The 144,179-nt window shown below is 37.9% G+C and overlaps 1 protein-coding gene across 2 annotated transcripts; it reads right to left on the bottom strand.

Moving 5' to 3' along the window:
* Positions 1-32,826: 32,826 nt before the first annotated feature.
* Positions 32,827-93,088, bottom strand: LOC128656310 (uncharacterized). 2 transcript variants are annotated; one of them, XM_053710153.1, is made up of 2 exons: positions 92,837-93,088; positions 32,827-33,978 (listed from the first exon to the last, which is right to left on the bottom strand). In XM_053710153.1, the coding sequence occupies exon 2, from the start codon at positions 33,484-33,486 to the stop codon at positions 32,836-32,838; it is 651 nt and encodes a 216-aa protein (XP_053566128.1). In that variant the 5' UTR covers positions 33,487-33,978; positions 92,837-93,088; the 3' UTR covers positions 32,827-32,835. The 2 variants fall into 2 exon arrangements, with proteins under 2 accessions (XP_053566128.1, XP_053566129.1); XM_053710154.1 differs by lacking the exon at positions 92,837-93,088 and adding an exon at positions 42,666-42,798.
* Positions 93,089-144,179: the final 51,091 nt, after the last annotated feature.

The following is a 144,179-nucleotide window of genomic DNA, read 5'->3' as shown; positions in this document are numbered from 1 at the left end:
ACACCTAACACCCTAACATAAACCCCAAGTCTAAACACCCCTAATCTGCCGCCCCTAACATCGCCAACACCTACATTATACTTATTAACCCCTAATCTGCCACCCCTGACATCGCTGCCGCCTACCTACACTTATTAACTCCTAATATGCCGCCCCCAACATTGCTGCCACTATACTAAAGTTATTAACCCCTAAACCTAACCCTAACTTTAATATAATTAAAATAAATCTAAATAAAAATTACTATCATTAACTAAATAATTCCTATTTAAAACTAAATACTTACCTATAAAATAAACCCTAAGCTAGCTACAATATAACTAATAGTTACATTGTAGCTAGCTTAGGTTTTATTTTTATTTCACAGGCAAGTTTGTATTTATTTTAACTAGATAGATTAGTTAGTAAATAGTAATTAACTATTTACTAGCTACCTAGTTAAAATAAATACAAATTTACCTGTAAAATAAAACTTAACCTGTCATACACTAACGCCTAACATTACACTACAATTAAATCAATTAACTTAATTAAATACAATTAACTAAATTACAAAAAAATAAACACTAAATTACACAAAATTAATAAGAAATTATCAATTATTTAAACTAATTACACCTAATCTAATAGCCCTATCAAAATAAAAAAAGCCCCCCCCCCAAAATAAAAAAAACCCTAGCCTAAACTAAACTGCCAATAACCCTTAAAAGGGCCTTTCGCGGGGCATTGCACCCAAATACATCATCTCTTTTACCTGTAAAAAAAAAAATACAAACAACCTCCAACAGTAAAACCCACCACCCACACAACCAAACCCCCCAAATAAAATCCTATCTAAAAATCCTAAGCTCCCCACCATTGCCCTGGAAAGGGCATTTGGATGGGCATTGCCCTTAAAAGGGCATTTAGCTCTTTTTTGGTGCCCAAACCCCTAATCTAAAAATAAAACCCACCCAATAAACCCTTAAAAGAACCTAACACTAACCCCCGAAGATCCACATACAGTTTTTGAATACCGGACATCCATCCTCATCAAGCCGGGAGAAGTCTTCATCCAAGCGGTCAGAAGTCCTCAACAAAGCGGCAAGAAGTGGTCTTCCAGGTGGGCAGAAGTCTTCATCCAGACGGTATCTTCTATCTTCATCCTTCTGACGCGGAGTGGCTCCATCTTCAAGACATCCTGCGCAGAGCATCCTCTTCTGTTGACGGCTACTGAAGAATGAAGGTTCCTTTAAGGGACGTCATCCAAGATGGTGTCCCTTGAATTCTGATTGGCTGATAGAATTCTATCAGCCAATCGGTAATTAAAGTTGAAAAAATCCTATTGGCTGATGCAATCAGCCAATAGGATTGAGCTTGCATTCTAATGGCTGTAATGGCTCCAATCAGTTTTTTTAGATAGGATTTTATTTGGGGGGTTTGGCTGTGTGGGTGGTGGGTTTTAGTTTTGGGGGGGTTGTTTGTATTTTCTTTACAGGTAAAAGAGCTGATTTCTTTGGGGCAATGCCCTGCAAAAGGCCCTTTTAAGGACCATTGGCAGTTTAGTTTAGGCTAGGTGTTTTTTTTTATTTGGGGGGGGGATTAGGTGTAATTAGTTTAAATATTGGATAATTTATTTTTTATTTTGTGTAATTTAGTGTTTATTTTTTTTAATTTAGTTAATTGTGTTTAATTAATGTAATTGATTTAATTGTAGTGTAATGTTAGGTGTTAGTGTAAGACAGGTTAGGTTTTATTTTACAGGTAAATTTGTATTTATTTTAACTAGGTAGTTAGTAAATAGTTAAAAAACTATTTAGTAACTAGTCTACCTAGTTAAAATAAATACAAACTTACCTGTGAAATAAAAATAAAACCTAAGCTAGCTACAATGTAACTATTAGTTATATTGTAGCTAGCTTAGGTTTTATTTTACAGGTAAGTATTTATTTAGTTTTAAATAGGAATAATTTAGGTATTAATTGTAATTTTTCTTTGGAATAATTTAAATTATGTTAAAGTTAGTGGGTTTTAGGGTTAGACTTAGGGTTAAGTTTATGGGTTAATAACTTTAGTATAGTGGCAGTGATTTGGGGGGCTGCAGATTAGGGGTTAATAACAGTAATGTAGGTTGCGGCGATGTTAGGGACAGCAGATTAGGGGTTAATAATAATAATGAACTAGTGTTTGCGATGCGGGAGTATGGCGGTTTAGGGGTTAATATGTTTATTATAGTGGCGGCGATGTCCGGAGTGGCAGATTAGGGGTTAATAATTTAATTTTATTGTTTGCGATGCGGTAAGACCTCGGTTTAGGGGTTAATATGTAGTTTATGGGTGTTAGTGTACTTTTTAGCGCTTTAGTTCTGAGTTTTATGGTACAGCTTTGTAACGTAAAACCCATAACTACTGACTTTCATTTTACGGTACGTATCTTGTAGTTATGGGCTGTACTGCTCACTTTTTGGCCGGACAGGCAAACTCGTAATACCGGCGCTATGGAAGTACCATTGAAAAAGGACTTTACGTTGCGTTACGGCCAAAAAAAGTGTGCGGTACAGCTATACCTGCAATACTTTTAATGGCAGCGGTAGTGAAAAAGCAGCGTTATGAGGCTTTTTCACTCATAATGCAAAACTCGTAATCTAGCCGACTGTGTTCATGCCCAAGGAATTATTTAACCCCTTTCTACAGGTACTTATTTGTTACATTGGAACCAAGTTCTGATGTAAACAAATAAGAAATTTAAATCACGTGGTCGTACATGCAATTGCGTGATTTCAATGATGGGATCGGGTCTGGTCTGGGGGGATTGCCTATGACGCTAGGCACGCCCTCCAGCCTGCAATCCTAGTAAGGAAGCCGTAGCTGCTTAGTAAAGTAGAATGGCTAGGATGTTCCATGCCATCCTAATGGCTCTAAATCCCAGCGTGGTTAGGATGGCATGGAACATTAAGAGGTTAAGAGTTAGCACAACACAGTAGTAACTGCAATTCAATAGATAATAAATAAAAAGTCATGTAATCAGGGGGCTGTCAGAAGATGCTTAGATACAAGGTAATCACAGAGGTAAATATAACTGTATGCAAAACTGGGGAATGGGTAATAAAGAGATTATCTATGTTTTAAAACAATAAAAAGTATATTGCAGACTGTCCCTTTAAAGCGAAAGTAATACATGATTATTTTGTTGTGTACTTACTGTTAATGCCATGTGTCAAACAAGTGAAACGTAGCTGTGTTGGTTGAGATGTGATACCAATGCAAGCCAAATATATATATATATATATATATATATATATATATATACACACTGTATATAATATATATCTAAAACTATACAAAATAGTTATCTATATATCTGTCTATCTATAATATGATTTGTAAAATGTCCTATTTTCAGCTTAAAGGGAATGTCTAGTTGTTTTTTTTTTGGTTTAAAAATATTGATAATGCCTTTACTACCAATTCCCAACTCTGCATAACCAACTTTGTTATAATAATATACTTTATAACCTCTAAGTCACAGCAGGCCGCTTCTTATCTCAGTGCTTTTTAAATCTTGCACAACAGCTAGACAGTGTTAATTAATGTGTGCAATATAATATCATAGTGCTCACTCCTTTGGAGAATGATAATGGTTATTTAATAACCAGCACCGATTGTCTAAAATGAAGGATTATAAAAAGCACTGAGATAAGACGCAGTCTGCAGTGACAGATAATCTTAGAGGTAAAAAATATATATAAGAGTGTTGGTTATGCAAATTGGTATATGGGAAATAAAGGGTTATTTATCTTTTTAAACAATAACAATTTTCAAGTAAACAAATAAAATGATTACAGCATCTCATAATAAAAAGATCTTTAAATTGTAGTGTTCATTTTTTTTTTCATTTTATTTTAAAACATTTTCTCTATACAATGGTTTAAACGCATACGTGAGCCTGAAATGCTAGTTAATTAGCTGCGATCTTAAAGGGACATTCCAGCCAAACTTGTAACCCACGTGAATGTATTTCAGTTTTGAGTAGAAGCATTTTTGTAATTTTCATGTATTAGCAAAAAGGCTTCCAATAGCTGTTTAAAAATGTTTTTAAAAATATGCACCGTGCACCAACATTTTAAACACAGCACTTGCTCTGAGAGCCTAAGGTGCTTGTACCATTTGGTAATGACTATATTTGTTAATTGCTGTCATGATACAAGCCCCAGTGGCACTCTGAGCAGCTGCAATATTTAAAATACTGGTGCACTGAGAATACACATTCACGTGCAGAGAAACATGCTAACACTAAACCAGTGATAACTTTTACTGGAGCATGTTTGCCAATAAATGTATATTGCAAACCTTCTATTCAAAGATGTAATTCACGCATGTGCATTTAAATATTGACCGGAATGTCCCCTTAAGACCACTGCTACATAACCTCTCCTAAAGTGTGGCAGATTTCAAACATCCTGATTTGAAGCTATCACAATGATTGGACAGCCCCTGCTCGTGTGCAATGTTACATGCTCTCTGCAAGGGCAGGCAGAGGTGGTTCATAATAGCAAACCTCATCCACCCAGTATGTGATAAACGGAGCCCATTGTTAAATATCCACTCTTGGAAGACCCCATTCCGTTTCAGATGAGGATTGGTGCATACACGGTATGTCTGCTTTACATTATCTCTTCGTCTAGAGTTGTACAGGATCACGCATTTAACCCTTTTGTATTTTAAAAACAGGAAATAAAAGGAATGTAAGCTAAAAACAATAAAGAAATATACGGCTAGATTACGAGTTGTGCGTTAGGCTTAAAAAGCAGCGTTGGCCAGTCCTAACGCTGCTTTTTAACGCCCGCTGGTATTACAAGTCTTGCAGTTGCAGGGTGTACCGCTCACTTTTTTGGCAAGACTTGGAAATACCGCAAATCACTTACGTAAATTGCGTATCCTCTTTTTTCAATGGGACTTGCATAGCGCCGGTATTATGAGTCTGCCAAAAAGTGAGCGGTACACCCTCTCCTGTCAAGACTGGTACCGCATTTTAAAGTCAGTAGTTAAGAGTTTTACACTACAACATAGCATAAAACTCTTAACTAAAGTGCTAAAAAGTACACTAACACCCATAAACTACCTATTAACCCCTAAACTGAGGCCCTCCCGCATCACAAACACTAATAAAGAAATCTTTAATCCCTAATCTGCCGAACCGGACATCGCTACCACTATAAAAAATATATTAACCCCTAACCCCTAAACCGCCACACTCCCGCCTCGCAAACATTAGTTAAATATTATTAACCCCTAATCTGCCGTCCCTAACATCGCCGACACCTACCTACATTTATTGACCCCTAATCTGCCACCCCCAACGTCGCCGCCACTATACATAGTAACATAGTAACATAGTAGATAAGGTTTAAAAAAGACCATCGAGTTCAACCTATACAAATCTAAAATACTTTCAAAAAGCTCCAGTTAAGCTTAAATTACCCCATTAAAATGTGACCCATTTAATATTAGCAATCATATCCATGAATTTTGTTTATATACAGAAATTTATCCAGACTATTTTTAAATGTATCAATGGTATTGGCTAAAGTTATTAACCCCTAAATCTAAGTCTAACCCTACCCCCCCTAACTTAAATATAATTTAAATAAATCTAAATAAAAAATACTATAATTAAATAAATTATTCCAATTTAAAACTAAATACTTACCTATAAAATAAACCCTAAGCTAGCTACAATATAACTAATAGTTACATTGTAGCTAGCTTAGGGTTTATTTTTCTTTCACAGGCAAGTTTGTATTTATTTTAACTAGGTAGAATAGTTACTAAATAGTTATTAACTTTTTAATAACTACCTAGCTAAAATAAATACAAAAGTACCTGTAAAATAAAACCTAAACTAAGTTACAATTACACCTAACACTACACTATAATTAAATTAATTCCCTAAATTAAATACAATTAAATTAAATTAAATTATCTAAAGTACAAAAAAAACCCCCACTAAATTACAGAAAATGATAAACAAATTACAAGATTTTTAAACTAATTACACCTAATATAATCCCCCTAAAAACATAACCCCCCCCCCCAAATAAAAAAAGCCCTATCCTACACTAAATTACAAATAGCCCTTAAAAGGGCCTTTTGCGGGGCATTGCCCCAAAGTAATCAGCTCTTTTACCTGTAAAAAAAAATACAAATCCCCCCAAACATTAAAACCCACCACCACACAACTAACCCTACTCTAAAACCCACCTAATATCCCCTTAAAAAAACCTAACACTAACCCCTCAACAATGTTGGGGGCAGCAGATTAGGGGTTCATAAGTATAATGTAGGTGTCGGCGGTGTCCGGAGCAGCAGATTAGGGGTTAATAATATAATGTAGGTGTCGGCGATGTCGGGGGCGGCAGATTAGGGGTTAATAAGTGTATGATTAGGGGTGTTTAGACTCGGGGTTCATGTTAGGGTGTTAGGTGTAGACATAAAATGTATTTTCCCCATAGGAAACAATGGGGCTGCATTAAGGAGTTTTACGCTGCTTTTTTGCAGGTGTTTTTTTTCAGCCGGCTCTCCCTGTTGATTCCTATGGGGAAATCGTGCACGAGCACGTTACACCAGCTCACCGTTAACGTAAGCAGCGCTGGTATTGGAGTGCGTTAATGAGCAAAACTCGTGATCTAGGTGATAGTATTTTTTTTAATTTTACATTATAATGTCCATTTAATATCCCTTGATTGCAGCGACATTTATTAATTTATTGCTATAAAAGCAGGCATTATAAACTAATGCCATCTATAATGCAATATAATTCTTAGATTTTGTGTTATCATGAATTTTACAGTCTCATGAATAATATTATACATATTATAATGTACAGTGTCGTACTTGTGACCTGCTGAAACTGATATTCAGATTGTTATAGCTGCTTTTGAGCTTTTAATCTAGAATAAAAATAGAAAGTACTTCAGCACAGAGGAAGTAAGGTTATGCAAAGATAAAATATTTATGTAAAAATATAATCAGTATTTATATCTAGTCCTCGTTAAGTGCTAACATCAAAGATAGATGGATAGGCAACTTTAATCATAGATCCTATCTAAAGAACTGTTAGTTCCTCCTGAGACATTTTTGTTACTATGGTGATTCTCCTTACTTGCATTTTGGATATCTTGACAATGGCCTTGTAGTCGGAGAAACAGAATGACTGATATAAATGTCATTTGTTGGCAGTCTGCCCCTTTTTCTTTCACTGTTCTCACTGCTGATTGTCATGAGACAAATAACCTTCAACCCCTTTTTATTCCCTTCTGCTTACTGTTCTCCATCACTTTGGACAAAGTTCTGTCCCAAGAATATTAAATATCAATCCCAATCGCAGGGCTGTTTGCAGAAAATGTATTGACTTGTGCTGCACTAACAGAGCGTTTGTTCTTACTGAAACCATGATTATGTGGATGCCACAAAGCATAACATTTCACGCTAAACAGCCTAAAAATGAAATTAGATTCATCCTTGTCTATATCCTCAACTGTATTTTTGGAGTTCTTAATTTACGATCTGTGCTGTCATCATACATTACTGTCAGGACCTAATTATATCTACAGCAGTATGATGACTGCTTTATGACTTGACAAGCTAGTGCAGCCTTGTGTGTCCATATGGGCAGCCTAAATTAATCTGTAGCCAAGGTCTGGGATGGTATATGTAGACTGCACAAAAAACAAAACCATAAAAGAAAATTAAACGTCTAGGAGAATGGAAATAAAATACTAATGATAATAATTCTTATTCCACTTGAATTACTTTTTTATGACAATGACCCACCATGTTTAAAATGATAAAATGATGTGCAATGCATCTGTACAGCAATCTAATGTCTCCTGCTGCATATGTTGCTAATTATACTATTATTTTAGGGAGTTTACATTTTTACCTGCTTTCCAGAACATTTTCAGCAGATACCCAACAATACATTGTTTATCTTCTATGGTATAAACATATTAGCGTAGATTACAAGTAGAGTGCAAACATATTAGCACTATTGTAAGTTAACATTATTCAAATGCAATCAGGTCTCAGAGACACTAGTTTGCTGTTTCCTACTGTTGCACAATTATTCCAACCTAAAGTGTTCTAGAGTTTTCAGCATGTCAAGCTCTAGTGTTATCTGTCTATTGTGTTCTGAGATTCCTCTCTCTGTCGAGCTCCAGCGGTAACTTTTGTTACCAAACTCCTGTTGCATCTATCTCTATCTCAAACCCCAGTAGTACCTGTCTGTACCAAGCTTAGTGGTACCTGTCTCTACCTAGTAGTACATGCTTCTGTGATATTTACCAATGTACCTAATATTAACTTATTAATAAAGGCTTCCTTTGAGATTTTACGTAATCTGTCAAATAAGGGTCTTAGCACTAGATGTTTTACCTCTCTAGTCACTCCTAGTAGTCAAACTGCATCACTATAGACACTTCTGTATCTGTGCCCCTTCCACTGCACGCAGCTCAGCCAAGCTTGAATAAGCTCAGCTGAGCATTACAATTACAAGCCCAAAGTTTTCTTTATCTCTAGAGCGATAGTCTAGGGTGAGCTAAAATCTGTTTGTCGGACAGCATGGGTGCGCTAAATCCCTCACATAAGCCGATGGTGTGCTAAGCGTTTAGTGCACAAGTAGGAGTTCTTTATGTAGTTCTGTGCTATAATAATGGTTTATTTAGGTCTCAGAAAGTGCTAACTTTTGCACTGTTTTGGATTCTGCTCAAGTGCAACATTTGACTCTTAACTTGTAATACGAGCATAATGAGCACGCTGATATTGCTCCTTGTGCTATCCATAAAAAATGTATAGTATGCTAAAAAAAATAATCTATCTATCATCTATCTATCCATTGCGTACTTATAGAGCGCAAACTAATCACCCGTGAGGGTCTCAAGGCGCTAATGAGGGTCTCATCATTGAAATGTATAAATATACACTTGTAACAAGAGATTTTTGGGTGGTATTAGTAAGCACAAGATAACACACCCTAGGCTATTTGTAAATGTTGCATGCATAGTGCACATTTGCTATATTTATGTCCTACATGCATTGTAGATAGATAATCTGAGATTGACTAAATTATGAAAATATATGTTATTTATTTATTTTTAGTTTGATGTGTAGCTTATGCATATTTTCAACTCACATTAAAGAGATACATTTTTTATTTTCCACATTGCTAAATAGCTATAATATTAAAATAAATAACTACAGAATCACTTTTTAAGTTAGTTTATGTAAGGATCTGAGACAAGGTTGGAGCTGTTCTATTCTTATCTGGGGTGCTAATATGAGTGGCCGTGGGAGCTCTAAACCCAGGAGAGCTGTTTCTGTAGGAGCACAGGCCTGTGTTAAGGGAGCTATGGTGCAGCTGAGTTGGCAACCTGAGGTGAGCCTTTCAGGTGAAGAATTCTTATGTGCATTTTACATCTGAAGTGTTCCTGCTCATTCCTGGGCACACAGACTCAATGGAACATGTTAAAAGTTCCATGTTTAATCTTGTGCTTGGTTATTTGTATGGAGGCCATAGCAATCTTGTTCCCAACCTGACCCTGACAAGTACTTTGGCTATTGTTTCTTGCCTGACCCCTACCTGTACTATTACCTGATTAATAATTTTCTGTCTAAAGACCATTTGAACTGTGTTCTAGCTTATGATATTGGAATCATCCCCCTCTGTTGTGATTCAGGGCTACATACAGATGACCTGGTCCTAACCTCTGGCTTGCCTACCAACTATTCTGCTGATTCACTTACATCTACCTGTGTGCACTACAATCTGCTCAGAGTTGTTCCAGCCTAACTCGGCTTTGTGCCTGCAACACATCTCCTGCTTCAGTGGTTACAGTCAACAAATCAGGTAATTGCTTTATTACCCTACAATCTCTAAAAAAGATCATTTGCATAGAGAGCTTGTTATTAAATACAGTTTACCTGTGTTAAGTATGCACCTAATAACTAATTCTGTATTCATTAGGAATAAAGATAATCAATTACGCTTTGGAGCAAACAAATTACAAGTTGATTCAAATTAAACTGAAAACAATTTTGTAATTCGTAAGGTACTTTAGCATTAATGAAATGTCTTAAACTATAAAACAAATGCCCATACACATTTTAAGTTGCAAAAAACCCCATAGATACACTAAACCCACAATCAATTCCTCCATAGGTTCTATTACAACCATACCATTTTTATTTATTGCAACTAAGCAGTGATTTGATCTCCATTGTCTGCCCTACACTGATTTAAAGGGACAGTCAACTCCAGAATTGTTGTTGTTTTAAAAGATAGATAATTCCTTAATTACCAATTCCCCAATTTTGCATAACCAACACAGTTATAATTATACACGTTTTACCTCTGTAATTACCTTGTATCTAAGCCTCAGCAGACTGCCCCCTTATTTCAGTTCTTTTGACAGACTTGCATTTTAGCCAATCAGAGCTGACTCCATGGTAAATTCACGTGCATGACCTCAATGTTATCTATATGAAACACGTGAACTAATGCCCTCTAGTGGTGAAAAACTATCAAAATGCATTTAGATTAGAGGCGGCCTTCATGGTCTAAGAAATTAGCATATGAACCTCCTAGGTTTAGCTTTCAACTAAGAATACCAAGAGAACAAAGCAAAATTGGTGATAAAAGTAAATTGGAAAGTTGATTAAAATTGCATGCCCTATTTGAAACATGAAAGTTTTTTTGGGACTTGACTGTCCTTTTAAATCCTTGACTGCCATCAACACACATAGAGCAATGATTTAAAACCTTTGTAACGAAAATATGCATAGTGGTATGCAAGTAATACACATAGGTGTAATATGGCATTTAAACTACAAGTAAACTACACGTAACATACAGATAAGTAACCTCTTCATTTCAAGTGACAGACTTGTGATATAAATATTTGTGACTGTAACACACATAGAGAACCTGCCAACAGCATACTTAGAGCAGTTGTTTAACAATTTAGTTTCATACTTCAGATAAATCATGCAATTTAAAGGAGAAGTTTCCAATATACTTTCAATATCAAAATGTGCATATTCTTTTTGTATGCACACTTTCTAAGGCTCCAGCTCCTATTGTGCATGTGTAAAAGTGCACAGTATATATATATACATTTTGTTATTGGCTGATGATGGCTGTCACATGATACAGCTAGAGGATAAATGGGATTAACTTTGACATTTGCCAAAAAATATTCTCTACTGCTTATTTCAAATTCAAAGTAAGTTCTATTGCATTATCTTTTAATTATGTTTTATTTTGTCAGTTATTCTATTTTTTATTTGTTTAGTAATGCTTTTGAGGGGTCAACTTTATCAGTTTTTCAATAGCGAGATACATATCTCGAACAGAGAGGCAAGATAAGGGCAATAGAGGCTTAATGAATTCCTTATGTTTAGCATGCATAGTGCACATACACCTAGATTGCGAGTTTTTAGCGCTATAGGGAAAGTAAAGAATGCAACAAAAGTTGCATTATTTAACTCCCTATAGCGCTACCATTACAAGTTTTAAAAAAAAACGGCTTGCATGGGCGATATGTAGATTTTGAGCTCCAGCCCGCACCAAAAACAAGCGGTGTTTTGACATGCTCGTGCACGCTTTCCCCCCCAAAAAAGTCTAATACCTGCAATTGCTGAAACAAAAGCTCCGTAACACAGCTCCATTGATGTCTATGAGTAAAAAGAAAATACATTTTAAACCTAACAACCTAACATAAACCCCGAGTCTAAACACCCCTAATCTGCTGCCCCTGACATCGCCGATGCCTACCTAAAGTTATTGACCCCTAATCTGCCGCTCCCGATATTGCCACCACCTAAATAAAAATATTAACCCCTAATCTGCTGCTCCCGATATCACCGCCACTATACTAACGTTATTAACCCCTATTCCGCCGCACCCAAACATCACCGCAACTATATGAGTTATTAACCCCTATTCCGCCGCCCCCAACATCGCCGCAACTAAATAAAGTTATTGACCCCTAAACCTCTGGCCTCCCACATCACTACCACTAAATAAACTATTAACCCTTAAACCACCAGCCCCCATCACAACCTGAATTAAACTATATTAACCCCTAAACCTAACCCTAGCCCTAACACCCCCTAACTTTAACATAATGAAATTAGATCTAAATTAAATTTAGAATCATTAACTAAATAATTCCTATTTAAAACTAAATACTTACCTGTGAAATAAAACCTAAGGTATCTAGAATATAACTAATAGTTACATTGTAGCTAGCTTAGATTTTATTTCTATTTCACAGGTAAGTTTGTATTTATTTTAACTAGGTAGACTAGTTAGTAAGTAGTTATTAACTATTTACTAACTACCTAACTAAAATAAATACAATCTTACCTGTGAAATAAAACCTAACCTGTCTTAAACTAAAATCTAACATTACAAAAACAAACAAAAAAACAACGGAATTATCCAAACAATATAAAGATTATTCCTATTCTAATACCTTTAAAAAAAAAAAAAAAAAAAAAAAACACCCCAAAATAAAAAAACCTAATCTAGAATAAACTACCAAGAGACCTTAAAAGGGCCTTTTGGGGGGCCCTTAAAAGGACCTTTTTGTAGGGCATTGCCCTGAGTTAAACAGCTCTTTTGCTCCAAAAATAATACAAACACCCCCTAACACTATACAAACCCCCACCCACCAAACTACCAAGGGCCCTTAAAAGGGCCTTTTGTAGGACATTGCCCTAAGTTAAACAGTTCTTTTGCTAAAAAAAAAACACCCCCTAAAAATATACATTACACAAAATATTAAACAAATTATCAAAAATAAAAAAATATTCCTATTCTAATACCCATAAAAAAACACCCAAAAATAAAAAAATCTTTATCTAGAATAAACTACCAATGGCCCTTAAAAGGGCCTTTTGTAGGGCATTGCCCTAAAGATAGCAGTTCTTTTAGTGAAAATAAATTACAAAGACCCACTAACATTACAAACCCCCACTCCCCCAAACCCACAAAATAAAAAAATAACTATCTGAAAAACCTAAACTACCCATTGCCCTGAAAAGGGCATTTGTATGGGCATTGCCCTTAAAAGGGCATTTAGCTCTTTTACTGCCCAGACCCTGAACTAAAAAAAAAAAACACCCAAAAATAACCTTTAAAAAGCCTGGTAGTTTATTGTAGGCTAGTTTTTATTTTTATTTTGGGTGGGCTTTTTTATTTTGATAGGGCTACTAGATTAGGTGCAATTCTTTTTTATTTTGGATAATTTCGTTTGTTATTTTCCGTAATTTAGTGTTTGCTATTTTTTGTAACTTAGTATTTTTTTGTTTTTGTATTTAGATACTTTGTAATTTCTTTCATGTAATTGGCAAGAGTCCATGAGCTAGTGACATATGGGATATACAATCATACCAGGAGGGGCAAAGTTTCCCAAACCTCAAAATGCCTATAAATACACCCCTCGCCACACCCACAATTCAGTTTTACAAACTTTATCCCATGGAGGTGGTGAAGTAAGTTTGTGCTTGATTTCTATGATTGAAGCTCAATTCCTCTCAGAGTACAGTGATTGTCAGGGGGATCTGAAGGGAGTATCGCCTATTGATTTTATGGTTTTCCTTGCATGAAATCTTTTCAAAGGTTCTCTGTTATCGGTCGTAGGGATTCATCTCTTACCTCCCTTTTCAGATCAACGGTATACTCTTATATACCATTACCTCTGCTGATATTTTTTCAGTACTGGTTTGGCTGTCTGCTATATGTGGATGGGTGTCTTTCGGTAAGTATGTTTTCATTATTTAAGACACTCTTAGCTATGGTTTGGCGCTTTATGTATTAATATAGAGTTTTAAATATATGTATTTTACTTATATTTGCCATGAGTCAGGTCTATGTATATTTCTTTTTGCAGACTGTCAGTTTCAATTTGGGAAGCATGTTTAGGAAGTTATTTGTCTTAACTGGGGTATAGTCCTTTTTTTCAAATGGACTGTTTTTTCTTTTAATTTTGCCGGCAAAATTAAGCTTGCGAGGGCGCAAAATGCTGTTATTTATTGCGTAATTCTTGGCGCAAGATTTTTTTTGCGCAAAGGTACATCTTTGATGGCGCAAGTTTGTAATTTCCGGTGTCTTAGTTGACGCCTGGTTTCCTTGCATGAGGTTTATTTTTCACCCCAATTCCAATATGCCTCTTGCCTTCTATATGTTCAGAGGGTTATGCTGTTTGCATGTTTTCCCATTCCTGAAACTGCCATATAAGGAAATTGTAAATTTTGCTTTAATGTTGTTTTTTCTTTTGCATTTTGCAAGATGTCTCAATCTGATCCTGTCTCAGAAGCAACTGTTGGAACCCTGCTGCCTGATCACAGTTCTACCAAAGCTAAGTGTATCTGTTGTAAGTTAGCTGAGAATATATCTCCAGCTGTAGTATGTAACAGTTGTCATGATAAGTTTTTGCATGCAGAAAAAGCTTCCATCAGTACTAGTACAGTTTCTGTTGTTCCTTCAACATCTAATGTACATGATATCCATGTTGATATGAAAAATTATATTGCTGGTATGATACAGAAGGCTTTTTTCTGCTATTCTGCCTTCTAAAAAACGTAAAAGGTCTTAAAACTTCTCATAAAATTGAGGAAATTTCGAATGACCTACAACATACTGAAATATCCTCCTATGATGAGGATCTCTATGATTCAGAGGATCCTACCTCAGACATTGACAATGACAAATCTACTTATCTTTTCAAGATTGAGTATATTTGTTCCTTGTTAAAATAAGTGTTGGTTACTTTGGATATTGAGGAGTCTAGTCCTCTTGATATTAAAACAAGTAAAAGTTTAAATTCTGTTTATAAACCTCCTGTGGTTACTCCTGAGGTGTTCCAGTTCCTGATGCTAATTCTGATGTGATTGCTAAGGAATGGATTAAGCATGGTACTTCTTTCATTCCTTCGTCTAGGTTTTAAAGGTTGTACCCTTTGCCAGCTGCTAGATTTGAGTTTTGTGAGAAGATTCTTTCTCTCTCATGCTCCAGCAAATCCGGTGAAGGCTCAGGCTTTTCTGAAGTGTGTTTTAGATCTAGAGCTTTCAAGGGTAATAATACCAGTTCCGTTTCAGGAACAGGGTCTGGGGTTTTATTTAAATCTATTCATTGTCCCAAAGAAAGAAAATTAATTCATGCCAGTTCTAGATTTGAAGTTTTTGAATCGTTTTGTAAGAGTCCCAACTTTCAAGATGGTGACTATGAGGATTATTTTGCCTTTTGTTCAACAAGGTCATTATATGTCCACGATAGACTTATAGGATGCATATCTTCACATTCAGATTCATCCAGACCACTATCGGTTTCTGAGATTCTCTTTTCTAGACAAGCATTACCAATTTGTCGCTCTTCCATTTGGCCTAGCTCCAAGGATCTTTTCGAAGGTTCTCGGTGCCCTTCTATCTGTAATCAGAGAACAGGGTATTGCAGTGTTTCCTTATTTGGACAATATCTTGGAACTAGCTCAGTCTACATTTAGCTGTATCTTACACAAATCAACTAGTGTTGTTTCTTCAAAGACATGGTTGGAGGATCAATTTACCAAAGAGTTTCTTGATTCCTCAGACAAGGGTCACCTTTTTAGGTTTCCAGATAGATTCAGTGTCCATGACTCTGTCTTTAACAGACAAGAGACAAATTAAACTGGGGCAGAGGTCTCTTCATCCAGATGTCAGTGAAGGGTAAATAGTAGCGCCTGAGGCTTAGGTATAATCAGGAATCACACTTTCAGTTAAAAATTTAAAACAGTTTATTACAACATACCCAATAGAAACAGAAAAAGTTAAAAAATAGAATATAATAATATAAATTCAACCTTTCGGTGGTTGGACCCAGTTGTTGGGACCCTTGTTTAAGGGTCTTTACGTGAATGAATCAGTATATCATCCGATTAACACAAATGGCTGAATGGGGACTTTTAAATCCTCCAAAAAATGTAAAAATGCGTATAAAACAGATATTGTACTTTAACCCAATAATAAATTGACACAGATTCACAATGTATAATGTGTGACACAGTGGTGAAAATCAGTGGTTTCCAAAAATGTGTTAAAAAATAGTGTGGAAAAAGGTAAAATCCAATAATTCTTTTAAAATTAAAAAAATCTTTATCAAAATGAAAAATCAAAAATGAAAACAAAAAATAATGAAAACCGGTTTCAAAAAAGATATTCTCGTGGATAAAAGTGTGGACAAAAAATATATGTGATAGTGACAATGTTGATGTGTGATGATAGTGACAATGATATGAACAGAGATTTAATCAGATCTCTAATCAGCCATGGTACTGGTACTGATAGGAAATTTATCTTACTAAATATACAATAACAATACTATCAGATTCAAACAATTAAGGTTTTTTATTATTGTTTTTATCTCTTCCTATCAGTCTTCTAATATTATGGACTATTACTAAATTGGATTTTTATCATCACATATCTGGACATGTTATAGAGTATATGCAATAATTTTTTAAAAAAACATTTGTATTGTTTCTAGTGTTGGTAATAACATTGTGATCCGCCTGTTTTATAGCGGATAGCTGGTCAAAGTTACCTTAATTGTTTGAATCTGATAGTATTGTTATTGTATATTTAGTAAGATCAATTTCCTATCAGTACCAGTACCATGGCTGATTAGAGATCTGATTAAATCTCTGTTCATATCATTGTCACTATCATCACACATCAACATTGTCACTATCACATATATTTTTTGTCCACACTTTTATCCACGAGAATATCTTTTTTGAAACCGGTTTTCATTATTTTTTGTTTTCATTTTTGATTTTTCATTTTGATAAAGATTTTTTTAATTTTAAAAGAATTATTGGATTTTACCTTTTTCCACACTATTTTTTAACACATTTTTGGAAACCACTGATTTTCACCACTGTGTCACACATTATACATTGTGAATCTGTGTCAATTTATTATTGGGTTAATTTATTATTGTGTTAAAGTACAATATCTGTTTTATACGCATTTTTACATTTTTTGGAGGATTTAAAAGTCCCCATTCAGCCATTTGTGTTAATCGGATGATATACTGATTCATTCACGTAAAGACCCTTAAACAAGGGTCCCAACAACTGGGTCCAACCACCGAAAGGTTGAATTTATATTATTATATTCTATTTTTTAACTTTTTCTGTTTCTATTGGGTATGTTGTAATAAACTGTTTTATATTTTTAACTGAAAGTGTGATTCCTGATTATACCTAAGCCTCAGGCGCTCCTATTTACCCTTCACTGCTATCTCTCTCAGACCTAATAGGGGGTCTTCTTAATAGTGTAGCCGGTATATAGTCCTAGGCGCTGTCCGCCTTCCCCCTCATTAACAGATATTACTCTTCATCCAGATGTATTTTGTCAGATTGTACAGATGTAGATCTGATGGCTTCTCATCTAAACAAGAAACTTCCAAGATACCTATCCAGGTCCAGGGATCCTCAGGCAGAGATGGTGGATGCTTTAGCAGTTCCTTGGTTTTACCAACCTGTTTATATCTTTCTGCCCTTAGTTCTTCTTCCAAGAGTAATCTCCAAGGTCATTATGGAACAATAGTATGTGTTTCTGATAGCACCAGCGTGGCCTCAAAGGTTTTGGTATGCGGATCTTGTCTGGATGTCCAGTTGCCAGCCTTGGTCACTTCCTTTAAGACCAGACCTTCTGTCTCAAGGGCCGTTTTTCCATCAGGATCTCAAATCGTTAAATTTGAAGGTATGGAAATTGAACGCATATTGCTTAGTCATAGAGGTTTCTCAGTGATTAATACTATGCTACAGGCTCGTAAGTCTGTTTCAAGGAAGATTTATTATCTAGTTTGGAAGATCTATATTTCATGGTGTTCTTCTCATAAATTCTCCTGGCATTCTTTTAGAATTCCTAGAATTTTACAGTTTCTTCAGGATGGTTTGGATAAAGGTTTGTCTTTAAGTACTTTGAAGGGACAAATCTCTGCTCTTTCTGTTTTATTTCATAGAAAGATTGCTAAGCTTCCTGATATTCACTGTTTTGTTAGGGCTTTGGTTCGTATCAAGCCTTTTATTAAATCAATCTCTCCTCCTTGGAGTCTTAATTTGGTTTTGAAGATTTTGCAGGATCCTCCTTTTGAGCCTATGCATTCTTTAGATATTAAACTACTTTCTTGGAAAGTGTTGTTTCTTTTGGCTATCTCTTCAGCTAGAAGAGTTTCTGAAATGTATCTCTCTTGTGAGTCTCCTTTTCTGATTTTTCATCAGGATAAGGCTGTTTTGCGGACTTGGTTTAAATTTCTTCCCAAGGTTGTGAATTCTAACAACATTAGTAGGGAAATTGTTGTTCCTTCCTTGTGTCCTATTCTCAAGAATACTCTTGAAAGATCTTTACATTCTTTGGATGTTGTAAGAGCTTTGAAATATTATGTTGAAGCTACTAAAGATTTCAGGAAGACTTCTAGTCTATTTGTTGTCTTCTCTGGTTTTAGAAAAGGTCAGGAAGCTTCTGCCATTTCTTTGGCATCTTGGTTAAAGCATTTCATTCATAAAGCTTATTTGGTGGTGGGACAGTCCCCACCTCAGAGGATCACAGCTCATTCTACTAGATCAGTATCCACTTCTTGAGTTTTTAAGACTGAAGCTTCAGTTAATCAGATTTGCAAAGCAGCAACTTGGTCTTCTTTGCTTACATTTACTAAATTTTTACCATTTTGATGTATTTACTTTTTCTGGAGCAGTTTTTGGTAGAAAAGTTCTTCAGGCAGCTGTTTCAGTTTGATTCTTCTGCTTATGTTTTAAGTTTTTTTTTTCTTTAAATTTATAAGAAAAACTTATTTTTTGCGGATTTATTTTTTTCAGCAGAAAATGGCTGTTTTTATTTTTTCCCTCCCTTTCTAGTGACTCTTCTGTGGACTTCCACATCTTGGGTATTTCTATCCCATACATCACTAGCTCATGGACTTCTGCCAATTGCATGAAAGAAACCCTTTTTCTGGTGGTTATGATTTTTTGTATAAAAGCACAATTATATTTCCAATTCCTCTTTTTTATGCTTTTTTACTCCTTTTCTATCACCCCGCTACTTGGCTATTCGTTAAACTGAATTGTGGGTGTGGTGAGGGGTGTATTTATAGGCATTTTGAGGTTTGGGAAACTTTGCCCCTCCTGGTAGGATTGTATATCCCATACGTCACTAGCTCATGGACTCTTGCCAATATGAAAGAAATGAATTTATCAGGTAAGTTCTTACATAAATTATGTTTTTTAGAGTAGTGTTAGGATTAATTGGCAGTTTAAACTTAGTTTTCTTAATTTGACAGGTAAGTTTTAATTTAATTTAAGCTAGGGAAATTGTAATTTTAATATAAAGTTAGGGGTTGATAGGTTTAGGGGTAAATCGTTTAATTTAGTTTATTTTGATGTGGGGGCTTTCGGTTTAGGGGTTAATAGTTTAGTATATTTCATTGTGGGGTGGTGGGGTCTTGTGGTTTAGTATGTAGGGCTTAATAACTTTAGTATAGTGAGGTCGATGTGTGCAGATGGCAGATTAGGGGTTAATAATATTTAAATAGTGTTTGCGATGCGGGAGCGCGGCGGTTAAGAGTTTAATAACTTTAGTATAGTGATGAGGATGTCAGGGAGCGGCGGAATAGGAGTTAATATTTTTTTAAAGTGGCGGCGATATTGGGAGCGGCAGATTAGGGGTTAAGAAATTTAATATAGTGTTTGCAATGTGGGAGGGCCTCAGTTTAGGAGTTAATAGGTAGTTATGGGTGTTAGTGTACTTTTTAACACTTTAGTTATGAGTTTTATGTCAGAGCTTTGTACCGTAAAACTTAAAACTACTGACTTTAGATGGCGTTACAGATCTTGTTGTTTTAGGCTGTAATGCTCGCTTTTTAGCCAGAACGCAAATCTCGTAATACCGGCGCTATGGGAATCCCATTAAAAAACTTAATTTTTACGAGTGCGGTACTGACGTTGCGTTACAGACTAAAAGGCTTGCGGTACAGCTATAACGACAAGACTCATGATGGCTGCGTTAGGGAAAATTATGCGTTATGGACCACAATGCTGATATTTGACTCATAACGCACAACTCGTAATCTAGGTGATAGTGAACATCTCAAAAAAGGTATGCTTTTTACACATATAAACATTTACATTTACTGGATTTCAAGCATATTTCTTAAAATTAAGGTTAATTTATTAATTAATCAGCTCGTTTTAGTTGCACACATATAACACAAGGCGGATTCTTCTCAACATCACTTATATAAGTTGAAATATTATATATCCTAATAGACATGATTGAATATGTATAGTACATACCATAATAACAGTCACTTGGCAGCTGTCTTGCAGTCAATTAGGCAGGCTGTAGGGTTTGTCAGACCTAACATAATTTTACAGAACTTATTAAACCTTCTACAACATACTGCAGCAGTGTTTAAATAGACCCTTGACTTCCTCTGTAGCTTGTATTATGATTAATTTATATGTCATATAATTCCCTCCAGAACCAGAGAGATACAGAAAGGGATCGCTTCTCATTGTAAGCACAGTAAACTGTATGATTTGTAAAAACTCTGATTTATGCTTCTCTGTGTTCAATCGCTGGCTAAATCTAACATTACTTTCCGTGTGCATATTTTGTAGCTGTAAAACTCCAATAAATCTCTGACTAAAATGTACTATATTATTATAGTTTTACTTTCCAATATAGCTTTGTTCATTTTCATAAGAAATATTGAAATACGATAGCATAAATTTTACAATTGAAGTCAGGAAGTTATGATGGGTAACCATGTGGACATGATCTTTTTAGATTTTCCACTGTGAAGCCTACTGTACCTAGACAAAGAAACATAGTAATACTATGGAGAAATTAATAAAATATTGTAAGCCATTTTATGAAAGAATTTGACAAAATGTCAAACATCCTTTGAATTTTACATGCAAAGTCAGAGCTCCACCGGCCAGTAATATTTCCTGTGAAGAGAGGTGTATTTAGTTTAATTCCATCTTAAAGGAACAGTAAAGTCAAAATGAAATGTTTGTGATTCAGATAGAGCATGTGATATAAGCAATGTTCCAATTTACTTCTATTATCAAATTTGCCTTGTTCTTTTGATATCCTTTGTTGAAGAGTTACGCTGGGTAGGCTGATAGGAGTTCAGGAGTGTGCACGTGTATTAAGCAGTGCATTGCAGCAGTGTTTATAACTATGTATAACATTGCTATAAACAATGTTGCAAACACTGCTACTAGATGGCTAGACACACTAAGGCTTACTCTCTAACAAAGAATACCAAAAAAAACAAAGCAAAATTGATAACAGAAGTAAATTGGAAAGTTGTTTAAAATTGCATGTGCTGTCCATTCCATTAAAGTTTAATTATAACTTCACTGTCCCTTTAACAATGTATTAAGTGTGGATGTCAACCACGTGTCATCATACAGGGGAGGGGACTAGCAAAGCTCTTTGTGCCCCCTTCTTGATTTACTGCCACATTCCTGGTGGCCAAGTGGACCAGCATTGCAAGGAGAATCCAGGGATGCCGGTGACGTCACCATGCCTATTCCCTGGAAAGCCGTAAATGCCAATGCGGGCTGCACAAGATTACAGGAACTAGATTGGGTAAGTATTTCAACTTCTCAATATCAACTCCCTTAAGTCCAAGAATCTCCAAGACCAACCGTTTGAAAACATAATTTATGTAAGAACTTACCTGATAAATTCATTTCTTTCATATTGGCAAGAGTCCATGAGCTAGTGGGATATACAATCCTACCAGTAGGGGCAAAGTTTCCCAAACCTCAAAATGCCTATAAATACGCCCCTCACCACACCCACAATTCAGTTTAATGAATAGCCAAGTAGTGGGGTGATAAAGAAAGGAGTAAAAAGCAGCAACAAAGGAATTTGGAAATAATTGTGCTTTATACAAAAAAACCATAACCACCATAAAAAGGTAGGTCTCATGGACTCTTGCCAATATGAAATAAGTGAATTTATCAGGTAAGTTTTTACATAAATTATGAGTCCATGAGCTAGTCATGTATGGGATAGTAATACCCAAGATGTGGAACTCCACACAAGAGTCACTAGAGTCACTAAAAAAATTAAATCCACCACCAAAAAAAAAATAAAAAATAAGTTTTTTCTCATAAATGACAGAAAAAAACTTAAAACATAAGCAGAGGAATCAAAGTGAAACAGCTGCGTGAAGAACTTTTCTACCAAAAACTGCTTCCGAAGAAGAAAATACATAAAAATGGTAGAATTTAGTAAATGTATGCAAAGAAGACCAAGTTGCTGCTTTGCAAATCTGATCAACTGAAGCTTCATTCTTAAAAGCCCACGAAGTGGAGATTGATCTAGTAGAATGAGCTGTGATTCTCTGAGGTGGGGCCTGACCCGACTCCAAATAAACCTGATGAATCAAAAGCTTTAACCAAGATGCCAAGGAAATGGCAGAAGCCTTCTGACCTTTCCTAGAACCAGAAAAGATAACATATAGACTAGAAGTCTTTCTGAAATCTTTAGTAGCTTCAACATAATATTTCAAAGCTCTTACCACATCCAAAGAATGTAAGGATCTCTCCAAAGAATTCTTAGGATTAGGACATAAAGAAGGGACAAAATTTCTCTATTAATGTTGTTAGAATTCACAACCTTAGGTAAGAATTTAAATGAAGTCAGCAAAACCGCCTTATCCTGATGGAAAATCAGAAAAGGAGATTCACAAGAAAGAGCAGATAATTCCGAAACTTTCTAGCAGAAGAGATGGCCAAAAGGAACAACACTTTCCAAGAAAGTAGTTTAATGTCCAAAGAATGCATAGGCTCAAAAGGAGGAGCCTGTAAAGCCTTCAAAACCAAATTAAAACTCCAAGGAGGAGAGATTGATTTAATGACAGGCTTGATACGGACCAAAGCCTGTACAAAACAGTGAATATCAGGAAGCTTAGCAATCTTTCTGGGAAATAAAACAGAAAGAGCAGAGATTTGTCCCTTCATGGAACTTGCAGACAAACCCTTATCTAAACCATCCTGAAGAAACTGTAAAATTCTAGGAATTCTAAAAGAATGCCAGGAGAATTTATGAGAAGAACACCATGAAATATAAGTCTTTCAAAATCGATAATAAATCTTCCTAGAAACAGATTTACTAGCCTGTAACATAGAATTAATCACTGATTCAGAGAAGCCTCTATAACTAAGCACTAGGCGTTCACTTTTCATACCTTCAAATTTAATGATTTGAGATCCTGATGGAAAAATTAGCCTTGAGACAAAAGGTCTGGCGTTAATGGAAGTGGCCAAGGTTGGCAACTGGACATCCGAACAAGATCCACATACCAAAACCTGTGAGGCCATGCTGGAGCTACCAGCAACACAAAGGAATGTTCCATGATGATTTTGGAGATCACTCTTGGAAGAAGAACTAGAGGCGGGAAAATATAAGCAGGTTGGTAACACCAAGGAACTGTTAACGCATACACAGTTTCCGCCTGAGGATCCCTGGACCTGGACAGGTACCTGGGAAGTGTTTTGTTTAGATGGGAAGCCATCAGATCTATTTCTGGAAGACCCCATATCTGAACAATCTGAGAAAACACATCTGGATGGAGCGACCACTCCCCCGGATGTAAAGTCTGACGGCTGAGATAATCCGCTTCCCAATTGTCTATACTTGGGATATGAACCACAGAAATTAGACAGGAGCTGGATTCTGCCCAAGCAAGTATCGGAGATACTTCTTTCATAGCTTGGGGACAGTTGTGATATTGTCTGTCTGAAAGCAAATGAACGGTTCTCTCTTCAACAGAGACCAAACCTGAAGAGCCCTGAAAATAGCACAGATTTCTAAAATATTGATTGGTAATCTCGCCTCTTGAGATTTCCAAACCCCTTGTGCTGACAGAGATCCCCAGACAGCTCCCCAACCTGAAAGACTTGCATCTGTTGTGATTACAGTCCAGGTTGGACGAACAAAAGAGGTCCCTTGAACTATACAATGGTGGTCTAACCACCAAGTCAGAGAGAGTCGAACATTGGGATTTAAGGATATTAATTGTGATATCTTTGAATAATCCCTGCACCATTGATTCAGCATACAAAGCTGGAGAGGTCTCATGTAAACACGAGCAAAGGGGATCGCGTCCGAAGCTGCAGTCATGAGACCTAAAACTTCCATGCACATAGCTACTGAAGGGAATGATTGAGGCTGAAGGTCCTGACAAGCTGAAACCAATCTTAATTGTCTCTTGTCTGTTAGAGACAGAGTCATGGACACTGAATCTATCTGGAAACCTAAAAATGTGACTCTTGTCTGAGGAATCAAAGAACTTTTTGGTAAATTGATCCTCCATCCATGTCTTTGAAGAAACAACACTAGTTGATTCATGTGAGATTCTGCAGAATGTAAAAACTGAGCTAGTACCAAGATATCGTCCAAATAAGGAAACACCGCAATACCACGTTCTCTGATTACAGAGAGCAGGGCACCGAGAACCTTTGAAAAGATTCTTGGAGCTGACGCTAGGCCAACAGGAAGAGCGACAAATTGGTAATGCTTGTCTAAAAAAGAGAATCCCAGAAACTGATAATGATCTGGATGAATCGGAATATGAAGATATGCATCCTGTAAGTCTATTGTGGACGTATAATGCCCTTGCTGAACAAAAGGCAGAATAGTCCTTTTGAAAGTTGGCACTTTTACATAACGATTCAAAATTTTCAGATCCAGAACTGGCCTGAATGAATTTTCTTTCTTTGGGACAATGAATAGATTTGAATAAAACTCCAGACTCTGTTCCTGAAATGGAACTGGTATGATTACCCATGAAAGCTCAAGGTCTGAAACACACTTCAGAAATGCCTGAGCTTTTACTGGATTTGCTGGGATCCGTGAGAGAAAAAATCTTCTCACAGGAGGTCTTACTTTTAATCCTATTCGGTACCCCGAGAGACAATACTCTGAATCCATTAATTTCGGACAGAATTTGCCCAAATATCTTTGAAAAATCTTAATCTGCCCCCTACAAACTGAGCTGGAATGAGGGCCGCATCTTCATGCAGACTTGTGCACTGGTTTCTTAAACAGCTTGGATTTATTCCAACTTGAAGAAGGTTTCCAATTGGAACCAGATTCGTTGGGGGAAGGATTAGGTTTCTGTTCCTTATTTTGTCAAAAGGAACGAAAACGGTTAGAAGCTTTAGATTTACCCTTAGGTCTTTTATACTGAGGCAAAAAAACTCCCTTCCCCCCAATAACAGTTGAAATAATTGAATCCAACTGAGAACCAAATAACTTATTACCTTGGAAAGAAAGAGATAGTAATCTAGACGTAGATACCATGTCAACATTCCAATATTTAAGCCACAAAGCTCTTCTAGCTAAAATAGCTAAATACATAGTTTTAACATCAATTTTGATGATATAAAAAATGGCATCACAAATAAAATGATTAGCATGTTGAAGCAAGCGAACAATGCTAGACAAATCAGGATTCATTTCCAACCAAAAAGTGGATGCAGCTGCAACATCAGCCAAAGAAATGGCAGGCCTGAGAAGATGACCAGAATATAAATAGGCTTTCCTTAGATAGGATTCAAGTTTCCTATCTAAAGGATCTTTAAAATAAGTACTATCTTCCATAGGAATAGTAGTACGTTTAGCAAGAGTAGAAATAGCCCCATCAACTTTGGCAATCTTTTCCCAAAACTCCAAACTAACTGCTGGCAAAGGATATGATTTTTTAAACCTAGACAGGAATAAAAAAGTACCATGCCTATTCCATTCCTTAGAAATCATATCAGAAATAGCATCAGGAACTGGAAAAATCTCTGGAGTAACCACAGGAGGTTTATAAACAGAATTTAAACATTTACTAGTTTTAATATAAAGAGGACTAGTTTCCTCAATATCCAATGTAATCAACACTTCTTTTAACAAGGAACGAATATATTCCATTTTAAATAAATAAGTAGATTTGTCAGTCTCAATATCTGAGGAAGGATCTTCTGAATCAGATAGATCATCAGAGGAGGATAATTCATTATGTTGTCGGTCATTTGAAATTTCATCAACTTTATGAAAAGTTTTAAAAGACCTTTTACGTTTATTAGAAGGCAGGATGGCAGACAAAGCCTTCTGAATTGCATCAATAATAAAAGCTTTTACATTCACAGGTATATATTGTACATTAGATGTTGAAGGAACAACAGGCATTGTACTATTACTGATGGATACATTCTCTGCATGTAAAAGCTTATCATGACAATTATTACATACCACAGCTGGAGATATAGAGGCCTAGTTATCAACGTGTCTACTTACCTGCCTTCGCCGGCCCAATACGCCCGCCTAAGCTCGCCTACCATCGCCGCCACAGACCTAAAAAATCTCACCAAAGTTATCAAAAAAGCTGTCAAAAAGCCGCGCACCAAGTATGGGGCGATGAGCAGCGGACTGTGATAGTTATCACTCATCCGATCTCGCTGCTCTTCTGCTTTTTGACAGCTTTATTGACAAGCTGTCACTAAGCACTCACACTAACTATACTGTTCTACCCGCTATACCGGCGCCCCCGGAGCCCCCCGCAACTAAATAAAGTTATTAACCCCTAAACCGCCGCTCCCGGACACCGCGCAACTATAATAAATGTATTAACCCCTAAACCGCTGCTCCCAGAGCCCACCGCCACCTACATAATACCTAGTAACCCCTATCCTGCCCCCCCTATACCGCCGCCACCTATAATAAATTTATTAATCCCTATCCTGCCGAACCCGGACCCCGCCGCAACTAAATAAATGCATTAACCCCTAAACCGCCGCTCCTGGACCCCGCCACCACTTATTTTAAACTTATTAACCTCTATCCTGCCCCCCCTACACCGTCGCCACCTATAATAAATTTATTAACCCCTATCCTGCCCCCCCTATACTGCCGCCACTTATAATAAATTTATTAACCCCTATCCTGCCCCCCCTATACCGCCGCAACCTATACTACATTTATTAACCCCTATCCTGCCCCCCCTACACCGCCGCCACTATAATAAAATTATTAACTCCTAAACCTAAGTCTAACCCTAACCCTAACACCCCCTAATCTAAATATTAATAAAATACATCTAAATAAATTTAACTCTTATTAAATTAATTATTCCTATTTAAAACTAAATACTTACCTTTAAAATAAATCCTAATATAGCTACAATATAACTAATAATTATATTGTAGCTATTTTAGGATATATTTTACAGGCAAATTTCAATTTATTTTAACTAGGTACAATAGCTATTAAATAGTTATTAACTATTTAATAGCTACCTAATTAAAATAAAGAGAAATTAACCTGTAACATAAAAACTAACCTAAGTTACAATTACACCTAACACTACACTATACTTAAATAAATTATTCCTATTTAAAACTAAATACTTACCTGTAAAATAAACCCTAAGATAGCTACAATGTAATTAATAATTACATTGTAGCTATTTTAGGATTAATATTTATTTTACAGGTAACCTTGTATTTATTTTAGCTAGTTAGAATAGTTATTAAATAATTATTAACTATTTAATAACTACCTAGCTAAAAGAAATACAAAATTAACTGTAAAATAAATCCTAACCTAAGTTACAAGTAACACTACACTATCATTAAATTAATTAAATAAATTACCTACAAATAACTACAATTAAATACAATTAAATAAACTAACTAAAGTACAAAAAATAAAAAAGCTAAGTTACAAAAAATAAAAAAATAAGTTACAAACATTTCAAAAATATTACAACAATTTTAAGCTACTTACACCTAATCTAAGCCCCCTAATAAAATAACAAATCCCCCCAAAATAAAAAAATGCCCTACCCTATTCTACATTAAAAAGTTAACAGCTCAATTACCTTACCAGCCCTTAAAAGGGCCTTTTGTGGGGCATGCCCCAAAGAAAACAGCTCTTTTGCCTGTAAAATAAAAATACAACCCCCCCAACATTAAAACCCACCACCCACACACCCCTACTCTAACCCAAACCCCCCTTAAATAAACCTAACACTACCCCCCTGAAGATCATCCTACCTTTAGCCGTCTTCAGCCAGCCGACCACCAATGGAACCGAAGAGGAGATCCGGAGCAGCAGAAGTCATCATCCAAGGGTCACTGAAGAAGTCTTCCATCCGATTGAAGAATAATTACAGTAGCTCTTATTCTATTGGCTATTCAAATCAGCCAATAGAATTAAAGTAGCTCTCATCCGATTGACTGATTTGAATTTGAAGGCTCAAATCAGCCAATAGGAATTCAAGGGATGCCATTTTTAATCGCATACCTTGAATTCCTATTCAGTGTACGGCGGAGATCATATGAAGAGGATCCTCCACGCTCCATGGCTCCAGCCTTCAGATCCAGTGTCGCCGATCTTCAGTTCCAGCATCGCCGGTCTTCAGTTCCAGAGTGGACTGTCTTTAGCTCTGTGGTCATCGGTCTTTAACTCCTCCCCTCAGCGCCAGCTCGTTCCTGGAAGAAGAAGATGTCGCCGCTTGGAAGACGACTTCACCGCCTGGAACAGGACCTTCTCCGCCGGTCTTCAGGACAGGTAAGGAGCACTTAGGGGTTAGGCTTAGGTTTTTTTAAGGGGGGATCGGGTGGGTTTTAGAGTAGGGGTGTGTGGGTGGTGGGTTGTAATGGGGGGGTTGTTCTTTTTTTTTACAGGTAAAAGAGCTGATTACTTTGGGGCAATGCCCTGCAAAAGGCCCTTTTAAGGGCTGGTAATAGAGCTGATTACTTTTGTAATTTAGTTTAGAGTAGGGAAATTTTATTATTTTGGGGGACTTTTTTATTTTATTAAGGGGCTTAGATTAGGTGTAATTAGCTTAAAATTCTTGTAATCTTTTTTTATTTTTTGTAATTTAGTGGGGGGTTTTTGTAATATAGTTTAGTGTATTTAATTGTATTTTAGTTTAGATAATTGTAGTTTATTTATTTAATTTATTGATAGTGTTAGGTGTAATGGTAACTTAGGTTAGGATTTATTTTACAGGTAATTTGGTAATTATTTTAACTAGGTAGCTATTAAATAATTATTAAACTATTTAATAGCTATTGTACCTAGTTAAAATAAATACAAAGTTACCTGTAAAATAAATATAAACCCTAAAATAGCTACAATGTAATTATTAATTATATTGTAGCTATCTTAGGGTTTATTTTATAGGTAAGTATTTAGTTTTAAATAGGAATAATTTAGTTAATATTAATATTATTTAGATTTAGTTTAATAATAATTAAGTTAGGGGGTGTTAGGGTTAGACTTAGGTTTAGTGGTTAATATACACCCTGTTCCAAATTATTATGCCAATGATATCTTTTTCATTTACCTAAATAATTGACGTAAACAACAGTCAGCATAATTCTCATCTTATCAACGATTAAGAGTACAATTCAAATTTTATTGAACAAACTTCCAAATGATAACAGTATTTTTTTTTTCAAAATAAAAAACTTACAATGCACTGTTCCAAATTATTACGCACAGTAAGTTTCAAAACACTTTATAGGTTGTAAAGAACTGAAAAATGTAATTTGTTGTGTTTGCAGCATATTTACTGAAATCAAAATCTATTTCAATCAAACTTTGAACAACATTTTAACTTTTTAAACATTTTAACAGGTCACGTTACATTTTAACATAGGACCCCTTATTTTATAGAAGCTTCACAAGTCTTGCATCCATTGAACTTGTGAGTTTTTGGACAGTTTCTGCTTAAATTTGTTTGCAAGATGTCAGAATAGCCTCCCAGAGCTGCGGTTTGGATGTAAACTGCCTCTCACCCTCATAGATCTTTTGTTTGAGGATGCTCCAAAGGTTCTCAAAAGGATTGAGGTCAGGGGAGGATGCAGGCCACACCATGACTTTCTCTCCTTTTATCCCCATAGCAGCCATTGATGCAGAGGTATTCTTTGCAGCATGAGATGGTGCATTGTCATGCATGAAGATGATTTTATTACGGGAAGCATAGTTCTTACTTCTGTACCAGGGAAGGAAGTGATCAGTCAGGAACTTTACATACTTTGCAGAGGTCATCTTTACACCTTCGGGGACCCTAAAGGGGCCGACCAGCTCTCTTCCCATGATTCCGGCCCAAAACATGACTCCACCACAGCCTTGCTGACGTTGCAGCCTTGATGGAACAGGGTGGCCGTCCACCAACCATCCACTACTCCATCCATCTGGACAATCCAGGGTTGCACGACACTCATCAGTGAACAGGACTGTTTGAAAATTAGTCTTCATGTATTTTTCTGCCCAATGCAGCCGTTTCTGCTTGTGAGCATTGGTTAGTGGTGGCCGAATGAAAGGTTTATGCACAGTTGAAAGAGGCACCAGCAGCTTCAAATATCTGTTTGCTGCTATGTAATAGTATTTTAGCAGCTGCTCTCCTGATCCGATGCAGGGATCTGGCAGAAATAGAATAGAATAGAAATAGTGCGATGAATCTGATCACCCTTAAGTTTTCGTGAAATATCTAATGTTTTCATACCTAGTCCAAGGCATTGAACTATTTCACTCTTTTTGGCAGCAGAGAGATCCTTTTTCTTCCCCATATTGCTTGAAAATGGTGCTCTGCTTAATAATGTGGAACACCCTCCTTTAGTAGTTTTTCCTTTAATTGGGCTCACCTGGCAATCTAATTATCACAGGTGTCCGAGATTGTTTTCAGTTATCAAAAGAGCCCTGAGACACAATGCCATCCATGAGTTAAACTGAAAAAAAAAAAAAAATGATTTCATCTTTGTGACACTGAAATAGAATTTGCATAATAATTTGGAACAGGGTGTATTTAATATAGGTGGCGGCGGTGTAGGGGAATCAGATTAGGGGTTAATACATTTAATATAGGTGGGGGCAGTGTAGGGGGATTAGATTAGGGGTTAATATATTTAATGTAGCTGGCGGCGGTGTAGGGGGATCATATTAGTGGTTAATATATTTAAAATAGGTGGCGGCGGTGTAGGGGGCTCAGATTAGGGGTTAATACATATAATATAGGTGGCGGTGGTGTAGGGGGGGTCAGATTAGGGCATAATACATATAATATAGGTGGCGGCGGGGTCTGGGAGTGGCGGTTTAGGGGTTAAACACTTTATTATGTATTGCGGTGGGGGATTGCGGCTGACAGGTAGATAGACATTGCGCATGCGTTAGGTGTTAGGTTTTATTTTGCAGGTAGTTTAGGGAGTTACGGGGCTCCAATACTCAGCGTAAGGCTTACTACGCCTGCATTTTGTGGCAAGGTGAAAATGGAGTAAGATTTCTCCATTTTCGCCACGTAAGTCCTTAGGCTGTATATTGAATACCAAACTGCGCGGGTTTGGTATATCAGTCTATGGGCCAAAAAACTACGGCCGAAGAGTGAAATATACGAGCGTAACTTCTAGGTTACGCCGTATATATAGGATACCAAACCCGCACAATATTTGGCGTCGCCGGCTTTTGCAGGCAACGCTGCATATCGGATCGGATCCAAGGAATGTAATGAAGTTCTGTAATAGAACATCTACAGGAAGAAATGGTCCTACATTTTGCTTTCTTATCCTGCTTAGAAACTTGAACAGCCTGCAATTTACTGGATAATATAATTGAATTTTTGCTGAGTGGCCAATCTATTCTTAAAGAGACATGAAACCCAAGTTTTTTTTTCTTGATTCAGATAGAGAATACAATTTTAAACAATTTTCTAATTTTCTGCTATTATTTATTTGTTTTATTCTCTTGGTATCAATTGCTGAAGGAGCAACAATGCACTACTGGGCCTCCATTACATATGCAGCGTCACCCGCAAAATCCTCTGCCGCAAGATTTTATGCGATTTTGGTATTACATATACGGCATAGCATACAAGTTACGCGTGTATATTTCACCCTTCGGACGTATTTTTTTAAGCCATAGACTAACATAGAACAGACACGCAATTTGGTATCCAATATACAGCGTAAGGACTTACGTGCGCAGAATTCAGAAAATCTACTCCATTCTTATCTCGTCACATAATGCAGGTGCAGCAACCCTTGCACTGACTAAAAAAGCAACGTAACTCCCTGAAGGCCTAACAAACGCATGCACAATCACATACATATCAGCCGCAAATCTCAAACAGTTAAACTTCTTCTAAGCATTTATTATTCCTGCACCTGCAAGTGTGTCAAACCAATCACAAACGGCACAACCTCTCACCTGCAGCCTTAAAACACCTGGCAATGCACACCCTCATTAGCCACCATGTTTACATACTGCGGATTTCCACTGCATGTAAGTGAAACTACTACATCCCACCCCACTTCCCTTAACCACCCTAATTACTGAAAATGTCTCATTTGTTTAATTCATGTTTAGGTCACTATGATATATTGACTATCATCAATAAGACTGAAAATGGATGTTTATACCTTATGTTCACACCTTCTGTAAATACATTATTATTTATATATATATACCCATGTGACAATTTATATTGGATGTGATAAACCTTGATTTACATCTTAGAAGTGAATATTACTATATGTACCCTTCATACGCAACTATGTGATGTGGTTTATAGAACATGAATATGTCATAAACATGATAATATTACCTTTTTTTGCCATTTCCACACAGGTCTTATTATATGTTTTAACAATATTAGTGTACTAAAACACACCTCAAATGGATGTGGATGACAATTATATTGTAAATAACAGAGGACAAGATTTATGGTGAACTATAAGAATATTTATTTATTTTTTGGCTTCTTAGATGAGGGAGCTGAGGTGACTGTAGTGGATTGCCTTGTTCTCCTGGTTTGAGAAGATTCTGATGTTTCTGCTGATGTGCTGGAGGCAGTGTCCTGCTGGTGTGTAAAGTGCTCAACCAACACACCCAAGAGTTGATTTTGTTCTCGCCATCTATTGTCCATCTGCATGTGCATATCAGACAGAATTTGCATCATCTGTGACTGGTTTTGAACACTTCCACTTAATGATGCTGCCATGTCCCTCTGCAGCTCTATGCTATGTTTGTGTAACCTCTCTTGGCTCCTGAAGAGCCTCTCTTGGCTCCTGAAGAGCCTCTCTTGGCTCCTGAAGAACCTCTTGGCTCCTGAAGAACCTCTCTTGGCTCCTGTGGAACCTCTCTTGGCTCCTGTGGAACCTCTCTTGGCTCCTGTGGAACCTCTCTTGGCCTCTTTGTCTGCTCTCGGAGCTTGTTTTGAGCCTCCTCTGGAGTGCAATGTATTCCTCAGCCAGGGGAGAATACAATGCATCCATAGGCTCTTGAGCAGCAGGGCTTCTAGTTGCTTGAGGTGCAGGTTCAGCTGCATCTGATGTTTCTGGTGGGGCAGGTTCAGCTGCATCTGATGTTTCTGGTGGGGCAGGTTCAGCTGCATCTGCTGGTGCTTGAGTACTTTCAGCTATATTTTCATCTGCAGATGGTGGAGCTCGCCCAAGTGATGAGGATGGTGGAACTCAGCCAAGTGATGAGGATGATGGAGCTCTCAGGGTTGATTGATAGTCCCACTGATGACCAGTATGTGACCACTCAGCCTGTCCAGTTGGCACTTCTTGTGACATAGTCTGTGGGTAAAAGCCATGACTGCCCTGAGATTGTGTTGGGGGGGGGGGGGTAAATACATGGACCCTTTGTGGCTGTCTTGGCTCCCCCTCAAAGCCAAAAGAAGAATATTCCTCTGGCCAGGAATCTTGCCAGGGGTCATATGGCAATGGTGGGTCCTCAACTGAAGTCATCCAACCATGCTCATGCCTGGGAGCATACTGTTCATGTGGTTGTCTGAAGACTGGTGGTGGTGGTGGCGGCATGCCTGTGACTGGTGGTGGTGGTGGCGGCGGCATGCCTGTTTGTATCCTCATGACAGGAGGTTCTGTGGAGGAGTCAAATGATGAGAGGGATTAGTACAGTCAGATATATGTCCATGTGGGCATACAATGTACATTGATACATGCTAGGGCCCATACTGATTCTCATGTCAAACTCTATAACATGCATGTGCACATTGTGATTTGTGCTATGAGGGATTATAATATGCGCAGTATACAGGTATGTGTTTCATACAATAGTTATGTGTACATGTCAATGATGGAAAAAATGTGTTCTTTAAGTGACACTATGGTCACACAATTTACTTTAGCCTGATGTAGGCACAGAACCTGATTTGAGCTAAAAGTATTGTGATAGCTATAGTGTCCATTTACAGAAAACTCTACATGTGGCTTGTTTAGCATTTAACGGCGATGTGCGAGGTGAAATTACGTACGGCGCAGGTTCTCACGTTTGCACCGAAACCTGCGCCATATATATAATCGCACCCCTGGTTTCTAACTAAACACATAAAGTGGGGCAAAAAAGTATTTAATCAGCCACCAATTGTGCAAGTTCTCCCACTTAATAAGATGATAGAGGCCTGTAATTTTTTTATCATAGGTATACCTCAAATATGAGAGACAAAAATGTGGAAACAAATCCAGACAATCACATTGTCTGATTTGTAAAGAATTTATTTGCAAATTATGGTGGAAAATAAGTATTTGGTCAATATCCAAAGTTCATCTCAATACTTTGTTATATATCCTTTGTTGGCAATGACAGAGGTCAAACGTTTTCTGTAAGTCTTCACAAGGTTGTCACACACTGTTGCTGGTATGTTGGCCCATTCTGGCATGCAGATATCCTCTAGAGCAGTGATGTTTTGAGGCTGTAGCTGGGCAACACAGACTTTCAACTCCCTCCCAAGGTTTTCTATGGGGTTGAGATCTGGAGACTGGCTAGGCCACTCCAGGACCTTGAAATGATTCTTACGAAGCCACTCCTTCTTTGCCCGGGCGGTGTGTTTGGGATCATTGTCATGCTGAAAGACCCAGCCATGTTTCATCTTCAATGCCCTTGTTGATGGAAGGTGGTTTGCACTCAAAATCTCATGATACATGGCCCCATTCATTCTTTCATGTACACGGATCAGTCGTCCTGCAGAGAAACAGCCCCAAAGCATGATGTTGCCACCCCCATGCTTCACAGTAGGTATGGTGTTCTTTGGTTGCAACTCAGCATTCTCTCTCCTCCAAACACGATGAGTTGTGTTTCTACCAAATAGTTCTACTTTGGTTTCATCTGACCATATGACATTCTCCCAATCCACTTCTGGATCATCCAAATGCTCTCTAGCATACTTCAGATGGGCCCGGACATGTACTGGCTTAAGCAGGGGGACACGTCTGGCACTGCAGGATCTGAGTCCCTGGCGGCGTAGTGTGTTACTGATAGTAGCCTTTGTTACCTTGGTCCCAGCTCTCTGCAGTTCATTCACTAGGTCCCCTGTGTGGTTCTGGGATGTTTGCTCACCGTTCTTGTGATCATTTTGACCCCATGGGGTGAGATCTTGTGTAGAGCCCCAAATCGAGGGAGATTATCGGTGGTCTTGTATGTCTTCCATTTTCTAATTATTGCTCCCACAGTTGATTTCTTCACACCAAGCTGCTTGCCTATTGCAGATTCAGTCTTCCCAGCCTGGTGCAGGTCTACAATTTTGTTTCTGGTGTCCCTCGACAGCTCTTTGGTCTTCACTATAGTGGAGTTTGGAGTGTGACTGTTTGAGGTTGTGGACAGGTGTCTTTTATACTGATAACAAGTTCAAACAGGTGCCATTAATACAGGTAATGAGTGGAGGACAGAAGAGCCTCTTAAAGGAGAAGATACAGGTCTGTGAGAGCCAGAAATCTTGCTTGTTTGTAGATGACCAAATACTTATTTTGCACCATAATATGCAAATAAATTCTTTCCTACTCAGACAATGTGATTGTCTGGATTTGTTTCCACATTTTGTCTCGTCATAGTTGAGGTATACCTATGATGAAAATTACAGGCCTCTCTCATCTTCATAAGTGGGAGAATTTGAACTATTTGTGTTTGACTAAATACTTTTTTGCCCCACTGTAGGTATGCCAATGACAATCGGTATATATATGCAGCAACCAATCAGCAGCTAGAACCTAGATTATCTGCTGCTCCTCAGCTTTCATAGATAAACCTTTTAGCAAAGAATAACAAGAGAATGAAGCAAATTAAATAATAGAAGTAAATTGGAAAGTTGTTTAAAATCGTATTCTTTATCTGAATCATGAAAGAAAAATTGTGGGTTTCATGTCCCTTTAACTATTTTGCTTATCTGAGGCCTTTGCAAGAGGTCCCCTAATGCAGTTACTAAGCATTTAGGTAGAACTAACAAATATAATACAGTTAGATGATTAAAAGCCTCACTCTATTTTTTTAATTCTCTGTGAGGCAGTTACTTGTTCAATTTTTAATTGTTTTTTTTTTTTTAAACATACTTTTTAAAGTTAAAGGGACATGAAACCAAATGTTTTTCTTTAATGAGTCAGAGAAAGAATGCCATTTTAAACAACTTTCCAATTTATTTCTATTACCTAATTTGTTTCATTCTTTTAATATCCTTTGATTAAAAGCACATCTGGATAGGCTTAGGAGCTGCTGATTGGTGGCTGCACTTGTATGCCTCAAGTTATTGGCTCACCCATGTGCATTGCTGTTTCTTCAACAAAATATACTAATAGAAGGAAGCAAAAAAGATAATAGAACTAAATTGGTTGTTGTTTAAAATAGTATTTGCTATCTAAATTATGAAATTAATCAAATTAGTTTCATGCTACTTTAATAAACTGTCACCATCTCAGACATCATTATAATATCCTACCTGATCTAATGGATACCATCCAAAACAACTTGTTGTTGCCTACCACAATAAAGTAGTATAAACTGCAAAAGGTCATTTTAGTCTTTACTTCATGCAACTACTTTTCTTTGTACAATATGGGAATTAAACTGAATGTCATTCCTGGAGGGCTCAAAAGACTCAACAAGAAGTATAAACTTTGTGACAAAAAATACAAGTTGCCTGCAAGAAACCAGAACTCTTGTCTAGAAAGAATAATAGCAACAGAAAACAAATCAATTCAATTTGTCTTCACAATGGAAATAGTATGCAAACCAACCTGCCAGCAATTTACTCTGGCATATTCAAAGTAAAAATGTATTATTATTATTATACATGATGTCCACATGTATACGGTTGGATACAATTCTAAAACATTCACAGGTTTTGATGCAAAAGACATAACACAAGCTAATACTTTGGTAAAATTATTTTCTTTTTAACAAGTTTTAAGACATTTTCTTTACAAAATAAAATCCACCTAATTAGGTAATTTTGCAACTCAACAATTTATATGTTATCTTTATTTTTTCACATGGGTATCTAAAATGATAATTTACTTAATTTCATCCTTATGTTTATAAATATAGGGCTAGATTAAGAGTGAAGCACTTACAATTACGCCCAAGCAAAAAGGGCTATATCGCAGGTGTTAGTGCACATCAGGTTTTTCACTCATATTATACAAGTTGAAAGTAAACGCGATCGATTGAGCACAGTTGAAGTTAACATTGAATTAGCACAACCTCAAAGCTCTGGTTAACTGTTTCGCAAAACAAAAAAGGATCACAAAACACATAAAACAAGGCATTAAAAAGTATGTTTTATTATATTAAAGGACTGAGCCAGTGAGTATTTTACATAAAAAGGAAAATTCAAGAACAAGGGGTCATGATCTCAAGATGAAGGGTAGTATATTTTGAAGTAATTTGAGGGAGCACTTCTTTACAGAAAGGGTGATTGATTCATGGAATAAACTTCCAGAAGAGGTGGTAATGAAAATACTGTGGGAGATTTTAAGAATGCCTGGGACAAGCATAAAGCTATCCTACGAATTAGATGAGTTTATACTTTTAGGAAATATCGGGCAGACTTGCTGGGCCTATTAATATTATCAGCCTTCAATATCTATGTTTTAGTACTGTTACACTCATAATTATAAGTGTATCTATGTGTTTATATGCGTAAATATGAATGTACACATATAGACACATGTATACACATATATGCACAGATTTATATATACAGTATCTCACAAAAGTGAGTACACCCCTCACATTTTTGTAAATATTTTATTATATCTTTTCATGTGACAGCACTGAAGAAATGACACTTTGCTACAATGTAAAGTAGTGAGTGTATAGCCTGTATAACAGTGTATATTTGCTGTCTCCTCAAAATAACTCAACTCACAGCCATTAATGTCTAAACCGTTGGCAACAAAACAGAGTACACCCCTAAGTGGAAATGTCCAAAATGGGCCCAAAGTGTCAATATTTTGTGTGGCCACCATTATTTTCCTCCAGCACTGCCTTAACCCTCTTTGGCATGGAGTTCACCAGAGCTTCACAGGTTGCCACTGGAGTCCTCTTCCACTCCTCCATGACTACATCACAGAGCTGGTGGATGTTAGAGACCTTGCGCTCCTTCACCTTCCGTTTGAGGATACCCCACAGATGCTCAATAGGGTTTAGGTCTGGAGACATGCTTGGCCAGTCCTTCACCTTTACCCTCAGCTTCTTTATCAAGGCAGTGGTGGAGGTGTGTTTGGGGTCGTTATCATGTTAGAATATTGCCCTGCTGCCCATTTTCCGAAGGGAGGGGATCATGCTCTGCTTCAGTGTGTCACAGTACATGTTGGCATTCATGGTTCTCTCAATGAACTGTAGCTCCCCAGTATCGGCAGCACTCATGCAGACCCAGATCATGATACTCCCACCACCATGCTTGACTGTAGGCAAGACACCTGGTTGCCGCGACAAACGCTTGACACCATCTGAACCAAATAAGATTATCTTGGTCTCATCGGACCACAGGACATGGTTCCAGTAATCCATGTCCTTAGTCTGCTAGTCTTCAGCAAACTGTTTGCGAGCTTACTTGTGCATCATCTTTAGAAGAGGCTTCCATCTGGGACAACAGCCATGCAGACCAATTTAATGCAGTGTGCGGCGTATGGTATGAGTACTGACAGGCTGACCCCCCCCCTTTAACCTCTGCAGCAATGCTGGCAGCACTCATATGTCTATTTTCCAAAGACAACCTCTGGATATGATGCTGAGCACATGCACAAAACTTCTTTGGTTGACCATGACGAGGCCTGTTCTGAGTGGAACCTGTCCTGTGAAACTGCTGTATGGTCTTGCCCACTGTGCTGCAGCTCTGTTTTAGTGTCCTGGCAATCTTCTTATAGCCTAGGCCATCTTTAGAGCAACAATTCTTTTTTTCAGATCCTCAGAGAGTTATTTGCCATGAGGTGCCATGTTGAACTTCCAGTGACCAGTATGAGAGAGTGTGAGAGTGATAACACCAAATTTAACACACCTGCTGCCCATTCACACTTGAAACCTTGTAACACTAACGAGTCACATGACACCGGGGAGGGAAAATGACTAATTGGGCCCAATTTGGACATTTCCACTTAGGGGTGTACTCACTTTTGTTGCAAATGGTTTAGACATTAATGGCTGTGTGTTGAGTTATTTTGAGGGGAAAGCAAATTTACACTGTTATACAGGCTGGACACTCACTACTTTACATTGTAGCAAAGTGTCATTTTTTCAGTGTTGTCACATGAAAAGATATAATAAAAGATTTACAAAAATGTGAGGGGTGTACTCACTTTTGTGGGATACTGTATATAGAAAATAAAAATGAGCATATCATTTGTTTTAGATAGGTAGTTTCAATCATGAGAAAGTTTAAAGAGAAGCTGAAAACCTGCTTGCTTAAAGAGTCATAATACCCATATGCTAAATCACCTGAAAGTGATGCAGCAAAACTATAAAATAGTTACCTGAACATCTCTATGTAAAAAAAGTAAAAATATTTTACCTCAAAATTACAAGAGTAAGTGCTCTGGTAACAGTTATACTTCAGTGCTTCAACATTTGGGAATCCCATTAACCTGGTAGACACAAATCCACAGTACATGCTAGGACCCCATGCGTGACAAAAGGTAAAGAAAAAAATGGAAAACATACTGAAAACTTGGAGAAAGAAGCTCAGTTGTATAGTTCATGAGCTTTAGCACACATGGAGAATGCTAGGGGAGAGAGTGCAGACATTGGATGTATTTAAGGAAGCTCCATCCAGCTCCAATACATCTGTATTCCTCCATAATCAATGCAACATGACAGAGTGGAGTAGCATAATTTTTGTGGCCAAAGCCCATAGATCTTTCATTAGCCAAGCAATACTTCCAGGAGTAGAGCTTCAGCAATTGTAAAAGCTATCTATCAGAACCTCATCTGATCCCTTTTACATACCCATTAACTTATTATGATCAGAAAAATAATGTATAACCTGTTCTCTCATTGATTCCATATGAGGTGCCACCCAACAACAGTACAATGAGAGCATTTTCTTTGTCACAAGCTGTTAAGTAGCTGGCCTTCTTAAAATTAAATCTGCTGAAGACAGAATTAATAAAGAATATTCATACATACCCTGATCAAATTAACTTTATAACATATAGTGGGCAGATTGGGTCATTTACCTATGTTGTTTTTAGGCCTGAAAGCTCTAATAACACCAGCTACTAAGTCTGCAATATCTATTATTATTCCATGTCCACTATAGCTCCTAAGTAAGCTGACATTTTTCAGTCTATATACAGTCTATGAGACCTAGTCCAAGTAAGGACTGTTCCTTCTATGAGGCCCATTTATCAAGCTCCGAATGGAGCTTGAGTGCCCGTGTTTCTGGCGAGTCTTCAGACCGCTGCTCCATAACCCTGTCCGCCTGCTCTGATGAGGCGGACAGGAATCACCACAATACAACCCGATTGAGTACGATCGGGTTAATTGACACCTCCCTGCTGGCGGCCCATTGGCCACGAGTCTGCAGGGGGTGGGGTTGCACCAGCAGTTTCTGGCGAGTCTTCAGACCGCTGCTCCATAACCCTGTCCGCCTGCTCTGATGAGGCGGACAGGAATCACCACAATACAACCTGATTGAGTACGATCGGGTTAATTGACACCTCCCTGCTGGCGGCCCATTGGCCACGAGTCTGCAGGGGGGGGGGTTGCACCAGCAGTTTCTGGCGAGTCTTCAGACCGCTGCTCCATAACCCTGTCCGTCTGCTCTGATGAGGCGGACAGGAATCACCACAATACAACCCGATTGAGTACGATCGGGTTAATTGACACCTCCCTGCTGGCGGCCCATTGGCCACGAGTCTGCAGGGGGTGGGGTTGCACCAGCAGCTCTTGTGAGCTGCTGGTGCAATGCTGAATATGGAGAGCGTATTGCTCTCCGCATTCAGCGATGTCTGTCAGACCTGATCCGCAGTGTCGGATCAGGTCCAACAGACATTTGGTAAATCGGCCTCTATAACTGTATTTCTTCTAAAAGTAGCTTGGTTCTGCTCTGCCTGGATACTATTTAATGAATTTTGTCAGTTTATTTCCAGTACATGCTTAGTTGTGATAAATTTGCTGTTCTCCTGCACTGCAATTTTCATAGGAAACAGAACAATGTTGTGACACTTGTAAAGACAAGGTCATTTCACTTTTCTATCTCTATGACATGAAGGGCCTGATATTCAAAACCTTGCTGCTCAGGCAAGATATTCTAAGAAGTCTCTTCAGTACAAGACACCTAATTTAGAAACACTTATTTTAACTTGAGAAAAGGCTTATGTTGCTATGTAGTGTTCTATTATGTGAAACAGAGACTCCTACATTACAATTCAAGGTGTAAAAAATCCAGAAGATTTTGTGTGATTTCTCTCCGTGCTGGTGAGGATTTTGAATATCAGACCCGAAGAGAGCTGTTTGGCCGTGTTGTATTATACCTGAGTGTAAAGGATTAGGCAGCACACTCCTACTCTGTGTCTAACTATCTAATGTCATATCATGCTCATGCAATTTCCTAAGGGAACAGTATATTAAAGTGTCAATAGAAAAACCCCACCATTAATGTTAAAATGGTCTCACTAATCTATTAAATGAGTGGGTTATTAGATAGTGTTGTTCCACACCTGATGCCTAGGTCTCTTTGTGACTGCCTAGGAATATGCTCTAAAAGAAAAGAATGGCCAGTTACGTAAAAAAAACCTTGGTGCACCGTTACTTGTCCCATACGTACCTTCACTCTCGACCAGTTTGTGTTTTACTGCTGTGCTTATATTATCATTATCAATCTGTCTCTCTAAAGGGATTTTTTTTTTAAAAGTTTTAATTTAATTTCCAGACCATAATTTTAATTTACTAATATTATTTCAATAAAAGTAATACTACATTCACAGTGTAAAATATAAAGAATATAATTATTAAGTAAAATAGTCACTAACAGCAAGATAGAGGGAGAAAACGATTTTAACTAATAGCAAGTGAGGATAAGAATAGATTCACTAATAAAGTATCTAGAATAAAATATATTACCCAGTAACAAGTAAAACAATAAATATGGTTATCACTAAAACAAACACATTTCATTAATGTTTTTAGTTTTTTTCATCCCATACACATAACTCATAACAATACTTGTGCCAGACAACACGTTCTGTTCGATGTATTATGGCATTTTTTTTACAGGACTTTAATCTATACAAGGTTTGTATGCTGAATTTGTTTTTAATTACATATACATTATAAACATACTTAATAGATTCTACAGTGGGAAATCTTTAACAGCTTTTAAGAAAAACATTAGAGTGCATCGCTCATACTACAGCATCAATGATCCTTGGCTGTTAGTGATAACTCCACAGTAGCACTGATGGATAAGTTTAAGTCTCCATGTACCTGGAAAAAAAGGAAAAATACTTAGCATGTATGTTCTGTTCTCCTTGTATTTTTTACATTAAAGGGAAATAAAAATGGCAAGTTTCTTTTTTTTTTTGGGGGGGGGGGCAGCTTTTATCACACAAAGCAGTTGTGCTATAGACATTTATGGGCCAGATTTTGAGTGGTGCTCTCTTTCACACAAGCAATTTTGGGTTTATAGTGGCTGTTTGCACACATCAGAAGGAGTGCGTGTATTACAATTTAAAAGTAAATGCGAATGCTTGAGCGCAATCACGATTTACACTAGAATGATTATTGCAAACTCAGAGCTCTGGATAACTGTTACGCAATACAAAAAAGTTGCAGAAAACACATAAAAAATACAGTTAACAGTACATTTGCACTCATAATAACATTATCTGATACAATTATTAAAAAAAATATTGAATAAAAACGTTATAAGGGCTCAAAGATATAAGGTCCCATGTGTTAGAAAAATAAAGGCAGGCAAAAGGCTTTAACATAGATATATATATATATATATATATACACTGACTCATGAATACAAAAGTATACATATATAGACATATATATTAGTGCATTAGAGCCCTTTGCGGTAAAGTAGATGAAAACAGTTTATTTCTGCAATATTAATATTCAATAAGGTGTTTTAATTTATTCACTGTAAATATTTCACTTTCAAGTGTTCTGCTCATAGCAGAATATGTTCTAAGTATTTTTAAATAGATATTCCTATATATACAGTATCTGTATATATCTTTACCTATTTAATCATCTATATAAATATAGGTATTGATATATATTGTACCAAAAAACATCATTTATGTTTATATACTATATATATATATATATATATATATATATATATATATATATATATATATATATATATATATATGTGTTCAGATTTATTTATATCTGTATATATGTATTTACATACATATATACACATATAAACACACAAATAAATATATACACACATATATACAGCACATAAATATGTGCATTGTAGTCCATTGCAGTCAAGTGCCTGAAAGCATGAAAAAGCCTTTTTACTCAATATTAATGTTTAATAATGGTTTTAACTATGTAGTTTATGTAAGCATTTCACATTCCCATGTTCTTCACACAGAGGAATATGTTCTAAGTATTTTTTAAATTAAAAAATCCTACATACTGTATATCTGTATATATCTATACCTATATATAATAATTTTCTAATAAAAGTGCAACCCAACGCATCTAGTGAAGTTAATGTGCAAAATAGCGCTCCACTCGTAATCTAGCTATCTATGAACAGAAATACAAAAACACAATGTATAATGTTTGCATCAGAATGTCCCTACAAATCAATAAGTGCTTTTGATTGTCTCCATTAAAATCTATCTGGGTTCTTTAATTCTCTTTCGGCATACAATGAATTATCATCACAAGTGGCTGGATACTGTTATTGTTACCGCAAGCTCATGTATCAATTAGCAATGAAAAAATTTACCAGAGATTAGATCTCTGCTTAATTTTCGGCTAGATTTAGAGTTTGGCGTTAGCCCTCAAAAGCAGCGTTAAGGGGTCCTAACAGTGCTTTTGGCCGCCCGCTGGTATTTAGAGTCAAACAGGAAAGGGTCTAACGCTCACTTCCCTACCGCGATTCCAGGCTACCCAATTGCGTATCCTATCTTTTCAATGGGATCTGCCTAACGCTGGTATTTGGAGTCAGGGGAGAAGTGAGCGGTAGAGCCTCATAAACTACCTATGTAGCCCTAAACCGAGGCCCCCCCCACATCGCCGCCACTCTAATAAAAATTTTTAACCCCTAATCTGCCGACCGGATATCGCTGCCACCTACGTTATACTTATGAACCCCCAATCTGCTGCCCCTAACATCGCTGACCACTATATTATATTTATTAACCACTAATCTGCCCCCACCAACGTCGCCGCTACCTAACTACACTTATTAACCCCTAATCTGCCGACCGGACCTCGCCACCACTATAATAAATGTATTAACCCCTAAACCGCCGCACTCCCGCCTCGCAAACACTCTAATAAATTTTATTAACCCCTAATCTGCCCTCCCTAACATCGCCACCACCTACCTACAATTATTAACCCCTAAGCTCCCGCCTGCACCCTCGCCGCTACTATAATAAATTTATTAACCCCTAAACCGAAGTCTAACCATAACCCTAACGCCCCCCTAACATAAATATAATTTATATTAAACTAAATAATATTCCTAAAATTAACTAAATTATTCATATTTAAAACTAAATACTTACCTATAAAATAAACCCTAATATAGCTACAATATAATTAATAATTACATTGTAGCTATTTTAGGATTTATTTTTATTTTACAGGCAACTTTGTATTTATTTTAACTAGGTACAAAAGCTATTAAATAGTTAATAACTATTTAATAGCTACCTAGTTAAAATAAATACAAAATTACATGTAAAATAAATCCTAACCTAAGTTACAATTAAACCTAACACTACACTATCATTAAATTCATTCAATAAATTACCTACAATTACCTACAATTAAATACAATTAAATAAACTATTCTATAATACAAAAAAAAAACAAACACTAAATTGCAAAAAATAAAAAAGAATTACAAGCAGTTCAAACTAATTAAACCTAATCTAAGCCCCCTAATAAAATAAAAAAGCCCCCCAAAATAAAAAATTCCCTACCCTATTCTAAAATACAAAAGTAATCAGCTCTTTTACCAGCCCTTAACAGCCAATAGAATGCGAGTTCAATACGTTTGGATGATCCAATCAGCCAATCGGATTGAACTTGAATCTGATTGGCTGATTCCATCAGCCAATCAGATTTTTTCTACCTTAATTCCGATTGGCTGATAGAATTCTATCAGCCAATCGGAATTGAAGGGATGCCATCTTGGATGACGTCCCTTAAAGGAACCTTCATTCATCGTTAGTCCGTCGAGGAAGAAGGATGTTCTGCGTTGGCGGGATGAAGATGGATCCGGAAGAAAGAAGATAGAAGATGCCGCTTGGAAGAAGACATCGCCCGGATGGAATACCTCTTCTTTGCCGCTTGGTTCAAGACTTCTACCGGATGGAGAACATCTTCTTGCTCCGCTTGGATGAAGAATTTGGCTCGGCTGGGTGAAGACGACTCAAGGTAGGGAGATCTTCAGGGGGTTAGTGATAGGTTTTTTAAGGGGGGTTTGGGTGGGTTAGAGTAGGGGTATGTGGGTGGTGGGTTGTAATGTTGGGGGGGTATTGTATTTTTATTTTCAGGCAAAAGAGCTGATTACTTTGGGGCAAGGCCCCGCAAAAAGCCCTTTTAAGGGCTGGTAAAAGAGCTGATTACTTTTGTATTTTAGAATAGGGTAGGGAATTTTTTATTTTGGGGGGCTTTTTTATTTTATTAGGGGGCTTAGATTAGGTGTAATTAGTTTAAACTGCATGTAATTCTTTTTTATTTTTTGTAATTTAGTGTTTTTTTGTATTATAGAATAGTTTATTTAATTGTAGCTAATTTATTGAATTAATTTAATGATAGTGTAGTGTTAGGTTTAATTGTAACTTAGGTTAGGATTTATTTTACATGTAATTTTGTATTTATTTTAACTAGGTAGCTATTACATAGTTATTAACTATTTAATAGCTTTTGTACCTAGTTAAAATAAATACAAAGTTGCCTGTAAAATAAATATAAATCCTAAAATAGCTACAATGTAATTATTAGTTATATTGTAGCTATATTAGGGTTTATTTTATAGGTAAGTATTTAGTTTTAAATAGGAATAATTTAGTTAATTTTAGGAATATTATTTATTAATATAAATTATATTTATGTTAGGGGGGGCATTAGGATTAGGGTTAGAGTTATGTTTAGGGGTTAATAACTTTATTATAGTAGCGGCGACGGTGTGGGCGGGAGATTAGGGGTTAATAATTGTAGGTAGGTGGCGGCGATGTTAGGGAGGGCAGATTAGGGGTTAATACAATTTATTATAGTGTTTGCGAGGTGACAGTGCGGCGATTTAGGGGTTAATACATTTTATATAGTGGCTGCGAGGTCCGGTCGGCAGATTAGGGTTTAATAAGTGTAGGTAAGGTAGCGGCGACGTTGGGGGTGGGGCAGATTATGGGTTAATAAATATAATATAGGGGTCGGCGGTGTTAGGGGCAGCAGATTATGGGTTCATAGTGATAATGTAGGTTGTGGCGGGGTCCGGAGCGGAAGATTAGGGGTTAATAATAATATGCAGGGGTCAGCGATAGCGGGGGCGGCAGATTAGGGGTTAATAAGTGTAAGGTTAGAGGTGTTTATACTCAGGGTTCATGTTAGGGTGTTAGGTGCTGCGTTAGGAGCTGAACGCTGCTTTTTTGCAGGTGTTAGGTTTTTTTTCAGACAGCTCAGCACCATTGTTTCCTATGGGGATATCGTGCACGAGCACGTTTTTCCAGATTACCGCTACCGTAAGCAATGCTGGTATTGAGAGTTGATGTGGAGCTACATTAGGCTCAACGCATCCTTTTTTGAGCCTAACGCAGCTCCTCAGACCACTTTAAATACCAGCGTTGTTGGAAGGGTGTGTTGGGAGAAAAAGCAGCGTTAGCTACGCGGGTCTTTACCGACAAAACTCTAAATCTAGCCGTAAATGTCCCCGAATTGCCCCAAAAATAAAGTGGTGTGTTTCAGTTTTAAATAAAAAATAATAAGCATCTTTTTTATTAAAAAATAATACTGCTAAAAGCAGTTATAAGGGGTTAAAAGTGGAGGGTATAGGGTGTGAAAAAATAGGGCACTGAAAAGTGCCTCTACATTGCAAAATATGGGGACTGTGCTATCCCTGTAAATATATATGTATATGCTTATATAATATATATTTATGTGTTAATATGTGTATGTATTAATATACATATATATTTATATTTGCTGCCCATCGCTGTGCGACTTACCCCCTTTGTTGCATTAATTCTCCCTCCGTGTCTCACGGCATGAGAACGAGGCTCCCATTGAAGCCTATGGAAGTGCGCAAAGCTTCTGTACAATGCGAACGCAAGGTAATACCAGTCAACATTTGCGTGCACTGGTATTGCTAAATTGAGCGTAAATATCGCTTTCATGGAAGTGATATTTTGCATTCAATTTATAATCTGGTCCTTTATAAGCAGTGCAAGCCACACATGTTAATTATTTAGTGCCTTTAAAAAATGCTATTGTATGTGAGACTCTAAGTAGATAATTATTACTATTTCTATGAGCTCTGATGATTTAACTAAAGACCATGCCCCAGTAACATAATATTGTCAAAAAAAAATTGTGTATTTTTTTTTTGCATTTGTCAGAACTATTTGTAAGCTCTAATCATTTTCCTTTGGTTAAAACTGGGGGATCATTTGTCATTTCACTTGAGATAAAAATAAAATATGCTACATCAAATTCCAGAATAGAGAATAGGCAACTTATACACCAGAGATTTACTGCACTAGATAAAAATATAGCTTTTGATGTTTTGAAAAGTGATGAGCTAACCTGATATTTTGTATCCACTAAAATGTAATTTATTTTTAAACCACAAGGAATATTATTATTTTTTTAGAACAGGGCAATGGAATTAAAATGTAAAGGCTATTGAGTTTTACATCCCATGACTTATCATTTTAGAGAAGGATTTTGAAAGTATGAAAAGACATTTACATTCCTTTAATTCATTTTTATGAATATGAGTTGCTTAGTGTATTGCATTTTCCCATTGATTTTACATTTGAGTCTTCCATTTCTACTTAATTTTTTTGCCTATAGCGTATGTAGCAATCAGTTCCAGAAGGATGCATAGTGTCATTACGATTTGTCTTTTAAGAATCATTGTCCCAGTTTGAAGTACAACAAAAACCATTTGTTTTCTATAAAATATTGCACACCAAGAAAGAACTCACACTGAATAACGAGTAGGCAGTAAGAACCTGTTGCTGACTGATCCATGGTGTCTTGCCTTTTATACACTAACCTCAAGTTAGTATGAAGATAACATTGAGAATAATGTAATCCCCTCTACTGTTACAAAATGACTCACTGTGTAATATGCATTAAATTAGAAAAAAAATCAATACTAACTGAGAGATACCTGCTGTAATCCACTGAAAACACAGTAGTATGTTGATAATGAAGAAGAAATTTTAAACGAATAGCATAAGCATCTTGCAAGGCTTAGAGTGAAAATTCACATTGGGATGGGAATCTATAAAAGCATCAGAAACGTTTAGCTTGTACTTTCAAAGATTTTAAATTGTATTGGAAAGAAACACTGAACTGAAAAAGCAGGCCATGCTTAAAATCTGCTGTGGCTTACTGTATCCAATATTCAACATTATTGATCTTCTTTACATATGCATAGGCCCACACAAAGGCTAACCATTTATTTGTTTTGTTGTTTTTGCATTGATTTTTCTGTAACTTGTATATAGCTATGAATATCTTCCAATGCTTTGCCATGATGCAAAAGAGACTCAATAAAAATAGGCATGTAGAAGTTAAAAAACAAGAAATATCCTGTTTTAGAGTAAGGGAGTGGGAGGGCCCTATGCTACAGAAAAATTACTAAGAGAGAGGGAGGAATTGGAATTACACTATAAAAAAATGGAAAATGAAAAGGGGAGGGGGCACCATATTTAATGATCACAGTGGGTGGAGGTCAGGGGCACCACTACACTACAGAAAAAATAATCATGAAAAAAAAAAAATCTGGGTACTTTCAGACAGCTGTCAGTACCTAACATGGCCATCAGTAGTCAGAGGGGGAGGGTTATAGACCTGTTTGGGGGGATCAGAGTGGTGGGAGGTTTAAGGAGTGATCACTACACTGTGAGGGCATTAATAATAATAAAAATAAATTTAAAAACAGCCCTAAACTGAATACTAGCAGACCTCTTGCCAGTACCTAAGATGGTGGTGGACAGTGGGTGGTGAGGGAGGGAAGAGAGCTGGTTGGGATGGATCAGGTAGGGATCTTGGAGTGGAAGATATAAGGTAGGAGGATAATCTCTACTCTGCATAAAATATTAACCTTACACGCTAATTAATTAACCCCTTCACTGCCAGGAATTTCAAGTAAGGTGCACAGTTGCAATTAGCTGCATTTTAATTGACTAAAACCAATGACATAGCCATTTATGTCTGCTATTTCTAAACAAAGGGAATCTCAGAAAAACTTTTATAATTATTTTTAATATGACTGCAGTAGTTGTTTGTAAATAATTTCAGTGAGAAACACAAAGTTTGTGAAAAAGTTAAAGGTATATTTTTATATACGATTGTATCTGGTGGTCAAATAGTGGCATCAAATATACCAAAAAAGCCTAGATCAATAACCTGCGCTGTCTACTTTAAAAATATATATTGTTTTCATAGGTAAATCAAAAAATTAAAAGCTCTATTTCTGTTTAATTAGAGTGATAGCATAAATGTTACAAATTCTCTGCTACTTTGGGCTAGTTTTTCTCTTAAATTCCTGGTAACGAATGGGGATAGTACTATGCAAATTAATTTAATTATTTCTCTCTCTTCTAATGAAATTTAAAGGGACCCAACAGTCAGTAAACAAAGTATAATATATATATATATATATATATATATATATATATATATATATATATATATATATATATATATATATATATATATATATATATATATATATATATATATATATATAGCGCAACTAAATAAATGTATTAACCCCTATTCCGCTGCTCCCGGACCCGCCGCAACAAAATAAAAATATTAACCCCTAAACCCCTGGCCTCCCACATCACTACCACTAATTAAACCTATTAACCCGTAAACCGCCAGCCCCCCACATCGCCATAGACTAAATTAAGCTATTAACCCCTAAACCTAACAACCCGCTAACATTATATTAAAATTACAACATCCCTATCTTATAATAAATTAAAACTTACCTGTATAATTAAATTAAACTATATTAAACTATGAATTAACCTACCCTAACTATTATACTAAAATTACATTAAACTAACAATTAAATTATAGAACATATAAGGTTAGGGGTTATTAGAGTTAAGTAGTAAAAGATGCTGCTCATATATACGTATCACAATATATGTGCATTCAAATTTGAATGATACATTAATTATTTTTTAATCACTTGGACCAACATCTGATGTGGAATCTAACTTAGACAGAACAAAACAACTAGATAAACTAATTGTATAAGGAAATACAAAACAGTTTGTAGCAAAGAGCTCCACAAAAATATAGTAAGTCTTAACTCAAAAAATCTAAAGTAATTCAGATAATTCTTCTATTACTAAAAAGTTCCATTCCATTCATACAGAGGGGGGTCTGAGGAAGCGTTCTGTGAAACCCGCATCAGGGGTCCAACAGGAGCAGCCGTGTCTCTGCTGTTTGTTGTTTTTAATCTGCTTATCTGGGTTTAAAAATATATATATGCCTCAAAAACTTCTATATACGATTAGATGGTGTCCACGGTATTAGCTATTAATATTTAAAAGTAATACAGCCCTCGGATTGTAAGGGCTTAGCTTATTTAAGCACAATATCAATAGTGGGCTCATACTAATAATTACTACGAATATTTCAGCAAACTTATATTATTCATTAAACCAGGTTTAAGTGTTTTTAATTCACTTGCCTTTGCTACAGCATGAATGTGTGTTCCTAGTTTATTTAATAAAGACTATAATCTATGAATGGAATTGAACTTTTTAATAATAGAAGAATTATCTGAATTACATTAGATTTTTTGAGTTAAGACTTACTATATTTTTGTGGAGTTCTTTGCTACAAACTGTTTTGTATTTCCTTATACAATTAGTTTATCTAGTTGTTTTACCAATTAAATTAACTATATTACATATTAACCCTTTAAGGACACAGCTTTCAGTTTGCTCAATTGTTTTATGACGGAAACATTCCGTCATATGTCCTTAAGAGGTTAAAAAAGCCTAACCCTACTCAAATTATTTAAATCTACTATTAAAAATGACTAAATTACAAAAAAAACCCCACCAAGTTACAAAAACAAACAAAACACTAAGTTACAAAAAAAACCCACAGTATCAAAAATAAAAAGGAATTACACCTAATCTAATAGCCTTATCAAAATAAAAAAGCCCCTCCCAAAAAAAAAAAAAAAACCCCTAGTCTACAATAAACTACCAATGGCCCTTAAAAAGGGCCTTTTGCGGGGCAGTGCCCCAAATAAATCAGCTCTTTAACCTGTAAAAAAAAAATACAAACACCCCCCAACAGTAAAACCCACCACTTAAGCAACCAACCAACCAAATAAAAACCCTATCTAAAAAACCTAAACTCCTCATTGCCCTGAAAAAATGCATTTGTATGGGCCTTGCCCTTAAAAGGGCATTTAGCTCTTTTACATGCCCTATGGCACCTGCGGCCTCCAGGGTGGTGGATTGCAAAGCAGGTACGCTGGGCTGGAATACCTGCGAGCTTACCTGTTAACTATTTGATAACTTTTAAAAAGTGTCAAATAGAGCCGAATGTGTATTCGGAACATCTGTAATGATGTAAGCATCGATCTGTGTCGGATTGAGACCGGCGGAATCCGATCGTATGTTACGTCACAGATTTCAACTTTTGCCGGTCTGTAGGCTTTGATAACTAGGTCGAATCAAGCTCGCCACAATTACGCTGTGGAATTCCAGTGTATTTGCGGTTGATGGCTTGATAAATATCCCCCTCTACGTATACTACACAAACAGTAAACACTCCACAAATTCACACAAACACTACCCACACATCTTTATGCACTACACACCACAAACATTACACACACAAACCACACTACACAAAACAGCACACAAACACTACACACAAGTGCACCACACAGCCCACACACTGGCCCCCATTTATTAAAGTCACAGACATACTGTAACCTTGTCCACCAAGCATCACTGCAGGTGGGCACCAAGAAATTGCACAAGAGTAGGGGTTGTTAATCATCTCTGACCAGGACAATTTAACTTCCCCACCAAGATAATAAAATTCTTAAAGGGAAATAAAACCCATATAAAAAATATTACAAATGTGGAAAGAATGAATACATAAATCAGTATACCTCATAGGGATGTATTTTCAATATTACCGTATGTAGATAGTTTGAATTATACATTCTATTCTTTACACTCCCTCTGTGTGGCTCATTATTAGGGATGGGCGAATGTGTTTATATTCAAATTCGAATGTTAGAATTAATGTTATTGTAGAAATTCGATTTACATAATAGAATGTTGCTAAGAACGAATATTCTTAAAAATTCGATTTTTTAATGTTATTTACAGTTTTCGAATGTCACATTTGAATTCGAATATTACATTTATAAAACACAATTGTAGACTAGAAACACTATTTCAAATTTGAATGTCAAATTCGAATCGAATATCACATTCAAATTGAATATCACATTCGAATATTACATTTATAAAACACAGTATTAGACTAGAAATACTATTTCGAATTCGAATGTCAACTTCGAATCGAATATCACATTTATTAAACACAGTTGTAAACTAGAAATACTATTTTGAATTTGAATATCATTCAAATTTGAATATTACATTTAAAACACAGTATTAGACTAGAAATACTATTTCAAATTCGAATGTCACATTCGAATATTACATTTCGAAATTGAATGATTACATAGCTGAACATTCTAATATTCAAATGAATATTTTCAAATTTTATTGAAAAATTTGAAAACGAAAATTCGAAAATAGAATGTTAGAATGTTATATAAACATTTGAAATTCGTTTTAAATTTCTAATTTCTAGAAACATTCGCCCATCCCTACTCATTATACAAAGCCAACCATGGAGGTCTTTACAGGTAGCCCTCGGGAGCAAGCACCACCATCTTTTATTCTGCCCAATGTGACATAATCGCTCTGTGCACACGTGATCTACATGCACACGTAATGTGATGATACAGAGCTGAGCATGTCAGCAGAATGGAAGACAGGAGAGCAATATTTACATTGCGCATGCGACCAAGAGTGCACATTTTCTAATTAGTTATTCATACAGTTAATTTAAATATGAGCTGTTTGGCTTGCTCACTACAGAGAGTTCTGCAAGAAGCTGTCTAGCTGGAAAAAAATCGATTGATGTACTTTACAAGATAAGTAATATTTAGGATTCAACTTAATAAGGCAAAAAAGTTATTTAAACTACCTTTAATGTAAAATTAAATTAAAATTTCTAAATATGATTTACTGAATTTCATGACCCTTTTAGAACTACCTAGATCTACAAAGGATACCAAGAGAACAAAGCACATTTTATAATAGACATAAACTGAACATTTCCGTACAATTGCATGCTATATTTGAATCATTTAAAGGATTACTTTCTGTTATAATTTTTAAGCTAAACAACTAACATATTAAAGTTAATAAACATTAATTAAAACCTACTGACCTATATTTTCTCCAAAACGAAGTTTCATAACGTTCTAAAAGTTATATCTTTTATTCGCCGATGATGTCACATTATCCTGCCCACTATTTTCAGCACTGAGTGTTCAAAATACTTAAACCAATAACTTTGTGTTTAAAGCGCCATTTTGGAACCTAGGTATTGTAAACGGATTGGTACAGAGCAAAGGATACCCACGGTTTGGGTGTGGAAAACAATTAAATTTGCAGACAAGATTTCTGATATACAGTAGAGATATGTTAATGAAATGCTATTGAGAAAAAGCATATTTGGGGTAGTTAGTTAGTAACAGGCATAGAAAATATTTACTTACAGTGGCCCTTTAAGTGTTCTTTTATACTCTTCACCCTATATAGGGTCAGATTAAAAGTGGCACGCTAACATTAACATGTGTGTGATATTGAAATATCCCGCTCACATTTGCTGGCATATTAAAAGTTGAAACTAAATTTGCGCTTGTCGGGTCAGCACGAGTTTAAAGGTATATGGTAAATGACAAGGTGTTTGACTGCAAAGTGCTATAATATATATATATATATATATACATACACATACATACATACACACACATATACATGTCTAAATATGAAACACAGGATTGGCCTGCACTCTCAAACCAGACATCCTATGACCCAGAAAAACTCACAGCCCTGGGTTCTCCCTTTCACTCACAGCCAGCTGCATAGCTTTCAGTTACTTCCAGACCATATAAACAAATGCAGTATATACTTGTGGATATATATATATATATATATATATATATATATATATATATATATATATATATATATATATATATATATATATGCACATACACACACAGTCACACACGTTTGAGCCCTTTCTAGTAAAATACCGGAAAACAATAAAAATAGTTTTTAATCAATATTAATATTTAATACTGTGTTTTAGTATGTATGTACTGTAAATATTCCAATGTTTATAACTACCTTCGGGTTAGTGCAATTGGTCTAACACAATATGATTAACTAGTCCTAAAGCCCGTTCACATGGGCCATTTTTTGCAGTACAGCGGTCCCACCTCTTGCGCTCTCTCCCTCCCCCTCTCTTTTGCTCTCTCTCTCCCCTCTCTCTTTTGCGCTTTCTCTCTCCCCTCTCTCTTTTGCGCTCTCTCTCCCCCCTCTCTTTTGAGCTCTCTCCCCATCACTTTTGAGCTCTCTCTCCCCCCTACTCTTTTGCGCTCTCTCTCCCCCTCTCTTTTGCGCTCTCTCTCTCCCCCTTCTCTTTTGCGCTCTCTCTCTCCCCCTTCTCTTTTGCGCTCTCTCTCTCCCCCTTCTCTTTTGCGCTCTCCCCCCTCTCTCACTCCCCTCTCTTTTGCGCTCTCTCTCCCTCCTCTCTTTTGTGCTCTCTCTCCTCTCTTTGGCGCTCTCCCACCCTTTCTTTTGTGCTCTCTCTACCCCTCTCTTTGGCGCTCTCTCTCCCCCTCTCTCTTTTGCTGTCTCTCTCCCCTCTCTTTTGCTGTCTCTCTCTCCCCTCTCTCTTTTGCTGTCTCTCTCTCCCCTCTCTCTTTTGCTGTCTCTCTCTCCCCTCTCTCTGTTGCTATCTCTCTCTCCCCTCTCTCTGTTGCTGTCTCTCTCTCCCCTCTCTCTGTTGCTGTCTCTCTCTCCCCTCTCTCTGTTGCTGTCTCTCTCTCCCCTCTCTCTGTTGCTGTCTCTCTCTCCCCTCTCTCTGTTGCTGTCTCTCTCTCCCCTCTCTCTGTTGCTGTCTCTCTCTCCCCTCTCTCTGTTGCTGTCTCTCTCTCCCCTCTCTCTGTTGCTGTCTCTCTCTCCCCTCTCTCTGTTGCTGTCTCTCTCTCCCCTCTCTCTGTTGCTGTCTCTCTCTCCCCTCTCTCTGTTGCTGTCTCTCTCTCCCCTCTCTCTGTTGCTGTCTCTCTCTCCCCTCTCTCTGTTGCTGTCTCTCTCTCCCCTCTCTCTGTTGCTGTCTCTCTCTCCCCTCTCTCTGTTGCTGTCTCTCTCTCCCCTCTCTCTGTTGCTGTCTCTCTCTCTCCCCTCTCTCTGTTGCTGTCTCTCTCTCTCCCCTCTCTCTGTTGCTGTCTCTCTCTCTCCCCTCTCTCTGTTGCTGTCTCTCTCCCCCTCTCTCTGTTGCTGTCTCTCTCCCCCTCTCTCTGTTGCTGTCTCTCTCCCCCTCTCTCTGTTGCTGTCTCTCTCCCCCTCTCTCTGTTGCTGTCTCTCTCCCCCTCTCTCTGTTGCTGTCTCTCTCCCCCTCTCTCTGTTGCTGTCTCTCTCCCCCTCTCTCTGTTGCTGTCTCTCTCCCCCTCTCTCTGTTGCTGTCTCTCTCCCCCTCTCTCTGTTGCTGTCTCTCTCCCCCTCTCTCTGTTGCTGTCTCTCTCCCCCTCTCTCTGTTGCTGTCTCTCTCCCCCTCTCTTTTTATATTTCTTTTCTATATCAGTGAGCTTTCAATTCATGTGTGAGGCCAGCAGTTATATGTGTGAGGTCTGAGCTTTCAATTGATGTGTGAGGTTATGAGGTATAGCGGAGCGTTGTTATTGTGAGGTCTGAGCTTTCAATTCATGTGTGAGGTTATGAGGTATAGCGGAGCGTTGCGCTCTTTTTAAAGCCTTGCGCCTCCTCGTGACAGCCTGGCGCTCTGACGCTTGTTAACTGATCCTCACGCAACTACTCGCGCCGGTGCTGTCTCACGCTGCTGTGGGTGCGCGTGCGAGGTCTATACGGAGGTGCGCGTGCGAGGTGTGTGTGGGTGCGTGTGCAAGGTCTCTGTGCGCTGGGGGTGCTCGTGCGAGGAGGTCAATCTAAGGCCAAGTGTGTTTGTCTCTACTGTGCATGACGGCTTCAGACAAACACACTTGGCCTTTTATAATATAGGATGTTGAGTTTTTTCTGGGTTTTTTTTCAGTTGCACGCTCTGTTGAAGTATATTGGGAGAAGTTAACGCAATCAAAATATCCGAAGTCCTGAAGTTAGTCCATGTCAGCTTTTGCTGGCATGCAAACATTTTACTTTCAACTGGTAATACGCATACTAACTTCCAGCAGTGTTTGCACATAAGCTTATAAGTGTGCCACTTGTAATCTAGACCATAATGTAAAATCTAATATTTGAATATTTAATTTGTAAATGGAAACAATAACATTTGTGTTGCAAATGAGAGAAAGAGAAATAAAAAATGAATCTGTGAGTAACAAGTTCCTCGTTCTTTTCCTTATTGTGGGTTCTTTAACTTTCCCAAGAATTTTTTTTTTTTAATATTTGTAAAAAACATAAATAACAAAAACAAAAATCTAGAGAGATCTAGAGAGATCTAGAGAGATCTAGAGAGATCTAGAGAGAGATAGAGAGATCTAGAGAGATCTAGAGAGAGATAGAGAGAGATAGAGAGAGATAGAGAGAGATAGAGAGAGATAGAGAGAGATAGAGAGAGATAGAGAGAGATAGAGAGAGATAGAGAGATATATAAATAAAACTATTTGGGATATGTGCCATCTATCTGTAGAGCTTTGGAAGTTTTATTTTTCCACCTGGTACTAATCTGACCATAGGAATGTGATGTTATCAAGCATTCACTTACTTAAACAGCTGTGACAAAACATTTACTCTCTCTCAAATAAATGATAATATAATATAATAAAAAGGGGGCACTCCAAATGTTATGCAAGAGTACTTACAATGGCAATAGATAAACTATAAACAAACTGTTGAAGTCCAATAAAATAAATATTTCTACAGAAAGAGCGGCAGCACTCCTGGAATGAGTCCTGCATCATCAGTAACTGAAAAAGAAAAAGAAACAAAGGAGGTGCCTCATAGGGTATGTCCAGTATATCCAAACCAAAAAGGTAAGACAAAGGGCAACTCACAGATTGCAGGGCACTACTAGTAGTGCACCTGGTGTGTACTGGAGACCACCAGTCCCTCCAGTAGGAGAGTCTCAATCAGTCACAGCAATCCGCTTGTGTAGAGGCAATTCATGTCAGCAGGACCGTCCTCGCATCAGGTGGAGACTCCAAACAGGATACTTGACATCAAAAGCAGTGTGAAACAATGCCAACTCAGCTCTCCTCGCTTCAGTTCAGATGTCAAACAGCAGACAAAATGCTACATTGTATAGAATGAAGGCAAAGCTCCAAAAATAGAAACAATTCCTCTACATGAAGCCACTATCTTGTGCGTAGCAGCTAGTTCCCATCCACCTAAATCACCTGTGATGTCAGCTGTGATGTGATGTTAGTTTCATAATATAAATGAATACAACAGCTTTATTTTTTTCAGATACAAACAATAAAAAAAATGTGTTTGAATGATTAAATATTGTTTTTAAATTACATTTTTTATTATTATTATTGTATTGTATTTGTAGTGGGTTCATATGACATCCAGCCCAAAATTGATTTACACAGTATTATTTCAGTTCCTTTAGGCCAGAAGTTTTATCACAGAAAAAAAATCACTCAGAATATGTATTTGCATTTGAGTGTGACTTTTTATATGATTCTTTCATTGACAGAAAGCTGTGATTTAGTGTGATAGGTAGCTAACTTACTTCTTCCCCAAGACACACAGATTCACACTTCACATCTCACGACAGTGAATGTAGCAGTCTGATAAATATTAAACAGTTTTCTAAAGCAAAATCTTCCAACTTTGTTTTTTACTGACTTATTGAAACAAGACATTGATATATACAACTAATGGTTTTAAAGGTTTTTCCAAATCCATGTATGCTAAATTGTACATTTCATTTATATATACCACTAGTTGATAAGCCTGCCCAGAGGGCAGTCTATGGCATCTATTTATCAAGCTGTCAACCGCAAATACGCTGGAATTCCGCAGCGTATTTGTGGTGAGCCTGATTCCCCTTAGTTATCAAATCCTACAGACCGGCAAAAGTACAATTTAGGAACGTAACATACGATCCGCCGGACTCAGTCCGACACAGATCGATGCTTACTTCATTACAGATGTTCCGAACGCAAGTTCGGCACTATCTGACTACTTTTGCTAGTTATCAAAAGTTTACCAGGTACGCTCGGCACTATTCCGGCCCAGCATACATGGATTTCAATCCGCCGCCCTAGAGGCGGCGGATGCCATAGGAATCAATGGGAGTCTGAACGCAAAGCTCATGTTCGCTGCTGCCCGATATCCCATTGATTCCTATGGGAATGTGTACACCTAACACCCTAACATGTACCCCGAGTCTAAACACCCCTAATCTGCCCCCCTACACCGCCGCCACCTACGTTATACTTACGAACCCCTAAATCGCCGCTCCCAGAGCCCACCGCCACTCTAATAAACGTATTAACCCCTAAACCGCCGCTCATGGACCCCGTCGCAACTAAATAAATTGTTTAACCCCTATACCGCTGCTCACAGAGCCCACCGCAACTAAATAAATTGTTTAACCCCTATACGCCGCTCCCGGAGCCCACCACCACATTATACTTATTAACCCCTAATCTGCCCCCCACACCTCCGCCACCTACATTATATTTATTAACCCCTAATCAGCCCCCCCTACACCGCCGCCACCTACATTACATTTATTAACCCCTAAACCTAAGTCTAACCCTAACACCCCCTAACAAATATAATTTAATTAAATATAAATAAATATTCCTAGCATTAAATGAATTATTCCTATTTAAAACTAAATACTTACCTATAAAATAAACCCTAAGCTAGCTACAATATAACTAATAGTTACATTGTAGCGATCTTAGGGTTTATTTTTATTTTACAGGAAACTTTGTATTTATTTTAACTAGGTACAATAGTTACTAAGTAGTTACTAACTATTTAATAACTACCTAGCTAAAATAAATACAAATATACCTGTAAAATAAAACCTAACCTAAGTTACAATTACACCTAACACTACACTATAATTAAATTAATTCCCTAAATTAACTACAATTAAATAAAATAAAATTATCTAAAGTACAAAAAAAGTCGCCACTAAATTACAGAAAATAATAAAATAATTACAAGATTTTTAAACTAATTAAACCTAATCGAATCTCCCTAACAAAATAAAAAAAGCCTCCCCAAAATAAAAAAGCCCTACCCTTCACTAAATTACAAGTAAGCCCTTAAAAGGGCCTTTTGCGGGGCATTGCCCCAAAGTAATCAGCTCTTTTACCTGTAAAAAAAAAAATTACAAGCCCCCTCTCAACATTAAAACCCATTAAAACCCACCATTCACACAACCAACCCTACTCTAAAACCCACCCAATCCCACACCTTAATAAAACCTAACACTATACCCGGGCGGCAGATTAGGGGTTAATAAGTATAATGTAGGTGGCGGTGGACTCCGGGAGTGGCGGTTTAGGGGTTGATTACTGTATTTAGTTGTGGCGGGGTCCAGGAGCGGCGGTTTAGGGGTCAAACACTTTTTTTAGTTGCAGCGGGGTCCGTGAGCGACGGTTTAGGGGTTAATACATTTATTAGAGTTGGGGTGGTGTCCGGGAGCGGCGGTTTAGGGGTCAATACATTTATTAGAGTTTCAGCGGTGTCCGGGAGCAGCGGTTTAGGGGTTAATACATTTATTAGAGTTGCGTCGTCGTCCGGGAGCAGCGGTATAGAGGGTAAACAGTATAGTATAGTGTGGGTGTTTAGTGACAGTATACCAAGAAAGCCGAAGAGCAGCGAGATCGATGACTGTTAGTTAACAACAGTCCGCTCATCATAGCACCGTACTTGGTGCGCAGCTTTTTGACAGCTTTTTTGGTAACTTTGGAGAACGTATTCAGGTCCGCAGCAGCGATGTTAGGCGATGTTAGGCGAGCGTATTGGTGCCGTTGAATGCAGGTAAATTGACGTCTTGATAAATAGATGCTTATGAGTTAAAAATGCAACCCCCCCAGCTAAAAAAATAAAAAAGTAAAAATACAGAAATAAACAAAGCTATCCAAAATAATAAAATTAAACCTAAACTAATACCCCTATAAAAATAAAAAATCTCCCCCAAATAAAAACACCCCCTAATCTAATACTAAACTACCAATAGCCCTTAAAAGGGATTTTTGAAGTACATTGCCCTAAATAAATCAGGGGCGAGATTACATATATGACGCAGGCTTCAGCGCAAGTGCCCAACTAGCACCGCCCATAATATGACCTTGTACATCAGGTTATCCAATAAACCCGGCCGGCAGTTCACAAAGTGCCATAAGTCTGATAAACTAGCGATGTCCAGAAATGAGCGTAAATGCAAATTTCTGGAGCCGCTAGTAATTTACGGCACTTAAGAAACTGCTGGTGCCTAAGAAAAATAAAAAAAATATCAAATCCCCTGTAAAAGTCTAACACGACTCCCAAAAATAAACCCGACACGTAAAACCCCTATATTCACCATCAAACCCACATTGGAACTAATAAAAGTATTAACCCCTAAACCGACAACCCTCCCCATAACACAATATGCCTAATTAAACAATTAACCCCTGTATTCGCCATTAAACCCACACTGCAATAAACCTATTAAAGTATTAACCCCTAAATCCACCAACCCCAACATCGCAAACTACATAATAAAACTATTATCCCCTAATCCGCCATTAACCCACAATGCAAACTACCTATTAAAATATTAACCCCTAAACAGCAAAAGCCCACAATGCAAATAAATAATACTACTAAGCCCCCTAACCTAACACCCCCTAAATGAACCCAAATTACAAAATACTAAAATTACTAACTATTAAAATAAAAAAACCTAACATTACTTTAAAAATAAAAAAATAAGTATAAATTAAAAGGGACAGTCTTGTCAAAATTAAAATTCTGGTGTACACTATCCCTTTAAGATACAATTACAGAAAATAAAAAAACAAAATTATCAAATTTTAAAAAATTATACCTAATCCCTATGAAAATAACCGCCCAAAATAAAATAAATCCTAACCTAAGTTACAAATACACCTACACTATAATAATAAATTAAATAAACTACAAATTTCTAAACTAAAATACAATAAAATAAACTAAAGTAAATTACAAAAAACCCCCACTAAATTACCAAAAAATCAAAAAAAATTACAAGATTTTTAAGCTAATTACACCTATTCTAAGCCTCCTAATAAAATAATAAAGCACCCCCAAAATAAAAAAAATTCCCTGCCCTATTCTAAATTAAAAAAGTTCACAGCTCTTTTACCTTACCAGGGCCTTTTGCGGGGCATGCCCCAAAGAAAACAGCTCTTTTGCCTGTAAAAAAACCACAATACCACCCCCAACATTACAACCCACCACCCACATACCCCTATTCTAAACCCACCCAAACCCCCCTTAAAAAACTTAACACTACCCCCTGAAGATCTCCCTACCTTGTCTTCACCCAGCCGGGCCGAACTCTTCATCCGATCCGGGCGATGTCCAATCAAGCGGCAGAGAAGTCATCTTCCATCTGGGTGATGTCTTCAATCAAGCGGCAGTGAAGTCTTCTTCCATCCGGCGATGTCTTCAATCAAGCGGCAATGAAGTCTTCTTCCATCCGGCGATGTCTTCAAGCAAAGCGGCATCTTCAATCTTCTTTCTTCGCTCCTCCGCCACGGAGCATCCATCTGGCACGAAGACTAAACGAGGAATGAGGTACCTTTAAATGACGTCATCCAAGATGGCGTCCGTCGAATTCCGATTGGCTGATAGGATTCTATTAGCCAATCGGAATTAAGGTAGAAAAATCTGATTGGCTGATTGAATCAGCCAATCAGATTCAAGTTCAATCAGATTGGATGATTGGTTCAGCCAATCGGATTGAACTTGAATCTGATTGGCTGATTCAGCCAATCAGATTTTTCTACCTTAATTCCGATTGGCTGAAAGAATCCTATCAGCCAATTGGAATTCGACGGACGCCATCTTGGATGACGTCATTTAAAAAGGTACCTCATTCCTCGTTTAGTCTTCGTGCCGGATGGATGCTCTGCGGCGGAGGAGCGAAGAAAGAAGATTGAAGATGCCGCTTTGCTTGAAGACATCACCGGATGGAAGAAGACTTCACTGCCGCTTGATTGAAGACATCGCCGGATGGAAGAAGACTTCTCTGCTGCTTGATTGGACATTGCCCAGATCAGATGAGGAGTTCGGCCCGGCTGGGTGAAGACAAGGTAGGGAGATCTTCAGGGGGGTAGTGTTAGGTTTTTTTAAGGGGGGTTTGGGTGGTGGGTTGTAATGTTGGGGGGTGGTATTGTGGTTTTTTTACAGGCAAAAGAGCCGTTTTCTTTGGGGCATGCCCCGCAAAAGGCCCTTTTAAAGGCTGGTAAGGTAAAAGAGCTGTGAACTTTTTTAATTTAGAATAGGGTAGGGAAATTATATATATGTATATATATATATATATATATATATATATATATATATATCAACGATATTAACTATATTAACCCTAAAATAATTAGGGTTGATATAGTTAATATAGCTGCGGCGGTGTAGGGGGATTAAATTAGGGGTTAATATTTTTAAAATAGATGGCGGCGGTGTAAGGGGCTCACTTTAGGGGGTAGGTAAGGTAGATGGCGGCGGGGTAGGGGCTCACTTTAGGGGTAGGTAAGGTAGATGGCGGCGGGGTAGGTGCTCACTTTAGGTGGTAGGTAAGGTAGATGGCGGCGGGGTAGGGGCTCACTTTAGGTGGTAGGTAAGGTAGATGGCGGCGGTGTAAGGTACTCACATTAGGTGGTATGTAATGTAGCTTGTGATGGTGTAGGGGGATCACATTATGGGGCTATACTTTTAATGTAGGTTGCGGCGGGTCCATGTGCGGCAGTTTAGGGGTTAAATACTTTATAAGGGATTGCGTTGGGGGATCGCGGTTGACAGGTAGATAGACATTGCGCATGCGTTAGGTTTTATTTGGCAAGTAGTTTAGGGAGTTACGGGGCTCCAATAGACAGCGTAAGGCTTACTATGGCTGCATTTTGTGGCGAGGTGAAAATGGAGTAAGATTTCTCAATTTTCGCCACGTAAGTCCTTACGCTGTATATTGGATACCAAACTGCGCGGGTTTGGTATACCTGCCTGTAGCCCAAAAAACTACGGGCGAAGGCAGAAATATACGAGCGTAACTTCTAGGTTACGCGTATATGTGATACCAAACCAGCGCAAATTTCGGCGTCACCGGCTTTTGCGGGCGACGCTGCCTATCGGATCGGGCCCCAGATTGATTATTACTTTTCCTGAAGTCTGGCAGAGAAGTTCCTGTCCCATTCGGTGAAGTCTTCTTCCAAGCGGTGACCTCTTCTTTCTTCTTCCAGGAACAATCTGGCACAGAGCGGAGGGCAATGGATAGTTTAGGTTTTTAGTGTTAGGTTCTTATATTTTGGGGGGATTCACTGTTAGGTGGGACTTAGACTTTTTTCTTCTGCAAAAGAGCTGTTTATCCTGGGGCAATGCCCTGCAAAAAGCCCTTTTAAGGACTACTGGCAGTTTATTCTTAGATTAGGGGGTGTTTTTATTTTGGGGAAGCTTTTTTATTTTCATAGGGATTAGGTTTAATTTTTTAATTCTTGGTAATTGTGTTTTATTATTTTTTGCAATATTAGATTTTTTTATTTTCCGTAATTTTAGATTAATTTTAACTTAGGTTTTTTATTTTTAGTATTTTGTAATTTAGGTAATTTGGGTTTATTTAGGGGGTGTTAGGTTAGGGGGCTTAGTAATTTAATTATTTATTTGTTTAGGAGTTAATAGTTTAAATAGGTAGTTTGCATTGTGGGCTTTGACTTTTATAGGTTTAAAGCGTTGTGAGATAATGGTGGATTAGGGGTTAATAGGTAGTTTGCGATGTTGGGGTTGGTGGATTTAGAGGTTAATACTTAATTTTTAGTTGCCGTGTGGGTTTGATGGCGGATATAGGGGTTAATACACTACATTAGTTATTGCGGTGGGGGATGGACTGATCTTACTTGGCGGGATCAGACTGATATACTTCAGGAAAGTTTTCTTCTGTGAAAAGCACACTGGTCTAAAAGAGGCTGCCTCCGGGTGGTAAATCGCCATAGAACAAGCCACTGAGCTGTTGTTCGTTCCTGGTAGAGCGCATCTCTCTTTGTATTCTCCTCTGAACAAGGAACATGACAACCCCAGACGATCGTTTCGGCCTCCTATGGGCCTCGTCAGTGAGGTGCAGCCACATTCCTCCAAGCACACTGGGCAAGGAGTCCACGTCTGGTTTCCCCCATCACCCATAGGGAGACTTCCCCAGGGTCATAATAATTTGCATACAAAGAGAGAAGCGCTCTACCAGGAACGAACAACAGCTCAGTGGCTTGTTCTATGGCGATTTACCACCTGGAGGCAGCCTCTTTTAGACCAGTGTGCTTTTCACAGAAGAAAACTTTCCTGAAGTATATCAGTCTGATCCCGCCAAGTAAGGTCAGTCCAGCCCCGAAATACCAGGCAATTCTCCTCTGAACAAGGAACATGACAACCCCAGACGATCGTTTCGGCCTCCTATGGGCCTCGTCAGTGAGGTGCAGCCACATTCCTCTAAGCACACTGGGCAAGGAGTCCACGTCTGGTTCCCCCATCACCCATAGGGAGACTTCCCCAGGGTCATAATAATTTGGTTGCTCAGTGTGCCTAGAGGGATATGGCTGCACCTCACTGACGAGGCCCACAATAGGCCGAAACGTACGTCTGGGGTTTTGCTGTTTCTCTCGTTCAGAGAGGGATTGCCTGGTATTTCGGGGCTGGACTGCACTGTTAAGTCAGGATCAGACTGATATGCTACAGGAAAGTTCTTCTCTGTGAAAGGCACATATTGAGCAAAAAGAGGCTGCTTCTAGGGTGGTAACTAGCCATAGAACAAGCTATTATGCTATTGTTCGTTCCCAAGTTGAGCGCTTCTCTTTTTATTTATGCAAATTATGACACTTAGGGAAGTCTCCCTAAGTGTGATGCGGTAATCCAGACGTGGACCCGTTGCTCAGTGTGCCTAGAGGGATATGGCTGCACCTCACTGACGAGGCCCACAATAGGCCGAAACGTACGTCTGGGGTTTTGCTGTTTCTCTCGTTCAGAGAGGGATTGCTTGGTATTTCGGGGCTGGACTGCACTGTTAAGTCAGGATCAGACTGATATGCTACAGGAAAGTTCTTCTCTGTGAAAGGCACATATTGAGCAAAAAGAGGCTGCTTCTAGGGTGGTAACTAGCCATAGAACAAGCTATTATGCTATTGTTCGTTCCCAAGTTGAGCGCTTCTCTCTTTTTATTTATCCTCTTGTTTCAGGACTACTCTGTGGATCTGATGAAGAGACGCAGGGAGATCTCTACTATTTGCTCTAAGTTACACCGGTAGGGGATACAGGCTTATCTACTGTACCCTGCTAAACTAAAAATCTCAACCCAGAGAGGCCCCAAATTTTTTTGATTCCCCAGGAACAGCACAGGCATACCTAGATATAGAGTATGGAGGTAGGAGCCCAGGGGGAGCAAGGGGTGTAGAGGGGTGAAGAGCGTTGTCAGGATTACAACAAACCACACTTGATTTATTACAAAATCTTAAATGGCTGAACTAGCCAGATGCAGAGAGGGTCTGCCCAAACTTAGGGTAACCCCATTGAGGTTTGATGAGTTCAGATTGTGTATGTGTTTAATGTTTATGTTTTTGAACATGTTTAAAGCGTTCAGACTGAGATTGATAGCACATGTCTTGGATCTAGTTCTCTATGCAATGTTTTTGTTATGTTGGAGCATTAAATGTTTTGACAGACTGTTACAAGAAAGGCACTGTAAAATGTTATAGAAATTGTTTAGAGCTTATAGCCTGGCTGATATTTTTGACATTGTCAGTTCGCCATTGCATTATTAAAAATGAATGTTTTAGCCACAATATGTTAACCTCCATTGGTTAAGGCACAAAATATGGTTTAAAATGGATCATGATGATAACTCTGTTTTTCTTTTCAATGCAGCAACTGATCAGGTCTGGTTGGTGGGGCCCGGTGAGGAGTTGGTGTGAAAGAGGGCTGAGCCGGAAGCCTCTACACAAACCATGGTGTTATGTCAAGGAGAATTTTTTTTTCTCTCTTCCTCCCGCCCCCCCTGTCCTTCTCCCAGCAACTTGCCTGCCCCCCAGCACAGTTACAACACTATACAAGTCTTCCTATCCTGTATTATGTACGTGCTCATAGGTGCTAGTTTGAAAACTAATATTTAACCTGTACTCGTGGAACATAGGGGGTATACATTCCCCCATTAAGAGGAAGTCAATCCTAACTCACCTTAGGAAAAAGCGCACGAAGATTGCTTTCCTGCAGGAGACACATCTCTCAGACACGGAACATGATAAGCTCCGCACTGACTGAGTAGGGAGGGTAGAGTATGTCTCTTACAAAACAGCAAGTAGGGGGGTGACTATACTTTTTGGTAAACAGACTATGAAGTTCTGGAAGTACTTAAAGTCCCTGAAGGTAGATACATAGTGGTACAGATTTGCATCCTAGAGAAAGTCTACACTTTATGTAATATTTATGCCCCGAATCAAAAAGACAGGAAGTTCTGGGACACCTTAATATGCACTCTCACACCCTATCTTGGTACCCACATCATACTAGGAGGGGATTTCAACTTGGCCCCAAACCCACACTGTGATAGACTTAGGGACCCCAGTAGGTGTATGGACGGGAAACTACCCAAGGTGTCGGACAAGTTCGAAAAATATGTTTTTGCGAGACTGGGCAGCTTGTTAGACGTTCTGGACGTCTGGCTGGAGCACAATCCCGATGGATGAGATTACACCTGCATATCACGGGCAACCCCCTCCATGTCATGTATAGATCTCTTCCTGATCTCCAATGCGGTGGTCACCAAAGTAATTGACACAAAAATTGGAGAGGTCATTGTCTCAGACCATGCCCCCATAGCTCTCTTTCTTGATACTACTCCTAGAATGTGCAGTAGACGTACTCTACGATTCCCCAAACACCTAGTGACCTCCCAAGAATTCCAAAACCATTTAGTGCATAGCTGGGATGATTATAAAGCCAACAATAGCCAGCATCTTGACACGCGAGAACTATTCTGGACAACGGCCAAAGCTGTTCTCGCAGGTAATATCATAGCGTATTTGGCGCGTAGGAGAAGGCAATGTGTAGAGAGAGCAGAACGGTTACGGGCCGACTTAGCAGATGCATACCGTGACTACTGTGCCACCCCCTCTAGCCAGAACTATCGCAAATACGTGAGCACCAAAACGGAATATGATGCGCTTCTTGCCCACCAGGCCTCGCAGGCACTTTTACGGACTAGAGGTAAATATTATCGTTACAGGGATAAGTCGGGAAAAATTTTAGCAACACTGGTAAAGTTGCCCACTTCCTCCAAATGAATTGCTGTGGTTAGAGCGTGAGGCAAGGTCCTTCGTGATTCCACTTCCATAGCAGAGGCTTTTGCCTCATATTACTCTTCCTTGTATACCAGTGGACTCCCCTCTGGAAACGAGACAAGGGACATTCTGGGAGACTGTTACACTCCCTTAGATTACTGAGGACCAGTTGGACAAATTGAATGCTCCTATCGGGAGGGAGGAAATTGAGAGAACTTTCATGTCCATGTCGTTAGGTAAGACCCCCGGTCCCGACGGCTTACAGATCGAGTTCTACCGTATGCTTAGGCCTCAAGTGGCCCGAACCCTCGTGGACCTATTCGCTTCTTACTTCAGAGAGGAAAAGATACCCGCTCCTGAATTGCTTGCCGCCTCAATTACGTTGATTCCGAAAACGGGGAAAGATGGCTTGCTGCCCGAATCTTATAGACCGATCCCTTTATTGAACTCTGATTACAAGATCCTTACCAAACTGTTTGCTGAGAGACTGAAATTTATCTTACCCAGCATTATACATGAAGACCAAATGGGCTTCATGCACGCACGATCGTCTGTGTTCAATGTGCGCAGGGTTTTACAGATAACCCAACACTTTTGGGCCGGATCCCGGGACTGTAGGAAAGCGGATAGACCGGAGGTCTTCCTGCTGTCTCTTGACGCAGAGAAGGCCTTCGACCGGGTAGAATGGAGCCATCTATTTAATAACATGGCCCAGGCTAGCTTCTCTGGCCCTTTCCATACCCTTATTAGAAACATTTACCACTCTCCTCAGGCAAATATTCTGGTGAATGTGTTCTCGCCCAGCTTCCAACTACACAGAGGCACAAGGCAGGGGTGCCCTTTGTCACCCCTGCTTTTCAATATAGCACTAGAACCCTTAGCCATTAAGTTGCGACAGGATTTCCCTGGCATTGATGTGGCAGGAGTCCCACAGCATCTGGCGCTTTACGCAGATGATATGCTCCTTTTTGTGCAAGACTCCAAGTTGCACCTGCGTCACATCATGAGAGACCTCAATGACTTTGGCCTATTCTCTGGCTATAAGATCAATATCCAAAAGTCGGAGATTCTTTGGCTCAACAAGATCACAGGCACTGATGAGAAATATCCCTTTACAGTTGCTAAACATGATATCACGTATCTAGGTGTCAAAATCTCAGCCAATCCCAACAGGTTATATGCTAACAACTTGACACCTATCTGCGCTAAGCTGCAAGCACAAATGAACGGCTGGAGGGCATTGCCATTGTCATTATCGGGAATGATCAGCCTACTCAAAATGGTGGTTCTCCCCAGACTGCTGTACCCGCTACTTATGCTTCCTTTGCTCTTGAGCAAATCTGATATTAAACTCCTGAACACTGCAGTAAAGGATTTTGTATGGCAGGGGAAAAAACCCCGGATATCGAGAGACAAATTAAGCGCAAATTTCCTTAATGGAGGATTGGCGCTTCCAGACTTCCGACTTTTTAACTGGGCCGCATTTATTCGCTTGGTAGTGGACTGGCAGGTTGGCATGCATCACTTTTGTCGACCGAACCTGGAACAGGCAATACTGGGAGATGTGTCCCTAGCCTACCTTCCACATGTCACAGACTCTAAGTCATTGAATGCCATGGGCCTCAGTGTGCTGTTCAAGGATCCATTGTGAGCATGGCAGCTGGCGCACAGGTATTTGGGTAAGGCATGTCGTGCCTCATATTACCTACCTATAGGAAAAAAATCCAGACTTCCCTGCTGGAATCGAAACCTTGCCTTTCAAAAGTTAGGAGAGGAAGGGACTGACGTCGCTTAAATACCTGATGAACCCTCTTACCAAAACGGTCAAAACGTTTGGTACTCTGCAGAGGGAATATGACTTACCTAGAACCCATTTCTATGCCTTTCTCCAGGTACACCACTATGTTGGGGCACTGGTCAGACAACCCAGACTTTTGGGAGGGCTCCCCTTTTCGTCTCACACAATCACTATACACAATGGGCAGATTTTCACTCTCGGGAATATATCAAAACATTGCTACACCACCTCCAGCCATCCATACTAGCGGGTTGGGTGAGAGAGGGTTTGGGGGAGGTAAAAAATAGCATGGAAAAGGTAAAAAAGACAACACTGTCCGCAATGTACAGGGAATCCCAGATACGCTTCTTACATAGGGCATATTTTACACAGAGAGTAATGGCAAAATGGGTACCTACCTGGTCGAATAGATGTGCCAAGTGCGCAGTGGCTAACCCAAATCTTCTACACTATATATGGGGGTGCCCACCAATTAGACAGTACTGGGGCAAAATACAGTACTGGCTGAAAAAAAAATTGCAGATACAGCTTGTCATCCAGCCTGAAACTGTCATACTTCTAAAGTAGGACAAACGGCACAAACAATTTGACTCAATACTGAGCTTAGTTATTTTAGTGGCTAGAAAACACAAATTGAAACACTGGATAGCGAATGCAGGTCCATCTTTCAAAGGCTTTAAAAACTTGTTGCAATCCCAAATGTTTATAGAACAAATGGACGTCAGGCTGGATGTTCAGAACAGGATAGGTTTATTTCTGCGAAAATGGTGCAGACTTATTTTAACTTTTGAATTGGAAATACAGAGGTTAGTTTTAATGCCATTCAGGGACTCTGTCGTCTTCATGGAAGACTCTCTAAGAGGGGACTGGGAACACTTATTTAGCGGAACTGATCCTAGATAGACAACGTCATACCCTACGGTCTCCCCTTCGCCACTTCATCTGACTCATCCCTCTCCTTTCCCTTGACCTCCTCCTTTCTACGCCCCCCCCCCCTCCTTTTTTTTTCTCTCCTCTCCTTGGCCGGGCCCCCACAACCAATCAAAGATCTTTTCTCTCATAGGATTTTTAGTTAGTAGTAGTTACGTTTGATTTTAGATAGTTAGTTTGTGAATGTTACTTTAAGTTAGGGAATCTGATGAAAAAATTGTGAAAATATGGGGGGGGGGAGGCGCATTCATAGAAGCAGTTCTTTCTTTTACTAGGTATGTACACATTTGAATTGATGAAGGATTTGGACCAAAATAGGTCAAAGGAAATGTGTTCCAAATCAAAGGATATGACGATGTCTAATTTTTGTTATCTGTACTGCTTACTGTTGTTGTATGTGTGTGCTTCACCCTCTTTAATAAAAATTATATTCTAAAAAAAACAAAAAAAAAAACAAAGTCTTCACCCTAACAGTAAAACCCCCCACCCACCAAACTCCCGAAAAAAAAACAAAAAAAAAAAAACACTAATAAACCTAAACTACCCATTGCCCCTAAAGGTTCATTTGTATGGGCATTGCCTTTAAAAGAGCATTCAGATCTTTTTGAAATTGCCCAATGAAACCTAATCTAAAAAAACAACCCCCCCCAAAAAACAAAACAAAAACCTAACACTGAAGCCCCCAATAGGTACTCATGGTTTCAGAAGTCCGGCGGACAAGGTCTTCTTTCAGGTGGGTCCATCATCTTCAACTACAGAAAAAGTGACGCAGAGCGGAGGTCCAGAGCAGTCTTTAATTAATATGGGGTACCTTGAATTAAATCTTCAGTGGGCGGCGGACGATCACATGAAGAGTAACCTCCATGCCTTTGCTGAGGACCGCTGCTGCCGAGGACCCATGCCGCCGCCGATGGCCACTGCCACCAAGGAACACCACATCTGAGAAGACTGCTCCGGACCTCTGCTCCGCACCGCCTTCGCTGTGGATGAAGATGATGGACCCGTCTGGAAGAAGACCTTCTCCACCAGACTTCTGAAACTGTGAGTACCTAATTGGGGCTTTAGTGTTATTTCTTTTATATTTTTTGTTTTTTTGTTTTTTAGATTAGGGTTTATAGGGCAATTTGCAAAATGCCCTTTTAAGTGCAGCGAAAAAGAGCTGAATGCCATTTAAGGGCAATGTGCAGTTTAGGTTTATTAGTATTAGTTTTTTATAGTTTGGTGGGTGGCGGGTTTTACTGTTAGGGGGGACTTAAAATTTTCACATCTGTCATCATGCACCCATGTCTTATTTGGGACATTTCTGAAGCCAGCCAATATAATTTACCCCCATCAAACCATATATATTTTTTAAAAGTATTGATTTTAAGTTCCTGTTATGGGTTACTGACAAAAAAACACCACAATATGTGTTCAACAACATCTCCTGAGTACAGTGACACCACCCATGAATAGGTTTGTTGGGTTCTCTGGGGGCTAAGAGGCCTTATTTTTAGGGGGCACATTCCAGTTTTCCAACTTGGAATTTTCACATCTGTCTTCATGAACCCATGTCCTATTTGAAACATTTCTGAAGCCGGCCAATGTAATTTACCCCATCACACCATATTTTTTTGAAAAGTAAAGTATTTGAAATGTTGGTATTTTAACACATTTAATGCACTAATACAACCACCAGTCTTTGTCAAACTTTTGGGTAGTCATTTTTGTGTGTTATTTTTCACACACATTTTAGACATGGATTATCAGTTCCTGTTATGTGTTACTGAGAAAAAACACCTCAATATGTGTTCAACAACGTCTCTATCCTGAGTACAGTGATACCACCCATGAATAAGTTTGTTGAGTTCTTAGGGGGTTAAAAGGCCTTATTTTTAGGGGTGTACTCCAGTTTTCCAACTTGGAATTTTCACATCCTATGCACCCATGTCCTATTTGGGACATTTTTTAAGCTGGCCAATGTAATTTACCCCCATCAAACCATATATTTTTTAAAAGGAGACACCCTAGGGTATTTGAAATGCTGGTATTTTAATACTTTCCATGCACTAATTCAACAATCAGTCTTTGTCAAACTTTTTTTTTGTGTTATTTTTCACACACATTGTACTTTAGGCATGGATTCTCAGCTCTGTTATGTGTTACTGACACAAAACACCTCAATATGTGTTCAACAACATCTCCTGAGTACAGTGATACCACCTATGCATAGTTTTGTTGGCTTGTTTTGGGGGTGCAATGACAAACTTCTGACATATGTTTGTGATTTGTTTTCACATTTAACATATCTGTCAGACTCTCTCATATATGATGCACACTGTACCTTTAAGACCTTGTTCCAGCTCTCTATTTAAGGCTCCGCCTCATATTACTTGTTGCTGGATTATTTTGTATGTACTCTCATGAGTCACTACTCCTCTCGTTCAGCCTCCTGCTTCGTGTTTGCAGCTATGGATTAACCTTCTACCCGCTTCAGCACACCATCAGCTCAGCTGCTATAGTGAGAGCAGCCACTTCATATCCGTGACATCATCAGCTACGGCCGGAACGCTTCCTCTCCTCTCTCACAAGCTCCTAGCCTGCTACGGACTCCCCACCATCTGTTGTCCTATTCAGCTAAATGGAATCTTGTCCAGATCTCTTGCTGACCTCCTGCTGCCAGGTTGTATAAGGTTACACACGCTGTTTGAACTCTGTTTACCGCTGTATGCTCCAGTATACTGTTTATTCACTGCAGCTGTCTGTCTTAGTATTGCTTTGATCCAGATATCATACCGCATTGTATGTGTGCTGACATTATACTTTGACTGATACATATTGCTAATGTTCTTTTGTGCCATTGCCTTTAACCTACAACTTATTCATTCACTCCTCCCTTTCAGCAGTTATTGATCTAGCAGTGTGCCTTTACTCATGTTACCCCATAATTGGTTATCTGTTCATGCCAATCTCACAAGTGCATGTATTCTGTTGGATACCTTGCCAGTGACTACTGGGCTATAATAAGACATTAGGGAAAACTTTAGCTATTGCATATAGTTGTTTCCCCTGCTGTCACATCAACCCATTTAAACACCACTCTCACTAAACATCTATACAAGTTTAATCACCAGCACTTTGGTGGTTGTAACATAATAATCCAGCCAAGAGAATAACACTGTGGTGTTCCTATACTTATCATGTATTCAGCTGATGTGGTGAATCAAGTTGTAGTTTTAAACCAACGTGTGGATGCTCTAACACAATCTATTAGAGAGTTACAGGCAGATAACCAATCTGTGAAGGATTACCTAAGAGACTCTCATACCTCTAGTCCAAATACTACGGACACACCCCCTGAGCCTCAGGTCTCCCTTCCAGAGAGGTTTCATGGCAATAGGTCCTTATTCAGGGAGTTCAAAAACGCATGTCTGTTACTAATTGAACTCAAACCCCTGACATATTCCAATGACAGGATTAAGGTATTGACACTCATTTTGTATTTAAGGGGGGGAACCACAACCCTGGGCAGACTCCTACTATGATACCCAGATCCTATATTAAATTAATTTAATAGTTTCATCACTGCTATGTCAGCTATTTATAACGACCCATTTAGACAAAACACCGCAGAGAATTCCATAAGATCCCTTAGACAGGGTAGACAAGAGGTGGAGGATTACATCTCTCAATTTAAAATTCACATCAAGGACTCACAATGGAATGAGGTGTCATTGAAGAACCAGTTTCGGCTTGGGATGAGTGATGGAATCAAGGATGAGCTCTCTCGTATAGGTATTCCCACACCTTGGAGGAGCTTTTCCCTCTCGCAACAACCATTGATTGACGTCTACGTGAACGCCGGATAGAAAGAACTGCAACCACTTCAACTTACAAAACAACTCCGCCTAATGCATCCAACCCCAAAGATGTGGAGACTGCTATGGACATCGGATTCCTCAGAGGACCTCTATCCACTCAGGAGTAGTTGAGGAGACGTGCACAAAACCTGTGTTTATACTGTGCCTCAAAAGGAGCATGATATCAAGTCCTGCCCTATCCTAAAGAAGACCAAACCGGGTAAGAATACACATTTCTCATTAGCTCTCTCTTCTACAACAAAGGATAGCCAATATATAACACTTCCTATTTCAGTGGGACCAATTCATACTTAACACAGAAGCTATACTCGATACTGGAGTATGTGGTAACTTCATCGACAATGAATTTGTCCTAGAAAATAAAATTCCTTACCTTGCAAAATATTCTCCTGTCTCCATTAATTTTATTGATGGAACCTCACCCTCTACTGGTCCTGCCACCTCACAGACCGTACCTTTACTCATGTGTAACCAAACTGGACATAGGGAAGTAGTAGGTTTTGATATACTAACATCACCTTTCCTATCATACTGGGTATTTCTTGGCTTAAAACACACCAACCTACCTTTAACTGGCTAGACAGAACTGTGACTTTAGATTCTCAATATTGTAACACTACCTGTTACCCTCTAAAAAGTTTGTTAATGGTCTCCAACTCTACACTGCCATTTTATTATTCTGATTTCACTGACATTTTTAGTAAAGTTGATGCTGACACTCTTCCTCCCCATAGACCATACGATTGCCCTATTGATTTGCTCCCTGGTGCCTCCGTCACATTTCTCCTCTTTCTAATTCAGAATTAGAACACTTAAAAACGTACATCCAAGACAACTTGAATAAAGGGTTTATTAGGCCATCAACTTCTCTAACTGGCGCTATTATAGATTATAGAGAGTTGAATAAAAGGACACGTAAAAATCGCTACCCTCTTCCCTTAACATCTGAGTTAATTGAGAGATTACAAGGTGCAGTGGTCTTCACTAAATTGGACCTAAGGGGAGCCTATAATCTCGTCAGAATTTGTGCCGTAGACGAATGGTTGACAGCTTTCCGTACCCGTTACAGACTTTTTGAGTATACTGTTATGCCATTTGGACTGTGTAATGCACCGGCCACATTCCAATGTTCTATTAATGATATATTCAGGGATATTCTAGATGTTTTTATTGTGGTGTACTTAGACAATATTCTGATATTCTCCACTACTTTAGAACAACATATTACACGTTAGAACTGTGCTGTCATGGTTACGTACCCATAAACTTTATGCCAAGCTAGTTAAGTGTACCTTCAGTGTTACAGAAGTTTCCTTCTTGGGTTATCGCATCTCTAGCAAAGGTATTGAGATGGATAACAGCAAGATATCAGCTGTTACAGATTGGCCTGTACCCAAATCCAGAAAAGCAGTCCAGAGGTTCCTGGGCTTTGCGAATTTCTATCGGAAATTTATACTGAACTTCACAAAAATTACAAAACCTCTGACTGACTTAACAAAACTAGACAGACCTTATCACTGGAACCTACCAGCACAATTGGCTTTTGAGCAACTCAAGTCCAGTTTTACCACCGCCCCAGTATTAAGGTTTCCTGATACTAATAAGCTATTCATTTTGGAAGTAGATGCTTCAGATTTTGCCGTTGGGGCAGTACTCTCACAAAAAACTACCTTGAAAGAAACCATGCACCACATAGCTTACTTCTCAAGACACAGCAGAGAGGAATTATCCAGTTGGTGAGAAAGAGCTCCTTGCAATTAAGTGTTCTTTCGAGCAATGGTGTCATCTCCTCAAAGCAGCTAAACAACCCATTATAGTTCTAACAGACCACAAGAATCTGCAATATTTGCGTTCAAATAGAACCTTATCCGCACGCCAGTTGTGATGGAGCTTGTATTTCGCACATTTTGACTTTATAGTCACCTATCGTCCATTCCAAAATCAAATATTCTAGGGCTGTTACACAGAACTACATCTGAAATAAGATCCCATCAAGTACTCTCTCACTAAACCTCTACTAGATCTCCAAAAGAACCAAGATGGTTTATTCCACCATCAAAATAAGCTGTATATTCCTGTAGCCCTAAGAACTGAAGTTTTGGCTTCTTCTCATGATTCTCCTCTCTCCGGACATTTGGGGATCCAGAAGACTATCGACTTATTCCAACGCCATTATTGGTGGCCTTCTATGTCCCAACAGGTAAAGACTTATGTAGCTCAGTGCCCGGTCTGTTCTACGTCAAAGCCAACTCACCTTAGACCAGTTGGTCTTCTGCAACCATATCCTCTACCTAAAAAACCTTGAACAGATGTCAGTATGGAAATTATTGTGGACCTACCTAAGTCCTCTACTTACACCACTATTTTTGTCATAGTGGACATGTTCAGTAAAATGGCTCATTTTATCCCCATCACTGCAATTCCTTCTGCTAAAACCACAGCATACTTGTTCATCAGAAGGATTGTTAGGTTACATGGACTACCAACATCAATACTGAGTGATAGGGGTTCACAGTTCACCTCTCGGTTTTGGCGTCAGCTTTGTAAGTCACTTTGTATCTCCCAGAAACTTTCCACAGCTTACCACCCACAGACCAATGGTCAAACTGAGAGAACAAATCAATAGATTGAGCAATACCTCAGATGTTATTGCTCACATGAACAAGAGGCTTGGGCAACTTACCTTCCATTTGTGGAATTCGCCTACAATAACGCAAAAAATGGCTGCACTTCATATAGCCTGTTCTTCATTAATTATGATTTACTTCCTAGAGTGGATCTCTATCCACGTATTGACACCCCCTGTCCACTGGTGAATGATACAGTCAATAAATTTGCACAGGCTTTTAGTGTTATTGAGGACAACATCAAAAAGCACAAGCCTCCCATAAAAACTTTTATGATCTACAACACAGACCTCAACCCGTATACCATGTTGGACAACTGGTTTGGTTGTCAACTAGAAATTTGAGGTTACAGTCACCCTATAGATAACTGAGTAAATTGTTTATAGGTCCTTTCCCTATTACGGCTACACCAAACCTCAATCTTTCAGAATATACACAACTTTCCATGTTTCCTTGGTCAAACCCTGCCTGTCTAAACAACCTATTCCTTTTTGCCTTGTCCCATTCTCCTGGTTTCATCTGAGACTGAATATGATGTCCGTAGAATCATGGATTCCAGGAGACGTAATGGTTGTTTGGAGTATTTGGTACATTGGTCTGGTTATGACCACTCTTACGATTCTTGGGAACCAGCTTCTAACCTTCATGCTCCTCGTCTGGTCTCTCTATTCCACAGGTGCAACCCAGACAGACCGTCTCCTTAGAACCTCTTCGACGTTCCCTTTTTGGGGGGACTATGTCAGACTCTCGCATATATGCTGCGCACTGTACCTTTAAGACCTTGTTCCAGCTCTCTATTTAAGGCTCCGCCTCCTATTACTTGTTGCTGGATTATTTTGTATGTACTCTCATGAGTCACTACTCCTCTCGTTCAGCCTCCTGCTTTGTGTTTGCAGCTAAGGATTAACCTGCAACCCGCTTCAGCACACCATCAGCTCAACTGCTATAGTGAGAGCAGCCACTTCGTATCCTTGACGTCATCAGCTACGGCCAGAATGCTTCCTCTCCTCTCTCACAAGCTCCTAGCCTGCTATGGACTCCCCACCATCTGTGGTCCTATTCAGCTAAACGGAATCTTGTCCAGATCTCTTGCTGACCTCCTGCTGCCAGGTTGTATAAGGTTACACACGCTGTTTGAACTCTGTTTACCGCTGTATGCTCCAGTATACTGTTTATTCACTGCAGCTGTCTGTCTTAGTATTGCTGTGATCTGGATATCATACCGCATTGTATGTGTGCTGACATTGTGTGCCATTACCTTCAACCTACAATTTATTCATTCACTCCTACCTTTCAGCAGTTATTGATCTAGCAGTGTGCCTTTACTCAAGTTAACCCCTAATTGGTTATCTGTTCATGCCAATCTCACAAGTGCATGTATTCTGTTGGATACCTTGCCAGTGACTACTGGGCTATAATAAGACAGAGAAAACTTTAGCTATTGCATATAGTTGTTTCCCCTGCTGTCACATCAACCCATTTAAACACCACTCTCACTAAACATCTATACAAGTTTAATCACCAGCACTTTGGTGGTTGTAACAATATCTTCTTTTGCCTATCTTCTTTTTGTGGGGCCTTTTTATGTACCCCAATATATTTGCTTGCCATGAATGTGCATATATTTGAAATTTTGACACCCCAGTGTATTGTATATGGAGTGCTATGATGCACCTGTTTTAGCCCATACATTTGGAGAAAGTGTATGGTGGTAATTTTTCCATTTTCATTTTTACACACACATTGCTTTTTGACTATGATTTAGGAGATCCTGTTGTAAATTATTGCAAGAAAACACTCCAGGTTATTTTCTGCAAGACCCCCTGACTACACCCATGCCCCCATGCATAGGTTTGCCAGGTTTTTGGGAAGGTTAATTTACAATTGTATGACTTGTAATTTGAGTTGAAAGTGAGAGTATTTCTTCTGATAGACGTATATTTAGTTTGGAGCCTAATTGCATACCCAGTTTTATGTATTGCCATGAAAGTGTATATATTTGAAACGTCGACACCCCAAGGTATTTTATATGGAGTGCTTTGATGCCTTTGATGCAACCGTTTTAGCCAAAGAAAATGGAGAAAGTGTATGGTGGTAATTTTCCAATTTTCATTTTTAAACACATTGTTTTTTTACTATGATTTAGGAGAGTCAGTTGTAAGTTATTGCAAGAAAACACTCCAGGTTGTTTTCTACAAGACCCCCTGAGTACACCCATACCCCCCATGCATAGGTTTGACAGGGGTTTTGGTAAAATACAGCACCAATGGCAAATGTAAAACAAAACAAATAACAGTGTGTGATACCGCTTGATGCAGTCCCCATTGAGTCCAGACTGTCCAGGGCAATCAGGACAGTAAAAGGTGGTGTCCCTTCTCTGCCTCCTCTTGGTACAGACTCTGCATTTCTTCTGAGGATTCTGCTTCGCCACAGTAGGGGGGGGGGGGATTTTGAAAATAAAATGGGTAGCCCCAACTCTGATCTCTCCCATCACCGCCCGGAGAGCAGGTGCATCTTGGTACAAAATCCCCGAAATGATCTGGAGCGGAAACTGTTACAAAGTCGGTTTCATTCCTGGGTTTGCTTTTTTGAACAGTAAAAAAGCATTGTGGTTTGCAATCTGCATTAAGTAAATTGCAAACTTTTTGTACCAGGGATTTGTCTTCCGCATAATTAGGTAGGGCTGCAGCAGCTGATATGCTAGATCAACTCCACCCATATGCCGGCTTCATTGTGCTCTCAGCTCTGCCACGTACAGAGACCTCCACAGTCCTCTCTTTGTGGATTGTGGTAAGAAGGTATACATCCTTCTTGTCTCTGTACTTAACTGCCAACTGCTCCTCTTGGCGCAGAGCTGAGGTCTCCCGCTTTAGTAGCCGAGTGCATGCAGGTTGTCTTGGGAAACCTGTGTGGTTCTTTCGAATTGTTCTGCAAGCTACTGTATCAAAACAATACAATAGTTTGAATAAAAGGACACTTGTATAAAAATTGGCCACATACAAGTGGTACCCTTTGATCATTAGGGATAAAATCAGGTCCCAGACAATCTTGCCAGTGGTTCCCATATGTTCTAGGCAGCCAGGAGGGTCAAGGTGGATATCCTTTCCCTCGTAGACCCGGAAAGCCTGAGTATACCCAGTCTCGCTCTCACAGAGCTTATACACCTTTACCTGGAGTGCTTGGAAGGAATATACTGTTTGAATCCCAGCCCTACCTTATATTTCATCAGGAATTCTTCCACGCATATATTCCTTCCAGGTGTATAAGCATCTGCAAACCTGGCAGTAAAGTGGGTAATCAGGGGGCACAGGCTGTTGTCGCTGAAGTGCATGAAATGTAGAATCATTTCATACCTCTTCCTCGACATACTATGGTAGAAAATGGGGGTAAAGCAAAAGGACTACTGCTCCAGTAGGGGCAGATGGAGGGTTTCTTTATGATGCTCATCAGCATAGTCAATGCCCAGAATTTTTTAAATTCTGGCACATCGATGGAGGCCCATTGCTGCTTTGCCAAAAAAGTGTCAGGCTTTGCAGCATGGAACTGATTGGCATATAAATTAGTTTGGGCAACAATGTTCCCCAATATATCATCGCCCAGAAACACCTCCATAAACTGTTGGGGACTACATCCTGCCACATCCACATTGATGCCAGGATTTGCATTGAAGGGTCGGATATCTCACCTATGGTGATGAGGCATTACCCACTCTTCAGCAGCAATGACAGCTGGAGCAACACATCTCCTTCTGGCAGAGGGGCTACCTGGGGGGCTAGCAGCCACAGCTACATCACTATCAGTTGAGACTGTCTCTAATGATGTATCTGAGCATATGGCAGGGTCAAAATTGGGGTCTGAGTAAGACATAGAGGCGTCTGACTGACGCAAGGAAGGCATATGCTTCCTCAGCACTCTATGCTCTCTGTGAAATGATTTATTTTTATCTTTCACAGAGAAAAAAAAAATACTAACCCCCCCCCCCCACACAAAATTTACATTTAAATTAACTAAATGGTTCTGAAAAGAGCCTTTGGATCTCAAAAAAATTACTAAAAAAATGAACCCCATAAACAAAATGCACAGAGAACAAAAATGTGCTTTTGTGCAAGAGCCAGTGATTTATAGTGATCACTAGCAAGCTGGGGGTGAATGGCTCACGATTTTTTACAAAAATTAATTTAAACTAGCTAAATGGCTCTGAAAAGAGCCTTTGGGTCTCACAAAAGAAAATAAAAAAATATTAACCCCTAAAAAATGTAGAGAGCAAAAAAAGTGTTGCTATGCTATTGTCAGTGATTTATAGTGATCACTGGCAAGCTAGGGGTTAATAGCTCTGAAAAGAACCTTTGTGTCTCACAATTTTTAACAAATATTTGAAATAAATCTCTCTCTCTCTCCCACAAAAATGCAAGTAAATATTGCCATGACAAATCAGACAAATGGAATATTTTATTATTATTTATTTTTTTATTCTGGCAATCTCAGATTGGATGTCCCTAGCCTGCCCCTATGATGAGGCAGGCTAGGGACACCTCCAGAAGCCCCATGATGCACTGGGCATCGGCATCATTGAAGCCACATGGGCAATACTGTTTGAGCGGCTGGAAGCGATTTTGATCGCTTTCATAGCTCAGAATATGCGAGGACATGTCAGGCACGTCCTTGGTCGTTAACTGACACCCTTTGGAGGACGTGCCTGACATGTCCTTGGTCCCCAAGGGGTTAAGGGCTATTGGTAGTTTATTCTTAGATTAGGGGGTGTTTTATTTGGGGGGGGGGGCTTTTTTACTTTCATAGGGATTAGGTTTAATTTTTGTAATATTAGCCTTTTTTATTTTCTGTAATTTTAGATTAATGTAGTGTATTTATTTATTTTAATTTTAGTTGTAATGTAGTATTTTTTTAATTGTAATTAAGGGGTTAATTTAAGTAAGTGTTAGGTTAGGGGGCTTAGTCATTAAATTAGTTTTTTGCGTTGTGGCTGGTTGGCAGTTTAGGAGTTAATAGGTAAATTAGCTTTAATGCGATGTTGTGGTTGGTGGATTTAGGGGTTAATAATTTTCTTGGTTTTTTTTCTTAATAAATACTTTGTGTGGGCAGTTAGTTTATTTTTTTTCTTAGTAGTTCGTATGGGTGGTTCGTGGTTCGTTTTTTTTAAAAAATACTTATTACGGGCGGGTATTTTTTTTTTTTTTTATTACTTATTGTGTGCGGTTATTTTTTTTTTTTTTTTTTAATGCTCCGTTTGCCTTCACTGCATCCCAGTGGATTCCGAAAATGTCAGGGTGGACGCTGCCTCGTGCTACCAACATTCCTTTGAGGTTGCGTGCACAACTGCCGACGATGACGGACGCGTTACAAACGCGATTATAGTATAGATATGCATTTATTCTAGCATATTATTGTACTGTTCATTTATTATAGGTTAAGTGTAGTACAGGCTTAGGGTCCCATACTAATGAATCCTCTTGCAAAGTAAATTACATGTCAAATCTACTCCAGAGGCTCTGTAACCTATTTATCTTAAAGGGAAATATAACCCCAAAATGTTGTTTCATGATTTAGATAAAACATGCAGTTTTAAACAACTTTACATTTTACTAAGTCTATTATCTATTTTTTTTTTTCTCTTGGTATTCTGGAAAGCATATTTAGGTAGACTCAGGAGCCATTGGGGTAAATTTATCATATGCTGGGTGGACATGATTTGCTGTAGCATGCAGCATACAATGTCTGCATTTAACATTGCACAAGCATTTCTTGTGAAATTCTTGTGCAATGCCACCCCCCTTCACATTCGCGGACAATCGTCCGCTAGAAGGGGCTGTCAATCATTCCAATTGGATCAGGATAATTGCAGTCTGCCACTTAAAAGGTGGCGGACAAGTAACGGAGCAGCAGTCTTTACTTTGCTTCTTAACTTATGTTTCTGGCGAGCCGGTAACTATGGGCATAGAAAGCAGCATCCGCTGCTTAATAAATTGACCCCAAAATGTGTTACTGAGAGCTAGCTACTTATTGGTGCTGCACACATATGCCTCTTGTCACTGGCTAATTTGATGGGTTCATCTAGCTCCCAGTAGGGTAATGATGCTCCTTTAACAAAGGATACCATGAAGAAAACTTGATAATAACAGTAAAATGGAGTTATTTAAAATTGTAGGGTCTGAATCATGAAAGAAAAATGTTGGGTATAGGGTACGCCCTACAAAAAATGTCTGTTAGTGACCAAGGACGTATCCTGTACGTCCTCAGGGGTTTCAAGCAATGGAAGCTTTCAAGGGGTTGCAGTGATGCCTCGGTATTGAGGCATCACTGTAATCCCTTTTTGTAGCCACCAATGCAGAGAGAGCCACTCCGTGGCCTTTTATGCATCGAGCATTGATGGTGCCGATCGTTGGTGGGTAGGAGTAGCAGGAGGGAGACTGGTGGGCGGCATCCTATTCCGGTTGTGCACAGTTGTGCTTCACTAGGCAGATGCACTCATGGGGGGGGGCGACGGATGCGTGTGTGGAATCAAGATTTGTGCAGCCAATTATTTTTCATTAAGGCAATGATGGGGACATCTTGGATGTTAGGCAAGGGATCTGGGAGGGGGGGGAGGTAGGATATTGAGGGGGGCAGCTACACTACAGAAAATATCCTATTGTACAAAAAAAATACAGATGTTTTTGGGGGCAAACTGGGTACTACTACTGGCAGAAAACTGCCAGTACCCAAGATGGTGGTAAATAGGTAGAGGGGTGGGTTTAGAGAGCTGTTTGGGGGATCAGGGAGAATGGGGGCTAAGAGGGGATCCAACACTGAATTATCAATTGGAGGAAGAAAAATGCTTTTTATTTTAGTACTGGCAGACTTTCTGCCAGTACTTAAGAAGGCGGTGACAATTGTGAGGTGGGGGATGGAAGAGAGCTGTTTGAGGGGGGTCAGGGAGGGTTCAGGGGGTGGGATGTGTCAGGTGGGAGGCTGATCTCTATACTAAAGCTAAAATTAACTCTACATGCTACCTAAATTAACCCCTTCACTGCTGGATATAATACAAGTGTGGTGAGCAGCGGCATTTAGTGGCCTTCTAATTACCAAAAAGCAACGCCAAAAGCCATATACTGTATGTCTGATATTTCTGAACAAAGGGGATCCTAGAGAAGCATTTACAACCATTTGTGCCATAATTGCACAAGCTGCTTCTAAATAATTTCAGTAAGAAACCTAAAGTTTGTGAAAAAGTTTGTGAAAAAACGATTATTTGATCGCAGTTGGGGGTGAAATGGTGGCATGAAATATACCAAAATTAGCCTAGATCAATACTTTGGGTTGCCTACTACACTACTCTAAAGCTAAAATTAACAATGCAAGCTCCCTACAAGCTGGGCATAATACACGTGTGGTCAGGGTCACCATCAGGGGGTGACAGGGGTGACTCCTGTCAGGAGCCCAATGGGCCAGGGGGGCCCCATGAGGCAAGAACTAAAAAAAAAAAAAAAAATCTTTTTTTTATTTTTTTATTTTGTTAGCCACCAGTGGGTACTACAGCAGAGTGCTAATTGAGCATGGGAAATGTTATTACAAGTAGTAAAGTATTAGCATTTGAGAGGATTTCTGAGTGAGCACTAAACCACTATGCACAGTGTGAGTCAGACTTGGCACTTTGTTTGTACAGTGTGTGCCCGAGTCAGACAGCAGATCACTTTCATTTGCAGAGGAGGTAGGACTTACTTAGTAAATGTTTTTTATTTCTTTGTGCAATTTCAGATTGTAACTTCAGTGTGGTAGTAGTTGTATGGTGGAGCCAGGGGTCCATAAAAACACATTTTTTTAACAGCAGGGTATTTATGATTATTTGACAATGCTGTAGAAATTCTCAATACACAAATGGTAGGTGCCCTTTTGGCAGATATATATATATATATATATATATATATATATATATACACATTCCAGTTTACTGCCCCTTTATGCAAGGACTTTCCAGATACAAGGAGGCATTTTATCTAAGATTTTTACATCTGCATAAAATGTTATACTCTCAGACTAAGATTGCTCAGTGTTTGAAATGAGACAAGTTAACTTAAAACTTTTCAGTTTACACTACAGCTGACTTAATTTTGAAATATATACCAACGAGCCTAAATCCTGCATTTAACCAGATCTAATGGTATGAGTACCACAGCTTATGGTTCCACCAAGACCATATAGAGTACAGCATTTTCAAAATCCATAAGTACACCTGACAGATGGGAACATTTGTACACTATATTTGAAGTAGTGCTCTTGGTTGGGGAAAATGGGGATAAAACAAAACAAACATATGTCAACCTTTTAAAAGTACTTTTCTTCATCTAGCCATCTACCCAGATCATTAATGTACAATTTTGAATTCACAAAATTATTTTTGTTTCCACATTTACAAATATGATTCTTTAAAAAGTGATCTCTTAATTTCTGCAAATTTTTTTATCATGCCTGTCACACAATGTTGATTTAGGGGATGCAACGTGCATAAATGTTTCCTCCTGTGAGTGTTTCTGTGGGTGTCTGTGTTTATGTCTTTGTGCTTTGGTTTGTGTCTCTATGAGTGTGTATGTTTTTTTTTTCTGTGGGTCTCTCTGTGAGGGTGGGTGTGTATGTCTCTGTGCATTTTCTGTAGATGTCTGAGGGTGGGTGTGTATGTCTTTGAGCTTTTTCTATGGGTGTCTCTGTTAGGGTGTGTGTATGTTTGTCTTTGTGTATTTTCTCTGGATGCCTCTGTGAGGGTGGGTGTGTATGTCTGTGTTTTCTGTGGATGTCTCTGTGAGGGTGTGTATGCATGTATGTATGTATATCTGTGTTTTCTGTGGATGTCTCAGTGAGGGTGTGTGTATGTCTTTGTGTGTTTTCTGCGGATGTCTCAGTGAGGGTGTGTGTATGTCTTTGTGTGTTTTCTGTGGATGTCTCAGTGAGGGTGTGTGTATGTATGTCTTTCTGTGTTATCTGTGGGTGTCTGTGTGTGTGTGTGTGTGTGTGTGTGTGTGTGTGTATGTCTTTGTGTGTTTTCTGAGGCTGTCTCTGTCGGTGTTTCCTTGGGTGTATGTGCAAGTTTGAGTTTGTGTGTGTGTCCATTGTCTGTTCCTTTTTAGGACATTTTGACCTTACTACTGATTATTCACAACTTTCTACAGACTTTGAGACTAATGAGACCTTTCTGGAAGTCACCAATCCACCATTTAACCTTTAAATTATTGTTTAGGCAGTTCAGGGCCCTTCCTTTCAGCCACTACATGCTGTTGTCATCATTTAGTTGGCATCTTCCTTTTGCAAAAAGATAATCAGAACTCCATATTTTGTTTTCTAAATCTCCTTTTTTTTTTTTTTTTACAAAACTGTAGTTTACCTCATTACTTGTCAGGCCAATATAAACAAGTGCTGAGTTTTTGTGTCTGATTGTGTTTTTGTGTTTATTTGCGTGTCTGCTAGAGTGTCTATATGTGAATCCTTATGTGTGAGTGTGTGTTTCAGTGTATGAGTGTGTCTGTGTGTTTGTATGTTACTACCTTTACAACATTTCCAAGTTTAAATAGACACATAAGAATAAAGTGCATATACGTTTTAGTCACTTGGTCAAAAATTGCACATGTCAAAGGAGGGGGGGCCCTAATCAATGGTTAAGTCAGGGGCCCCAAAATTTCTAGTGGCGGCCCTGCGTGTGGTGCGCAGCGGCATTTAGCGGCCTTCTAATTACCCAAAAGCAACACCCAAAGCCATATAAGTCTGCTCCCTCTACAAGCTCCCAAATTAATCCCTTCACTGCTGGGCATAATACAAGTATGGTGCGCAGCGGCATTTAGTGGCTTTCTAATTACCTAAAAGCAACGCCAAAGCCATATAAATCTGCTACTTCTGAACAAAGGGGTCCCAGAGAAGCATTTACAACCATTTGTGCCATCATTGCACAAGTTGATTGTAAATAATTTCAGTGAGAAAAACATTAAGGCCTAGATTTAGAGTTTTGCGGCCAAAGGGGTGCGTTCGCTACGCGTGTTTTTTTTCTCCCACACCTTTTAAATAACACTGGTATTTAGAGTTCTCTGAAGGGCTGCGTTAGGCTCCAAAAAGGGAGCGTAAAGGCATATTTACCGCCACTTCAACTCTCAATACCAGCGTTGCTTACGGTAGCGGTAAGCATGAAAAACGTGCTCGTGCACGATTCCCCCATAGGAAACAATGGGGCAGTTTGGGCTGAAAAAAAACCAAACACCTGCAAAAAAGCAGCGTTCAGCTCCTAACGCAACCTCATTGTTTTCTATGGGGAAACAGTTTCTAAGTCTGCACCTACACTCTAACATGAAACCCAAGTCTAAACACCCCTAACCTTACACTTATTAACCCCTAATCTGCCACCCCTGCTATCGCTGACCCCTGTATATTATTATTAACCCCTAATCTGCCACTCCGGACACTGCCGCAACCTACATTATACCTATGTACCCCTAATCTGCTGCCCTTCCCCAATCAGCCAATCAGATTTTTCCTACCTTAATTCCGATTGGCTGATAGAATCCTATCAGCCAAACGGAATTCGAGGGACGCCATCTTGGATGACGTCCCTTAAAGGAACCTTCATTCGGTGTTAGGACGTCGTTAGAAGAGGATGGATCCGCGCCGGCTGCTTCAAGATGGACCCGCTCCGGATGGAAGAAGATAGAAGATGCCGCCTGGATGAAGACTTCCGACCCTCTGGAGGACCTCTTCTGGCCGGATAGGATGAAGACTTCGGACCCTCTTCTGGACGCATCGGATGGTACCCGGCTGGGTGAAGACAAGGTAGGAAGATCTTCAGGGGCTTAGTGTTAGGTTTTTTAAGGGGGGTTTGGGTGGTGGGTTGTATGTTTTTTTTTTACAGGCAAAAGAGCTGATTTCTTTGGGGCATGCTCCGCAAAAAGCCCTTTTAAGGGCTGGTAAGGTAATAGAGCTGTTAACTTTTTATTTTAGATTAGGGTAGGGCATTTTTTTATTTTGGGGGGGCTTTGTTATTTTTTTAGGGGGCTTAGAGAAGGTGTAATTAGTTTAAAATTCTTGTAATCTTTTTTTATTTTCTGTAATTTAGTGTTTGTTTTTTGTAATTTAGTTTAGTTGATTTAATTGTAGGTAATTGTAGGTAGTTTAATTAATTTATTGATAGTGTAGTGTTAGGTTTAATTGTAACTTAGGTTAGGATTTATTTTACAGGTAATTTTGTAATTATTTTAACTAGGTAGCTATTAAATAGTAAATAACTATTTAATAGCTATCGTACCTGGTTAAAATAAATGCAAAGTTGCCTGTAAAATAAATATAAATCCTAAAATAGCTACAATGTAATTATTAGTTATATTGTAGCTATATTAGGGTTTATTTTACAGGTAAGTATTTAGCTTTAAATAGGATTATTTTTTTTAGGGTTAGACTTAGCTTTAGGGGTTAATACATTTATTAGAGTAGCTGCGAGGTCAGGTCGGCAGATTAGGGGTTAATACTTGAAGTTAGGTGTCGCAGATGTTATGGAGGGCAGATTAGGGGTTAATAACATTTATTATAGGGTTATTGAGGCGGGAGTGAGGCGGTTTAGGGGTTAATACATTTATTATAGTGGCGGCGAGGTCTGGTCGGCAGATTAGGGGTTAAAAATTTTATTATAGTGGCGGCGATGTGGGGGGGGCCTCGGTTTAGGGGTACATAGCTATTTTATGGGCGTTAGTGTACTTTAGAGCACAGTAGTTAATAGCTTTATAAACCGGCGTTAGCCCATAAAGCTCTTAACTCCTGACTTTTTTCTGCGGCTGGAGTCTTGACGGTAGAGGTGTAACGCTCACTTCAGCCAAGACTCTAAATACCAGCGTTAGGAAGATTCCATTGAAAAGATAGGATACACAATTGGCGTAAGGGGATCTGCGGTATGGAAAAGTCCCGGCTGGAAAGTGAGCGTTATACCCTTTCCTGGCTGACTCTAAATACCAGCGGGCGGTAAAAAGCAGCGTTAGGACCCCTTAACGCTGGTTTTGACGTCTAATGCAGAACTCTAAATCTAGGCGAAAGTTTGTGAAAAAGTCTGTGAAAAAGTGAACAATTATTTGTTCACATTTGGCGGTGAAATGGTGGCATGAATTTCATGCCATGAAATATACCAAAATGGGCCAAACCAATACTTTGGGTTGTCTACTAAAAAAAATATATACATGTGAAGGTTTATTCAGGGATTCCTGACAGATATCAATGTTACAACGTAACTATCACTAATTTAAAAAAAAAAAAAAAAAAATGGTTTAGAAATAGCAAAGTGCTATTTGTATGTATTGCCCTATAACTTGCAAAAAAAGCAAAGAACATGTAAACATTGGGTATTTATAAACTTAGGACAAAGTTTAGAAACTATTTATTTTGGTTGTTTTTTGGTGGTTGTAGATGTGTAACAGATTTTGGGGATCAAAGTTAGAAAAAGTGTTTTTTTCCATTTTTTTTTATTATATTTTATAAAAAAAAATTATAGTAAATTATAAGATACTAGTCCTAAAGCCCATTTACACAGGCCATTTTTTGCAGTACAGCGGTCCCACCCCTTGCTCTCTCTCTCTCCCCCCATCTCCCCTCTCGCTCTCTCCCCCCTCTCGCTCTCTCCCCCCTCTCGCTCTCTCCCCCCTCTCGCTCTCTCCCCCCCTCTCGCTCTCTCCCCCCTCTCTCGCTCTCTCCCCCCTCTCTCGCTCTCTCCCCCCCTCTCTCGCTCTCTCCCCCCTCTCTCGCTCTCTCCCCCCCTCTCTCGCTCTCTCTCTCTCCCCCCCCCTCTCGCTCTCTCTCTCCCCCCCCCTCTCGCTCTCTCTCTCTCCCCCCTCTCGCTCTCTCTCTCTCCCCCCTCTCGCTCTCTCTCCCCCCTCTCGCTCTCTCTCTCTCCCCCTCTCTTTTTTGCTCTCTCTCCCCCCTCTCTTTTTTGTTCTCTCTCCCCCCTCTCTTTTTTGCTCTCTCTCCCCCCTCTCTTTTTTGCTCTCTCTCCCCCCTCTCTTTTTTGCTCTCTCTCCCCCCCTCTCTTTTTTGCTCTCTCTCCCCCCTCTCTTTTTTGCTCTCTCTCCCCCCTCTCTTTTTTGCTCTCTCTCCCCCCCTCTCTTTTTTGCTCTCTCTCCCCCCTCTCTTTTTTGCTCTCTCTCCCCCCCTCTCTTTTTTGCTCTCTCTCCCCCCTCTCTTTTTTGCTCTCTCTCCCCCCTCTCTCTTTTGCTCTCTCTCCCCCCCTCTCTTTTGCTCTCTCTCCCCTCTCTTTTGCTCTCTCTCTTCCCCTCTCTTTTGCTCTCTCTCTTCCCCTCTCTTTTGCTCTCTCTCTTCCCCTCTCTATTTTGCTTTCTCTCCCCCCCTCTCTATTTTGCTTTCTCTCCCCCATCTCTCTCTCCCCCATCTCTTCTTTTGCTCTCTCTCCCCCCTCTTATTTCCTCTCTCCCCCTCTCTTTTGCTCTCTCCACCCTCTTTTTCTCTTTCTTCCCTCTATTTTGCTCTTTCCCCTCTATTATGCTCTCTCTCCCCCTCTCTTTAGCTCTTTCCTATCTCTTTTTGTCTCTCCCTCTCTCTTTCTATTTCTCTCCCCTCACTCACGCCATGCCACGCCCCGTCACGCCCAACCAAGCCCTGCCACAACCATGCTCCCATCCGGACATGCCCACTTTCACCCCACCGCCGCAAACAGCATGTCAGGTAAGGCCAGGTGTGTTTGTCCTCGTGCTGTCTCTAATGCGCATGACAGCTTCGGACAAACACACTTGGCCTTTTATATTATAGGATGATGAAAATAATGGTATCTCTAGAAAGTCCATTTAATGAAAAACTGTATATAATGTGTGGGTACAGTATATGAGTAAGAGGAAAATTACATCTAAACACAAACACCGCAAAAATGTAAAAATAGTCCTGGTACCAAACGGTCAGAAAAAGGAAAAGTGTTGTGGTCCTTAAGGGGTTAAGCTTTTCAAACACACCCTTGGCACAAAAACTTATCTTGTACCTGTAGTGAAGAAAATGTGACACCTCTTTTCCAACCAATAAGAAAACACTTTATGGCACCTCTGATTTGGTGAAAATCAATGTGTGCCTTTTTTCAAGTAGTATTTATTAGCTTTTCTTTTTTGTGTGCATAGTTCACATGTTACCAAAAACAAAATGATTTTTAAATAAAAAAAAAATAAATAAAAAAAAAGTTTATATTTTTTCAACTTTTCAATTATCATTGAAATAGCTGGAGATTTAAGAATGTTAATTATAAACATATGAGATATAATCAACACATGCATATAACATAATATGCAGAAAAGCACAGGGAATAGTGTGTAAGCAAATGCTGACATTACCAGAAATAAACAGTAAATCAGAAAAAGATTCCGATTCACTATTTACTACTACATCTTGGATCTTCCTTTGGGACTGTACTGCACATGTGTTATTCCTATAGTGAACCAATGCTGTAGAAATCGTTGTCAACGTAAGACCACATAGAATTTGGACTGATGATTCAGTAGCACTAATTTTGGTTTAGGTCCCACGTTAAAGTTTAGTGTGTAATTCTTTGTAAAATGTTTCCATGATTAGGTGCTTGTACTTTTAATTGATATCAATACAGATTCAGTAAAAAACTGAAAAAAAAAAAAAGAGTTCATTCATTAGCACTCAATACTTCTTTATTTATTTTGCAAAATACTTATGTGATGGAAAGAAAAGAAAAGGAAAAGAAAAGAAAAAGAAAGATGTACTGAGTGCTAATGAATGTACTCTTTTTTTCAGTTCTTCATTGAATCTTAATAAAGACCACATAGAAAACAACAAGCAGTGCGGCACACTTACTGATTGAGTGCCTGTGCAAAACGTCCCCATCAGAAAAAAATGGTTGTGGTGACTGGACATTAGTAAGTTCTAAAAACAAGGAATATATAACAAATGAAAATAAAAATATAATAAATATATATATATATATATATATAAAAATACAAAGACACCAAACCTGAGCGCTACAAATATCAGCTTACCCTTAATGTGTGACACTGCTGTTCATTGATCCTGAATCCTCAGCATGTAACTTGTGATTTCTTCCCCGGCACAATGGAGAGTGGGTGGATGCAGGGAGACTTGAACTGCTGAAGCTGCTTAATCAGAGTGTCTGCAAACACTCCAGAGAAATATAGAAATCCAAAGAAATTAAGGTATAGCGCAAAAACAGTCCAAAGACACCTGCTCTTAAAAAGTGAAAGATTTTAATGTAATCCAAGATTTAAAAGACATTGTAGTACAAAAATAGGAGTTAAAAAATGTTATAAATCAGTGTGTACAAAGACACCTGTCTGCAAACATGTTTCGTGCCTCAGCACTTGTTCACTGCATATAGACACACCTGTGCACACCTTCTATTTAAAGGGGAAGTGAGGAATATGCTAGCACCTATTCTTAAAGTTATACCATCCTATAGAAGTACCTAATAGAGTGTAGACTAGATATATAAAGGGACATATTGTGTTAAAATTAGCTTATTTCCTAATCTACATTATCTACTTAGTTTGAAACCTAGTGTTTACACTTATCAAAAACAAAAGCTTTAAATTATAACATTTTCTATTAGGTTTTAAAGATTTAGGATCTGTAGATATATAATCTACATTATCTACTTAGTTTGAAACCTAGTGTTCACACTTATCAACAACAAAAGCTTTACATTATACATTTTCTATTAGGTTTTAATGATTTAGGATCTGTAGATATATAAGTTACTCTATATTAATAAGTTTCTTAATATGCAGATGTTGTAGAAATGGCAATTAAGAGAGCATATGGCGATATTATAACACCTAAACTTTTTACTAATTTGCAAGGGACAAGTAGTAAACTGTGTAAAGTCACAGAATATATGATAGAAACTAAAATAAATTAGAAGAGACAAATATGTTTTAGGTAAATGTGTCCAGATCCCTTCTCATATTGTGACCGTATGGACTACTAGTTTTAAGCGAAAACATCCAATAGATTTCTCTTTTATTTAGTTTATTTTCCCTGTCACCACCTCTTTTCCAGCAAGGGACGTGATCAATGCCCTGTATGGCTAGTTTAGACACATCAGAGTTATGTTGTTCTCTGAAATGTCTTGCAACAGGAGTATCACATTCCTCATCTTCTATAGATCTCAGATGTTGTAAGAACCTATCTTTTAGGGACCTTTTTGTTTTTCCTGTATATTGTTTCCCACAAAAGAGGCAAGTTAATAAGTACACTACGTGTGTAGTGGAGCAATTAATAAAGAATTTTATAGTGTGTTCCATTTTTGTAGTAGTAGAGGTAAATTTAGGTCCCTCTGTCACATGTTGACATGTTTTACAGATGGGACGACGACATTTATAAAAACCTAATCTCTTTTTAAGCCAGGTGCCAGTAGGCTTAATAGGAAGATCTGAAGGAGATAACATGTTAGCAATAGTTTTTCCTCTTCTGGCTACAAAATCACAGCCTTGGCTTAGTACATCCACTATAATGGTGTGAGTATTTTAGATTTGCATAGAATCCCTGATTATGTTACAGACTTTATAATAGTCCTTGTTGAAAGTAGTTATACATTTCAGCTTATTGTGTTTTGATTTTTTATTTTTGTTATATTTATATTTCAACAGATTGTCTCTTGGGATTTGGTCAACTTCACCTTTTATTTGATTCAATAATTCTAATTCATACCCCCTTTTTAGCAATCTTTCTGAAATGATTAAAGCTTGTTATTGGTAAGCACTATCTGTACTGCAATTCCTTTTAGCCCGAATGTATTCCCCTTTGGGGATCCCTTTGATCACATGCTTGGGATGACAGGAATTGAATTCCAAAGTGGTGTTTCCTGCTGTGGCTTTTCTAAAAAGAGAGGTTTTCATTTTTTCACAATCACTGTCCCCTGTGATTTCTAAGTCCAGGAATTTTACAGAATTTGCATCAACTTCTCCTGTAAATTGTATACCACATTCATTTAAATTAAGATATTTGCAAAGCTGTTCAACTTCACCATCACCACCATCGACGATAAAGAACAGATCGTCGATGTAGCGATAGTATTGGATGATTTTATCCCTGTACGGATTGCCATCCGCAAAGACATGGGACAGCTCCCACCATGCCATAAAAAGATTGGCATAGGAAGGGGCAAACTTTGCCCCATCGCTGTCCCACGTCTTTGCAGATAGCAATCTCGTCCAAACATGAAAAAAAAATCTGTGTAGTGGATGTAACATCTTTATACACATCCATTTCACATGAAAAAAGGATGGCTGCAATGGACTATATGCTTGACCTGTATGGTAAATTCGAACAAAATGTCAAGCATTTTCTACTATCAGCCATCGAATATTTATTAACACATAATTTTTTCATGTTTGGACGAGATTGCTATCTGCAAAGACGTGGTACAGCGATGGGGGCAAAGTTTTTGCGCTATACCTTAATTTCTTTGGATTTCTATATATATAGATAGATAGATAGTGATGTCCCGAACTGTTCGCCCGCGAACGGTTCACAGCAAACATAGCTTGTTTGCGTTCGCGTTTGTGGGCGAACACATGGTGATGTTCGATCCGCCCCTATGTGTCATCATTGTGGAAACTTTGACCCTTTATGTCACAGCCGCCTGACACATTGGAGCCAATCAACATCAGACACTCCCTCACAGACACTCCCAGCTACTCGGAATCCGCCATTTTAGACTCATAACGACCTTGCTTTTTTAATGAGAGGACGTGTTGTGTTTTTGCTCATGACATTAATAGGAAAAACATAGCTAGGCTAGTGTATTTACAGTCCAGAAGGACTCCACTCATCTCTGCTGCAAACACAGCACCCCAAAAAGCCCTTTTTAGGGCTATATTTCGTGCCGTTTTTTTTTTTTCGTTTTTTTTTTATTAGCATTTGCCTGGCTTGCAGCTGTGTGTTTAAGGCTCACAGCATATGCTGTGACTACTGCCACCACTGATATCTCCCTAACAACATTAGTTTAAATTTAACTAACCCAAAAATGTAATTATTTTTCTAGTGTAATTTTTTTTTCATTTTCTATCAGGCCAGTGTCACACAGCATATACTCTGGTCCATTGCTCTGTGCCAGCCAGCAGCCACCAGTGTTAATATCTGTTTATAACATTATTTTAAATTTAAAAAAAAAAAAAAAAAAAAAAAAATATTTTGCTAGTGTAATCTATTTACATTTACTATTATGCCTGTGTCTGTCATGCTCACTCAGCATTAATATACCTCCTTTTTTTTCAGTCTTTTGGTTAATTGGTCTGTGCCAGGCAGCCACCCAGCACTCATATCTATTCTTCTTCACCTTAATTTTAATATAAAAAAAAAAAAAGTTTAAATTTGTTTGCTAGTGTAATCTAATATAATTTTCTTTCCGGCCTGTGTGTTTTGCTGACATAGAGAGCCTACTGTGTTTACTTGCTGCCCTCCCTAGTCTATGAGCCACGACTCATATGTGTTTAACCTTTTTTTAATTTCCCCCCCAAAAAAATAATTTCAATCATTTTTCTAGTGTAATCTAATAGTATTTTCTATCAGGCGTGTGTGTATCCGACTTACAGAGCCTACTGTTTTTCATAGCTGCCCTTCCAAGGCTATCAGCCACGACTCATATGTATTTGCTTAACCTTTTTCTTAAATTTCCAAAAAAAAGTCTTTAAATCATTATGCTAGTGTAATCTAATTGTATTTTCTATCAGGCCTGTGTCTAACTGTCTATCTGACTTACACAGCATACTGTTGTTATAATTGCTGCCCTACGTAGCAGCCAGCCAGTGCGACCACTCATAGAGTCATATGTGCATTGCACTTCTTTACATAATTTTAATATTAAAATCTAAAATTTTAAAATATTTTGCTAGTGTAATCTAACTTAATTTTCTATCAGTCCTGTGTTTTTGTCACTTACACAGCATACTGTGTTAAATTGCTGCCCTACCTACCATCCACAACTCATATCTGCCAGCCTGCCTGCCAGGCCCAAGTAGCCAATTAGTGGCACCAATCACAATTCTTGTAACAGTAATTAAAAAAAAAAAATCATAATTTTTTGGACTGCAAATATTCAGTCTCCTAGTGCCATTGAATTTCATTTACCTCCTGCCTGCCACTGCCAGCCTTTTGTGCCAGGCCGTCTAGCCAACTATTTACACCAATCATAATTGTTGTCACAGACAGTATATTTAGTAATTTAAATAAAAAAAAAATTAGTGTTGATCTTAATCCTCAGTTTGCTCGTGCCCTAGAATTGCACTTTTCTACAGCCTTCCAAGCCTGTGTGCCAGGCCTACTTGAAAAATATTTACACCAATCATAGTTGTTGTGACAGTATTCTTAATAATTAAAAATTAAAATTGTTGGTAATAGTTGTTGTGAATCCTCAGTTTGCTGGTGCCAAGTGAATAGCACTTTCCTCCTGCCTTGCAGCCTGCTGTGTGCCCGGCCCACCTAGCCAATTATTGCCAGCAATCATATTTCTTTTAACAGTATTGCAAAAATTGTCAATCATCACTGTTTTGACTGTGAGTAATCAGTCTCCTAGTGTCCTTGAATTGCATTTACCTCCTGCCTGCCAGCCTTTTGTGCCAGGCCGTCTTTCCAACTATTTACACCAATCATAATTGTTGTCACAGTATAGTTACTAATTAAAATTAAAAAAATTCTTGATTGTTGATGATCTTAATCCTCAGTTTGCTCGTGCCCTAGAATTGCACTTTTTTACTTCCTTGCAAGACTGTGTGCCAGGCCTACTTGAAAAATATTTACACCAATCATATTTGTTGTGACAGTATTCTTAATAATTAAAAATTTAATTTTTTGTTAATAGTTGTTGTGAATCCTCAGTTTGCTGGTGCCATTGAATAGCACTTTCCTCCTGCCTTGCAGCCTGCTGTGAGCCAGGCCCACCTAGCCAATTGTTGCCAGCAATCATATTTCTTTTAACAGTATTGCAAAAATTGTCAATCATCACTGTTTAGACTGTCAGTAATCAGTCTCCTAGTATCCTTGAATTGCATCTACCTCCTGCCTGCCATCCTTTTGTGCCAGGCCGTCTTGCCAACTATTTACACCAATCCTAATTTTTTGTCACAGTATAGTTACTAATTAAAATTAAAAAAATCTTGATTGTTGATGATCTTAATCCTCAGTTTGCTCGTGCCCTAGAATTGCACTTTTCTACAGCCTTCCAAACCTGTGTGCCAGGCCTACTTAAAAAATATTTACACCAATCATATTTGTTGTGACAGTATTCTAATAATTAAAAATTAAAATTTTTGGTAATAGTTGCTGTGATTTGAATCCTCAGTTTGCTGGTTCCATTGAATAGCACTTTCCACCTGCCTTGCAGCCTGCTGTGAGCCAGGCCCACCTAGCCAATTGTTGTCAGCAATCATATTTCTGTTAACAGTATTGCAAAAATTGTCAATCATCACTGTTTAGACTGTCAGTAATCAGTCTCCTAGTGTCCTTGAATTGCATCTACCTCCTGCCTGCCAGCCTTTTGTGCCAGGCCGTCTTGCCAACTATTTACACCAATCCTAATTTTTGTCACAGTATAGTTACTAATTAAAATTAAAAAAATCTTGATTGTTGATGATATTAATCCTCAGTTTGCTCGTGCCCTAGAATTGCACTTTTCTACAGCCTTCCAAGCCTGTGTGCCAGGCCTACTTAAAAAATATTTACACCAATCATATTTGTTGTGACAGTATTCTTAATAATTAAAAATTTAAATTTTTGGTAATAGTTGCTGTGATTTGAATCCTCAGTTTGCTGGTGCCATTGTATAGCACTTTCCTCCTGCCTTGCAGCCTGCTGTGAGCCAGGCCCACCTAGCCAATTGTTGTCAGCAATCATATTTCTGTTAACAGTATTGCAAAAATTGTCAATCATCACTGTTTAGACTGTCAGTAATCAGTCTCCTAGTGTCCTTGAATTGCATCTACCTCCTGCCTGCCAGCCTTTTGTGCCAGGCCGTCTTGCCAACTATTTACACCAATCCTAATTTTTTGTCACAGTATAGTTACTAATTAAAATTAAAAAAATCTTGATTGTTGATGATCTTAATCCTCAGTTTGCTCATGCCCTAGAATTGCACTTTTCTACAGCCTTCCAAGTCTGTGTGCCAGGCCTACTTGAAAAATATTTACACCAATCATATTTGTTGTGACAGTATTCTAATAATTAAAAATTAAAATTTTTGGTAATAGTTGCTGTGATTTGAATCCTCAGTTTGCTGGTGCCATTGAATAGCACTTTCCTCCTGCCTTGCAGCCTGCTGTGAGCCAGGCCCACCTAGCCAATTGTTGTCAGCAATCATATTTCTGTTAACAGTATTGCATAAATTGTCAATCATCACTGTTTAGACTGTCAGTAATCAGTCTCCTAGTGTCCTTGAATTGCATCTACCTCCTGCCTGCCATCCTTTTGTGCCAGGCCGTCTTGCCAACTATTTACACCAATCCTAATTTTTTGTCACAGTATAGTTACTAATTAAAATTAAAAAAATCTTGATTGTTAATGATCTTAATCCTCAGTTTGCTCGTGCCCTAGAATTGCACTTTTCTACAGCCTTCCAAGCCTGTGTGCCAGGCCTACTTGAAAAATATTTATTAGCCATTATGGTTTAAAAGCAGACTCTGCATAAACTATGTAATTTTCCATGGGAGTTTTGCCAGGGATCCCCCTCCAGCATGCGACAGTCCAGGTGTTAGTACCCTTGAAACAACTTTTCCATCACTATTGTGGCAGAAAGAGTCCTTGTAGGTTTTAAAGTTCGCCTGCCTATTGAATTCAATGCGCGGTTCGCGAACAATACCGGAAGTTCGAGTCCGCTGTTCGCGAACCGAAAATTTTAGGTTCGCAACATCACTATAGATAGATAGATAGATAGATGTACTGTATATATGTATATACAGTATCTCACAAAAGGGAGTAAAACCCTAACATTTTTGTAAATATTTTATTATATCTTTTCATGTGACAACACTGAAGAACAGACACTTTGCTACAATGTAAAGTAGTGAGTGTACAGCCTGTATAACAGTGTAAATTTGTTGTCCCCTCCAAAAACTCAACACACAGCCATTAATGTCTAAACCATTGGCAACAAAAGTGAGTACACCCCTAAGTAGGCTGACCATATTGCCGCTTTAAAAAGGGACACATATGAAAAATACATATGTCAGGGCTGTTTTCAGGGCTGTTTAAAGAAATGGTTTTGTATAAGAACCCTCACATATGTATTTTTCATATGTGTTCCTTCTTAAAGCGGCAATATGGTCAGCCTACCCCTAAGTGGAAATGTCCAAATTGGGCCCAATTAGCTTGTTAGTGTTACAAGGTCTAAGGTATGAATGGGGAGCAGGTGTGTTAAATTTGGTGTTATCGCTCTCACACTCTCTCATACTGGTCACGGGAAGTTCAACATGGCACCTCATGGCAAATAACTCTCTGAGGATCTGAAAAACAGAATTCTTGCTCTACATAAAGACGGCCTAGGCTATAAGAAGATTGCCAAGACCCTGAAACTGAGCTGCAGAGAGGCGGGCAAGACCATACAGCGGTTTCACAGGGCAGGTTCCACTCAGAACAAAAATATATATACAGTGTATATATATATATATATATATATATATATATATATATATATATATATATATATATATATATACATATATATACAGTATCTCACAGTATATATTTATATGATATATATATATATATATATACATGTTATTCTCTGAGACTATACATAGCAAACACACACACTTTGCATATCACTTTAATACTTTACATATTACTTAAAAAATTAATTAGAAATAAATCAAAACATAAAAAAAATCACTCAAGCTGCCATGCAATGTTTCCCCCCCCCCACACACAAAGTATAGATTGGAGTGGTGGGCTACGTTTATATTTTGATAAACAGAGCATTTGTTGGTATTTAGTAACTCTAAACTTGAAAATGACCTTTCAGTCATTATTAACTTATCAAGACCTTAAGAGCGCTAACTGATAAAGAGATTTCAACAATTGAGACAATGCAAAGTTTAACAATAATAGTACCATAGGTAGCTCGAGTACCAGAGTAAAATTAAAATAAAAAAGTGAAATAAAAATTTTTGGCCCAGATTATGAGTGGAGCACTAGCAGTTACTGGTGTTTGCGTGTCAAGTTTTTCACTCGTATTACAAGTTGAAAGTAAACACGATCGCTTGAGTGCCCTTGAAGTTAACACTCATCAGGACAGCATGAGCTTAGAGCTCTATATGTTTATATGTGTGTACATATTTATTTATGTATTTATATGTGTATCAATGTATATACAGACATATATACAGATATAAACACATAAATACATATATACACATATATAGACATAAATAGAAGTGCATTGGGGCCTTTTGCATTCAAGTAGATGAAAACATGCAAAAGCATAATTATTCATATTTAGTGTGTTGCTGTGTATTTACTGTAAATATTTGGCATTCCAATGTTCTGCACATAGCAGCATATATTCTATGTATTTTAAAATAGATATTCATATATATTTATATATATATATATATATATATATATAGTGGGACCTCGGTTAACGAACGACTCGGTAAACGAAATTTCGGTTTACGAATGAAAATTCTTTAAAAAAAAATGCCTCGGTTTACGAATTTTTTTTGCAATACGAAACAAGTGTCCCGGTTTGCCCCTCGGTTTACGAATTTTTTTCGCAATACGAAACAAGTGTCCCGGTTTGCCCCTGCATACTGAAGTGTGGGTAGCAGTGTGGAGGTGTTGGAGAGGTTTTGGAGCCATTTGCAGCAAGTTGTTGAGCCTTTTGGAGCCATTTGCAGCAAGTTGTTGAGCCTTTTGGAGCCATTTGCAGCAAGTTGTGGAGCCTTTTGGAGCCATTGGAGCCATTTGCAGCAGGTTTTGGAGCCTTTTGGAGCAGGTTTTGGAGCCTTTATTTGACTTTTTTCTCACCTCCAGAACGCATTAATTGGTTTTCAATGCATTCCTATGGGAAACCGTGTTTCAGTTTACAAATTTTTCGCAATACGAAACGTCCCGGAGAACGAATTAAATTTGTAAACCGAGGTCCCACTGTATATATATATATATATATATATATATATATATATATATATATATATATACCTGGTGAGAGTTGAGGGTCCCAGAAATTTCATCTGTGTGATGTAGAGTAAATCTGTTCTATTTTGAAGTGTGCTGTGGTCTCTTAAAGAAACACTTATGTGCTTCTCCTCTCTAGAGTATGGTAGTTTCCTTATATAATTGATAAAAACTCAGATGCGGGTGTATGATAAAAATGGTTATCTTTATTTGAAACCCAAACCGTTGTTTGTGCTCATAAGTAAAAAGTCTTAAAACAATGTTGAATAATTTAAACATGCAAAACAAAGATGAAAGATTCAATTATCGTCAAAGCTTAAGTAATCGTGAACCCATAATAATTGATGGCAATACAGATAAAGAATACTCTATGGCCCAGATATTTTATAAACGAGAGGAAGCTTTAAAAAAAGAACATCGCCATTGGTGGGATATAGATACTTTAAAGAAATATAAAGAAAAAAGACAGATTCCCAGGGGTTAACCAGGATGAAGTATTGTTAGCAGATTGGCTGACTGCTCTAAAAGAGTGTTCCTTTAAATTAATCGATCTGTTAATAAATCATTGGGAATCTTTATTGAAGGAAGTAGGTATTGAAATTGAGGGAGTACAAAATGCCATATATAAGTTTTAGGGTTCCAGTGAGTGTCAGAAACTGAGCACAGAAATTCAAGAAAGAACAGATAATTATCAGAAAAAAATTATTCAAACTAAAAATAAGAAATTAGCCAGGGACAATAAGGACTATCAGGAAGGTAATGTTTTCCATCACAAAAATAGACAGGACACAGTAGATATTGAAACCTCTGAGGAGACTTATGAACTAGAAGATAAAGATAACATTAACGATAAGGGTAACATTGATACAAAGTGGACGAAAGTGGATTATAGAAAACCTTAACACAAAAGTAAAAATAAAGTAAAGTTAGTAACGTATAATGACCCACATCAATTCCGAGATTCCCCTAATACCAGTAATCCTTTTTTCAATAGTAGATCCATAGATTTTCTCAAAATGGAAATAAATCATATGAAAACCCCCGTAGATGGGAACAACATAATAATCAATGTATCCAAAGGAAAGATTCCAGTGATAATCACTGGAATAGGGATTGGAGCAATAGTCATATCTCAGAACATACAATAAATAGACACAGAAACAATAATGAGCAAAGAAATAATTACAATGAACCACAGGTTTTTCAGGAAGATCCAACAGGAGTCATAATATCGCCAAGCCCCATTTCACCCGAAACAGGGGAAGAGCAAAGAGTACTAAAAAGAAGAGACTTGAGGGAATGAAAGAAGGGATTTTTAATATAGCAAGCTACTTTAGTAATCCAGATATTGTTTGTTATTATAGTGCCTAGAGATTATATAACTAAAAGCATCTTTCTGTTATTGTTTTTTTTTTTTTATTTTGGACATATTTATATATTTCAGAGCCTTAGTTATGCTTCAACTGCTAGGAAGTCTATATTTAGCATCCACGAGTCCAGTTTACTTATTGCAGAGGTTATTAGGTTGAGTTTAGGGCCCATAGGTGGCCTATCAGTTTTAGATTATGTATTTAGATAGGGACTCAGTTAATAGTTCAGATGGGGGCTGTGGCTCTGAAACTGTCTAATGATCTCTGTTATTGATACACCTTAATAATATGCATATTTATCTGCAGGCTCTATTAATTGTATATGACAGCAATAATCTTTATTATCTTGTTATTTAGGGGACAAGAATGTTTTATTTTAAGCTGGTCAGATGTAATTGGCTTTGCATATCTATGTAGGGTAACCCATGTTAATTATATAGGTCTGCTCCCCCTATATATACTCTTGGCAAATTTGATATCAATTCACTATATAGCGCCTTAAATATGCCAGAGTTACAGGGATAGAGTTTTAGACTTACAGCTATAACCCCCTCTAACATCAAGAGATCCCCTTTTTATAGAAAGAATGTTAGTTATAAAATAGGTTGTTTTCTTATCCTTATATCCTACGCTACCTATGTATGCTACTTTGAAGTTTGTACTGTGGATATCTAAACACCTACCTCTTTCTTCCAGATTTCCTACAAAAAAGATAGGTCTCATAATTAACTATTATTAAGAACTTTTTTCCACGTTATAAGGTTTAACTTATATATAAAAGGAGGTACCGCTCATGGCCTTCTATATTTCCTACTGTTTAGGAATTTTTGTTGTTTATAGCTCCAAGACATGCCTATGTATTAAGTGCACAATAATTAATGTACGTGTGTAGGTGTGTTGCCATGAAAATATATATTGATACTTATGTATGTCATTGTTACCTCAATAAAAAGTATTAAACCCCCCCCAAAAAAAAACATAATTATTTTGTATACCAGGAACAGTTTTTTCTTCAGGTAAAGGGTTCGACCAGGGGACCAAATTTGCCCCGAGCTTTGCAAATCTTTTTATGGGAAGATTTGATGATAGGTACATTTATTCATCTATCTTTGGGGCAAATCTGGTCTTCTATGGTTGTTTTATCGATGACCTTCTGTTTATATGCAATGGCACTGAAACAGAAGCCACCAATTTTGTTCACCATCTCAATACAAATAATATGGGTTTGGAATTCACTTCAAAGATAGGTCAGGAATGTATTGATTATTTGGATTTGGTTCTAATTTGGGATCAGGAGGGAAATGTAGCTAGAAAGACACACTTCAAATCAGTTGATACCAATAGTTATTTAAACTATCAGAGCAATCATCACAAACCCTGAAAGAAAAATATACCCTATAATCAGTTTTGTAGGATTCATAGGAATTGTTCAGATATATGTGATTTTGATGAAAAATCAAAAATTCTCTTTTAAAGATTCAAAGAAAGGCAATACCAAATAGAATTATTAGAAGATATATATAATAAAGCTAGAGTTCTAATAAGAACTAGCCTATATTTAAAAACTCATTACAGTTAAATAGGTATAGAAAATGAAAATAATGTGAGGTTTATTACCCAATATAATAATAATCTTGGAGAAATCACTAGAATTCTGAATAAATATTGGCACATCCTCACAGGGGATCCTATTCTGAAAAACCTAATTGGCCCTAAATCAGTCTGTACTTTCAGACGGGTACCAATGTTAAAGAAAAAACTAGCACCAAGTAAAATAGTAGTGAAGAAAACTGAAACTCCTATAAAAGATAAAAACAAAATGGAACAAGTAGTTTTGGTCCTCTAAAATACAGGTGTTTTTTTTTTTTACAAATGCAATAGAAAGAGTTGTGGTCTGTGCTCTTTTACTTTAGGTAAGAGAATCAGTTTCACCTCATCCAGCACACATGAAACTTTTAATATAGACACACATTTTACCTGTGATTCCACATACATTGTGTACCTTTTGTGGAGTGCATTTGTGGGATCCAGTACATAGGTAGGACATGTAGACCCCCTCAAAAAGAGATGGGCGAACACATGAGAAACATTAAGAATACCCTTATGAATCATAGTGTTCCTAGACATAGCACCTGCTTCCATCAGGTCACGTTAGACACCTTTAGGTTTTCCCCCATTGAACATAAACCTAACACTTTGGAAAATGAAAACGCTGAATCCCTTTGGTCTAAATGAGAGCATCAATATGGTTGCCTTTAACTGATAGCTGATGCTATAAATGTGAATATTTGGATAGAGTTTTTTTTTAATAGATTTGGTCATATTATGGATGGTCCCTTTTTTGGGCTCTTTATTCATATTTGTAGTCCCAATAGACCCTTTCAACTTTAATATGTGAATCATTATTCATATTTATCATACTCAGAATATTGGTTATAATTTTTCTAGTTCATGCTTGCACTACATTTTATTTATCTGCCTGTAGCATACTTTGTTCTATTCTATTGTATTTGAGAGATATGATTTTGGTAACCTATGTATGCTGTATATTTTATTTCTTACTTCTGTAGATTTATTATCTGTAAGTGATTTGACTACACCTGTCATTTTGAACACACATGTATTGTTTTGTTTTTTTATCAGTTTTATACATGCTTTTGGGGCGACTAAGAATTAATGTTACTATACCGTTACTTGGTTAAAACTAGATAGAATTTACCTTGCTGCAGCTTGGTCTCTTTATGATATTTTTAATAGCTACTTTATTATGATTTTTATACATGCTCTTTTTATATTGATATATATATATGTATGGTTACTATTTTTTTTGAAAGGCGTAAACTCAACACTGGGCATATATTGGCCACAGGTTTCATTGCACCTATCAGGGGAACATATGCAAATTTAAGTTTACTAGCCTATCAACATCTCAATTTGGCTTTTTTGAACGTGTGGACAGGTGTAGCGTTGTACTATCCATTCCCAGGATTAAACTCTGCACTCCTGTCTTCTTGTTTTCTGCTGTCAGAGACTTACCTGAATGGTATCCGTCCCTTTAATTTCCTCTGCAGCAGCTTAATCCTTGACCACTAGAAGGCTCAACCTTTTGTGATTCCTGCTTGTATGCACCTGTCTAGCTGCTCAACTATAAATGGGCTGTCCCTTTCCAATTCAGGTGCTCTGACATTATATGGATTTATCTGTATCCAGTCTGTCTGTTTCTGGGAGCTTCTCCAAACCTGTGAGGCCTTTAAGCTGCATTTCAAACCTGTGAGTCTTGTAAACTGCATTTCAAACCTGCGAGTCTTGTAAGCTGCAATTCAACCTGTGAGCTTTGTAAGCTGCAATCCAGGTATCTGTGTATCCTTCAGCCTGTTATACAAGCCAGTACTGTGCAGTGTTAATTCAGTATGTGTCCTGTTATACTAGCCAGTTTTGTGAAGTGTTAATTCAAGTCTGTGTCCTGTTATAAAAGCCAGTAATGTGAAGTGTTAATTCAAGTCTGCGTATTGTTGTACAAGCCAGTAATGTGAAGTGCTAATTCAAGTTTATGTCATGTTATACAAGTCAGTACTGTGAAGTGTTAATTCAAGTCTGCGTCCTGTTGTACAAGCCAATAATGTGAAGTGCTAATTCAAGTCGGTGTCCTGTTATACAAGCCAGTACTGTGAAGTGTTAATTCAAGTCTGTGTCCTGTTATACAAGCCAGTAGTGTGAAGTGTTAATTCAAGTCTGTGTCCTGTTATACAAGCCAGTACAGGTAGCCCTCAGTTTACGCCGGGGTTAGGTTCCAGGAGGAATGGTTGTAAATAGAAACCATTGTAAATTGAAACCCAGTTTATAATGTAAGTCAATGGGAAGTGAGGGAGTTAGGTTCCAGGCCCCTCTCAAAATTGTCATAAGTAACACCTAATACAATATTTTTAAAGGTTTGAAATGAAGACTGTAAATGCTAAACAGCATTATAAACCTAATAATATAGATTGTATCATTATCAAACTAAGTTTAATGATCAAAAACATTTGCTAACAGCACCTATTTAAATAAGCACACAACATACTGCATCATCATCAAACTAAGTTTAATAATCAAATAACATTTTTTTTTCTGCAATCAGTTCTCTGCATTGTTAGCATGTTAGATAATATTGGGTCTGCACCTATTCTATGCATTTCAATCTGCAGTGATTAATAGGCAGTTAGGCACCCTCATCTCAAGCAGCTGGACAGGAAGATAATAGGGAAGTGCCTGCTAGAGCTTGTTGCTCGATAGGTCTTGTCTGATCTGTGTACACAGATCAATTTCAGGCTGTTAAGCTAGCTTAACTTTGTTGAAACACAAGCGGATAGCTCCACCTACTGGCTATTTTAATTAGTGCACTGATTTTTAATGCATTTCAATAGCAGTCCCATGACTGAAAAAAGGTTGTTATTCTGAAACGGCGCAAATTGAACCGGCGTAAACCGAGGGCCACCTGTACTGTGAAGTGCTAATTCAAGCCTGTGTCCTGTTATACAAGCCAATACTGTGAAGTGTTAATTCAAGTCTGTGTACTGCTATACAAGCCAATACTGTGAAGAGTTAATTCAAGTCTGTGTCCTGTTATACAAGCTAGTACTGTGAAGTGTTAATTCAAGTCTGTGTCCTGTTATACAAGTCAGTAATGTGAAGTGTTAATTCAAGTCTATGTCCTGTTATACAAGCCAGTACTGAGAAGTATTAATTCAACCTGCATTGTTATTCCAAGTACCTGTGTATCCTGTTAAATTGCTTTTCCAAGAACCTGTTTATCCTGCCTGTGTATCTCGTTGCATTGATAATCCAAGTACCTGAATATCTTTTTGCATTTCTATTCCAAGTACCTGAGTATCCTGTTACATTGCTATAACCAAGTACCTGAGTATCCTGATACATTGCTACAACCAAGTACCTGATTTTCCTGTTACATTTCTATTCCAAGGACCTGTGTATCCTGCTTGTGTATCCTGTTACATTGCTATAACCAAGTGTCTAAAGTATATTGTTACATTGCTATAACCAAGTGCCTGAAGTATCTTGTTACATTGCTATAACCAAGTGTCTGACGTATCTTGTTAGATTGCTATAACCAAGTGCCTGAAGTATCTTGTTACATTGCTATAACCAAGTGCCTGAAGTATCTTGTTACATTGTTATAACCAAGTGCCTGAAGTATTTTGTTACATTGAACTTTAAATTTTTTTGATATTAGTCTGTTGTTACTTTGCTTATTTGCAATAAAGAATCTTTGTTCTTCTGCATAGTTATGCCTAGGCAAAATTCTTTTAAGTTGAAAGGGGCTGTTTTGCTTTCTCAACCTAAAAGCACCACACCTGAGCTCCAACCTAAACACCCCCGAGAAATGACAAAATTTCAGAGCCATAACACGGATGGTTCATGGTGCTTATCAAAAATCTATCTACTTTGAACAAGTTACTAATTTGTCCCAGCAGTTTGTTTCACTTCACAGCACAGTTAAAGGCTTAATAGAGTTACCAAAGTTGCTGCATTGGGAGCAGATTGGGCAACAGCTCTCCACTGAGCTTACTACAGGTTTGCAACCTATCGGCTAGATTACGAGGTGTGCATTAAGGTAAAAAAGCAGCGTTAACAGGTCCTAACACTGCTTTTTTTACGCCCGCTGCTATTATGAGTCTTGCAGGTTTAGGAGTGCAGCACACTTCTTTGGCCTTACCGCAAAACGACTTATGTAAACTTCGTAAAGTCTTTTTTCTATGGGACTTCCATAGCGCAAGTATTACGAGTCTGTCCTGGGAGACTAAAAAGTGAGCGGTACACTCTCTACCTCCAAGATCCCTAACGCATTTTAAAGTCAGTAGTTAAGATTTTTATTGTACAACGCTGTAGCATAAAACTCATAACTAAAGTGCTAAAAAGTACACTAACACCCATAAGCTACCTATTAACCCCTAAACTGAGGCCATCCCGCATTGCAAATACTAAAATTAAAATATTGACCCCTAATCTGCCGCTCCGGACATTGCCGCCACTATAATAAACATAATAACCCCTAAACCGCCGCACTCCCGCCTCGCAAACACTAGTTAAATAATATTAACCCCTAATCTGCTATCCCTAACATCGCCGCCACCTACCTACATTTATTAAAACCTAATCTGCCATCCCCAGCGTTGCTGCCACTATATTAATGTATTAACCCCTAAATCTAAGTCTAACCCTAACCCTAAAAACCCTAACTTAAATATAATTTAAATAAATCTAAAGAAAATTACTTAAATAATTAACTAAATTATGCCTATTTAAAACTAAAAAATTACCTATAAAATAAACCCTAAGCTAGCTACAATATAACTAATAGTTACATTGTAGCTAGCTTAGGGTTTATTTTTATTTTACAGGCAAGTTTGTATTTATTTTAACTAGATACAATAGTTATTAAATAGTTAATAACTATTTAATAACTACCTAGATAAAATAAATACAAAAAGTACCTGTAAAATAAAACCTAACCTAAGTTACACTAACACCTAACACTACACTACAATTAACTAAATTAACTAAATTAAAAACAATCAAATCAATTACATTAAATTAGCTAAATCGCCAAAACCCCCCACTAAATTACAGAAAATAAAAAACAAATTACAGATCTTTAAACTAATCACACCTAATCTAATAGCCCTATCAAAATAAAAAGCCCCCCCCCCAAAAAATAAAAAACCCTAGCCTAAACTAAACTATCAATAGCCCTTAAAAGGGACTTTTGCGGGGCATTGCCCCAAAGTAATCAGCTCTTTTACCTGTAAAAAAAATAATACAAACAACCCCCCCAACAGTAAAACCCACCACCCACACAACCAACCCCACCCATAAAAAACTTATTAAAAAAACCTAAGCTGAAAAGGGCATTTGGATGGGCATTGCCCTAAAAAGAGCAGTTAGCTCTATTGCAGGACCAACCCTAACATGAAAATAAAACCCACCCAATACACCCTTACAAAATCCTAACACTAACCCCCTGAAGATCGACTTACTGTTCTGAAACCCGGACATCCATCATCAAAGAAGCGGCAGAAGTCTTCATCCAAGCCAGGCGAAGTGGTCCTCCAGACGAGCAGAAGTCTTCATCCAGATGGCATCTTCTATCTTCATCCATCCGACGCGAAGCGGGTCAATCTTCAAGACATCCGATGCGGAGCATCCTCTTCATCCGGAGTCTTCTTACCGAGTGAAGGTACCTTCAGGTGACCTCATCCAAGATGGCATCCCTTAGATTCCGATTGGCTGATAGAATTCTATCAGCCAATCAGAATTAAGGTAGAAAAAAATCCTATTGGCTGATGCAATCAGCAAATATGATTGAGCTCACATTCTATTGGCTGTTCCGATCAGCCAATAGAATGCAAGCTCAATCCTATTGGCTGGTTGGATCAGCCAATAGGATTGAATTTCAATCCTATTGGCTGATTGCATCAGCCAATAGGATTTTTTCTACCTTAATTCTGATTGGCTGATAGAATTCTATCAGCCAATCGGAATCTAAGAGACGCCATCTTGGATGACATCACTTAAAGGTACCTTCATTCAGTAAGAAGACTCCGGATGAAGAGGATGCTCCGCGTCGGATTTCTTGAAGATGGACCCGGTCCGCGTTGGATGAATGAAGATAGAAGATGACGTCTGGGGGGGTTGTTTGTATATTTTTACAGGTAAAAGAGCTAATTACTTTGGGGCAATGCCCCGCAAAAGGCCCTTTTAAGGGCTATTGATAGTTCAGTTTAGACTAGGGTTTTTTTATTTTGGGGGGCTTTTTTTATTTTGATAGGGCTATTAGATTAGGTGTAATTAGTTTAAAAATCTGTAATTTGTTTTTTTATTTTCTGTAATTTAGTGTTTGTTTGTTTTTTGGTGATTTAGCTAATTTAATTTATTTAATTGTTTTTAATTTAGTTAATTTATTTAATTGTATTGTAGTGTTAGGTTAGGTTTTATTTTACAGGTACTTTTGTATTTATTTTATCAAGGTAGTTATTAAAAAGTTAATAACTATTTAATAACTATTCTACCTAGTTAAAATAAATACAAACTTGCCTGTAAAATAAAAATAAACACTAGGCTAGCTACAATGTAACTATTAGTTATATTGTAACTAGCTTAGGGTTTATTTTATAGGTAAGTATTTAGTTTTAAATTATTTAGGTAATAATATTAATTTTTATTTAGATTTATTGTAATTATATTTAAGTTAGGGGGTGTTAGGGTTAGACTTAGGTTTAGGGGTTAATATATTTAGTATAGTGGCGGCGACGTTGGGGGCGGCAGATTAGGGGTTAATAAATGTAGGTAAGTGGCGGCGATGTTAGGGACGGCAGATTAGGGGTTAATAATATTTAACTAATGTTTGCAAGGCAAGAGTGCGGCGGTTTAGGGGTTAATATGTTTATTATAGTGGCGACGATGTCGGGGGCGGCAGATTAGGGGTTAATAAGTGTAAGATTAGGGGTGTTTAGATTCGGGGTTCATGTTAGGGTGATAGGTGTAAACATAAAATGTGTTTCCCCTTAGGAATCAATGGGGCTGCGTTACAGAGCTTTATGCTGCTTTTTTGAAGGTGTTAGACTTTTTCTCAGCCGGCTCTCCCCATTGATTCCTATGGGAAAATCGTGCACGAGCACGTACGAACAGCTCACCGCTGACTTAAGCAGCGCTGGTATTGAAGTGCGGTAAGGAGCACAATTTTGCTCAATGCTCACTTACTGCCTTTTAACACCGGGTTTGTAAAAACCTGTAATACCAGCGCTGCAGGTAAGTGAGCAGTGATAAAAAAACTGCTCGTTAGCACCGCACAGCTTCTAACGCAAAACTCGTAATCTTTCCGTTTGTCTTTTGTTTCTCCATACACTTAAAGATTGTACTACACTTATTCAAAGCTCAAATAAAATGGTCAAAGACGTGCTAGTCTTATCACAGCAGATTAATCAGTTGGAACGAAGGGTTCAGAAAACACCAGAGGAACTAGTATCCCTTTACAACCTCAATTCATTGCAACCCATTCCCTCCAAAGGTGCATAAATAATTTTTTCATGGATTATTTTTTTCCCATACTGCACCCTCTAAAATGTATTGATCAGCTTATGCCCCTGTTTTGGGTAATGCTTTCTCTAAAGTGTCTGCTGTTTGGAGTTCTAAAGTGTCTAAAAAATCCCTTTCTGTGGAGGAATTGCAGAGAAGGCGATTAACCCCTTAAGGACCAAGGCCATTTTTCAATTTCTTTCCCTTAAAGGGCCATAATACCCAAATGTTTAAACACTTTAAAGTGCTGCAGCATAGCTGTCAAAAGCTGACTAGAAAATATCACCTGAACATCTCTATGTAAAAAAGAAAGATATTTTACCTCAAAAGTTCCTCAGCAGCCACCTCCCATTGTAAAGGACTTCTAAACAGCATTTTAGTGTGTCTTTCCTGGGACAGCTGAAAGGATGAGCCTCGTGAACTCTCATATTATTTCACCAATCAGGTAAAGGAAGCTTTCTATGAAATCTCATGAGAGTTAAGTCAAATCTCATGAGATCACAGTAAGAGTTCATGACCTCAGCACTGCTGATGCTGATTGGCTGCTGTTCATTTCTTCATTTTTTTTTTATTTTTACCTGCAGCTGGGAGCAGGTGAAGAATAACTTTTTACACAGAACTTACTCTGCTGAGCTGAGGAGATTGTGAGGTAAAATATCTTCCTTTTTTACATAGAGATGCTCAGGTGATATTTTCCTATTAGCTTTTTACAGTTATACTGCATCAGTTTCAATTGATTTAGCATATGAGTATTATGTCCCTTTAAGGACCAGGGCTATTTTTACATTTCTGCGGTGTTTGTGTTTAGCTGTAATTTTCTTCTTACTCATTTATTGTACCCACACATATTATATACTGTTTTTCTCGCCATTAAATGGACTTTCTAAAGATAACATTATTTTCATCATATCTTATAATTTACTATAAAAAGAAATATAAAATATGAGGAAAAAAATGGAAAAAAAACCACACTTTTTCAAACTTTGACCCCCAAAATCTGTTACACATCTACAACCACCAAAAAACACCCATGGTAAATAGTTTCTAAATTTTGTCCTGAGTTTAGAAATACCCAATGTTTACATGTTTTTTGCTTTTTTTGTAAGTTATAGGGCAATAAGTACAAGTAGCACTTTGCTATTTCCAAACCACTTTTTTTCAAAATTAGCGCTAGTTATATTGGAATACTGATATCTTTCAGGAATTCTTGAATATCCCTTGACGTGTATAAATTTTTTTTAGAAGACATCATTTCACCGCCAAATGCGATCAAATAAAAAAAATTGTTCACTTTTTCACAAATTTTTTCACAAACTTTAGGTTTGTCACTGAAATTATTTACAAACAACTTGTGCAATTATGGCATATATGGTTGTAAATGCTTCTCTGGGATCCCCTTTGTTCAGAAATAACAGACATATATGGCTTTGGCGTTGCTTTTTGTTAATTAGAAGTCCGCTAAATACCACTGCGCACCACACGTGTATTATGCCCAGCAGTGAAGGGGTTAATTAGGGAGCATGTAGGGAACTTCTAGGGTTAATTTTAGCTTTAGTGTAGTGTAGTAGACAACCTCAAGTATTGATCAAGGCCCATCTTGGTATATTTCATGCAATCATTTCACCGCCAAATGCCATCAAATTAAAAAAATCGTAAAATTTTTCACAATTTTAGGTTTCTCACTGAAATTATTTACTAACAGCTTGTGCAATTATGGCACACATGGTTGTAAATGCTTCTCTGGGATCCCCTTTGTTCAGAAATAGCAGACATATATGGCTTTGGAGTTTCTTTTTGGTAATTACAAGGCGGCAAAATGCCGCTGCGCATCACACGTGTTTTATGTCTAGCAGTGAAGGGGTTAATTAGGTAGCTTGTAGGTAAATTGCAGGGTTAATTTTAGCTTTAGTGTAGAGATCAGCCTCCCACCTGACACATCCCACCCCCTGATCCCTCCCAAAGAGTTTTCTTCCCTCCCTCAAATTGTTCCCGCCAACTTAAGTACTGGCAGAAAGTCTGCCAGTACTAAAATAAAAGCTCTCTTTAAAAAAAATTAATTTTTTTTCCCAGCATATTTACATATGCTGCTGTGTAGGAGCCACCCATAGCACCCAACCTCCCTGAGCCCCCCCACATAGCTCTCTAATCTCTCCCCTCTGACTATTTGGTGCCATTTTGGGTACTGGCAGCTGTCTGCCAGTACCCACTTTTCAAACTTTAGTGCATTTTTTTTAAATATTTTTTTTTCTGTAGTGTAGCTGCCCCCCCTCAATACCCCCACCCCCTTCTCCCAGATCCCTTTTATAAATAAAAATTAAACCCCCAACACCCGCTCCCACCACGGATAACCTCCCGCTCCCACACCACAACCGGACGTTTCTGTTAAGATCGGGCGCGCACGCGCGCACACATGCACGCACGCATGCACGCACACGCAGCCCCGCCCCCATGCGCACGCCCGCATGCACCGGGGACTAATTCGGAACAAGATTCCCAGCGATGGTGCACCCACCCTCCTCCCTATAGCTGCTCCCACCCACCAACGATCGGCAACATCGCTGGCCGATGCAGAGAGGGCCACAGAAGGGCCCTCTCTGCATCGGTGTGCCAGAAAAGGTATTGCCATGATGCCTCAATATTGAGGCATCACGGCAATACCTTGAAAGTGGCTGGAAGCGATCAGGATCGCTTCCAGCCGCTTTAAACACCTAGGTCGTACAGGGTACGTCGCTGGTCTTTAAAGACCAGTTTGTGTAAGACGTACCCTGTACGACCCTTGACGTTAAGGGGTTAAAAAGGCTCTGCTTCTATTGTGGATCTGCAGAAAATTTAATAATAGGATCAAGTGTAATACGTCTGAAATTCCTTTTCTCTCCAGAAATACTGAAATTTTCAGAGATTCATCTTGTCAGGACAATTGTCTGGAACAATCCACCATTTTGAAATTGCATATTAATCACAAGAGTCTGTACTTTATTATATAGGCATAACATTGATCATATGTGTTTAATTACATATTCATGTACACATATACATATATTTTTAACTAGTATATAATTGCGTACAGTGAAGTTTTTGTACTTTAACAAAATAATTCAGATATAGTTATTATGATATTCAAGGATCCCAACATAGCTGCATGATTCCTATCATTATATTATTTGTATAAATATCCCCATGATTTTCATACATGGTTCCAGTAAGTCTCTTACGGCTAGATTTAGAGTTTTGTCGGTAACGACCCGCGTAGCTAACGCTGGCTTTTTTTCCCCCTGCACCTTTTAAATACCGCTGGTATTGAGAGTTCACAGAATGGCTGCGTTAGGCTCCAAAAAAGGAGCATAGAGCATAATTTACCGCCACTGCAACTCTCAATACCAGCGGTGCTTATGGACGCGGCCAGCTTCAAAAACGTGCTCGTGCACGATTCCCCCATAGGAAACAATGGGGCAGTTTGAGCTGAAAAAAAAACCTAACACCTGCAAAAAAGCAGCGTTCAATTCCTAACGCGGCCCCATTGTTTCCTATGGGGAAACACTTCCTAAGTCTGCACCTAACACCCTAACATGTACCCCGAGTCTAAACACCCCTAACCTTACACTTATTAACCCCTAATCTGCCGCCCCCGCTATCGCTGACACCTGCATATTTTTTTAACCCCTAATCTGCCGCTCCGTACTTCCGCAACCTACATTATACCTATGTACCCCTAATCTGCTGCCCATAACACCACCGACCCCTATATTATATTTATTAACCCCTAATCTGCCCCCTACAACGTCGCCGCCAGCTACCTACAATAATTAACCCCTAATCCGCCTCACTCCCGTCTCAATAACCCTATAATAAATAGTATTAACCCCTAATCTGCCCTCCAACATCGCTGACACCTAACTTCAAGTATTAACCCCTAATCTGTCGACCAGACCTCACCGTTACTCTAATAAATTTATTAGCCCCTAAAGCTAAGTCTAACACTAACACCCCCCTAAGTTAATTATAATTTAAATCTAACGAAATAAATTAACTCTTATTAAATAAATTAATCCTATTTAAAGCTAAATACTTACCTGTAAAATAAACCCTAATATAGCTACAATTTAACAAATAATTATATTGTAGCTATTTTAGGATTAATAATTATTTTACAGGCAACTTTGTAATTATTTTAACCAGGTACAATAGCTATTAAATAGTTAATAACTATTTAATAGCTACCTAGTTAAAATAATTACAAAATTACCTGTAAAATAAATCCTAACCTAAGTTACAATTAAACCTAACACTACACTATCAATAAATTAATTACATAAAATACCTACAAATAAATACAATTAAATAAACTAACTAAAGTACAAAAAATAAAAAAAGAACTGTTACAAAAAATAAAAAAATAATTTACAAACATTAGAAAAAATTACAACAATTTTAAGCTAACTACACCTACTCTAAGTCCCCTAATAAAATAACAAAGCCCCCCAAAATAAAAAAATGTCCTACTCTATTCTAAAATTAAAATAGAAAAGCTCTTTTACCTTACCAGCCCTTAAAAGGGCCTTTTGTGGGGCATGCCCCAAAGAAAACAGCTCTTTTGCCAGTAAAAAAATAACATACAATACCCCCCCCCAACATTACAACCCACCACCAACATACCCCTAATCTAACCCAAACCCCCCTTAAATAAACCTAACACTAAGCCCCTGAAGATCTTCCTACTTTATCTTCACCACGCCGGGTATCACCGATCGGTCCAGAGGAGGCTCCGAAATCTTCATCCAAGCCCAAGCGGGGGCTGAAGAGGTCCATGATCCGGCTGAAGTCTTGGCCCAAACGGGGACTGAAGAGGTCCATGATCCGGCTGAAGTCTTCATCCAAGCGGGAGCTGAAGAGGTCCATGATCCGGCTGAAGTCTTCTATCAAGCGGCATCTTCAATCTTCTTTCTTCCGGATCCATCTTCATCCCGCCGACGCGGAACATCCTTCTTCACCGACGACTTCCCGACGAATGACGGTTCCTTTAAGGGACTTCATCCAAGATGGCGTCCCTCGAATTCCGATTGGCTGATAGGATTCTATCAGCCAATCAGAATTAAGGTAGGCAAATTCTGATTGGCTGATGGAATCAGCCAATCAGATTCAAGTTCAATCCGATTGGCTGATGCAATCAGCCAATCAGATTGAGCTTGCATTCTATTGGCTATTCCGATCAGCCAATAGAATGCGAGCTCAATCTGATTGGCTGATCCTCAGGGGCTTAGTGTTAGGTTTATTTAAGGGGATTTGGGTTAGATTACGGGTATGTGGGTGGTGGGTTGCAATGATGGGGGGGTATTGTATGTTATTTTTTTACAGGCAAAAGAGCTGTTTTCTTTGGGGCATGCCCCGCAAAAGGCCATTTTAAGGGCTGGTAAGGTAAAAGAGCTTTTCTATTTTTATTTTAGAATAGGGTAGGGCATTTTTTTATTTTGGGGGGCTTTGTTATTTTATTAGGGGGCTTAGAGTAGGTGTAATTAGCTTAAAATTGTTGTAATCTTTTTCTAATGTTTGTAAATTATTTTTTTATTTTTTGTAACTTAGTTCTTTTTTTATTTTATGTACTTTAGTTAGTTAATTTATTTGTATTTATTTGTAGGTATTTTATGTAATTAATTTATTGATAATGTAGTGTTAGGTTTAATTGTAACTTAGGTTAGGATTTATTTTACAGGTAACTTTTTAATTATTTTAACTAGGTAGCTATTAAATAGTTATTAACTATTTAATAGCTATTGTACCTGGTTAAAATAAATACAAAGTTGCCTGTAAAATAAATATAATTCCTAAAATAGCTACAATATAATTATAATTTATATTGTAGCTATTTTAGGGTTTATTTTACAGGTAAGTATTTAGCTTTTTAATTAGGATTAATTTATTTAATAAGAAATAATTTATTTTGTAAGATAAAAATTATATTTAACTTAGGGGGTGTTAGTGTTAGGGTTAGACTTAGCTTTAGGGGTTAATAAATTTAATAGAGTAGCGGTGAGGTCCGGTCGGCAGATTAGGGGTTAATACTTGAAGTTAGGTGTCGGTGATGCTAGGGAGGGCAGATTAGGGGTTAATACTATTTATTATAGGGTTAGTGAGGCGGATTAGGGGTTAATAACTTTATTATAGTAGAGGTGAGGTCCGGTCGGCAGACTAGGGGTTAATAAGTGCAGGTAGGTGGCGGCAACGTTTGGGGTGGCAGATTAGGGGTTAATAAATATAATATAGGGGTCGGCGGTGTTAGGGGCAGCAGATTAGGGTACATAGGGATAATGTAGGTTGCGGCGGTGTGCGGTCGGCAGATTAGGGGTTAAAAATTTTAATAGAGTGGCGGCGGTGTGGGGGGGCCTCGGTTTAGGGGTACATAGGATGTTTATGGGTGTTAGTGTACTTTAGAGCACAGTAGTTAAGAGCTTTATGAACCGGCGTTAGCCCAGAAAGCTCTTAACTCCTGGCTTTTTGCTGCGGCTGGAGTTTTGTCGTTAGATTTCTAACGCTCACTTCAGCCACGACTCTAAATACCGGTGTTAGAAAGATCCCATTGAAAAGATAGGATACGCAATTGACGTAAGGAGATCTGCGGTATGGAAAAGTCGCGGCTGGAAAGTGAGCGTTAGACCCTTACCTACACGACTCTAAATACCAGCGGTAGCCCAAAACCAGTGTTAGGAGCCTCTAACGCTGGTTTTGACGGCTAACGCCAAACTCTAAATCTAGCCGTATGTCTATAAACATTAGTGGAGTATGACCTTGATAAACAGTCAACTAGAGATACTGACTTGTTTTTCAGTACATATTTACAAAATACATATTTGTCTCTATAGTTTAGTGATGAGTGCCATCTTCCGACAGAAAAATATTCTGACTGCTAAATCTTTGCTCATTAACAAAAATGTTAATTAATCTGTAATTAGTGTTAGTCAATCATTTATGTGATCCTAACCTTATTAGTTGGGGTGGAGTTAAAAGTTTTCCGTAAAATACACACTCACCCACAAAAAGGGGCAAAAGGGGACGCAACCAAATGGCACAAGGGACCACACTGGTCATGCATGATGACCAAGTTTTCTTAATTATTAAGGTGAGTTAATCAATTCTGGTTTGCCCTTTATAGTCACAAATGTTAATTCCTGTTAACCTGGTCTTATCAGTCGACAATAACACTGGGTCAATCAGGAATCTGGTATTGATATCATTTTCTTATTGTTTGCCATAATTATTAGCTTACCTGATTCTTGCCAGCTATGCTGATAATTTAAATAACAATGTTTCTGTTTCTCTATTATACGCACAAGCTACGGCAAATACAATAATTAACTGTTTTCATTAATTCTACCTGATAATCATTAAATCATTGTAATGATATAAGTTTATTAAATTTAGTTTATTCAAATATTGCTTATTATTTCTAATAATTCTTTTAATAAACTATCGGCTAGATTACGAGTTTTGCATTATGAGCTGTGCGTTGCTAATTTGCACGTTATTGTCACTGCTCACTTTCCTACAGCGCTGGTATTACAGGTTTCTACAAACCCGCAATTAAAAGGCAAGAAGTGAGAGTAGAGCAAAATTGTGCTCCATACCGCACTCCAATACCAGCGCTGCTTAAGTCAGCGGTGAGCTGGTTGTACATGCTTGTGAACGATTTCCCCATAGACATGAATAGGGAGAGCCGGCTGAAAAAAAGCCTAACACATGCAATAAAGCAGCGTAAAGCTCAGTAACGCAGCCCCATTGATTCCTATGGGAAAACACATTTTATGTTTAAACTTAACACCCTAAAATGAACCATCAGTCTAAACACCCCTAATCTTACACTTATTAACCACTAATCTGCTGCCTCTGACATCGCCGACACCTACATTATACTTATTAACACCTAATCTGCCGCTCCAGACATCGCCAATACTATAATAAACATATTAACCCCTAAACCGCCACACTCCTGCATCGCAAACACTAGTTAAATATTAGTGACCCCTAATCTGCCTCCCCTAACATCGCTGCCACTATATTAAATTTATTAACCCCTAAACCTAAGTCTAACCCTAATTCCCCCTAACTTAAATATAATTAAAAGAAATCTAAATCAAACTTTCTATTAATAACTAAATAATTTCTATTTAAAACTAAATACCTATAAAATAAACCCTTAGCTAGCTACAATAACTAATAGTAACTAATAGTTTATTTTAGCTAGGTAGTTAGTAAATAGTTAATAACTATTTAGTAACTATTCTACCTAGTTAAAATAAATACAAACTTGCCTGTAAAATAAAAATAAACCCTAAGCTAGATACAATGTAACTATTAGTTATATTGTAGCTATCTTAGGGTTTATTTTACAGTTAAGTATTTAGTTTTAAATAGGAATTATTTAGTTATTAATAGTGAATTTGATTTAGATTTATTTTATTTATATTTAAGTTAGGGGGCGTTAGGGTTAGGGTAACACTTATGTTTAGGGGTTAATACATTTAGTATAGGGGTGGCAGGTTAGGGGTTAATAAATTGTTAGGTGGCGGCGACGTTAGGGGTGGGAGATTAGGGGTTAATAATATTTAACTAGTGTTTGCGATGCGGGAGTGCGGCGGTTTAGGGGTCAATATGTTTATTATAGTGGTGGTGATGTCCAGAGTGGCAGATTAGGGGTTAATATTTTTTATTTTAGTGTTTGCAATGTGGGAGGGCCTCGGTTTAGGGGTTAATAGGTAGTTTATGGGTGTTAGTGTACTTTTTAGCACTTTAGTTATGAGTTTTATGCTACAGCGTTGTAAACTACTGACTTTACGAATCTTGACGATATAGGCTGTACCACTCACTTTTTGGCCTCCCAGGACAAGCTTGTAATACCGGTGCTATGGAAGTCCCATTGAAAATAGACTATACGTAAATTGCGTAAGTTGATTTGCAGTAAGGCCAAAAAAGTGTGCGGTGCCCCTAAATCTGCAAGACTCGTAATAGCAGCAGTAGTAAAAAAGCAGTGTTATGAGCCTTAACGCTGCTTTTTTACTCATAACGCAAGACTTGTAATCTAGCCATATGTTTGTTTATTGATCTGGTCTCAGTTTAATTAATAGACAAATCAGAACTAAAAGGATTCAGGTTTTATATGTATTACCCTTTGCAAATGATATAATTCAAAGTGTTATTAAATTGCACACATTGCCCCTGCAAAGGTGGTAACCACTATTTTATATATATTGAGTTCCAAAATATTATTTGTGTCTAAACATATATTACACTTTATTGGTACACTACTGAAATAATAATAATAATAATAATAATAATAATAATAATAATAATAATAATAAGGATAATATTCACAACAATCTACAGTGACCCAATCATACAAATATTCTCCTTCTAAGCTGTCTGCTTCAGAGAAAGATACTGTTACCAGAACCTCAGTCATGGTGAAAAGGAAATTGCATAGACTGTGTTTCTACTGTGGGGGCTTTGGGCATTAAAAATCTCTTTGTCCTGTAAGACACCTCAAGAGATCTGTTCCTGTAAGTGACCCTGGCTCGTCTACTGAAGTAGCTGCACAAAGTAGATCTGACTCCAGAACTTTTCCAGATTTTCCAGAAACTGAGGCACATCTGGGTCCCATAGATCTGCACCCTGTTCTAGAACAGCATCCATAGAAGTTGGGTAAAGGAATGAAGAGACTGAGATTCAAACTGCCAGTTGGAAAGATTATACTTCAGCTCCTATTTATTTGTTTAGCCTCCACAAGTCAGTCACCTCAGAAAAATCTAAGGACCACATTATACCTCCTGATTTCAAATTTTCTTCTAATGGAACTCTGGTGAGGTGTAAAGATCTCCAACCATATGAAGAAGCAAAAGCCGTCTAGAGGTCATCTTTGAGGAGGGGGTAATGTAATATCCATTCCCAGGATTAAACTCAGCACTCTGTTTTCTTGTTTTCTGCTGTCACATTCTTACCTGAATGGTATCTGTCCCTTTACTTTCCTCTGCAGCAGCTTAATCTTTGACCACTAGAGGGCTCATCGTTTTGTGATTCCTGCTTGCTTGCACCTGTCTGGCTGCTCAACTATAAATGGGCTGTCCCTTCCCCTATTCAGGTGCTCTGACACTATATGGATTTATCTGTATCCAGTCTGTCTCTTTCTGGGAGCTTCTCCAAACCGGTGAGGCCTTTAAGTTGCATATCACACCTGTGAGTTTTATAAACTGCAATTCAACCTGTGAGTTTTGCAAGCTGCAATCCAAGTACCTGTGTATCCTCCAGCCTGTTATACAAGCCAGTACTGTGAAGTGTTAATTCAACACAGCTTAGGAAATAAATTACCTGAACTCATTTCAATAATGACTAGGGACAACTTGGATTTAGTAGCTATAACAGAAACATGGTACAATGATTTGCATGACTGGGACATAGTCATACCTGGATACAGGTTATTTAAAAAGAACAGAGTAGGAAAGAAAGGTGGAGGAGTTGCTTTGTATGTAAATGAAAATATAAAGGTTACTGAAATTGTAGGAACAAATGATGAGGTGGAAAGTATTTGGGTGACTTTGGAAATTGGAGATAAAAATGTTTTTAGAATAGGGGTTGTATATAGGCCTCCATTGCAGGATGAAAAACTGGACAATCTGTTATTAGATGAAATAACCAAAATGACCATGAAGGGTAAGGTTATAGTACTGGGGGACTTTAATTTGCCAGATATAGACTGGAAGATTCCTTCTGCTAGATCGGCTAGAAGCAGGTATATTCTTGAATCTCTGCTAGGGGAGTCACTTGAACAATTAGTCAAGGAACCAACTCGTAAGGAAGCTATATTAGATCTAATACTTACAAACAGTGATACAGTTTCAGATGTGTCTGTAGGTGAGAACTTAGGATCCATTGATCATCAATCTGTTTGGTTTAGTATTCATGTTCAGGAACTGTCCACCCAGACTAAAACAAAAGTTTTAGACTTTAGGATGGCAGATTTTTCATTAATGGGAGAATACCTAAAGAACTATTTAAAGGGGAAAACTCTTATTACAGGGGTTCAAGAACAGTGGGAATTTGTGAAAGGTGCCATTTTAGATGCAACCGCACACTGTATTAGACATGTCTGTAAAAGTAAAAGAAAGCGGAAACCAATTTGGTTTTCCAAAGAAGTAGCACATGCTGTAAAGACAAAAAAGATAGCTTATAAAAATTACAGACACACACAAGCAGATGATGATATGAAAATATGGAGACTCCAACAAAAAAAGACTAAGCAGTTAATTAGGAAGGTTAAAGCTCATGCAGAAGAGAAGATAGCACAGTCAGTAAAACATGGGGACAAAACATTCTTTAGATATATCAGTGAAAGAAGAAAAAATAAGGTAGGAATAGTAAAATTGAAATCAGTTGATGGTAGAATAATAGAAGGAGATAAGCAGATTGCAGACTGTCTCAATGTTTACTTCTGTTCTGTTTTCACTAAAGATTGTGAAGATACAATGTCTACATTAAGGGATGCAACGCAAAATAGAAACAAGCTTAACAGTAATCTTTTTACAGAGGATGAGGTTTTGTTAGCATTATCAAAAATAAATGTTACAAAGGCAGTGGGTCCTGATAATATTCATCCAAGGGTTTTAAAAGAACTTCGATCAGTGCTAACTGTCCCATTAACTGATCTGTTTAATCAGTCACTATTAACAGGAGCTGTCCCAGATGATTGGAGAATAGCAAATGTAATACCCCTTCATAAAAAGGGCAGTAGAGAAGAATCTGGCAACTACAGGCCAGTTAGTTTAACTTCAGTAGTAGGGAAATTAATGGAAAGCCTCTTAAAAGAAAGAATTATGACTTACATAAAGACAAACAATTTAGAGGACCAAAATCAGCATGGTTTTACTTCAGGGAGATCATGTCAGACTAATCTAATTGACTTCTTTGATTATGTAACAAAAGTATTAGACAAGGGAGGAGCAGTTGATGTAGCATATCTAGATTTCAGCAAAGCATTTGACACCGTCCCACACAATAAACTTATTCACAAACTATATCTCCTTGGTCTAGATTCAAAAATTGTGAACTGGGTGGAATGCTGGCTTAAGGACAGAAAACAAAGTGTCTTAGTAAATGGAGTTCATTCAGCAGAGGGGGCTGTTACTAGTGGTGTTCCTCAGGGGTCAGTTCTGGGGCCTGTTTTGTTTAACATATTTATCTGCGATATCAGCAAAGGGCTACAGGGGAAAGTATGTCTCTTTGCAGATGATACAAAAATTTGCAACAGAGTGGATGTTCCAGGGGGGGTAGACAAAATGAGAAGTGATATACAACAATTGGAGGATTGGACAAATGACTGGGGTCTAAAGTTTAACACAGCAAAGTGTAAAATAATGCATTTAGGGAAGAAAAATCCAAATGTTAATTACAGACTCAATGACACTTTACTGACTGTTACAGACGAGGAACAGGACTTGGGAATTATTATTTCAGATGATTTAAAACTTAGTAAACAATGTAGTAATGCAGCGAGTAAGGCTAGCAGAATGCTTGGATGTATTGGTAGAGGTATTTGCAGCAGAAATAGTAAGGTTCTTATGCCACTTTATAGATCATTAGTTAGGCCTCATCTTGAGTATTGTGTGCAGTTCTGGAGACCATATCTTCAGAAGGATATTAACAAACTTGAATCTGTGCAAAGGAGGGCTACCAAAATGGTACATGGTCTAAAAAATAAAACTTACCAGGATAGGCTCAATGACCTAAATATGTATAGCTTAGAGGAGAGAAGGGAAAGAGGTGATATGATAGCAACTTTCAAGTACATTAAAGGGTTTAGTAAAACTGAGGCTGTGGGTATTTTACATAAAATGGAAAATTCAAGAACAAGGGGTCATGAGCTCAAGCTAAAGGGTAGTAGATTCAGAAGTAATTTGAGGAAGCACTTCTTTACAGAAAGAGTGATTGATTTATGGAATAAACTTCCTCAAGAGGTAGTAGCAACAAACACTGTGGGGGACTTTAAAAATGCATGGGACAAGCATAGGGCTATCCTACGAACTAGATAAGTTTATACTGTTAGGTAAGGTCGGGCAGACTTGCTGGGCCTATGGCTCTTATCTGCCGTCAATATCTATGTTTCTATGTTTCTAAGTCTGTGTCCTGTTATACAAGCCAGTACTGTGAAGTGTTAATTCAAGTCTGTGTCCTGTTATACAAGTCAGTACTGTGAAGTGTTAATTCAAGTCTTTGGGGGATATTTATCAAAGCATCAATCTTGGTGCATTCACTGGCATCAATATGCTCGCCAGACATCACCAGACATCGCTGCCACAAATCTGCATACAACGCCCTTATTTATAAAAAAAAGTCAAAAATACGCGCTTCAAGTACTGTTAAATTCACAGAAAATTAATTAGTACGTATAATACACAATATAATAAATTATAACCTTATTGCTGTATAGCACTCTGGATCTCTACGCCTCAGGTCACTGAATCTGCGGAAACATTGACGACACATCCGTCTGATGCCAGACACTTGCCTCATCCGTTGAATCATTTCATAGACGATGTGGTCTCTGTCCTCATGGGCTATTCCCCTCACTCCTCAATTCCTCCTGGGGAAGTACCGGTTCATCCTGTGTACCAAAACAACTAATTCCCCATCAGTGAAAACAGGAGGACGCATCATTTCTGAAAATCAATTTCACTCTAAAATTATTTTTAAGTTTGACACAACTATCCCAAGTAGAGAGCAATCTGTCAGTTTACAGTGGAAAAAATGGATTAATGTTTGATTGGCGGATTATATTCTTTATGTGTTAATGACCATTGCTATGTAATCCCAAGTGAAACTGTAATTATATTATATTATATGTGTCACCAATGACTGTGTTATGAAAATTATATCCTGTAACAATATATTTTTTATGCGTCGCTAATGATCCAAGTTTAAAACAAATTGAATGTATATTGAATTAAATACGTATATTACATCAATGTTCACTAATTGGATTGATGACGTGATTAATTATATAATTATAATAATTTTATTAAAAAAAAAAAAAATTGTTTATAATTAAAATTACATTTATCTGAACATTTAATGTTATATTTGTCACCAATGACGGGCTTATGAATAGGATGTACTAAAATAATTGAATAACTGCGTAAACAAAGATTAAACTCTGAAAAAATGTAATTTATGATTGTATATTTAATTGTTAATGGCTGATTGTTTACATATTGACTAATTAACTATAAAAGGTGCATTGAAATAGAGTCTAATATGTGTTTCTTAGTAAGCTTCTATGTGTGAGCTCGGTAAGAGTAATTAATTTTTTTTGGCGACTTTGTTGTATTTTCTTTCTTGGACTGTATATGGCGTCTGCAGAGACTGGTAAGACAAAATCCGGGCGAAATATACAGTTCAATTTTGAACAGAACCGGGTTGTTGTAACCAAGGTTCTGGATCACTATGACTTCATTTATGGTTCCAAAACCCAACAAAACCTCTCTCTCCAGAAAACAACAGATCTGGAAAGATATAGCTGTCAGTGTCTCTGCCGAAGGTGCTCATGCAAAATCGGTGGAGCACTGTAAAAAAAGATTCTCAGACATCAAGAGAATCTTGAAGGCCAAGCTGGCCAGGAAAAGGCAGTCTAAATGCACTACAGGCAGTGGGATCCGTATACAGCAGAGCTCTCTACATATGAGACTCAGCTGATGAAGAAGTTGGGGGGAAATATGACTCATCGGTCTGGATGAGGTCGGGCATGATACTGACGAGTTGGCAGTTTTATTGCATGCGTTATCCATGTCACAAATGATTTTGTTTGAAATTATAGGCCTTTTGTTTTATTGACATTATTATATGCAATAATATTTCTACTAATTGTTTTATTAATAATTTTCCAGCATCTACCAGTGCTGCTGCTGCCACTAATGATGGTGATACCACACTTCCATTGGCCGTCAGTATCCAACGACAGCTTTTCCTCAGCAGCCACACAGCCTGACCTTATGTACAGCACCCCTGAAGCAGCAAGCATTGGCCAAACAACAGGTATGTTTTTTAATGTTAGATTTTGTTTAATTAAAATGCTCTTACTCGTATGATTGTAATTTGATTTATAACTATAACTATATATATATATACACACATTTTTTATTTCAGCTGAGGTACGAAGGGCTTTGGGACACCCTCCAACCTCTTCGCTCTCCTCCACAGGTAACAAACACAAGAACAAATATTAATGTTATGTGTGCTTGCTCACGTAAAAGGGACAGTCAGTACCATCTTATTAAAGTTTAAATAGTATTACTGAAGAATATAACAGTATTAAACAAGAATGTTACATTTCATTGATTGTTGATATAATCTGTGATTGAATAGTATCTCAAAGCATAGTATCGTCAAAATGAAACATTCATTATTTACATAGACCATGCATTTTATATATAAATAAAAAAAATTGTCCTATTATTGAATATTCTTCTTTCTATTATTATCTTTATTTGAAAAACAATATAAGCTTAGAAGGAATCACAGGTTTGGATCATAACCTGTGTATTGCTTGATGATTGTTTGGCTACATTTAAACACCAATCATCAAGTGCTACCTATGTGCTTAAGAAAACATGGAACACCTCCTAAGCGTACATTTAAAACAATCTAACAAGAGATCTAAGAAAAATGGTAATTGGATTTATTTCTAAAGTTCCTTCAAATTGCATGCTCTATCACAATCATTAACCTTCTATTTTGAATACCTCCTTTGAACCTCTGCAAACATCCCCATTATTGCATATATATGTGTATGCTTCTATTAAAACTTATAACCTTTTATTGTTAACATTTTTACATGCACAGCCATGTGAATAATAGCCAGATATTCTCAGTGCACCAATATTTAAAATACTGCAGCTTTTCACAGCACAAGTGGGGCTTGTATCATGTCAGTAATTAAGAAACAGAGTCAAGAACATATTTATGAAGTACTTTTGGTTCTCTTAACAAGTGCTGTGTTGAAAATGCTGGAGCATGGTGAATACTTAAATACACGTTTGAAACAGCTATAGATTTTATTAGAAGCACTTTTGTTAATACATGTATATTGCAAAAATTAAAATGCTGATATTAAAAAAATGAAATGCATTCATGTGGATTCCAAACTTTGATGGGATATCCCTTTAAGATAACATTAACTAATGGAATTGTGCATGTTGAAATACAGTGTCTTACATTTATAATCTCAATATTAATCAGGAAAGCTATATGTTTAGTTTCATATGCCTTTAATCTTTCACTTTACATTACATGTGATTATAATATTTTCATTTTACCTTTTCTTTAGATACCGGCGTGCACACGAAATATCTCAGGAGATCGCCGGGTGTCTTCAAGAGATGAGTGCAATTGTGGATGATGAGGAGGAGTCCCTGGGAGAGAACCGATATCACCGGGAGTTGCATGGGGCATTGATATTATCTGTCGAGCAACAGGGGAAGATCATAGAGAGGGGCATTCAAGTAGATAGGGAAAGATTAGAGTTAAACAGGGACAGATTAAGAATAGAAAGGGGAAGAATAGATTTAGAGAGGGAAAGATTTGCATATAAAAGACAGAGGGATAGTGCAAGATTAGATTTAGAGAGGGGAAGAGATTTATATGAAGACACAAGGGTAGTGATAGGTTAAATTATGATAGGGAGAGGTTAGCAGTAGACAGGGCCATGGTAGCTGTAGAGCAGGGTGAATTGGATCGTAGGGAGAGGGCAGACGAAGACAACCGCCATTTTAACAGAAATCTATCCATGTTAATACATGGCCTGTCATCAGGGGAGAGATCACCTCTACAATTTCCCTATGCCTTTAAGCATTCAAAAGAATAGAACGTTTAGCTTTTTTTTATATCGGTTTATTTAATATAATTAATATTTTTAAGAATTGTATGCATGTAATTTTTTTAAATTTTTTTCTTGCTTTCAGAATATATGAATAAATGATATTCTGATGAAATAAATTTGTTTGTTTTTATTTTATTTACATAATAGAAATACAAATGCTTGCTGATCAAATTCAATGCATAGGTAAGATATACTTTTATTTGCTTATTTAAGGGTCAATCTACTCTAGATTTTGTATTTATTTAAAAACAAAGAAAACCATTAATTATACAGTCAAGAGTTTTGCATAAACAACTCAGTTTTATTAAAAGGTACATGAATCCAAAATGTCATTAATAGCATGTGATAGTAAACTACTTTGAAATTGAATTTGATTATGTAAATTAATTCATTCTATTGTTTCATTTTTTGAAAAACATATCCCTTTTTCATCAAAGGGACACTGAACACAAATATTTTCTTTTATTACTCAGATAGAGCATGCAATTGTAAGCAAATATATAATTTAATAATATTATCAATTTATATTTGTTCTCTTGCTATCTTTATTTGAAAAATAAGGTATCTAAGCTAAGGAGAACACAAATTTAATGGTGGATGCATTTATCCACAAATCGGCAAGAACAAAAAATGGCACGTCTTTAAATATTACAATCTTGCTTTTCAAATCAAGATGGAAAGAGAATGAAGATGGATTGACGATAGTAGAAAATTAGAGGGCTGCTTCAAACTGCATTCTCTCCCTCTCTCTCTCTCTCTCTCTCTCTCTCTCTCTCTCTCTCTTTCTTTCTCTCTTTCTCTCTCTCTCTCTTTCTCTCTTTCTCTCTCTCTCTCTCTTTATCTCTCTCTTTCTTTCTCTCTCTCTCTCTTTCTTTCTTTCTTTCTTTCTTTCTTTCTTTCTTTCTTTCTTTCTTTCTCTTTCTCTTTTTTTCTTTCTCTCTTTCTCTCCCTCTCTCTCTCCAAAACATGATAGGAAACTGCACTCTCAGACTGGACTGTGTAAACCCAGGTCTGCAACATGCTCAGCCCTGGGTGCTCACTGGCACTCACAGGAAGCTACGCTGTCCCCAGAGTCACTGGCAGTTAAGCCCAGACAGGCCTGGGTGCAAAAACCATAGCGAAAATTACAAAACAAATTAATACAACACACAGAGAAAGTCCATAACTCACTTACAAGATCTCAGCTAAGATTAAAAGCTAAAATGGAAGGGTTAGTTACCACATTTTGGAAAATGGGACAAGCACAGGCACAGCCACACAATGCAAGCTCTCAGTCCAACAAACTGTGAACAAGTGAAGGGTGCACAGGTAACTAAACCTTCTATTTTTTATTTTAATCTTAGCTGAGAGCTTGTAAATGAGTGCTGGACTTTCTCTGTGTGTTATATATAATTATAAGCAAATGGAGATCACTCTCACTTTAAGTTAACTTGCCAGGGTGCAAACAGAGAACAAACAGCAATAAACCATGGCTTGCACTCGCTGGTCTTTTGAAAAAACGTGCCTTTAATGTAACGTTTCGGGGACCATATCCCCTTCCTCAGACAGTGAAGCCCAGTGAAACACAAACCTTTATAGAACACATATCCAATAAACACAAACCCCACCCCTAATTGAAGCAAAAAAAAATGCCAAATGGTAGTCCTAGCAACATTTGTAAACAAAACATGCCATAAAATCCTCATATAATACAAGAGGAAAAAATGTCAGCCAAAAATATAATCGGATCCTCATAATAAGCATAGAAGAAAAAAGTGTACATGTAAAATAGTGCAGCAAAATACAGGTGAGATTATATAAAGTGATGTTTTAAAAACAAGCATTTCAAAGAGGACATTTGAAAGCTAGCCAAAGAACGCATTCGCTAATGAAATGGCGATACACTAATAGGCGGTTGTTTTGCCTCAATTAGGGGTGGGGTTTGTGTTTATTGGATATGTGCTCTATAAAGGTTTGTGTTTCACTCAAATGATAGCAACAGAATGAATAAAAGTTTTTGGTATGGGTGAAATGTAAAGTTGTTTAAAGGGACAGTGAAGTCCACAAAAAAAACAAAACAAATAGGGAATGTAATTTTAAACAACTTTCCAATGTACTTTTAACACCAATTTTAATTTGTTCTCTTGGTATTCTTTGTTGAAACCTAAACCTAAGAGGTTCATATGCTAACGTTAGACCTTGAAAACTGCCTCTAATCTGAATTAATTTACACCACTACAGGGCATTAGTTCATGTGTTTCATATAGATAACATTGAGCTCATACACGTAAAGTTACCCTGGAATGAGCACTGATTGGCTAAAATGTCTTTTAAAAGAACTGAAATAAGGGGGCAGTTTGCAGAAGCATAGATACAAGGTAAAGACAGCAATAAAAGGTGTATTTCTATAACTTTAAAATGAAAAACAAATGTACCCAAATTCCTATTTAAAACTAAATACTTACCTATAAAATAAACACTAAGCTAGCTACAATACTAATAGTTACATTGTATCTATCTTAGGGTTTATTTTTATTTTACAGGCAAGTTTGTATCTATTTTAACTTGGTAGAATAGTTATTAATTAGTTATTAACTATGTAACCCTTTGAGTGCTAAGCACCTTCCCACCTGGGTGCTAAGATTTTTTAATTTTTATTTTTTTTTAACAATTGTTTTATAAACTTTTTTTTTATTTTTTTCAGACCCCCAAAACTTACACTGTTGTGCGATTACCTTTCCAATGGTGGGACTTGGGGGTCTGTAGCTGCTTAGATGCCTGAGATACAGGCTTCTAAGCAGCATGCCCCCTGCTCCTATACTTAACATTGTTATGTATAAATAAAGTTGCACGGTGACGTCATCACGTTATTGTGCGTGATGTTACCACGCAAAACGGGAAGCCCCGGCGATGCCTGTCACACTACAGGCATGATCGCCAATGTAGGAGCCCCCAGATCTCCCTGAAGGTGGGAGAGTGCTAGCGATGGCTCTGAGCCGTCATTAGCACCAGAGTGGGAAACTCTGTGATGGCTCAGAGCTGTCATTAGCACTCAAAGGGTTAATAACTACCTAGCTAAAATAAATACAAAAGTACCTGTAAAATAAAACCTAACCTAAGTTACAATAACACCTAACACTACACTATAGTTAAATACATTAACTAAATTAAATACAATTACCTAAATTAAATTAGCTAAAGTACAAAAAAACAAACAAACACTAAATTACAGCAAATAATAAACAAATTACAAGATATTTAAACTAATTAAACCTAATCTAATAGCCCTATCAAAATAAAAAAGCCCCCCCAAAATAAAAAAAAAACCCTAGCCTAAACTAAACTACCAATTGCCCTTAAAAGGGCCTTTTGCGGGGCATTGCCCCAAAGTAATAAGCTCTTTTACCTGTAAAAAAATTACAAACAACCCCTCAACAGTAAAACCCACCACCCACACAACCAACCCCCCAAATAAAATACTATCTAAAAAAAAACCTAAGCTCCCCATTGCCCTGAAAAGGGCATTTGGATGGGCATTGCCCTTGAAAGGGCAGTTAGCTTTTTTGCGGCCCAAAGTCCCTAACCTAAAAATAAAACCCACCCAATACACCCTTAAAAAAACACTAACCCCCTGATTGGAACAGCCAATAGAATGCGAGCTCAATCCTATTGGCTGATTGCATCAGCCTATAGGATTTTTTCTACCTTAATTCCGATTGGCTGATAAATAATAATAATATTTAGGGGGTTAGTTAATAATATTTAACTAATGTTTGCGGGAGTGCGGATTTCGACCCGCTTGGATGAAGACTTCTGTCGCTTCCTTGAGGATGGATGTCAGATCTTTAGAACAGTAAGTCGATCTTCAGGGGGTTAGTGTTTTAAGGGTGTATTGGGTAGGTTTTATTTTTAGGTTAGGGACTTTGGGCCGCAAAAGAGCTAACTGCCCTTTTAAGGGCAATGCCCATCCAGATGCCCTTTTCAGGGCAATGGGGAGCTTAGGTTTTTTTAGTTAGGCTTTTATTTTGGGGTTGGTTTTGTGGGTGGTGGGGTTGTTTGTATTTTTTTTTTACAGGTAAAAGAGCTGATTACTTTGGGGCAATGCCCCGCAAAAGGCCCTTTTAAGGGCTAATGGTATTTTAGTTCAGGCTAGGTTTTTATTATATTTTGGGGGGCTTTTTTATTTTGATAGGGCTATTAGATTAGGTGTAATTAGTTTAAATATCTTGTAATTTGTTTATTATTTTCTGTAATCTAGTGTTTGTTTTTTGTAATTTAGCTAATTTAATTTAGCTAATTGTATTTAATTTAGTTAATTGATTTAATTGTAGTGTAGTGTTATTGTAACTTAGGTTAGGTTTTATTTTACATGTACTTTTGTATTTTTTTTTTTTAACAACTATTCTACCTAGTTAAAATAAATACAAAGTTGCCTGTAAAATTAAAATAAACCCTAGGCTAGCTACAATGTAACTATTAGTTATATTGTAGCTAGCTTAGGGTTTATTTTATAGGTAAGTATTTAGTTTTAAATAGGAATAATTTAGCTAATTATAGAATTATAGTAATTTTATTTAGATTTATTTAAATTATATTTAAATTAGGGGGTGTTAGGGTTAGACTTAGGTTTAGGGGTTAATACATTTAGTATAGTGGCGGCGACGTTGGGGGAGGCATATTAGGGGTTAATAAATGTAGTTAGGATGCGGCGATGTTAGGGACGGCAGATTAGGGGTTAATAATTATTAACTAATGTTTGCGAGGCGGGAGTGCGGCGGTTTAGGGGTTAATATGTTTATTATAGTGGCGGTGACGTTGGGGCGGCAGATTAGGGGTTAATAAGTATAGGTAGGTTATGCTGCTTTTTTGCAGGTGTTAGACTTTTTCTCAGCAGGCTCTCCCTGTTGATCCCTATGGGGAAATCGTGCACGAGCACGTACGACCAGCTCACCGCTGACTTAAGCAGCGCTGGTATTGAAGTGCGGTAAGGAGCAAAATTTTGCTCAATGCTCACTTCTTGTCTTTTAACGACAGGTTTGTAAAAACTCATTATACCAGCTCTGGAGGAAAGTGAGCGATGAGTAAAAACTGCTTGTTAGCACCGCATAGCCTCTAACGCAAAACTTGTAATCTAGCCGATTGTATAGATAGAATTTGTTTTAGTGTCTAAAAAAGATCACAAACCGTTCTGATTTTTTTAAAACCCTTGATTTCTATGGCCTCGGAGGTGAGGGTTTGAACGATAGGTATGTTGCGTCGGGATAGACGCGAGCGTAACTTTTGAATTTTTAATAACTTAGTGAGAGGTTCAAATAGTGTCGATTAGGAGGGCGATTGATCAGAATTCCTCTCAAATACCACAGTTTTCCACTCAAATAATACAAGCATCAATCTACATCGGATTGTGATCGCAGGAGTGTATATTATGTCACAAATTTTAACATTTGACAATCTTGACACTTTGTTAACTAAGGCAGATCAATCTTGCGTCAAAAACTATGTCCTGTTATACAAGCCAGTACTGAGAAGAGTTAATTCAAGTCTATGTCCTGTTATACAAGTCAGTACTGAGAAGTGTTAATTCAACTTGCATTGTTATTCCAAGTACCTGTGTATCCTGTTACATTGCTTTTCCAATGACCTGTTTATCCTGCCTGTGTATCCTGTTGCATTTCTAATCCAAGTACCTGAGTATCTTGTTGCATTTCTTTTCCAAGTACCTGAGTATCCTGTTACATTGCTATAACTAAGTACCTGAGTATCCTGATACTGTACATTGCTACAACCAAGTACCCGAGTTTCCTGTTACATTGCTATTCCAAGGACCTGTGTATCCTGCCTGTGTATCCTGTTACATTGCTATAACCAAGTGCCTGAAGTATCTTGTTACATTGCTATAATCAATTGCCTTAAGTATCTTGTTTCATTGAACGTTACCTTTGCTTGATACCAGTCTGTTGTTACTTTGTTTATCTACAATAAAGAATATTTGCTCTTCTGCCTAAATATGCCTAGGCAAAATTCTTTTAAGATGAAAGAGGCTGTTTTGCTTTTTGAACCTAAAAGCACCACACCTGAGCTCCAACCTGAGTACCCCGAGACACGATAAGCGTATCTCACACTCAGGGCCCTTTATAAGTCATGCAGACTGCTTATGTATATTCACCTGATGAAACAGTCCATTATAGACTGAGAAATACATTGTAATTATTTTTAACTTGTTTTTATTAAAGTCTTTAAATACACACAGACTTTGTCAGCACACTTTAATTTTTGAACATCGGTTCATATTTGTATCCACTTCGGAAGCTTATGAGGCTTCTCTACTCGAGCCAACAGAAGGATTTCATTCATTGCAGAGGATCCATCAGCTGTGCACTGTCAGTTACCTGCTTGATTCACACATCTAAACCCAGAGGAGGAACGCAGCTGTTTGTGCCTTTGTTGAGCTATCTGAACAGTTCGGAAGTGTTCAGGAGGCAAGACTCGCACAATCTAGTGCTTACCACATTGTGAGTACCCTATACATATGTTTTGGAGACTTATTTGTCCTTTTTAATCTGCATTATTGCGGTGTCTCCTTTTGTTCTTCTCTTTATACCCTCTATCCTTTTGTCTCCAATAACTATTACATTCCATATTAGACCCATGTCTTTAGCCCTGCGGAACCTGTTGGTGCTCTACAAATAAATGATAATAATAATAAACATAACATATTCTGCTATGTGAATAATATAGAAATATGAAATATTAATATTTTCATTTCAAGTTAGTGCACTTGAGAACAAACAGGAGAAGTAGGTTGGCGCTTACCACATCCAGGGATCCGTGCTATCAGGTAGCGTTTTCTTCAGCGTAGGCACTTGTCCTCCGTCTGGTCGTACCTCCTGGAGCGCAGATAATGGCGCCTCTGCTTCCGGCAAACTCTGCAGACACTGAAAATCCAAAGTAGGTCCGGACTAACAGGAGGGGAATCTCCAATTCAAACAGCTGTTTCCGGGAAAAGGGCATCCAAAAAATAAATGCAAGAAAAAACGGCCAATATATAAAAAGCAGAGTCTTTATTTGGGTACGTTTAAAATCAAAAATAGAGCCAAAGCTCCATTAGCAGAAGGTAAGGGCTACAGCTTGTCAGACTGCAGTCATGTTTCACGTGTGGCTACACGCTTGTTCACTGCTGTCTGAAAGCTGCACATCTAGCCTCCATTTAAAGGGGCCCTAGTCAATTAAAACAAATCAGGTTAACCCTTACCTCAACATATACATCATTATTAATGAAAAATACACAGATGAAATGACAGAGAGCTGATAATAGTCATAACCTCCATAATACAATTACTTAACAAAGACTAACCTAATAACCTAAGGTGTGTTTGATATGATAGACAAGATGTTTAATGGGTAAGTGAGGTAGTTATTGCTAGTGCATTACTGCAGGTCTTCACATTTTTATCAGTTTAGTTTAAATGAATAAATTGACATCACTTTCTTTATTGATACATTTGGGATAACTTGTGTTTAGTAGGAAGATCCGTTTCTTATAGTTAAGTTTGTACTCCCTATCTCCTCCACGTTTGTTTTAGTACATAGTTAATTGCTTGTATGGAATGCAAGGAAGAATCCCACTGATGCATGGTTTTAAAATGTCTTGAGACAGGGGTATCCCTATCCGGGTCCTCAATTTCTCTCACATGTTCCAATGCTTTGTCTTTGACAAAACGTTTTGTTCTACCAACGTATTGGATATGGCACCCCCTACAGGTCAAAAGGTAAGTGACATAAGTGGATTTACAATTTAATTGAAACCTAATGTCATATTCACGTCAAATGTTGTGCCTTCTTTTACATAGTCACAGGTTTTGCACCTCTGTGCTTTACATTTGAAAAAACCTAATCTGCTTGGGAGCCAAGTTCTATTACTTGAAATAGGTAAATCAGACGGGGCTACCATGTTTCCAATTGTTAAACCTTTTCTGGCCACAAATTTGCAACCCTCACTTGATATTTTTTCCCAACCTGAGTCTACAGCCAAGATAGGTAGGCTTTCTTTTATGATATACAAATTTTATTAAACTCAAGGCTATAGGGGGTACTAAAGACTACTTTGTTCTCTGTTCTTTTATTGTGTTTTTCTCCATTCTTTTTTTTATATTGTAACAAAGTCTCCCTGGGTATTTTGTCTACTTCCTTCTTTGTATTTTTTAATAAAGAATCTGGATATCCCCTATCAAGTAATCTTTTTTTCCAAAATTTTAAATTGGTTTTCATAATTTTCCTTGTTTGAACAAATTTGTCTGGTTCTCATAAACTGTCCTTAGGTTATTTATAATAGGTTAGTCTTTGTTAAGTAATTGTATTATGGAGGTTATGACTATTATCAGCTCTCTGTCATTTCATCTGTGTATTTTTCATTAATAATGATGTATATTTTGAGGTAAGGGTTAACCTGATTTGTTTTAATTGACTAGGGCCCCTTTAAATGGAGGCTAGATGTGCAGCTTTCAGACATCAGTGAACAAGCGTATAGCCACACGTGAAACATGACTGCAGTCTGACAAGCTGCCCTTACCTTCTGCTAATGGAGCTTTGGCTCTATTTTTGATTTTAAACGTACCCAAATAAAGACTCTGCTTTTTATATATTGGCCGGTTTTTCTTGCATTTATTTTTTGGATGCCCTTTTCCTGGAAACAGCTGTTTGAATTGGAGATTCCCCTCCTGTTAGCCCGAACCTACTTTGGATTTTTAGTGCACTTGAGAGTTGGCGATCGTGTTTGCCCGCGAGTAGCGTGTTAGTTTTCTTTGCTCCATTAACTTCTAAACGGGGAATATGTTAACGTGTGCGTAATATTCTAACTTTGTCTTTTTAAGCACGTCGGGTTAGCGCGTAAGCAAAAACTTTTTTCTTTCAACTTGTAATACAAGTGTTACCCAACGCACGCAAAAAGCTTACTTCTAGCAGAGTTATCCCTTGAATGGGAGCATTAAATATGGCTCCTCTTGTAGTCTGGCACTTTATAGGTAACAATTTAATGGCCACACAATTCATTTTTGACAGACATTAACCCAGAGCAGCAAACTACAGAAGAGATTCTCATTTTTATATAGCTTATATATCCAGTATAATAAAATCCAATCCATATCCTTTACCCCACTTGTTCCCTTGAATTTCTTCTGAGAAGATGTGTGATACATTGTGTGGCATTATGAAATTTGTGTGTATAAGGTGAATAAACCTAAATGAAAAAATAAAATTACAAAAAAATATCAATGAAAGGTTGTGTACAATAAAGACTCAAGTGATACAGGCGTACCTCAGAGATATTGGAGGTTTAGTTACAGACTGTTTTGAGTATAATTTGCAAGGAACTTTTTTATATTATTGCTACAGGAAGTGAGTTCAAGGGGCAGGGGGCACAGGAAACAGGAAGAGTTCCAGTTCAGTGTAGATTGGAGTTGCATTGCAGTCACTCATGTAATAAAGTTATTGCAGAAAAGTAGCCTGTCTCTTTCATCATCAGTTAAGCAAATATAGCAATAAAGGGAGTCACATTAATGTTTTTGTTTCCTAGTGCATAACAAAGTTATATTTACACTATATTTTAATCTATTAAGTGTGCATTATGCCTAAAAAAACAATGTACATACCTTGATTAAAAAACACATTATTGCAAAAAAATGCTAACCATCTTCAGTCTTCAGTGACTCATAATCTTTTTGTTGTTGCTGTGTATATATAGGTGTGTGTATATGTGCATTCATGTGTATTTATGTGTTTAATATGTGTATATATGTTGGAAAAATGGCTCTAATAGACAGGGTTGTCACAAGTCTTCAATTTGCAAAAAGAGCAATATCTGCAATAAGGGCAATAAAACGAGGTATGCCTGTATGTACTTTTTAAAGAATCACAGGTTAAATAAATTATTATTAACAATAATATTTCTAAAATGTGCTGCATATCCTTCTGTAGTGTGTTGGGTAAATATCTGAGGTGCAATTGCATGCACACGTCTTAAAGGTAACATAAGTGGAGTAATACAAAAAATTAAAGGATCATGAGTACATTTCTGGGGTGGATTCTGAGATTTCTCGAGACCTATGCTAAGGTTATATAAGATTTACAAGATGTGCAACACCAGTAAAGTTTTTTGTAGTATTTTTAGAGTATACTTTTATAGCTAGAAAACTATTATAATAAACATATGTGATTAAAGCTTTGTAAGCATTTTTGAATTGGTTTCTAATTATATTTATGAAGCTATCTCCACAACTAGAGGTTTAAACCCACTCACACAAAACAATGCATTATCTGTAGTAGAGCTATTAAGCACCATTGTAGACAACATTGTCTGAAAAAGGCACACAGAAAGGTGACAATAACATAACCATCACTAATAAAAATACCATCTGCACTGGAAACATAAAAATTCCACATGACTAACAGTTATTATATTAATAAGGGAACGAAACTTCAAGACATATTTCACTAATGACTACATTTAATCTTTCTCCAGGGGACATATATTAATTAAGGAGGCTACGAGCCATCATCACTTTGAAAGTCATTATTATCACAGTCTTTACACTAATTTCCCAAGGCTTTGTAGATATTCACATAAAAAGCCCCCCACTTAAGTGGTTACTAGCTCCCTCTGCACTTTATATTACAGTACAAAGAACACATACTGGAATAAAGGATCCCCTGGCTATCCACAGGAGCAGTAAGGCCTAGAAGTGGATGTACAAGAAAGTATTACAAGCTCTTCATCTAACCCTAGCATAATTGTATTGTGCTTTTACACTTGTTATCCATTGGTATAGTTCTTTTCTGTGTCTTCAATACATTTTAGATGCATGTATCAGATGTATGTATTTGTATATACTATAGAAGCTTATATTAACTTTTCATAATATGTATCATTCCTGTTTATTGTTTTAACGTGAACCCAATTTTCACCAGAGCATTTGCAACATTTGCCGCATGTTCAATGCAACAACATAGATCTTGCCACATATGTTGTTAGAACCAAATCATGGGTCACTTCCAAACGACAAAACAGGGCTTTGGACAAGTTTTATTAGTTTGAAACCTAATGGTCCCATAGTAGAACTGGCAGTAACATCCCACTCTGCCCAGGGACCACAATTAAAGATATCATTATCATTTAGTATTTATTTATTTATTTGTATTAAAGATATTTACACTTCATCAGCTATAACAATTTTCAGTACGCATTTGTTTTCATTATGGAATGCAAATTCGTAACAAAAACACGGATATTCGTTTACTTTTCACTAAACGGATATCCAAATGAAAGCATTAACTAATTTAAAGCAAAAAAAGAACAAATTAATAATTAATTAGTATTCATTTGTTTATTTTAAATTAGCTGTAAACCGTTAAATACTTACCTGTAGCATTCTGGAAAACCATGCTGACACTTCTTTACTGAGCCCTGGGCTCGGGAACCGTGCTAACGCTTATACTTCTTCACAGAGCCCTGGGCTGCTTTATTAAACAGCTTAGTGCGGTAGATCTCAGAGCCTGCAATAAAGGAGAAAGTTGTTTAGTGCAGGTTCTAGGATCTTTTTCACATGTAGTAAAGGAACATTTACATCGGTTTTAACCAGGGATAGGCAAGGTGTCCGTACATGGGCACTGGTGTCCGTGACTGGCCCTTGCAGTGTCCGCCACCCGTTTGGCGGAGGGGAGGGAGGAGTAGGACAGATTAATGCTGGTCCTCACTCCTCCTTCACCCAAGTGGTGCCACGCTAAGTAGCGGGAAAGTGGGGGAAGAAGCAAACTGCCTGCAGTTAACTAACCGTGAGTCATGACCCATCCCAATTCCTTGATCTGTGGGGCAGCGTGGTGCTGGTGTCTGTCTGCCTACTCTGACAAACCTTACGTAACCAAGTAAGTAATCAACCATGATGATCATGCAACTAACATCAAGGTGGGTGGGTTTGGTCAGGAGTTGCCGACTCGCAATATAACAAAAAAACATTAAAGGTAATACCACAAGCAGTCTTTATATAAATGTTATTTAAAACTTGTTTGATTAGATGACTAATTTGTACTTGTGGAACTAGACCAGGGGTGTCCAACGTGCAGCCCATTTGACAGCAAAGTGTCGCTCTCCTGACTTATAGAAACATAGAGGTTGATTTATGAAGCAGCGAATGCTGCTTCCAACCCACTCCATTTCAGTTCCGCCTAAAGCGGAAGTTAAGAAGCAGCGGTTCTAAGACTGCTGCTCCTTAACTCGTCCACCACCTCTGAGGTGGCGGACAGCAATCAGCCCAATCAAATACGATCTGGTTGATTGACACCCCCTGCTAGTGGCCACAAATCTGCAGGGGGTGGTATTGCACCAGCAGTTCACCAGAACTGCTGGTGGAATGATAAATGCCGACAGCGTATGCTGTCGGCATTTCTCTATGTGTGGTGGACATGGTTCGCTATAGGGGATCATGTTTGTCCGCACCATGATAAATGTACCCATAGAATATGTCGGCAGATAGGAACCATTTGGCCTATCTAGTCTGCCCAGTTTTCTGAATACTTTCATGAGTTCCTGGCCCTATCTTATATCTAGCATAACCTTATGCCTATCCCATGCATGTTTAAACTACTTCACTGTCTCTACCACTTCTGCTGAATGGCTTTTCCACCATGTATCCACTACCCTCTCTGTAAAGAGTGTTTTTTGATGTTTTTAATTTGAAATGTACCTTGGTGTCCTTCACTAACCTCTGTACTTTGAAAAATTTCCGCCACAGCCTTGGTTCGTGCCTATCCCTGGTTTTAACAAAGCAAATGTAAATGTTCCCTGAATATTCAGTATTTTTTTCATTTTAAACTAAATTAATACCGAATAGTGCAGCAGATAAATATTCTGAAAACTAATTTTTCCGACTATTCCTCCTAAAAGATTAGACCGAAATTATTATTTTTGCCATTGCACAAGTCTAGTTTTCAGACAGGATCAAATGCTGGTATTTGAAAAAAGAAGGTATCAAACTGTGAGATATTTTCCAATTTATAGGAACACTGAAAGAAAGGCTTTACACAAGTTTTGAAGGCACTTCAATCCATCAGAAACCCTTATAAATCGCATCACTGTGTGGTTTTGAGTGACTTTGCACTGTGTATCCTCCCACAATACTTTGCATTGAGAAAATTTATTTGACAGCACTTTTGCACTCTTTAAAAAAAAAAAAAAAAATCATGTAAAAATCGTTATGGGATTTTTCAAATTGCATTTCTTATCTGCTTGTGCAACCTTTTAAAAAAATATTTAATGGAAAACTGAACCCAATTTTTTTATTTCATGATTTAGATAGAGCATGTAATTTTAAGCAACTTTCTAATTTACTCCTATTATTTTTTTTTTCATTCTTTTGGTATCTTTATTTAAAAAAGCACAAGTGTAAGCTGGCCCATCTTTGGTTCAGCACCTGGGTAGTGCTTGCTGATTGGTGGCTAAATGTATCTGTATCCTGAAAGAATAAAATTGGGTTCAGTATCCCTTTAAGCTTGTTTATATGCTCAGCTCACATATGATAAGACAATATCATTGATTAATAAAACATTTCAAAAGATAGCTCATATCATTATTTTAAACAATGAAACTTTAGCAGATCTTAACTACAATGATAATAATGCTTTTTAATGATTGCACTCAGGCATTTTTCTATTTTATAAAAGTTAATTATAAAATAGCTGCATATCACATGAAATTGTTAATAAATCCTTTCTTAAGATAATAATGTATTTAAACAGAACATTTCTTAAAAAGTAGATGTATTTTTTAATTATATTAGCTGTTCAAATATGAAAAAGTACCACCATGCTGTAACCTAGGTGTTCTTCTCTGCTAAGGCAAATTAGGAGAAATTATATATATTTCACTAGTGTGAGTGGAATATAGCAGTACTTTGTTTGAAGTCTTCATTACTAGAATTTTTTTTTTTTTAAAAAAAGGGTTTAATTTTGTTTTAATTGCACAGAGGCCATGATAGTGGTCCCTATTCCAGTCTAAAGTATCACACACATTTTCATAATGTTCTTTACTCTAACCAACTTAAAAAAAAACAAAAAAAAACATGATTTAACTTTTTTAAACAACTGTAACCTTTAGCTCCCAGTTTAGCACTGTTGAAAAGGTTAGCTGGAACACCCACTGAAAGTGGTTCTATAGCAAAAACAGCAGACACTCCCCCTTCCTCTGCATATGAAAAGACTCTTTACACAAACAGGAGCAAGCTGGAGTAGGTAAACATCAGTATTCTCCTAAAACTTTGGGGCTTGGTTAGGATTCTGAAAATCAGAGCAAAACTATACATTTAAAAAAAAAAAATCTGTATAGGCTATATAAATGGATCATCTACTAAACATTTATGCAAGGAAATATCTAGTGTATAATGTCCCTGTTAGGCGTTATTTTAATAGGGGGGTGTCATTTAGCACTTAGCAGTATTCTACACCTTCACCTGGAACTGAATGGGTTACCTAACGAGATATCTCGGGAAAAGAAATCGGACACTCAGCAAGAAAAGTCTAATCACTGTTCTGTTTATTAAAATACGCACCATACTTTTATAGAAAATAGTTACAGTATATGGGGTTAAACAATGACGTATCATAAATCAGACCATTTTACACAGCGTGAGTTAGAACAATGAAGCACAGTAAAATATAAGACAAAGAACTATCCTAAGAAACTAAAAAATTTTTAGATAACGGTGTATCCGGGCGCATCGCCAAGGACATTTACAAGGCCATTCTTGATATACAAGTATCCCTAACATCAGCATATTTCTTCACAGCATAATAAGCTGTTATAATAAACTATAATAAACCATT

This window comes from Bombina bombina, chromosome 4, assembly GCF_027579735.1.
Source record: "Bombina bombina isolate aBomBom1 chromosome 4, aBomBom1.pri, whole genome shotgun sequence".
NCBI classification, from domain to species: domain Eukaryota; kingdom Metazoa; phylum Chordata; class Amphibia; order Anura; family Bombinatoridae; genus Bombina; species Bombina bombina.
Note: the sequence above shows the minus strand (reverse complement) of the source record. Positions and strands in the feature narration are given on the sequence as shown.

What these genes read in the sequence shown, in the direction of transcription:
- LOC128656310 (XM_053710153.1), bottom strand. Translation starts at nt 33,486, where the DNA reads ATGCAGCTGAACCTGCCCCACCAGAAACATCAGATGCAGCTGAACCTG.